We start from the raw sequence: 136,339 nt of genomic DNA, 5'->3' as shown, positions 1-136,339 counted from the left end.
GACCCCCCGGGCCACCTGCCGGCCCAGCACCCGCCCTCACGGCCTAATGCTGACTCCGTAAGGCAGGGTTTTATGCACAAACGCTAATGCGTCCTAAAGCTGATACCTCTGGGAAATTTCCTATCTCCTGAGACCGTGCAGTGGAATGCATCGCAGGTGAGCGCCAGGCACTTCTAGCCAGCGTGTGGCTTTACTCTGTCAGTGGTACAAGCTGCCCGGATTATCCAGCTAGACAGTTTTGGGAACAGTTGGCTGAATTATCTTGATGTTCTGTAGGCTGAACTTCTATCAATGAACACTTAAGGGACTTTCTCTTGATTGCCACGTTTTCACTTGCATCACCCTGATCTGGGTGATACTGCTTGCTTCAGAGGAGTACCTGTGTTTTTATGATTAAAGAACCAAACTCTGGGGAAGCCAGGTCTGTGTTGCTTTGAAGATCAGAAACATAGACATAGTGAGGAAATAACCTGCAAACCACTGGGGACGGTGAAGCTGCTACTGCTGAAGAGGGTTGTCTTGTTTTGCCAAAGTTGAAGTCTCTGCATCTTTACGCACTTACCCAGAGGTTCAGTGAGTTACCAGTATTTCACTCTGCCAGGGAAGGGCACGTAGATTGCAACGGCCGGATCTGCACCAGGAGGAGAGGTTAAGCTTGAGAAAAGAAGAGGGTATCTCTGCCATCAACCATCTCGATCACTCAGACAATGACAAAATAATGAAATCTGAGGTGCTGTAGTATTTAAATAAACATCTGAAGACACTACCAGAGATAGGTAAAAAAGTTACCCCAGTTTTGAACATTTTCCCTGCTCCAGCCATCATAATTTTCATTTTGGCCGAACTGAATCTGAGTCAGCTGATTTTCATCCAGGTGCTGACAGGCATTTTGATATCCTTGAGAAGACAGCAGCAGCATCCCTAACAAACGAGATATGCTGCGGCATCTTTAGCATATTATTGGCATTACAGCTCATCCCTTCACTAGCAAATTGTGCTGCATAGGCTTCATATGTGAGGATCCACCAAGGTCCAATAGCCATTACTGCCCTTTGGGATTTGGCGGACCAGAATCAGCTGGTTGTTGCACATACTCCAGCAAAATCCGATATATACACTCACAGCACCGCATATATATGTGCAGCAATGCATGACACTAGTTCTCAAAATAAGCACATGCAGCACATGCAGCACTGATGGACTTGCATAAATGCTTATACCCAAACACTCTCATAATCAAAAACATAACAAATACAAGTCAACAGTGCTGTAAAACATTAAATGAACCGCTCTCATGATCCTGGAATTACATGTCTAAGTGAAGATAACAGAAACAGGGACTTAGGGCTGGACGTTTGCATTCTCATTCACACCATTTACTAAACGTATGCCATATTAACCAGTTAAATTAACTGCAGAACATAGCGATGTAGTATAGATTATATATGCTAGGTATGTATATTTCTTTAGCATCCAGAGTATCAACCATTGTTCTAGCCCTAATCTTCAGTTTGCCTTAATTTTCTTACATAAAATCCTTTGATGCTGAAATGCCTCATACAAAAGCCGTTTGTCTTCTTTCTTTCAACACCGTTGTTTAAAAAATCAAATCATACAAACATGAAAAATGTTCTGCTGGATATGTTAGAATACTTTAGTAAACGGTGCAATCTAAAAAAATCAGATTTCATTTGTTTTGCTGATCTGTAAAAGATTTAAAAGAATAGCTATACTCTAAGAAAGTCAGCTCAGCAGTTTTAGAACTATACACATTTAATGATGTAGTTTCAGTGACTCACAGTGGGTTTTCATTCATTTTTCTACATATTTGTTGGGAACTATCAATTAGGAATATCCTAGAAGGCCAATCTTTTTCTCTGATAAAGCCTAAAACTCTGTAGCAGAGGTATAGTTCCCTCATGAAACTTGTCTATTTCACTCTACATAGACTCAGAACTGAAAATGAGAGGGTTGTTTCAGGACAGAAAAGATAAATTTCTGTTAGATCAAAGGCTCTCACGTGCTTTTAATGGAAATCACTTTTTCATAAGGTAATTACTTCTGGAGCCACATATCATTTCACTCCATAATCATTGCGATTTCTAGATGAGATAGCAGCATTTCTGTAGCAACTACAGCAGTTGTTTTCAATACACATTTGAAACAAGTCAGTGAATTTGAATTGTTACAAATCTTAATTTTCTTCCCTTGCATTTAAGGTGTGCCTGCATTGCAAGGGATTGATGTAAATAGATTGGTGGTTTTGCCCATCTGTACTGGTAATTCTTACTCGGAGTATGTAGGCTCTTCTCAGGTTCTGAGTATGTACCTGCCTTGGTTGTCATTCTCTTTATGTGGCCAGCCTGCCTTACCATTGCAGCAGTGCCTGTAAATTGCAGGGTTTGAATACTAGATTTGACTGCTCTTCCCCCAAATCTCAGATTCCTGCATCTTTGAATACCCTTGACAGCTTCCTTCTCTACTCCTAAACAGACTGATATATCTGGCATTTAACTCTCTGTTTTCCTTTTAGGTTGCTCCAGACTACTGGCACATTTCCTGCTCTCAGCTAACCCCTGCTCTGCCAGCGTGGGATGTTTTTCTAGCAGGTTGCTAACGTGCCAAGAACCATATGTATCTCTTTGTGAATATGTTATTTTCCAAATTTTACAGCTTCTGACCCAGAAACAGGAATATTCATCACTGCAGCATAATTTCAGACCTGCCAAGAATATATCAGTTTGTCATGTAGATGTGCTAAGGGAAGGGATTAAAGCAGAAGTACGGCAATTCCCCCTGCTCCCTGCACCAGCTACACAGAGAGCAATGAAGTACATCCTTGTGCTGGTAAGAGCAAATCTACTGATGCCCAGTTCATTTCTGCTGACCTCACGGAGTGGAGTGAAACATCTTGTTTCCACAATATCTAAGATTGCCAACCTCTGAATCTACAATGAACCTAGAGCAACTTGGCCAACAACTCACTCTGCCAGATCTCCTGAAAAATGTTCTTTGGTGCTCTCTGACTGTGAATCCAGAAGGAATCTGGAGCCTCAGGAAAGAGTTCTGCACACTGTGACTGTTGCAATTTTGAGGGACTTTTTAGTTCAAAGAAGGAGAGATCCTTAATTAAGAGTAACTTGGGCTTCCTTTGACATGACTAGGTACAGTTGAAGCAAGAAGCACCAAAGTAAGTTTACACCAGCAGCCAACACTTCATCACTGCCAGCCTTCCCTTCTTGGCATTAGATGTTTCCCATCTGAAGATAGCCACTGGTCAAAAAAACCCATGCAAACACAGAAGCAAAGGGTTTATATATTCCCTTATTGATTTTTAACTACACTTATTTCACCACAAACCTCTGAAGAGCCATGAAATTTCAAGGTGGGATTTTTTCTGATGTTTTACACATAAAGAACAGCTATGTTTGGGCTATGGCTTTTGCTGTCAGTATTGCCCCTTGACGAGATAGCTTTTGTCAATTTTTCTGTGGACGGTGGCTATATATTCATTCATAGGAGGTGGCAGGTGCTCTCTTGTGATCAATGTCCTGCTGAGTAAACATGTTTTTCACAGAGATAAACTACAGACTTCCTTAATGGGCAAATCCAGCTGTTCAGTTCTTGGCCTTTATCTCCTACAATCGTTTGGGAGAAGGAGTGTAGTCTTTTGCTATCAGCCGAGCAGCACTTTTTTCAGTTGCTTATAATTGTTCTGCAGATGATTCCATATTTGTAGAAGACACTGCCTGCAAATTTGTGATTCAGAAGAAATTGCTAATTACTGTTAAGGAAAGTTCCTACTGACCTGCCCCTGTAAGTGACTTTGTGATCCTGTTGTTGGTATCTGGCTGCCATCAGGCTCATTTTAAAAGTTTCTTTATCCACACTGGGAGAAGTCCTTTGCTTTTCTATGCAGATGTTCCAAATTTTTTGAATCCATGAAGACTGCTCAGCCTAAGAAAACCAAGATATTTTATATTACCTTGTTTTGCTGCGCTTCTGAATAGTTGTGTACAAAAATCAAGTAGAGAAAAAAAAAAAACCCCAAAAAAATCAATTGCACATTTTGTTCTTGTATTTTTAGTAGTTCAGCAATGTATTTGGATTGCTGTACATGAACTATAGAAGGAATGAAACAAATCAAAATTGATGGTATGGAATGAAACTTAAATCAAAATTGATGGTATAGTTGTCTGACATTAGATTGTAGTCTAGTCATAGAGATTTGAATAGAAATACTGCTTGTGTAGTCAAAGTTACTGAAATGCATAGCTGTTTTATATAGTAATATATTTTATATAGTAAAACACTTTCAAGGTAGTTGACTTCATTACCTGCATGGTTACCATAATTTAAAAGTGATCAGTATTTATACTGATGTTTGTTTGTTCTTACTATATATTGAGACTGAATCACTTACCTTTTACAGAATAAAAAAGATTTAAAGCAAAAAGAAAAGAGCGGTGTTTTTTAATTTCTCTTTTTAGGCCTTTTCTACAGAGATCTCCAAGTTAATTACAGCTGTTAATTTGAAGTAGACTGAGCTCTATTAAATGTCTCAGTATGTATTTTTCTTCAGAATTAAAAATGCCCTTGATTCAATTTAGCCTAACTCACTTTGGAAGTGAAATAGGCTATGTTAAATGAAGGTCACTTTAATTCTAACTGCAAGAGTTCGCACAAAGAGTTCACCAGGCTTTTGTACATACTCTGCACTCAGTAAATTAGGAATGATGAGGACCAGTAGTCATATATCTAAATCTAAGCTTCACTGTATTCTGCTCAAATGCATGTCCTGTAAATTGTGTCCCACTGTCACATGTCACTGTATTGGTAAAGAAGTCTAGCTAAAAAGGTTTTTAACGCATAATCAGCTCTTAAGCTGTAATATCTTTAGTAGTGGTATCTAAAAATAGAAAAAAACAGTTGAGATGTTTTTCCTGGTTTATTATTTGTATCTAGAAGCATATTTTTTAAACAGAAAAAAACCCCACTTTCCTAAACCTGGAATTTTACCCATTTATCTTTCTACAACCTGTTGATTTTCTCTTAGGGTTACAGCACAGGTCCTAGAAATACTGGGAGTTGTACACATATGACTAATTGAAGGTAATACATCCCATTTGCTCTCATGGTTATTATTTCTTCTACACACACCATCTTTTTCTGCAAGTGTCCTTTGTTCTTAAGAAAACAGTCGTCCAAAGCAGAGGTGCCAGCAACATGCAGTTTGTTCATGGTTCAGACCCCTGGCGCTTGCAGTCAAATTAATACAAGCTTTTGGTTAACGTTCGGCTTCTCCCATCTGCTTTATTTGTGTTGTTATTCTTTGGTTATGATTTCAAGCTCTGCATGCTTTTCTGCTTCTAATATCTTTGTCTTATGCTATTTTAAGCTCTTGGTTATATCTAAGGTGACAGAGCACTCTAGTCCAACACTTATTCAAGTTCTAGTTTCTTGGCAAAGTCTAAAGTGCCTCATCTGGAGCCTGCTTCTCCCAGGAGTCTATTTCTGTGTTATTTGCTCCACTTTCTGTTGAAAACCAGTGGCTTTTTAAAGTCAGAAGGTGGTGGGGTTTTTTAATCCATGAATCTTCATTAGATCTTGCCCTAAGGAAGGCTAATTCCATGCTTTATCATAACACCTGTAACAGATAAAATTGTCTCCCCAGTCTTATAAACTACAAAATATTTTTAAACCTTCAGGTTCAAAGCCTATAACTTTCATATGCTTCATTTTTATTTAGAATATATTACTACTCAATTTTCTGTAACAGCTTCATGAATACCCTCCTTCGCTTGGATTGCTGAAAACTGTTAAATACGCCAAATGCATCAGCACTTGCTATTTTCAGAAGGAAAACCTCCTTCTGGTTGACTTGCTTTTAAATAACACTTACTGCTTCCAGATGTACATTGAAGTGTTCTTGCCTTCTTTTCCAGTAGTTTCTGGTATTTCCAGAGTTTGAGCTTTTAAATGCTCCAGTTTGTTCTCAATGTCTTTCTTTGATTTCTATTTATTGCTAGTGCCATGAATGAGGAGTCGTCCAGGCTTAGAGGATTACAGTAGATGTTCTTTAATCCTGTGCATCTTCAGTGCCTTTTCTTCACACTTACAAGCCACAAAACTAAACCTCTTAAAGAACATTTAGACCGGTAACCTTTAATTAAGAGAAAGAATAAGCAAAAAAATGTTTAGTATCATATTCATAGGTGTGAATCTATCAAAAAAAAAAGTGTAAGAAACAAACACTAAAAGCCACTTTGCATCTGAATAAAATCAGCCAAGAAACCAACTTAGAAAGTTTATTTAATATTTACAGATCTATTTTTGGTTTGTGTTCGACCGACAAAGCTAGAAGGAGAAATATCTATGGTGCTAGCCAAGAAGAACATATTAATCCTCAGCAACACAAAGAAGTGGATATTTTAAGTGGTTGTAATGCAAATGTCAACATAAAAGCTTTTTTCTCTCAGCTCCAGAATCTGAGAAGCCTTTGGCAGAATGTGCTTTGATATTAGTAGTATTTGATATTGATGTTCTGTATATTTGATAGATGCATGACTGATCCACCAAGAGAGAGAAATTGAATGTTTTCAAGCATTTTGTTTTTAATCTCATGAAACAGAGAACCTTGACTTCTACTTGCGTTTAGTCCAAGCCAGATTTATTTTAAACTCAGATTCACATTTGAAATGTTGAGCTATTTTCTAATAATAGTTGAAATAAATATAGTGCTTCCAGTGAAACTTTATTTTTTTTTAATCCATATTAAAAGATGGCAACCATGTGAAATACATTTTTTTCACAGGAATGTGAAAGACAGGGCTTTTTAATTGGTATTAAGTATTACCATTTTAATCATCACAGTTATATGAAAGAACTTCATCCATTCCACTTTGTGCAAAGGGCAGGTCCATTCCCAAGTAATATATTAACCAATAAATGTCTACATATAAAAATTACCCTCAAGCATTTTTTGTTTCCAATGCTGTAATTTCTTTCAAATAATTTCTGGTAAAGACAATTAATCAGGATCTCTAACAGAGGATGTATAGAAGTCTGACCGTGTTAGGCATAATGCCTGCACTTACTTGTTATGCCCAAGTGCAACATTGTAACTCAGAGGTGATGGGGTTTTGTGTGTAGATCACTTGAAACAGCTGCTTTTTGTCCTTGATATCTTTTCTCAGAAATCTTCCCTTCTGTCTACTTCATTGATCACAATAAAAAAATCCTGTTATTTAACCATAATTTTCTTTTGTTCCACCTAGTTTTCTTTATAGTGCTACAATTAAAAAAATACATAGATTTCCATTCCTCTCCAAGTAATGTCATTTTCTGTACCCTGAAGACTTAATATGCCTCTGCTTTTTCCTGCTTTTCTATCCCTTTTGGCCTCCCTTCATTCCCTCTCCCACCCTGTTCTATTTACTTGGTCTTTCCCTTTGCTGTACTGCAAACATACTACCAGAATCGTTATTTTGTAAGCATTCACAAAGTTAAGGAAAGTCAGCAGCACACTTTGGTGGTGTTTAGCATCCCTTGCTTCATCCATATAATTGGGACATTAGATCTTAGCTTCGCTAATAGGGTTGAACATAAAGATTCAGGCATGCCTCAGTCAGCTGAGGCCCTACCTGGCTGTTACAGAAAAGACACACCACAGGTGAGATTTCTAGTGCCCTGAGCTCAGACGTGCAGGGGCTAAGGCCACACAAGCCACTGTTGAAGAGATTTTTTTTTTTTATGAAGTCTCGAATGAAATCTTGCTTTGTTCATACTTGAATAAAGTTCTGCCATCAGTGAGATCAGGATGTTACCTGCAACACTGGGACTAGGTTGGTTTTCTATTTTCACAGCTGTTACTTCTTACAAATCATCCTAAAGAAAATACTTTGCTTACATGCTCTTTTTCATTTCTGCTATAACATTCAATCACTTCATTGCAAAGAGAAGAGTATAATTAGCCATATCCATTCTCTCAAGCTTAGCATAGGATGGTAGACTGAATGAGCACAAAAGACATGTTAGAAATGGTTCTCCTGGTTAAATAATTTATTTCTGTAATTTTTTAGGAGCGATAAATGCAGGTTACATTGCTCTCCTACAGTTAAAAGCACTTTCCATACGGAGGGCAGGGGAGGGTATTTCCTTTCTACCCACTACCTGTTTGAAGGGGGAACTATATGGTCTTTATAATGATCCTTTAACATGGAAATATTATTAATACAGTCAATACCAATGTTTATCATTTATGCAATGCTTTTTCATTCGTAAGTCTCAGGGTGAGACAGCCAGATGAAGTCAGAGGCTTCTGAAAGGTTCTGTGGTGTTGGAGGGTGGCAGTCCCATAGCAGTTGGGATTTCAAGAGTGGAGAGAGGAGACAGGCCGGAGGAGGTTCAGGCAGAGCAGGAAACCCCTCGGGGAGGGTGGCTTCACCCTGCTGTGGGGAGGAGGGCATGGTAACTGGTGAAGGAATGAAATAGCGCAGGACAGAAGAGAAGAGGGTTTGAAAATTGGTAAAGGGAGGTAAACAAAGCCAGGAGAATTGGAGCACATACATGTGCAGAGAAAGGAAAATAGGTAAAATCATTATGGAAAAGAACAGGTAGAACTTTCCTCATTCAACAGGAAAATATGCAACGTGGTCTTTTAAGAAAGAAAATAGTAGGGGAAGTAACCTATTTCATTTGGAGAGAAAAACTGTTGCTTATGACTAGGAGAACCTGTGATTTTGTTACAATCTCGGCAACACACGCGTGGTCCAGGATCATCCCTGCCTGTGTGCCTGCTCCATGTGTGGAGCTCTCTGCTCCCTGATGGCTCTGAGTGGAATAATTTGAAGACTTCTGGTCTGGAGACAGTCTTTTCATATATGTTTGGACAGCTGCATCACAATGGGGGCCTAATGTTGAATGAGGTCTCTGTTTTCTGCCATAATTGAAATAATAAATCATAATCACTCAATAACATTGTCACTATCACTTCTTGGACATAAAAATCCCACGAGACCATAAGGAAATGCACATCATGTTAATATTGTCTATTGCAGTCACAGAAATTACAACCCATAGTCTGAACCAAATTAAAAAACCGTCATGTCAATGCAAAGGATAATTGTAGCAGTCTTTTGTTTCTTTGCTACAACAAGTAATTGTGAAGAATTGGAAGGACTCTTTTACCCCAGGCTGTGTGTTTCTCCATAGGCAGGGTGCTCTGCAAAGCTCCTTGCCTTTTTGTGATTCTGGAGACTACAGCACAGACAGGACAGGCGCCCTTAAATCTCTCTGGTTTATCCAGACCAACCTCTGTAAACATCAGTGGAACAACAACATGTGATCTTCAAAAAGCTGAGGAAAAACCAGGTCATTTTGGGATGGACAGATCCTGTGTACCCATACCTGTATGAGGAGGAATATGTTTTTGCAAAGACTTATTTTGCACATTTCTTCTTGCTGCCTCCTGACACACCGCATCCTTGTAATATAAATCTGAACTCTTAAAGATTCATTTAATTTGTGGAAGACCCTCACTGTTGTCCAGACACAGTAAGTACTTCCATTCAGTGCCTTCCTATGTCCTGTATTTCTTGCATGCGGAGCTGTCCTATCTAAGTAGATACTGATGCTGCGCTACTTAGTGTTGTATGGCACAAAATCAGATTTGGTAGGTTTTACTACCTGTTGCAAGAGAGACTGCTATAATTCTAGATTTAACTGTTCCCATAAATGCAAATGAATAGTCCTTGTCTCCATTACAATAACTTCCACTTTCTCTGCAGAAGTATCTTGCCACTTCTATCACTCATGTCCTCTGCTGTGACATCCCAGTTTGAGTGGGTGAAAAACCGTGTGTGCTGACTTCAGGCTGTCCTCCTTGCCAGGGTAACAGGCACTGCAAGAAACTCAACTGCACTGTAGAGGCACCTGAGCATCTGACACTATGTGTATGAGTAAGCAAGCCCCGACGGATCAGAATTCAGTACATGTAGTTAGATTTTTTTGCATTATACATCCTACTGCCTCTTGTAGTACTGGTATTAGGAAGATTTTTTCCTCATGTAATGAAATTTCTTTATCTTGCTGCCCTGGAGAAGTTAGTATTGATTCTAATATCATCTCACTATGTTGGTTTCTCTCAAACACCCATCTAGTAATGAGATGACTAGGGAAATATTTCATCCCTTCTTTACTGTACCACATGGTACAGATACATCTATGATGCCTTTGTAAAGAAGATTAAGTATTATTTCTCTTTTATAGTAATTATGTTGCAATACATCAAACGAACTGATAACTTCAGACTTATTTCAATGAACCCGTATGAAACAATTTTCAGTTACACCTGGTAAGGTGTGGATTAAACAGATACTGAGAACTTTCATACTGTGAAAGGACACATTAACTACATGAGAAACAGCGTAACTTTGGTGGGGAAGAAGTCTCCCTTGTTCCAACTTTCCTCAGAGGTTCCTGACCATAGTGCTTAAATAATGGTTTAATTCCTATGTCCAACGGCAAAGGAGGAGTGGCTCACATCCCTCTACGTGGGCCTGCAGGCTGGCAATAGCATAGGTAGCCTTTAGCAACACTGTATGATCCTACCCTTGTTTGTGAATATTTATGAGAACTGTTTTTATTTCCTGGATGACCACATTAACTTACTTGACCAGCAGATATAAATTTCCACTTTCCTTCAGCTTATGCCTCATTTGGTCTTACTGCCTCATACAGTGGAACTTTTCTATTTTTTTTTAAACTGGCTTGATGGCTGCTCAACCGAAAGAAACTCCTCTCCAAACTGCTGAAGTTCTGGGATGCCCTTTGTCTTAAATGGGGGCAGACAGCAGATGGGAACTCAAAGATATTATTTGAAAAAAGCCCTCCAAGCTTTGATTAATAAACAGATAAACTCTGAAATGATATTTTATGTAGTTAAAAATAGAAGTGCTCATATATAAAAGCTGTTCAAAACCAGGCCTGAACCAAAGGGGGCCCATTAAGCTTGAGAGTAATTGACTGTAGTCTACGGATACCCTTGGTGTTACGGTATCTGCTTACATCAGTACTGAATTTCATCCAGAGCATGTTTGGAGTGATGAGGACTATAAAAAGTTATTGTATATGAAATCTGCGTTATGTCAATATCATACTGCTACAGCTTGTAAATTCACATTGATCTGTATAATAAAAGATGTTTACAGGAGTAATGAATTCAATCAAGTACATGTTTACTGATATATAAAAAGAAATAGCAAACCATCTTGCCGGGCATTTGATTTCCAGGAGATAATCCCAGACACTACTCTGAAGATTAGAGAGATGGGAGATAAGAAGCTGTGACAGGCTGGCAGTATCTGCCTGAAACACCATCCCCTATTAGCAGGTGTTGGTGCTGCTGGGAAGCTGTTGCATGGATTTTGCTAATGGACTGAGCAGATGGCTTATAAAAGAAATGGGTGTTGCTTTTGGAAGCAAAAAAATATGTATGGGCTGAGAAGTCTTGTAGCAAGAATCCTGAGGGAATATGAAGTATAGGGAGGGAACTTGAGCTGAACTTTGTTCTTCATTGGTAATGTTTTCTAGTCAGATGCTTGGAAATGGGTGGGTTTTGACAGCACAAACTGTTTGGACATAATTTATGTTAAGTGGGAAAATGCACCTGTTCAGAAAAGCATAATTAACTACTTCGTAAACATATTCCAAGATGAATGTCTTGTAAACAGAACACACACTTGGAATAGCTAAGTTTCCTGTTATACAGCTACATGCTAGTTGAGTTCCAAAGCTTTTTGATTCTTCATGATTGTTACTTTCTGGTGTTTTGAAACACTGTCTTTTTGGCATTCACCAGCACGAATAGTTGCATGAAGATACAACCTGTTTCAACAGCAGAGGCAAAATGCAACTTCAAGTTTTCTGGACAATATCGGACTGTGCATCCTACTGCGGCTCTGTAAGCTGATGGCTCAGTGGACAGGAGAAATAGGTTTGCATTTCAAAGCCTTTTTTGTGGCTTTGTTCAAAGACTAATATTCTTGAGAAAATTTAATTATCCTTTTTGTAATTTGAAGAAATTATATTTACTGACTTTGAGATGGATTATACATATGCAGCATTACAGTGCTCATAATTATTCAGGGAGTATGTTACTAGTAACAGGAAAGGTGAAATAAGAACTGTGCTCAGATAAATAATCAACCTTTCTCTAAAAGATAGAATTGATATGATTTCCCCCATCATTTTTCTACTACAAAAATTTAAAGTCCTAAAGGTACACACAATCCCTGGGTGGAAAAACAAAAAAAAAAACCTAAGAAAAATCACAGAAACACGTGTTTTCTCAGAAATTACATTCTTCCTGATCTCTGGTTTTCTGTTGTGTCTATGTTTGTTTATTTGTGAAATTCATAAGATGATCTTCATGCCATAAAAGGTATTTTTATTGCTAGTTCTATTTACAGTAATTATCTAGGCACATCTGTTGTCTCAAATGCATCAATGTTCAATATTTAAACTAGCTCAATATTAAAAATAAAACTCTCTTTAATGCTCCTAATCAAGCATCTGTGTATTTAATACCCTGTTTTGGTTTCTCACTAAATTTTGTAAGCTCTAACATTTCAACATGGAGGTAAGGAGCACCATTTACTTCCAGTGATTCAGAATGTAGATCACATTTAAAAAAAGTAAATCTGATCTGGTTCTGGGAAACAATAACAAAAAGCACATTCTGGAAGAGATTAATGCCTCCTGCCTCCCAGGAATGGAAATGAGAAAAAGCATTTATGCTGTCGGCTCTGATCTTTGCTGGAAGGCTGTGTCATAGGTTGTGATTTCCCAGCTGAGACTGGCATCCGTTTGCAGCAGTCCTCCTCTGGAAAGAGGAAGCATCAGCTGCACCTGGAAGGGAGGCTGTTTGAAAAAGCCTCCAGGAGCAGAGCAGGGCACAGACATATTGCCAAGCTCCAGGTTTGCCTGCGGAGTATAAAGCGACAGCTGGGTACAACCTCTCATCATGAACTCTCATTTGTGATTTGCCATTCTTCCTGCTATATAACATCAGTTGCTCAGCAGAGATGTGCACCTCAGACTTTGGGGTGTGGAGAGCTGGTTTAGGGTATGGAATGCGGACATACATACAGCTGAAACAAAGCAGGCAGGATCCGCTGTAGGCCTGAAGCGAGCTTTGACCTGGAGATAACACGCAATGCATGTAAACCTTGCAAATGGTTTCATCTGCAGTCAGTGGCACCGTTCCAAATGACTAACGGAAAGAAAATCAAACCTTTCCTTATGAGCATCCTGTAACATAGCTTTCTCACAGCTGTGAGAAAAATAAAGAATGCTTACATGGGGATGGGGACAAGCTTAGATCCCATTGCCTCTGTTTTAGCATGGGATTTCTAGCATTAAAATGTAGATCTGTTCGTATAAACTTACCTACACAAACTGGCATGTAAAGTTCTATGAGATTACATGTTTGTGGGCAGAAATTATACCTCTGCTGCTTCTTTTGACAAGCCTAACAAAGGTTTGAGTGGTAAATAAATGATAATTTATGCATATCAGTGAAAACCACAATGTAAACTGTAATCATACCCAATGAAAAATACCATGCCTGTAAAAAAACCTTCAACTTTAAAACCTACAAATCCATACCATGCGTAAGAAAATTCTGATATCTCTTTCAGACTCCCTAAAGGATTTTTCACATGGTTTTCTGTCCTTAACAAATCATTCTAGTATTTGCAAGAAGCTCACAATCTGTTCCCATTAAAATACCAGCTTACCTTCCAAGACATTAAAAGTAGAAAAAACCCCATAATGCTAACCAAGCAGTTACATTTTCAACCAAATTACATCATTTAACATTGTCAACACAAGATTTAACATTTCTGATGCAGTTCTTTCTGACCAAGGAAAAGAAAACTTTAAACTAAGCCTACTGAATATATTTATTTCTAACCGCCTTAGAGAAGCAGTCATTGAAATTCTCACAGAGGGCCTATTCCAGCCAAGAGGTTGTGCAGAAAAGGTTAGACTGAAATCGGTTTTAAAGGTATGTAGTAGTGAGGAACGTGCAATGTAAGAATGTAATAGTACAATAAAGTTGATTAATTGATAAAACAGAAGAAACCCCAAGCATTAGCAACCACAGTAAGTCAATAAAAGATTACAGCTAGCTCCATGGCAAACATAAATCAGCCCAAATCCAACACTGTGATTTCCCTTGCTTGCAAATCTGCCTCCTGACCTTGATAAACAGAGGGTACCACATTACCTACTGAGATAACGGATTAAATTTCAATCGGGCTTTTATTTATTAAAAAAAAAACAACCACCATTTTTTTTAAAAAGAAAGTCTTTTATTCTTTTGATATTTTCTTTTAAATCTTTGACGTGTTTCTCCAATTTTTAAATCTTTATTACATTTATCTGATTAAGTCAAGCGCCTTGTGCTAGGGTGCAAAGCATCTCAGGGAAAGACCGAAACGGCTCTTTCAGAGCGGCGAACAGCAGGGAAAACACCGCCGTGAGGGCCGGGAAGGGGGAAAATGGTCTGAAAACGCGAATAAACCGCACGGGCCCAGGGGCTGCGGCGGGACCCGCCAGCGCCGCACTGTCCGCAAACCCCCGCCGGCGGCTCCGGCGGCCGCGCCCCCGCCGGGCCTCCCGCAACCCGCGGCCGCCCGCGCAGCCGGGGGGGTCCCCGCCGCCGCCGCCGCAGGCTCCGCGCACCTGGCGGCGACGCCCGGGCGGGGAGTGCCCGCCCCGCTCACGGCCGCCCTCCCGCCGCAGGGCTCCCGAGGCGCTTCCCCTCAGCCGGAGCCAGGCCCCGCCGTCCCCTGGCCCCGCGGCGGCCGGGCGGCGCGGGCTGTGCGGGGCCGAGGGGAGAAGGCGGCGGCCCCGGCCCTGAGGGGAGCGCGCCCCGCGCCGCCCGCCCGGGTGGGGGATGCGCCGCCCGCGCCGTTGCCAGGTCCTGCCGCTCGCGTCCTCGCGCAGGCAGACAGCGCGGGCCGCTCCCACCGCGAGCGGGGCGGGGGGAGACAGGCGGCTCGGGAGGGCTGGCCCCCGCCCCCGGTCAACCGGCCCCGCTCCGCGGACACCGCCCGCCTCCCCTCGGGCGCTCTCGTCGCACGTACCTGCGTGGGAGGGCCCAGCCGCCCCGCCCCGCCCGCCCGCCCGCCCGCCGGCGGTGCCCCCTCGCGGGGAATGGTATGTCCCAGCTCCCCGCCGTCGCCTCCCGCTCCTCCTCCCGCTAGTGCCCGGCTCGGATGCTGCCGCCCGGCAGAGCCCCGCCGCGCCGCCCGTGAGGCGCAGCACGCGCCGCCCGGCCTGGCCCCGCGGCACCTCCGCGCCGCCCGGGAGGACCGGAGCGCTCGAGGGCCTCCTGCCCCGACAGGTAACGGCCCGGGGGCGGCGGGCCCATCGCCCCCTCCCGCCCGCGCTTCGCCTTACCCGCGGCCCGCCGCCTCCCGCGCCCACGGGGGACAGGCTGCCGTCGGCTGGGAGCGCCGCCTCCGGGGAGCGCCGGCGGGGCCGCTGCCCGTCGTGATTCAGCACCGCCGCCCGCGAAGGAGTGCGGCGGGGAAGGGCAGCCCTGCACCAGGCCGGGGGCTGCGGGTGCCGGGCAGTGGGCAGGGGCGGGTTGGGCACCCGCGGGGGTGCGGGTCCCGCTCGGGCCGTGCTGGAGCGCGTTCTGCCGCCGGCCCGAGGCGATGCTCCGGGGGCGGGAGCGCAGGAGGGGCCGCCGGCCCCCGCCGCTTCTCGGGCGCGGGCTGCGGGAGGCGCTGCCCGCAGAATCGGGCCCGGCCCCGGGCGGCGGGGGCTGCGGCGGGGGCTGCGGCGCGGGTGCGGGCGGGACCGCGCGGGGATGGCGGCGGCGGGACCGCGCGGGGATGGCGGCAGCGGCCCCTCGGGCAGGGTCCTGAGGGCGGGGGCGGCCCCGCGCCTGTCGCGGTGCGGGGCGTGTGGAGCAGGAAGGCTGTTCAGGATTAAAGGTGTTAATTTTCTACACCCCCCACCACCCCCGCGTCCCCCCACCCCCCACCCCCAGCTCTGCATGCGAAGCCCATCATCCGTGCAGGTTGTACCTCGCGTACGGCCCGGTCTCTCCGGAGCCGGTTAGGGCTGAAATGGGATCGTCTGTCGGCAGTGGTACCCAGCGGAGGCTAAAATGTAGAACAAGTTAGATCTCTGGGGATGCGAGTCAAGTATTTTCCTGTGCTTTCTGCACTTAGTTGAAAGCCCGTAATCTCTGGGATCTTCTTGAATTTCTGCTATTGAAAACACATAATTGTAAGTGAAAGGGAAAAGCCAGGGATGCTGGAATTTGAACATACTGCTGAGCTCTGTGAAACTGATTTAAGGGCTTGATATTGATCGCCTTTGTACATTGCTTACGTATTTGCAGTTTGAGTACCAAAATTAGATTTTATTCCTTCTCAAAACCCAAAACCCCTAAACCAAACAAGCACACCCCCACACCCCACACCCTCCCCTCTGTTTCAGTATACTTTTCTGCCTAAATCCTTCATTAATTTTATGTACCAGGGTGTTAGTACCTGTCTTAATAATACCCAGAGAAATCCTGCTGGTTGCTTTCACAATTGAAGGACTAGAAGCACTTTTTTCTGTGGGAGTTGGTTGTCCCCCAAATTCTACAAAGTATCTCAAAATGTACAGTAATTTGGCATCAGTAGAAGCTTTTGTCCCTGTTTAAGTACTAGGATGTATTTTTTAATTGGAATAGGGTAGGTGTCAGTCCCACTTTGAAGAAAAAATGACAGAAGCAGTTGTTATGACAGGAGTTTTCCTATATGGTGAGTAAATATGACTGTAGTGACATATGGATGTATTATTTTGAAGCCAGATTCTCTGAAGACAAATGTAAAAATGTTTCAGAAAATTACATGAATTATTTCATCCAGAATGTGGCATTTCTTTTATAAGGAAAGAATGTGCTTTAACCTGTAGGTATCATAAGTATCGACAATATTGTGCAAGAAAGTCTAGAAAGATTGTTGTCAGGGTGTGGTATCTTTCTATATTTCTGATGGTTTGGATACATTCCACGTACTTCTAAAGGGATCTGCCCACCAGTTCGGGAGTGTTAGAAGAGGCCAGGAGACGAAGCCTGTCAGCAGTTACTCGGTAATTATTCCAGTAGTCTAGCAATCATTTTGGTAATCTGAGGCTCAGGTTTGCAATCAAATGAGGGTTTGTTCCCATGCCCTTCCAAAGCTGACAGTGTTAAATTGGCAGCATAGATTAAGCTGTGGACAAGTCTGAGGAACTGGGAGGCAAACTGGTCAACAAGCAGTTAGACATGAAACCATCTTGCATTCTTGTATATAGTCAGGATTTTTTCGAAGGTCTTTGTAATTCTGTATGTTGGTAATGAAAGCCATAGATATTTTTTTAAAGGTGAAATATGGCAGACTAATGTTGACTGCTGAATGTGCCTGCTCTGAATTGTCAGCATTAAGAAAGACTGAAATACAATTTCTTGATCTCCATTTGCGGATATTTATTACAAGTTTTAGAAACCTCTGTAGGAAACGTGTGGTAAATGAGTAATTTCTTGAACTTCCACATTTTCTAATGTTCTGACTTTTTTTTTTTCTTCTTTTTTTTTGCTCCCTATGTGTTAATGTTTTATTAAGGAGTATTTTTACATTTAATAGATACTTGCAGATGTATCATACAAATTGAGAATGCAGTATTAATTTAAGGATGGAAAAACTTAGAAAACCAAGAAAATTGGAATGAAAACATCTGAAATGGAAAAACTGATAACATTTCCCAAGCTACCTTCCATCTACTTTTATAAAGCTCCTGTCTTAACAAATGTGTATGCCAACATGTTGCAAGATGATTTTTTTATGTGTGTCACTAATGTTTTTTAGTTGTGTGCTATAATTTTATCAGTGTAAAGACTGCTTATTGAAACCAATGATGCTTATTTCTCATATATCTATAAGTTTCTTCAAACTTTTGGAAAATTTTGAGTTTTACTACTGCCTTGAAGTGTTGTGACTTTGGGGCCAATCCTAAATCATGAAGACACTGAATTGTATCTTTAGGCTTTGTATTGGTCTCTGAAGAAAAAGGTGAATGCATGTCAGTCTTTTACTTTTTTGATGAGGTATTTCCATTATCCAGAGTCGACCCAGTGACTCTGTAATGATCTGAGGGGGCAGGGAATAATTGTATTTTACTTAAAAGAGGGCTATAATTTATATGAAGATAACAGGAGTTCGTTTGTATGCGTTTGGAAAGATGCATACAAACTGTCAAGTTACAAAAATTCATTGCAGTTACCACAGCATACATATTGGAGGATACTAGCTGGATTTTGCTTTTCCCTGGTAAACTTTAGAATATTTAGCCTCAGATTCACTTTTATTTTCTACACACCTGGGAATTTAATTGGGGCCATTTGACTTCTTGTGGTAGGATTCAAATGGCCCTTATTAAGCATGTGGAAGCTCTTTAGAGCTCCATTAATGCTTACCTAAACCCCTGCCAGAATGGTACTTTGCAGCTACTCCTTTTGCAGACATTACGAGCTTCCTTCCAAGTTTACTGGAACCGATGAACCTTTTTAACATTAATATTTAAAATACTAATGTATTTTAAATTTAGAATGGAGTTCATTGATGTCTACTACACTGATGGGTAAAAGAATCATCTGTAATTGAGGATGGATACAGGAGAAAAAAAATGTTGTGACATACTGAATCAGTCAACCTTTAAATCTATTGGGTATTAGAGCAAATCTTCCAGTTTCACAGTAGCACCTCCCTTGGAGCCAGGAGCTCTTTCAGACCAGGAGGTTCCATAATGCCTTGATCTACAAGATACTCTTCTTCATGGTGGTGGATGAAGAAACCCACAGGTTCTGCAAGGGTTAGAGTCTTAGCTTTTTGCTTGTTCCCAATGTTCTTCCTTGCATTCTCTCTTAAATGTGCATACAGCTGTACAAACTAGTTTTAAAATACTACCACATTAATTTATACTCATTGGTTGACATTTTTGCTCTTGCCTTAATTTCCACATATCGGGAAACAAGCTCTAACGTAACAGACTATATTTTTGCTTTTGTGTTTTAAAGGACTAAATGAAGCGGGTGCAATCGTTCTTGCCCTCCATATCAGTTTTACTCACAATATAGGATCTGCAAAATGAAGAGCAACGTATGCATTTGTAACATTTCTTTTCCCAATGTTAAAAATATAAGTTTGAATAGTTTAAAATTTTTAAAATTCAGGCATTAATTTTAAAAATATCTTTGCTTCAAAGGCAATATTTAAGAATATAATTACATGTTTTTTGATGAGCATTCATTTCTGGGGACACAGAAACAGTACTGCCTTATGGAGAGCCCAAGTTAACAATAATGGAAGAATACAAAAAGATTCTGATTCTGATACATTCTGATTTAGGACTCACTTTTCACTTTCCTTTCTGTGGAGTGAGTGCCATGCCAATTCCCACTTATGCTTGTATTTGCTTTTGGAAGGGTTCCATATTGAAGTCTAATATGCACCACTGCTCAAATGCACCTTAGATGACTACATTACTGTTAATTGATAGAAAACCTGTCTGCCTAAAAGGATGGAAGTGCTTTACGCTGCAGTTCAGGAACCCCTTCTGGCCAGCAGTAGTAACAGTACTAACAGTCGCATAAGATGACAGATAAAATTAACTTTGTCATATATAATAAATGCTACAGAAAGAATTGAGTGGGGTGTGGGGTGTGGGCTTCAGTTAGACACAGTAATGTGTTGACAAGTTTATTTTCATCCTTGCTTAGTAGCAAAATGCTAAATATATTCTTCTTTGGTTACATTAAAGTATGTTTCCTTCCAACTTTGTCCTTGGGTTGACATGTGTTTGTTTTATTTTTAGCGTTTGAAAAGCAGCACAGTAATATCCCTATAGGGTGCAGTGGAAGCATTGGAGTATAGCATCAGAAAATGAAGTCAGATGCTTAATACTGAATTCATGTAGGTGAAGAAGCAAAGATCTAGATAGCACTAGATAGCATTTATGTTGGAAAAAAAAAAGTGGACTGACAGAGCAGAGGATTGTGAGATTTGATGGGAAAATTGCTCTTATTTGCTTGCTCAGAATGGAATTTTCTTGAAAAATACGGAATAGAACTATGCGATGGAAGCTTGCATTTTATTTGCATTTGTGGGTGGTTGTTGTGTATTTTGTGTCCACTGAACATGAAATTTCTGTGAATTTGTTGTATCATTTTGTTCTTCCAATCTTATCTTGGTGGTCTTGGGAATGGGAAAAATGTGGTAGAGGACTTTATATGAATTATTGATGGAAGAGATCTGAAAGATATGCAATTTATTCACCCAGGGAAAGAAACACTTTCTTTTATTACTTCTATTTTGTGTGGCTTTTTAGAGGGGTATAATATTAACCTAACTTTTTATTTTTATGTCATCCTGAAGTCTTTGAAAGACTAAATTACTAGTGAGCGTTAACAATTCGGCATTAAATTGAATAAAAGATTTTTTTGCTTAAAAGTGAACAAGAGTGATGTGAGAACATGGCTTTCGTACATTTTGTGCTGTTTTAACAATGGAAGCATTTGCTGAAAAGAATGTTTCTAAGGATGGTGAGGATATATTCAGTAAGAAAAATAAAGAGTTACTGCATGATGAGACAGGATTCAGTGCTGTTTCAGACTGTTGCAAGTCTTTAGTAGAGATGGGAATCCTGTAGGATATTGACCCAGAGCAGCATCCACAAGTGAAGAAATAGAAGAAAAGTGAACAATACAGAGTTAATTTGAAATTCTGGGCACCAGTTGAGAAATGATGTAGTTAATGACCCCAGGCAGTCACTTAAAAAAGCCTGCATATTACTTTCCTCTGTTGCCTCTAGGTACGAGAAAATATGAAAGGGCATTGTGGCCTTTCTGCCAAAAGCAACATTCAGGAATCCAAACACATATAGGAAGCAAGTCTTTGATATTTTCTGAGAAAATGTAATAAAATGTTATGAGAAATGAAAATAAAAAAGAAGATATTTTAATGAGTGGGTATTCAGGAATGTCTGATGCCGATAGTCAGCACTCCATTTAGTTTCATTGATAAAGAAGAAATACCTCTCAGTCAGTCATGGGACATGCATGCATGTTCCAGCTGTTTGAGGATGGTAGATTAATGGTCCAGTTGAGGCTGTCTCTGCAACAAATGGATGTAAGAAAATTGGAACCAAGACAGTATGAGGAGCTTGTGGGGAAATTGTGGGAAGAGATGTCAGGAGAGATGTCCTGATTCCACTCCCAGTTCTGTGCTTTCACAGGACATTGTGTCTCAGTTGGTTGCACTGAGTTTCTTCCTACAATTTCCCACTTTTTCAAAGTCCTTGAATTCACCTCTTCTTTGATTTTGGAAGATGTACCTTTCTAATCACGGCCCAAGTAGAGGCCTTAATCCTTGATGGGTTGCATTTTTTTGTTTGTTTGGTCATTTTTTGTTTGTCTTAAGTAGAGTGAAATTTTCATGCTGAACAACTTGGATGGGATTTGTCTCACTAAGTTTATATATCTACAATCCAGATACCTGTAGCAGCTGCTCACACTATTTGTAGGCTGTCTGTGAAGGCAGCCCAAGGAAACCAGCTCAAAATCTACATTGTAGGGCTCTACATTTATACAGATGAATCCACTGTTTTGTCTTTATATTTGAGGAACAAATGTGCTTGCTATGTCATCTTTGGGATTTCATTGCAGTGTTTTTCCCTGCTGATTTGTGTGAAAGGGGGAACCATACTTCTTATGAACTGGGAAAAATGGCAACAAACTGTTGCAGAGCTATTGAATTTTCAGGGCCTTATTTCATTGTACTTATGGTGCAAATATGCACGGTTTTTTTTATTTTCTATTTCACTTGAATGAGCAAACAAGGGAGACATTCTCTGTAGTTCAGAGAGAACATCGACTCTTACAATTTGTAGACTAAAGGGGGAAGAAGTAAGAGGAAATGTCTTTTATATGTATTGTAGCCTTTGCATGTTCGGCTCCCACCTTCATTCTACCTGTATATGTTCCTGAAGGATGGCACCACAGCTCATAGGAACTAAAAACACTTTATGTGACTATACCAGTCACGCTAGAATCTGGCTGTCTGCAATACCTTTGTCTTTGTAGGGCAGGTGTGACAGTAGTGGTGCAGCTGGTCTTGCCTGGCACATGCAATAGGCCTGACTGCTGTATAACTGACACAAGACAATGGAGTGTGGTTGATTTCTCCAGAGTTTTCTTCAGTTTTGTTTTGGTTTGTTTGTTTGTTTTTCCCCTGTGAGGAAAAATAATCCATTTGAACAAAAGAATATTTGAAACCTTTTATTGTCAGGTGGCCTCTGTGGTCCACAGTCCACCCTTATTAAAAGGTACTGAGCTGTCAGATCAGACCAATCTTTTCTTAATGAAAAAGAAAAATAATATGACAAAGATCTTGTGAAATGATGTCAGAAAACAATTTCTCATTGATATAAATTGACATTGTAAAACAAAAGAACCAAATTTAAGAAATGAGAATGGTTTCATAATGCTACAGAAAGAGTTATCCCAGGAAAAGAAGTAATATTTCTCTTTCCATCCCTTCACTTAAGATTTCATTTGGTTTAAAAATTGCTCTGTCAGTCCTGGCCTCACTGAAACCAAATAGGTTTGATTTCGAAACCCAAATCTCATTGGTCCAAGGCTGGAAGAGAATCATAACCATTTTTCATACAGTAAATTATGAACTATTCGTCTTCTTTAGCTTAACTTCTCTGCTACTATTTTATGTTATTCTGGTCCTGACCTCTTACTTCTACATTTAGAGAAATCATTGTTCTGGGTACAGTACCTCATGTCTCTGGTATAATTCCTTCCTAGTCACTGAGTCATTTTCTGTTTTTAGATTTGACTCTTCTTTAGCTTATTGTTATGACTAAATCCTACTGACTTTCTTCCCACGGTTCTTGTCACACTCTAAGTAAAGTGGGAAATAATGCATTCTTTTCTTATAATGTGTCTTGCCTTTCTCTTTTCACTTAAAACACAGGGAGAAGGTACCTAGAAAGGGTTAAGAAAGATCTAAAAAGGGCTGGGGATAGGCTAAATGAGAAGGAGCTGCTGCTGCAGCATGTATGTCCCTGGTATACCAACACTGCCTGAAACTGTATCAGCTGTCAATTATTGAAAGAAAAATCTGTTTCCAGGGGGCTGACTCTTCAGATAGTTTCAGCAATGCAACACTAGCGGTAAGTGATATCATTTTGCTACTTGTACTGCAGAATTATTTTAAATCTGTTTCCATATCAGTGGGAGGTCCTGGTACGGCCGTTTATTCTGCAGTATGTAATCTTGTCAGTTAATTTCATGATCAATAACAATTTTGCACTCTTATCAGTAATTTGTATGCAGAATAACTGGTTATATCTTCCTGCCATATGCTGCTGCTAAGGTGGTTTTTTTTGGGCTGTGTTCTGCTCCCCCTACCCTCACCTTGCTCTGTATTGCAGCCTAGGTTAATTGAAATACATTGCCTTTAGTTTGAATGCTTATGCATTTTGTCCATAGCATGTATTTTGGAATGAGTCCTTTTTCCAGGATTCTTGGTCCTTTTCTCCATTTTTTTGCTCTTTCTCATCCATCCTTGAGCTCGCACTTTGTTGTTCCTTACAATAGATAACTAGATTCAGGAGCATTTTTTGAATACAGTAATTCTTGACCCATAGCTAGACAAAATATGCTTCTGGAGAAGAGCATGAAGCTTTTCCTGTGGCGATGTATCTATATATCAGCTGCACAATATTCCCTATTTCTGAACCTGTGAATCCTACAAGAGCTATGAAATATGAAGCGCTGTTTCTGGACGGCCAAGCAGTTCTGAAAGTGATCATTGAAGCTTGTAATCTTTGTCAAGAAAGGGAGAAATTCAGAGGCAACTCAGTTATTTTTAGTTGTAATCTACTGTGATGAAGGTTTGATTTAAATGGACTGTAGTTGGGACCTGGATGATACATGGGTTAGTCTTGTTACCAAATGAGTTTGTGTCTTAATTATATGCCTGAATGGTGCTACTGGCAGGGCTGTTCTGGAACTGAAACATTGTGATACAAGGTCCACAAAAGTCAATAGAAATGTCTATATTTACTGCACTGGGCTACACAGAAGGTCCTGTTACAGAGGGCTTGATCTCATTTATGGTACAGACTTGAGAAAAATTTTGTACTTTGTGTACATTTCTTCTGAATGATGCAACTAGGAAATTTCCTGGAGAGAATCTCTTTCTTTGAGCCATCAAAGCAGCATAGAAAGTTGGGAAGAAGTTTCATATTTGTGTAATAATGTGCAGAGTCCTGGATCAATAACTAACTATGAATCCCAGTTTTTTCTCCATTTCTTTCTGTTTGGATTATTAATGGTCTTCTCCTTCATTCTCATCCGTACTAACATTTCGCGTTAAACATTTACTGAAAGAGTTGTTCTTCTGGTTAATAGGTATGTTGTAACTTTTCCATACCTTTTGTATTTATAAATGCTATTGGCTTGGCTTGGTGCATGTCTTTTTTCTATATCTGTGGTTATCAGGTAAATATGATACTCCCTGGCTACAAAAAATTCTTCTATAATATGAAGGGTGTGATGTGTCTGAGAGAGTCAGAAGCACAAAACAATGAACATTGTAATTTTCAGCCTAAGATAATATGATTATTAAAAGAAAGAGCATAGAGATCAGTTTTCAGTCCTGTTTTATTTTGGGTGGTGGTGGTGTGTATTGCTATTATATATAAGAAATAAATGTAGTTTTTTCTTTTGAATATTTGAAAACCTGTTAACTTTGCAGCCAGCATGTATTTGACTGTATAAGTTTATGCTTTTCTGCTTCATTAAGAATGCACCTTTAAAAAAATAGGAGATTAAGGCAAGGAAAAGTCAAATCAAGCCCTACTAAATGAATTGAATATTCTACTGCTCTAGCCTCTGGCTGAGGACTTTTTATTTAGTACATTTCTCAATCACAGCTCTTAATCAACACACAATGACTTTGTGTTTTTTGTTTGTTTGATTGGTTGGTTTTTTTTTCCCTTGGTTTTTAAAAACACACACTCCAGAGCCAATTGCTTTGAAGTGTTGCTTTTTGGGAGTTGACCAAGATGGATGAGGACAGGACTAAATGTGATATTGTTCCAAACTTGGAACTATGCTGCTGCTGTGATTAAAGTCATGAAGGCGAATACGCGTGCTTAGGGCAGTTATCACCTCAGATTTTGGAGTTATTTTCAACTACGTTAAAAGCTGAGATGCTATTGTCAGTATGGTCTCTGTAGCTCAGAGACAATGTATGATTACTCAATAAATAAACCGTTCAATACTACAGGGTTGCATCATTAATGCTGTACTTGTTCAGAAGGTACATTCTGATCCTATGAGTTCAAGCATATCCTGGAAAATTACTTTCTGGTAGGCTATTCTCATGCTTTCTTCTTTTAAGCACGAATTAAAGCTAGTGTATATGAAGTCTGATGCACTTTATTTTTCCTTCTTAGTTTTGGTATTCAAAGAATTCATTTTAGGGTCAATATTTCAAGCATGTTATTTTTCTAGGCTTTCTGACTACATTCTGTATTTCTTTACAGGTGAGCAGCATATACGCAAAATATTCCTGTAGTAGGATAGTGGAATCTCATTTCATTACTGATGAGGATAATGGCTCTATTTAGATCCCCTACAATAATAGATAAAAATAGCGTGACACAGAGGGTTTGGAGCCAATTGAGCTTTTTAAAGGAATATTTATAAATTGGGTCAGTTTCAGCTGGAGAAGCCTGGACTCACATCCTTTTGAAACTGTTGATTTTCTTCTGTTTTCCTTTGCAAAAATATTTTCAAATAAGTGGTACCCCATTGAGCCCCAAGTACTAAGCTGTGGGGAGGAAAGCATATTTTTGCTGATGTGTTTTGTAGCTGCTGGAGTTTCTGGCTGGTTTTATCAGCTGTTTGTAAAGTATTACTAGCACTGAGTGTTGGTTGCAGTAGTCTTAGTGATACTGTAGGCCAGCTATGAATATTTCTGATGTCATTTATTCTTTACCGAGAAGTATATGGCATAGTCATTATAATATTAGATATTAAATTTGATATTAAAATATTAGATAGAGGTCTACCAACCTTCATACAAGCCCACAAGTATTCCCAGTGGGAGCTGAGCAAATCGATCTATAGTTGGAAGTGTCAGCATAATACGAAAAACAATTCAGTGATCATGGAAGAGCACCTTTCTTGGACTTTCACAGTCAAGCAGACTTTGAGTAGATGTTTCTTGTGAGTGCACTTGGTAGCTTATTCAAGGCCTGATTTTTATTTGAAGTGTGCACATCAGGTGCTGAAACTGCAGGCTAACGACTGCCTGTTTATATTTCAGGCTGCTGTGGGCGTGTTGCTAAACTAGAAAACATTGTTATATGGCCACACTTGAATTAGGATGATGTAATCCTCAATTGGCGTCATCGTCAGCCATATGTGATGACTGCGGCCTGTGTCTAGAGATGCTGAAATAGATCTATGAATTGTAGGCCTGTAAAATATGAGATGAAGTGGGGCAGAATTCATGTGGGGCTAAGGGGGGTGGCTCTTGCAATACACAGAGGTATGTAGAAATTATTTTAATCATGTTTGTGTTCTTGTAACCCTGAACTTGAGGCTGTTTTCATGCCAAGCCAATGCCACCAACTTGAAGCAAGGGAGGGAGTATTTGATGTGTGAGGGGGAACCTTTTAAAGATATTCCTTTTGCATGGTTTTGCTTTTCTTCCTCAAGATCTTTAGTAAATCTCCCCTCAAGGGCTAATTATAATACAATGAATCATTGCAGATATTTCAGCTTCATTAAAGGATTAGTGCTTTTTCTGTTATACTAAGACAACTATGATGATACATGTGAAATATTAGATTGTCCTATCTTGTAGATATCTAAGATCTGTAGTTTTCACTAGAGAAGTAAATCTTTTGAGGAGTGAATGACAGAGAAAGAAAGGCATGGTTTAATTCCTGCAGCGATTAGTGTGTGGTGTACACAGTTTAAAACACCCTTTGATACGTGTTGGTGGATGTTGACATGCTGTAATGAAGAGCATGGATGGTGCACTGCGGAGTCAAAAGCAGAACAGAGATGTTCCCATAGGTGATACAACTCAATTCCTCTCCTAACTCTCTCATTTACCTTTTCCCCTACCAAACCCACACTCTTAATGTCACACTTAAGTGTTGCTGTTACATTTAATCATTATTGCGCATTATTATCTCTGTTTCTTTCATTAGCAGCCATGGCTGTCTCACCCCAAAGAGCACTGGCCCTTTGTGTGCGGCAGTCTGGCAGTCAGCATGGCTTCCTGCAGTTATGGTCCCCAACACAAATCAAACAATTGTCCTTCAGCTGTTTGTTTTGAAGGAATGATTCATTTGAGGTGACAGGGGTCCAGCCCTCCTATGGGTGGTAGGTATCATGCTGCTCAGCTGTTTCTTGCAGAGCTGATGTAGCCAATGCACTCTAATGTAGTGTATGTTTCTAGGCTGCTAATGCCTAGATGACTCCAACGCTATTTTAAATGAAGGTGGAATGATTGTTGGGGTTGCTGAGGTGGGTACTTAAAATAAATAGAGATGCATGTCCATTCAGCAGTGTTCAGTGGAACTTCCTGTGATCAGAGGCTAGGAATACTTTCTGTTCTGGAGTTGGTGAAATGCTGTCCTGCTGACAGATTTATGGTGTTATCAACACTTACTGAAGTGCTGAACAGTAGTATGAAACCTATGCATTGTCTGGGCTTTTTGCTGGCAGAGAGTAAAACATAAAAGCTGGTATTTTTTTTAGCAGCAAATGCCGCAGATATATATTTCTGAAATAAAGATTCTACTGTATAAAATCTTGGTAACACTTTGGGTTGTTTGGGCTATTTTGTCAATATTTTCCTTGCCATTGTGAATGCCAAATGATGTTTATTAAATTTACTTGCATTTCATTTATGAATTATTGATTTGTAAGTCATACAAGTTCTTTTCACTTACCTTTTCAATTAATGTATTTCCTATGTTTTACTGAACAAGAAAAAGGTTCAAGCGTTGTCCTTTTTATTGGAGCCTTCTAATTCTGTCTTGCTTTCTTTCACGGCCCTCTTTCAAGATTCAGAATATAACTATGAAACTTTATAGTACTCAATTTGCTAACAGTCTGAAATATGTTATCGCATTAGAAAGGGCTTTCGAAGGGTGAGAATGAGCTGACAGTCACATTGTCTGCTGTGCTATGAAAGACACTTTGGAGGTCATTTTTTAAAGAGAAAATTGATCTTCAGCTTTGAAAGCTTTGACATTGATTTAAATTCGGCCAAGGATTTGAAGTTTCCCTTTGGAAAATGGATGAACACAAAAAGAAGCAATATTGCTTCAAGACAACACTGAAAAGAAAAAAATTGCTTCTGTGCCTAATTCTGATCTCTGTATATTGTGAATAAGAAATTATTAATTCCTGTGGAACTCTTGTCTTGTGACACTTCCACCATCTTAACAGCTTCTAATACCTTTTCTATTTTATGAACTGGGGATGTATACTTACCATTTCATAGACCTTTTGTGATAATAAACGATGAAAAAACTCAACCCAAAGCTGTAAAGTGTAAATTCGGGAAAAACCAAAAGAAAATCTCCTACAAACTGAGACTGCAAAGCTCCTGAGGCTCTGTGCCGACATGGGTGGCTGAGCTGCAGAGCTGGCACTGAAGGATCTGTTTTCTGACCAGACTCCAACAATTCAAGATAACACAACTTTTACGCACTCCAGCAAAAGATACAGGTTCACAACTGTGATGCAGACTCTATTTCGCATTGTGTTTTGAAGTTGTCCTGGAAGGGTCAGGATGGTTTATGCTTTCAGTATTACTAAGTAGACGCTGTAAAATTGTGTTTATTATATATAAGCGGCATTGCAGAAGCTTAAGACTGATTGGGGTCTCGAATGGGAAAGGGCAGCTGTAAGGTTAAACTCACACTAAAGTGACTGTAACTTACCGATGCAGAGGAAGAGTGCTGTTACCGTAGCTTGGTTTGGTTGTTTTGGTAGTTTGTTGGTTCGGAGAAATTTTAGAAGTTTTGGAAATGCTGGCCATTTAGATTATCTACTTCAGAGAACTGTTTTGCAGAACTGCATGATTCAAAAAGTTTTAAGTTGTGTAAATCATGCTGTTTGTATTCTTGTGTAGCTTGTTGCTATCCATTTGGGAAATCAAGCACCTGAGAACTCTCAACATTCATTCTGCCTGAAAGAACTGCTGAATAGACATCTCCTCTCGTTTGGTCGTGAAAGTGAAGGGTGTTGAAATTGATAGATTTCATTTGACTTCAGAATATTTTGAACGAAGCCCTAATGTGTATGCATCTTTAAGCCAGCTGACAGCCTTTTGAAAACAAGCTTATCACTTTGACACATTGAGCCTCAAAATGAGGATTACTTTTTGCATTTAGAATTTCTCTGTGAGAGTAAAGACTTAAAAACACCAAATTGTTCTTTTAGCATGATACAGTAAAACTGCTCAGCTACGCTTGCTTGTAGCAGGAACACTTCAACATACATTTTGTGAAGATGCATATTACAAAAATTATGAAAGGATACGGGGCTTTTAGTTTTACAGTTTAATTACTGCAACTTGTTATTACCTTGCTATTTGAGGGTGGTACTGAAAAAGGCATTTTTCTCTATTATAATTTCTGTGAATGTCTTAAACTCATTTTGAATCTGCATTTTATAACTTAATTCCAGATCAGCAGTAGATTATAATTCTGTATTAACTGTAATAAAGAGCAGACTCCCCACTATAGTGCATCCAGACTTTCATGCTCAAGATGTAAGGAAGGAAAAAAAGTATTTTAAAGATTAGATTGACAGAACCAGAACTCAGATGTTTGCTAGGCCAATGCTTTGAAGGCTATTTTAACTTCTTTTTCATGTTTCTGTGAAATTTTTGTAATCTTAATTTTCCAGCTAATTGGGGAGTGAGGATTGCAGTGCTGTGGTGTTGTCCTTCCCTCCCTATGGTCATCTGCCAAGTTCTGTAACTGTATCTTCAGGGTGTCTCCGTTTCAGAGTGAAAGCTCCTTATGTCAGGAGCTTTGTGGATTTCTTCCCAGCTACTGTGCGTTTCCAGATCATTTTGACAGCACTAAGTAAATTGCACTAATGGGGTCAGAGGAAAGCAGTTTTCTAGTTTTGAAATCTATTTTAAAATATTCTACTGTTGGTGATTACTTACCTATACACAAAGAATGCAGGAAAGTAGAATAAACCTGACACATTTGTTTTTGTAGCATTTCACCTAGGTTAATAAGAAGATGCTTAAGAAATGTTATTTGTCTTTGAGAGGTCTTGCATGTGCCATGGCTTCAGATCTGCAGTCATGTTTTCAGTTCACGTGTGTAAATTTAAGTGCATGCATAGCCCTTGGAGCTTTTCAAACTGGTCACCAGTAGTGTCACAATAGCTAGAAGGAAGGAAGAGGTTCACATTAAAAACAGTACATGGGTGATAAAGTATTGTCTCTGCTTTGGAACGTGGAGTATTTTGATAGTAGATGATTCTACCATTCTTAATGCTTAAATCTATTAGATGAAATCTATTTTAAATGTGCATATGCAACCTAGTCTCTTTTTGTTAGGGTACTGGTACTTGACTTGAGAATCTAGTTGCATGACTTGATTTTAAGTTTGAATTTGACTCCCCCTTCTCTATTTTGATCTGATTAATTCAACCTTTTTCTGGGATGCTTACTCTGGGGGAAAAAAAAAAAAAGATTCTGATGGCAATTCCTTTTCAGAGGTTAAAAATAACCTTTTCAGCTCCACGCTGCACCAGGATGTAAAGTGAAGCATCATGAAAGGCAGAGGTCACTTGTGAGCAGTATAGAGCAAAAAACTTAGGAAATGAGAATAATTTGTTCAAAAATATTTCTCTATAATCTAGGCCAGAAGAATATTTTTCAGGCAATAAACAAACTTCTTATGATACACTTGATTTGTGAAAAAAAAAAAAAAAAAAAATGCTCTTAATGTTTTATTTTCCACAACATATTATAACTTTTTATCAAGGAAACATGGATCATTTTGTTAACTATGAAACCACTTCTTCCCACTTTCCCCTGCTCTTCACGCAGACACCCTTGTACCTTTTCCAGACTGTTCCCTTAGATGGACTCAAGCATCTGCTTTGGCCCTGACTGTGTGTAAGACTTCACTCTCCAGCAAAAGTACTCTACCTCTGCTGTCCCTGGAGGAAAAAAGCTCCTTCCCTCTCTTCCCCCCTTTATTTTTTTCTTTTGTCTCTTTCTAGGACAGGATTGTGTGCAGTGTGTCTCTATGGCTGGCTTTCTCACACCTTTGCCAGGCAACAGTAAAGAAAACATCTAATCTATTCCCCCACTTAGAACAATTTTATTCAAAGTGCTTGTTTGTATAAGAATGTGCAAACCTGATGAAGATGCATTTATTTCCTCTTCACAATTCTTTCTCCATTTATAGGTTAGCCACTTTTGTTCAGCCACCCTTGAATCAGTGTGGGTGAGCAACAAACTTCGCCAATTTGTGTGTATTATGATTTCAGGAGAGAAATGATATATACAGCAGGAACTGAGATCCTTTTCTGTCTGAGTGTGAAATCAGCGATTCCTGCTAGCTGACTTGCTAAGGTTAAGCAAGCTCCATCAGTCCCAGTTTGGAAATAGAATACTTTCTTCCATGTTATTAAAAGCAATCTCATAGAAACAGGTTTTTAAGGTGGGTTACTAGAGAGATACCCTCTACATTGTTGTAGCCGAATGCAGGTTATAGGTTAGGTAATGCTTATTTTATAAGTAAAAACTTGTCACAGTTATAAGAACTGACTTGGAATTTGATGTAATTGTAATCCAGCAATGCTGCTGCCATTACTCTCGCATGATCCGCTGGGTCCTGCAATCCGCTTTGCCCTGTAACTGGCAATTCTGTCGTGGCAGCAGAGGCTGTCCATGCAGCGGTCTGCGCTGCGAGTCTGTTCCTTTCAGCGTGCCTGAGACAACTGTGCTCTGGCCTGCACGTAGGGCTGGACAATAATAACAAATCAAGAGATGTGAGCTAGGAAAAGGTGCCTGGGGAGGACCTGGGTCAGAGAATGAAGTAACTCTGGGTGACTTCTGTGTAGAAGTCAAAAAGAGGAAAGATGTGTGTGTGAGCTCATGGCTGCCACTGCATTGCAGCATTGCAGCTCAGTGCTCTGTCAGCGTGCGCCCCTCTCCTTCCAGCTCCCTCCCCTCAGCAACAGCCCTTCATTGATTGCTCTCAGAGGTGTAGTTCTGTCTCTTCCAAGTGACCCATTCCCCCAGTTAGAGAACTGCTTATCTAAAGTGTAGTCTGAGGGACGGCTGCAGTTTACTTGGGAGGACTGCAGCTTCGTCAGTAGCCTGGTCTTAGATTTTCTTGCTGCAGAATTGGAACTTCTCATGGTACTGCACGAGGGATCTACAAAGCACGGAGGTCTAAGCAGGAGCAAGTCCACTGCTCCCATGGCTTAGCTTGCAATGCACAGCTAGTGCTCTGGGTAACGTATTCCCCCAGATGAGGTGCTGTACCTCTCATCTGTCGCTTGTGGGGCACGGTAGGGAGGAAAGCTGAGACTGTCCGATTTCATTGGACCTGTATTTGTTCTTTGCAAAGGAGGTGGTTCCAGTAGGAACAAAGGAAAGGACTAAACCTTATGCAAAATATTTTGGAAATCTACTAATTTAGAACTGCTGGTGTTTTGGTATTCAGTTAAGTTATTGTTTGGAGATGGGTGACTTGAGAGAAGTGAAGCAATGATAAAACAATTTTGAATTATAATATACAAGCCTAAGGCCGAATACAGTTGAATTTATTGGTATAAGACAGTGCTTCTGAAAAGTCAAAATCCCAGAGTAAGTTTGACTACAGAATACAGTAATGATCCCTTTTGTCTTTGAAGAATTTAGTTTAAATCAGGATTTGACAAATAGAATACATTTGCCTTTGTTACAAGATTTGGCATCGAGGAGTGCATGCTTCAGCTGTGATGATAAAAATTATTTCATTCGTAATCTTCTGAAGAGTTACTTCAGTGATCAATTTGCAGAGGTTTTTGTGAGGGTCCAATTACTTAATTTTCCATGTGGCCAAACTACTAATTGCCCATAGAATATCTTAAAGGTGACCATACATCTACCATCAACTCATGTATGTGTGTTAAAAAATTGGTTCAAAGTCATGGACCTTGACTGTTGGTGCTTTCTATTTAAACCCTAAAGAGTGTTCTTCTCGGAGTAGAACGGTTTCTATATGAAGAAAACCAGCAACTCAACAGTGCGGCGAGGTTTGGAGCTTTATGGTCCACCTTCAGAATACAGTGTGTTATAGTAACTTTGGGCAGATATTCTTCTGTGATTATAAGCTGAATGCAAGCTCTATGAGCTGCTTGGGTTTTATTACCGTACCATAGCTTCTAAATCATGCTGCATTAGGAAGGGCTGGCGTTTCTCACAGGGAAAATCTTAGTGGTCTTGACATTCTTCCAACTTTGTTAAAAGATTTTAGCCAGTACAGGGAAGGAAGAACTGCTAGGCATTGGTGTATGTGCATAGAAGTCCTTAATTGGCTAACAGATGCACTTCAGTATTATTCCCAGGAACTAAACACGTCTTGTACTCTGATGGTATTCTTAGCTTGAGAAGAGTATATAACATGCAATATTCAGTGAACCATTGTGCCCAACACTGCTCTTCCTTCACAGCGGTTTTAAGGAGGATGAATGCTTTGCTTTCCCATCTCTGTGTCTAATTTGAGTAGGACAGCAGGCAGGAGGACTTTCAAGACACCTTCTCAGATAACGTCATCCAAAACATTAAAACTTCGAAATGACCTGCCAGTTTTAGTTCAGTTTGGAGGGATTTTCTTAGCGAGTTCTGGTTCAGCAAAGTATATTGCAGGTAGGTATAGCTGGATGCTACTGCTGTGCTGGGGAACCTTGTATCTGTGTATAAACTGTCTCCTCTTCTTACTTTCTGGATAAATACGTAGGGTCGTGTTTTAGCGTTAATTTGTGGCACCCCACTAAATCAATATGAAGGATATTTGGCTGTCTTATTAGAAAGCAGAGTTTGTCCCCTAGTAGATTGGTGACAGTCATAAAAGAACCATAAACTGTTCTTTTTATCCTTTTGTATTAATGGACTGTTAAGGGTAAATTTCTGTCTTGAAAGGAAATAAAATATTGCAGGCCAAGGTATCTGCTTTTCTATTTTCTTACCAAGAGGGTGGCTTGTCCAGAATTTAATTGTGTATCTCTCTCTCTCTCTCTCTGACATGTGTGTACACACATGCATGCAAATAAAAAATGAGGATCTATAAGTAATATTTTGGTAATTTTGCTAATGCACATCCTGTCCAATCTTATGACCAAATATGTTTCACATCATAAGCCATGGCTGAATTTGACTTTACTGTAATTTTCTGCTATTTATAGCTTTACATAAAGCTATTTATCGTGAGTTTTGCAATCACAAGTGGCAATATAAACTAAAATAAAGCTAGAGTAAGAAACTTTAGCCAAACATATGATTGCAGAAAAGAAATAAAAGCATTTAAAAATCAGTAACTTACATTGTATATGTTTTGAAAACTCGTAGATTTGTTTGAGACAGCCTGCCAAAGACAGCATTTGTTTCATTTTAAAAACTGACAATTTATATACTTGCCAGCCCAAAGTGTCTTTGAAACTACGCCCGTTGTGTCATGAAGTGGTCATGAACTCACAGCCAGGTGTTACCAGGTATTATTGGACAATTGCTTAAAAAAATGTTGAAAAATAAGAGGTAGAAAATTATTAAGGTGATTTGAGTTACTTCCCATTTGGTACCTGAAAACACATAATACAGTGTGTCTGATTTAAAATTTTTAATTAAAATACGGTTTAAATTTACTAAAAATTCAGTGAGTTTTGTGGAGATAAGTGTGCAGTATTGATTGAGTTGTATTACCTATTTTCATGCCCCAAATCTCCCATACACATGTGAAACTAAGATAATGAGGTAATATACTGTCATTTTGAAAATTAATACTGCAAAATTGTTTTTCCCAGAAACAAAACAATTCGATTGTAGTGAACAAAGTTTTGTATTTAAAATAACTTGATCAGTCCTTTAAAATAAGCATTACTTTTGACTTGTTATTAAAAGCATTTCCATATTTAGTTTTCTGCTGTTTATATTTTTTCAGGATTTCTCTATAATATAATAATATAGTCTCTCTTATCTGTTTACACAGATATCTGTTCATTCTAGAACTAATATTTGCTGCAACCAGAGACTGAAATGGTATGACTGGAGCTTTAAATAACTTGGCTTTGACAACTCCATTATTTTCTGAGAACTTGGAACGAAATTTGGGCTCTGCTTCTGCACTATCCTAGGTTATAATGCCATCCTTGCCTAATGAGGGAGGTATGCTAATCCTGGATTTTTAATATAACCTATTAATTATTCTGTATGCTTGTACCTCTAAGTTGCGATGAAGTAATGTTTGTATTTGTAGTTCATTTGTATATTTTATTTGAGATGTAAAGGTGTTGATAGTTAAAACATTATTTTTCAAAGATAACCATGGAACTGCTCCTCTGACTTTAAGTTCGGAACTACCCTACCAAAGCACAATTAAAAGAAAAGTCAGAAAGAAGAAGAATGGAGTCATCACTGCAAATGTCGCTGGCACAAAATATGAAATTGGTAGGAAGCTACATATTTTATTTTCATCCTAATAGCCATTGACATGAGTGAGTTATTAACTAGTGGGGAGAATTAATGGGCTTTGCATCAAGCTGACAGTGAGACATTTCCAAAAGATTTTCTTTTGTAAGAAACCTTTATTCTTTTTTTGCAACATTGAGTTTTAACACTGTCTATCTATTAGTCCCCATTTGTTACTCAGGGAAGGGCCTTGAAATGCAAAAACTAAAGTAATCAAGAAGGCTGTGGAAAAGCCCTCTAATTATGAATTACATATGTGTTTGAAATTTTACTTAAAGCCTTGAAAGGTGAACAGTGTAAATGTAATGTTAAATTATTATACAGGGATTTCTCAATAAAATCTAGTAATGTTTTGTATTTTGATGCTTGGCACTACTTAAGAAAAACCTTTTCTCCTAGAACCTGAGTTATGCCTGGCACAGCATCAATCTTTTTATATATATATATAAATAATGTATGCATTTGCTTTTGTAACTACTGTACCTTGACTAAGGAAGCATTCTCATCCCCTGTCTGGTGACACAACAGTCATCGCTGTTTTAAAATTAACGTGTGTGATAGCCAAGATTAAGTCTAAAAGCTGTGCAAGTGCACTTTTACTGGATGGTTGTGGAATGCCCTGAAACTCTTTACAGTTCCCGTCAGTGGTTGTGCTCCAATTCCAGCCTCAGCACAGCTGAGTTATCGCTGTAATGTAATGACAGATTTGCAGTAGACTGATGGAAATATTGCAAGATAAGTATATAGCTTGCATGCTAACATTGTTCTCAGATGAAGGGTTGAATATTGGAAGTCTTTAAAATCTTAATTGATTTTTTTTTAAATTTTGAAAATTAATCTATTCTAGAGTTTTAAAGTATTTCCTAAGTATGTGATTTCTCTGTAGTACGAGTAGTCATACGAGAAATGGGATTTGTGAAAACACGTGATGAAGATGAAACAGCTAATCTTATATGGAGTGATTCTGCTGTGCAACAAGAAAAGATTGCTGAACTTCGGAACTATCAGGTAGGGTCGTGGTTAGGATTTCTGGTATATTTCAGTAGGCTTCTTCACTATGAAATATTCAGTAATATATCACTTCTGGCCGTTACATTTGTATGGAGAGGAAACAAAACACTACCAACCAGATTGCAATAAGGCTATACCACTACATATTATAAAATCCTATTCTCTTTTCTGGAGTTATTTGTTCATACCAGTTAGAATCTGGTGTTTAAATATTTGGGGCTGATCTTTCATGCTTTTGCTTGCCAGTTGGGTGTTGTGCATGATCAGAGTTTGAAAGAAGATGCAAAACATCATTTGTAAGTTGCTCATAAGCTTTTAAGCAGTAAGTTAACACACAGACCTCTCTCCACAGTTTCTGTGAATAAATCCTTTTTTCACCATTACTTTGTGACAGCATTGTTTGTTTCTAGGTAGTCTTGTGAATAAGAGTATGATAGTCTCATTTTATGTCTGAAATCAAATCAATGAGCCCTCATGTTTTGGAGGAGAATACAATTTACAGCATCTTTAGTTTTGCTAAGAATACACAGTGTAATTTAAGGTATTATCTTAAATAATTTATTTGTAACACTGATGTTTGCCTGAGCATGCCATTGGACATTTTAAATGATTGTATAAGGTGTGCCACGAAAACTAAAAAGTATCATCTAGCTTTCTTTTTTTTTTTCTCCTTAGAGAATCAACCATTTTCCAGGAATGGGAGAGATTTGCAGAAAGGATTTTCTGGCGAGAAACATGACTAAGTATATCTTTCTTTTAATATTAGGATGTTTTGCTGCCATAGTATTTAATGTGTTACAATACTAAATTATTGCTTCTAACGTTTGTTTATTTTTGCTAAGAGGCTATGAAAGTACCAAGAATAATTTCCAAGATTCCTTAAGAACTTAAGCTTTGGTCATGGATCTGTAGTATCTGAATGGGCTACTGTATCTCTCCAGTTCACTTCAGTGGAAAATGATATGGCTTCAGTTTTCTGTCTTCATGTTGCAGAATGTAGGAGAACCTTAAATTTATAATTGTATAATACACTTAATACATAATACACCCAGGCATATATCCTGTAGTGGTAGAACAGAAAAAATAACTGGTATGTGGATGGATATTATTTCTTTAAAATAACTAATGACTGTGGTTTTGTGTATATCAAATTTTAAAAATGTGAAGCATTTTACTGTTTATATAAGAAAGAAGTCAGAGAGGCTCATTTGTGTAGTTCTAAATTCTCCTTGCTCTGATACAGTAACTGGGTTCTGCAGAATTATCCTAGCTGAGAATCTGTGAATAAGACCTGTAAGAAAACAGTGCTAACTAGTGATTCACCAGCCTGGTAATAACTAAATGTTTAGGGATAAATGTGTGTGAGTATTTTGATTCTTCTAATCTAAATTAAAGAGCAGTTATTAATAGAGTTAATCTTTTGGACCTCAACGTCACCTACGCTGCATTTCCTGTTACCAGAACAGAATTTGGTTTTGTAAATTAATGTAATTAATGTGAGCTCCCCTCTCTCTCTTACTCTATTGACTTTTCTGTTTCATAACTACAACACGTAGCATGTAGAATGTATGCAACTATTATGATGCAAATATTATGTGCATTGCTATGGTGTCTGTGTCCTACATGTAGGCCAGAACTCCCTTGTGTCAATACATGCTACACAAGCACTTTTCACTGCCCCTTCCAGACTTACACTCTAAGTACAAACATAGAGGTAGTGCATGGAGGCAAACAGCTATTTGGAGAGCTCTTGGAAACAGTGGAACAACATTAGTTGGTTGGTAGGCAGTGGTATCCCTGTATTCTGTATTATAAAAAAACTGTGCAAAACAGACAAAAGACTTGTTATTATGCACACATTGTTATCAAATACAGTCTGATTATACCTCTCTCAACCGACTGAATTCTGAGTTGGAAACAGTTTAAAGGTACTTGGTGTGGAAATTGTACATATTATAGATAAGATGGGAATAATTTCTCTGACATGGTCACTCTGAGTCAAACATATCTATGTTGTGACTTCAGTTAATATCACTAGATATATCAGGGTTTTAATCAGTCTTTTTCACAGTACTAGCCTCACAATTCATTACTTGGTATTCATATTTTATAAAAATCAAAATGAAATGCCTTGAGACTGTTTGTGAAATAGACATATGTATGTGAAATCAAGTCAGTTGGGATATGTAGTTTGGCAGGCTTTTCTCTGTGGAGTGGAGGATTTTGTCCTGTACAGCTGCTGCTCTGTCTTAAAATTTATTTGAACAGGATTGTGCAGAAACACTAATTCTGTTTTCTTGATTTTCTGCTGCACGCAATCTTTTCTATTCCTGCTACTGACTCATACAGAATAGCTGTGGGTTTTGTACTGTCGAGAGTTCATGAAACAACTGCTGAGAATAGGTGGAGAGTAGACTCTTCTTTTTCTTCTGCATCTACCTTTGTTGTTACACTGTTCTCACCCTTCCGTTTCATGCAAGCTGTTGGGAATGGATCAAAAGAACAAATATACTGGATTCTGAGAGGCAAATGCTATTCAGGAGGAATTGCACTTCAGGAATTCTTCTTACAGCCAATATCCAGGCACTCCAGATCACAAGTTTTTGTATGCAAAGGGTGGAAGGGAGTGGTGTAATACGTAGCAGGTCAGATATGAAAGAAGGCAACTCAGGACAGAAAGTATGGGGACACAGAGTAGTGGGACAGATTGAAGCAGGAATGTAATTGAGAACAAAAGTAGGAGCAAGCATAATTTTCAAGGGGAATAATCAGAACACAGAAAAGAAAAAAAAATAGAAGTGCCATTGTAGGGCCATCCAGATATTAATTTCTGTAAATGGTCTCTTAGATGAGGTCTCCTCATGTGAAGGATAAATGTGGTTACAGAATGAATATGGTAAGTGGGGGAGGAGGTGTACAGGATGAATGGGAACAGACCTATGTATGAGATGGCCTTTTTTGCAGCGCCTTTGTTGTTTATGTTTAAAAGGTTTGTGAACTGATCATGGGCCAGGAATAGTTCTCATCTCTACCTATCCACTAACTTTCATACTTGAAAAGTCAGAGGATCATGAAATCTGGGCAGTGGAACCTGTGTTATTAGACTGACAAGTCATGTCTTTAGTAACCTATGTTTTGTTCAGCACCTTTGATTCTTTTGCACAGAAAGTGCTCTGAGAAACAAGAACACAGTCTGATAACATCCATGAACTAAAATAGCCCTCAGAAGAACAATAATTTGCTGTTTAAATCTCAGACCTCCTGATAAGGACTGCAAAGGCTAAAGGATAGAGCAGCACAGTGAAGAAGTGGTTACCCACAGTAGTGGATAGCAGATGTGCTGGAAAATAGGGCTATTGTAATGGAATAGGTCTTGATTCTGCAAGCTACTTGATGATGTTTCTAAGCCATTTCTGAACAGGGCCAAGCAGGGAAAGAACAGAGCTGAATTCTTTTGTCAAAAGTTTTAGTGAGCACCAGAACTTGTAAACAACGGTTAAGTGTTCTGCTTCATATTATTGTTTGTAGTCTACTCAGTTATGTATAGGATAGAAAAAGGCATATAGAACTAATGTACTTGCAGTCACAAAATAATATATCTAGAATACCATGAAGCTATATTCACTGTCTAGGGAGTATATGTACTGAAACCTGTAGGTTAGTTAAATGGAAGTCTTTATCTTCAGGATGGATACGGTAAGTAATTTCGAGAGGGATAGAAACTAACACAGAAATTGCATTTTGCCTAAAAGTAGAATAATTTCTGCCTAGATAAGCTATTCACTTAGCAAGGTAATAACATTTGTAAATATATAGTAGATGGAGAGCAGTTATGCATGAGTCATAAATTATACCTATTTAAGTTTTTTAAAACTTTTTCTGAATATTTGGTGGCTTTCATGAAATGAGATTGGTAAATGTAACAGTTACAATGAAGCCGTAGAAACACTGAACCTCATGCAGTACTTCAAGACTACTGTAGCTATTGTGGTTTCTACAGAGTGTTTGTTGGGTAGCTGGCTAAACAATTTGGTGACAGTCTATCTATTATACCAGTAGGGCTTGGCTAGAGTCCTAGCCTTACAGATGTAGTTGGCAGCTCTGTTTTTTTCCCTTATTCCTTGAGTCACTTGAAGAAAGTGTCTTATGCTGCATCGGGAGTATTATGTAGGCTTGTAGTAGAAATTAAAAATTGAAATGCTATTGTAAGTCTCTTTTACATTTATGTTACCCTGATGCTGTTAGTTTTCATTACAAAAGGAAAAGTAGGCCTACATCTGTAACTAATTAAAAAGTATTAAAATCCATCATAGTGTCACTTTTAAAAAAAATTAAAGCTGGGGAACTTCTTATGTCAGTTAATTTCTTTTTAAACACCCAATCACTTTCTGTTGGTCTGTGGATATTTGTATTTTAGATCTGTTCCACCCTATGTCACAGAGTAGTTTTGAGTTACCCAAACTAATTTCATATGAGGTTATGTATGAAGTTTCAGGTACTCAGAATACCTGAAACAAGCTAGCTGCACCAGTATTTAACTCAGCAAAGACCACATTTATTCTGCTGGGAACTATGGTATACCAGTCTGCATAGAACCACCAAGTCCACATTGCTCCTGTAACTTGGCTGTTAACCAGTATTAAAGCTACTTTGCTTAAAGCTAATCCACATGTATGTAGCCCATACTGCCAGTCTGGTGGGGGTATATGCTTCCTGTCTGCCAGATACACAGCTTCGAGTGATGGAAACTTCTACAAACTGAATTCTTCACCATTTTCCCTCTTCTATTTGACTTTTCTATACAGAAAACAGCTCTAAAGTGAGATATGCTCACTACCTCTTGTGCCACAGCTGTTAAAGCATGGAGATTGGAACCTTGCTCCATCTTTTAACCAAAGTCAGTTTCAGAGATTGTTCCCTGTGGTGTCTTAACAGTTTTTTGTTTTCGTTCTTCTGTTTGCTCCTCCCCCAGCCTTGCTTTGCATTTCTTTGCTTTCTTTTGATTAAATAAGGTGTTCAGGGAATGTTATTAACAATATGCTGGTACCAAACACAAATCCAAGCTTGTGTGTTTTACCCTATATTGGAGGTGCATGAGCAGTTGCTTGGTCTGTATCAAAGTGTATTTACCACAATTCCTTTAGATCCTTTTAAAATTCCTTCTAAAGACTAGAAAGAAACAAAGAGCTCCTCCTAAGTTGCTTCCATTTTAATTTTAAATTCAGTCCTTGTTACTAATGCTTTTTTGAGCCACGAAGAAACTCCAGATGTCCCAGGTTCTCTTTTTTTTTTTTTTTTTTTTTTTGTGTGTGTGTTGATCCTCATACATCCCCAAACACAGAGCAATATGAAAATTAAAATACTTGCCAAATATCCCCACCTCTCCCAAGGGGAACAGGAGGAAAAATAAAAGAAAAAAAAAAAAAAAAAGAGAGGAACCCTGGAGTCTGTTAGGTAGGGACAGATCTATAATCACATGATCTATTTTACGTTTAATATTTCTAAGAATAGGAATAGCATTAAATCATCTAAGCAACTGAACAAAAAATCTTACCAGGATTGAGGTGGATGCCAGTAACATAATAAGCAGATATGGCATGATAATAAGCAAAAATGCACAAGATGGTCTGCTTTTGTTTTTCTTAAAGTATGCATATGAATATGTTATAGAGCTCTAACTATTAAACAACTGCAAAAGTTTGTTTTCATGTTATAGCATTTTACTAAAAAAGTTTTGTTGTCAAGTTTTATTGTAAGTGCTTTTTAATCCTGAGGATTGAAACATCAAAGTAGTTAAAATATTTTAACGCACACTTTTTTGCAGAATGATCAAGAGTCAGCCTCAGGAGTATAGTTTTATTCCTCGAACATGGATCTTCCCTGCAGAATACACACAGTTTCAGAACTATGTAAAAGAACTGAAGAAGAAGCGTAGACAGAAAACTTTCATAGTCAAACCAGCTAATGGTGCGATGGGACATGGGTAAGTTGTGTGTTAACTTCAGTCATCTTACCCATTCAAGGTTAAATCCAGTGCTATTTACAACACTAACAGAAGCTGTGTATTAGTAAAAAAATTGTATTTCAAAATGTATGATGTGTGAAAGTTCATGTACTGGACAAAGGCTTAACAAGCAGAAACAGCTAAAATACAAAGCTAAATCAAAGTGGTATTTTAATGTTGTTCTGAATGTGGCATAACTAGTAAATGCATTTTCTGATGAAGCTCAAATAATTCTTAAGATCACAGTTATTTTTATTGTGAATTTATCTGTTGTGCTTAGATGTAGGGGGTGAGATTGTATTGGGCATAAATGGCAGGGTTTTTGTGGCTGGGGGCTGCAGGGGTGTCACGTGTAGGAGCATGTCAGGAACTTCCACAGCTCTGAGACCAGCCTAACCACCCCATTGTGTGCAAAAACTGCAGCTAGTCGGAGAAGCACATATTTAAGAGCAGCAGCCATGAGGTGTAGGAGAAACAGGAGATGCTGTTGGGGGATGTGGCTGGAGGTGCACTCTTGGGAGAGGTGACACCTATGCTGGAGGAGGGACATTCCTGAAGAGACCGTGACCTGCAGTTGGGTCAAAACAGTTTTGCCTGTGACAGGGCTGCACAGTCAAAAACATTGAGATAAATATTGCAATTTCATTCATAACTCTGTTCTTGGTTTTAGATATTTCAATTTTAGCTTTTATTGCTTTTAATATCAGTTTGGATTATACAGTATAGTAAGGCTCTTAGTTATTGAAAATATTTCAGAATCAGTGTAAAAGTAAAGCCTCCAGACTTTTCCATTTCCTTATTTTTCAGTCCTCTTGATAAAAGGCAAAGATAAGCTGAAGTGAAAGGCAGCAGCGTAATTCAGAGAAATGTCTAGAAAATACTTAAATCTATTAGGAATATTCAGTACCAGAACACTGAAATATATCATAAATAATAGAGGGTAAGATTAAGGCAAGAAAGCTATGGGAATTCCGGGTTAATAATTATACACGGAAAAATATTAGCTATTACAGTTTTTTAAAAGTCTATGTCGTTAGGGACTGCCAGTTTGTAGTCCATATATAAACCATTTATCATTCTGATGTGGAAAAAGTGGAATACAGAAATACGGAGACACCCTTAGTCATACTGCTCAGTGTCCTGCTTTGCCAGCATCGTTACTAAGTCAGGTTAGCACTGAAAGTTTTCTGCAACCTGTATCTCGGGCAGAAGTTGTGACAAAGACTGGAAGCCTATTTTTAGAGCTGCAGGGGGAATAATCACAGAAGCTGGAGACTGGTCATTCTGTCAAACAATTTCTAAGTGTAGAGGGAACCCATTATTACAAATTGTTGAATCAAAGGAAGCAGAAAGTTATTTTGAAATGGGTCATTGCCTTTTTTTGATCCAGTGAAGCACCATAAAGGACAGGAAAAAAAAAGTGTAAGTGAATGGAACTTTTTCTCTACCCTATGAATTAGACATGTAAGTCTCTTTCACCAGGTAGACCTTAGCCTGACTACCTGGCTGGGTGACCATGAAAATCTATTTCAAAGACTAATGTCAGAGTTCCATGTTTTTAAAATAACTTTTGTTTTTACCAGGATCTCTTTAATAAGAAATGGAGAAAAGTTACAAGCTCAGGATCATTTGATTGTTCAGGAATATCTTGACAAACCCTTTCTTATGGAAGGCTACAAGTTTGATTTACGTGTGTATATTCTTGTAACCTCCTGTGATCCTTTAAAAGTATTTTTATATCATGATGGACTGGTGAGAATGGGCACGGAAAAGTATTATCCCCCCAGTGACTCAAATTTGGTAAGTTGGAGTTCATTCCAATTTGTTGCTTATGCATGTAGACTTTTACCTGTGTAGTGTTTGGAGCAGGTAAAATAAGTTGTGTCATGAGGTTTAATTTGGAATTCATCTGGCTGAACTTTTGCATTGTCATTGAAGAGAAAAAATTTACATGAACGGTATTTAACTCATGCTTTTCTATCAGAATCACAAGTATAGCCATATTTTTGCTTATGTATAGAAATTTTATGTGACTGTGCATGTATGTATGCTAGAGTTTAAATATTTCTTAAAAGAAAGCAGATGATGTCAATTATTGACATTCAACCCAGAAAAAATGAAGTAAATTAATTTCCAAAACAGTTCGATTGCTTTTATATTTATCTGGGACTGAGTTTGGGGTGGGAGTGAGGATCAGGTTTGTCTCCTGCTAGATTATTGTTTGACATCTCTGAAGTTTAGAGCTTCTGCTGAGGACCCAGCAGTGTTTCAGCCATTGTGTGGGGAGCCTATGCAGAAAAGAGAGAAACGGCAACACAAAAAGCCAGTGCATGAGAGTGGCCCCTGCAATCCCTGAGCGTGAGGGAACCTGCTGCTGGGACTGTTTGTCAGTGACCGCTTCAGCAGGGAGAGGTGTGTGTACTTGACAACTTTAGGATAATACAGCAGGGCTGCCTGTAAACTTGCAGAGAACCAAGAGATGGTAAGAGACATGCTAAAGTTTTTGGACACTTTAATCCTCCTGTTCACTCTATGGCATCTTCCCTTGTTGAGATGTGTTACGCCTCTCTTCTGGCACAGACCAAAATGTGGATGTCTGTTAGGGAAGAAGTAGATCTGAAGCATTGGGAGGCGTCAGTAGATCTGAGTTTCTTATACCTCATTCTATGCTCTGTAGATACAGTATCATTTCTTTTCTATACCATATATGTTTAGAGCTGCTTCAGTGTACTTATGCAATACACAACACATGGAGGGGCTTTTTCCCTACTTGCCAATTAATATTGTGACTGTCTTTTAGCACACCTTCAAAGAATAGAGATATAATTTGGAGCCTAGTATAAATGGTATATCTGGAAGTGTTCCAAATTGGAATAGTTTGCTTTTAATGTTTTTTTTATTGTTATTAATCTCAGCATTAGCAGCACTCAAATATGCCTTGAGTGGATAAATACAACAGGCAGTTGTTTCTGTGTTCTCATAACCGTTCATCTTATAGTTTGTCTATTGTATGAAATAACCTGGCTTATCACTGATGGCATTGGGGTTTTTTTGGATGACATTGTTCCACAGTGACATTGTTCCAGATAACTTCAGACTAAAGATTAGTTCAGATGTTTATTAAAACACTTTCATGTCTTTGTAGTGTGAAAAATCATTGTTTTTTTCTGAAATAATTTGGATTTCATGGAAAGATGACAGTTACAATGACTCAAAAACCATAGGTGTGGTGATAGGCATGATTCTCAAAGCAGTAATTGGAAGCCATGGGAGAAATTAATTACTTGTAGTGCTAATACAATGTAGTGTTAATTAGCCTGCAATTAAATTGATTTGTTTTGTTAATTTCATTAAGGTTTTTTTTAAACATAAGTAAATGCAGTGAGATAAATGACAGAGGAAAGCTCGTGTTATCTGTTGGCTAGCTGATCGAAAAGGAGCTGGAACAGAAAGTTTATGGTCAGCTTAGAATATCAACTAAACTCAATAAGGTATAAACATGACAGAGAACTGTCACAGTGATAAGGACACTCATCATGGTGTAGTGCAAGTGGAAAGCTGAATTAGTATGTGTACTGGGAGACAATGTAAATATATAAATAATGATTTATAATTTGGCCTTGGAAAGGCAATTGTTTTGTTTTTTTTAATGCAACTGGTATCACGAATCTATTGCTGGTGACATTTTGCTCCATAAAGGAACTATAGCACTCACTCATTTATGTAATCTCTATCTTGAAATTTACCTCCCTCTGATGTATGGCTACCAGACAGTCAAAATGAGCAATTTTGGCAGGTATCAACATGGCAGATGAGTTTATATGTAAAAGATAAAGTACTGCTATCAGGAGAACATTTCTCATAAATAAACTACAGTGAAAGCTGAAATGTGGGATTTTCTGTGAAACAGATGCTGGAGTGTTAGCATGTTTAAAGTTGCACTTCCAAATACCATCTTTATTGTTCGTTTTTTATATGAAATTGAATATAATCGTTCTGTAAGTTATGATAATTCCTCTTCACTTCTTTAGGTAGTTTATGTACAGACCTGTAAAAATGGCAGCTGTATTATATTGCCTAACCAGATGTTGAGGGGTAGATTAGTTGACTACAACTGGTTTAAATACGAGTGCGGGTTTTATTATAAGAAGTCTAGAACGTTCAGTAGGTGAAATCTCCAAGAATCAGACCCACTAAATCTGCACATAGTGTATTTGCAAATACAAACTGTTTGACTACATCATTATTGATTTAATGTATTTTTTTCTTTTATTTATTTTGAATTGACCATTCTAGAGCTGTATTTAAGGTGTTTTAATGTCTTTTTTCCCTTTTTTAGAGTCAATTGTATATGCATCTGACTAACTACTCTGTCAATAAACATAATGAACACTTTGAACGGGATGAAACAGAAGACAAAGGAAGCAAACGCTCCATAAAATGGTTTACTGAGTTTCTAGAAACAAATAATCTTGATGTCTCCAAATTCTGGAGTGATATTTCAGTAAGATAAAGCTAATACACTTTTCTTTATTTTGTGTATTCTTAGAAAATTAATTGCTTCTTCCACCCACTTTACTGGAATCCAGAATGATTTTTGAAACTTTACTAATCCAAATTCTCAGCAGTGCATGCCACAAAGGACATACTATAAATGATTATATTTTTTAAAAGACTAAATTCAGACTGATTATAAATGTAATGTTAAACTTTTTCTGAAGGACAAAAGCCCTTTCAAACAGTTATTCACATAAGTAATACGATAGAAAGGAACCAACCCATTTAAATTCTTGGAGGCTTTTTTAGAGTATAAAGTGAATTTTATGTGTGAATATTGACAAAATTGTAGTCAGCGTTGCATATGTCTGTAGACTGGACCCTGTGCCATTGAAGTCAGTGGTTATGTTACGGGTGTCCTTAGTTGAGGAATAGACCTAAGATTGTTAGAACTTAGGCACCATCTGTGCGTATGATCCTGAGAATATTTATCGAAAATTATATTGCAAAATGAAATTTGTGAAGAATGGCTATACTATACTTTATTCCCAATATGTCTTTAGTATTTAAATTAGTACATATCTAAGAGTACGTGTGCTATGGAAAGTATAACAATATACTCTAGAGCTATATAAAAAAATATATCCGTTACTCCATAGGAATAGTTTATCTATTATAGACCATTTATTTGGTAATTCTTTTTTTTAGTAGATACTTTAATGAATTTTAAAAAACTGAAGTGTGAAACACATTAGTTCAATATATACTGGTGTCTTCTCTCCTGATGAATTTTTCTGAAAAAAATCCCTACAGGAGTTAGTAGTGAAGACTCTCATAGTTGCAGAGCCACATGTTCTTCATGCTTATCGCATGTGCAGGCCAGGGCAAGCACCAGGAAGTGACAGTGTCTGCTTTGAAGTCCTGGGATTTGATATTCTGCTGGACAGAAAACTAAAACCATGGCTCCTAGAGGTAAACCTCTTTAAACAAATGTAAAGTAAATTTTTGAGAGTAAAGTTAACTAAGCCCCAGTTGAATCCATATCTAAGTAAGAAAACTCCAAAGAAAATCTGTGTGTTGCAGGAGGTACTGTTGAAGAGTACATAGATGGTGCTTTTTTTGCAGCATCCATGTGGAAACACTGCCTTGCAGTGATTTTTGGAGATTCAGGTAAAGGTAATTGTTTTTCTGGAGGAATGTTGCATTTCAGAGGTTTTTGAAAGTTCTAATGAGAAACTTGATGTTGATCTGGGTGTTATTTTAGCTGAAGGGTCTTATTAATAGCAATTGCATGCTACATAGATTTCCTTCATAAGTATGGCTCTGTAATATGGCTCTGGCAACTTTTGTGAATATATGATTTTTATTTTTTTTTTGGGGGGGTGGGGTGGGTGGGGATTCATTTCATCCTGTGTTCTTTTCTTCTCCCATGGCTTTTAAAAGAACACACATAAACAGAGGAAACTAATTCAGTATACATGAAATGTTGTCAAAGAATTGGCATGAATGGACTGGAAGAAACATTTCTCCTCTGATATATTAGTGGTACAGTTAAGGATAAGTGGTGTTTGCACACATTTTCAACCAGGAATGTTTGAGGTTTGTCTATTGTGTCTCTTTAATTACACTACTAATAACATATAGATGAAGTTCTTGCCTTTTTTCAGATTGTCTTATGTCACTGTGTTAAATGATGGGGAGGAAAAAAGCAAAATGTATTAAAAATCTGTCTATTGACAGTAAATCATGAATATGATTTGCCTACTGATGAGCAAAATGTACACAATTTACTGAATTATAGCTTTCTTCTCAGGCCATTAATACTGTCAACAGGTGTTTTGTTGTGCTTGTTTCTCTCAGCAGTTCAGTATAATTTTATTTAGAAAAATAAAATTCCTTCACTGTTGCCCTGCAGACAGACATATTTGGTGGCTTTGATGTGGTAGCCAAAAGCAGCACATGACATGAACTTTGTCTGTACTACACTGACATCTTCTGTTCTTGTTGTGCAAAGCCCACTGTCCATTTGATTTAGCTTTACGCTTCCAGATTATCATCTATCTATAGGTCGCCTGTAGCTTGCATATAAGTGTCTGTATTTGTTCAAGTACAGACTGAAGTTGGTCTGTGTATGCATTTCGTCCAGCTTTATAGCATATGGTGACAGACCTCTTCTAGGAGAGATGGTGAGTCAACCTGCGTAGTGAATCTGTTCAGGATACCCCTCTATCTCCTTTACATGCAATATGGAGATTTTAGGAGAGCTGATTCACCATTTGTGATAATGGGTCTCAGAGGAGAATCATACTATCCCAGACTCCTTGTTTATGATGGAGGGATCTCATAAAGTATTAAGTGCTCTGGTATTTTGCGTTGCTAGAGAATACTTCAGGATTTAGAATTGCATACCTGGTTATTATTTTTTTAAATACAGAATTCCAGTTATTTCCTTTTCTGCTTTTGGTGATACAGGTATCCTTCAACTTATTTTGCCAGACATTGAACTAAACTTAACAGAAAGTTCAAACTTTGAAACTTAATAATTCAGTTCTTATACTGATCCACTGACTTTTACTGTGCTTGTTCGTGTATTTTGCAGCACTCCCAAAAACAAACACACAGTATGTACACTATATATGTGTAGTAAAGATCAAATATGCGGTGTGTATATATATATACAGTACACATACTCTGTGTGTGTATGTATGTATATTTATATATAATTATTTATCCCCCCCCCAAAAAAAAAAAAGCCCAAACCAACAAAACAACCGTTCTGGCTCCTTCCCCAGCTTTCTACTCTTTTATCTTTCCACCATTTCCATCTTGCCAAAACCCCCTTAGGGGAGTGAATCATTCTTTTTAACAGTGGTAACAAGAACTAATCACAAAGCCCCAAATGTTCCCAGTGTTACAGGAAAATTGCCAAAACAGGATTAGGATGGTAAATCTAGTCTCATGTTTCCATCCTCATGTAGATTTTCTGTTATAAAGATAGGTTAATAAACTATTATAAGCAATAAATTGTGCTACATTATAATGACTCTGCTTTCCTAAGACGACTTCTGTTTATATTGCCTTCATGCTATGTAGCTCTCCTGCTCCTTGATGGTACTGAACTTCCGGAACCTTCTATCGAAATGAGGGCTGTGGGAAATGCATGATTGCCATCTTGTGGCACCAAATGTTTCTGGCAACCATCTGTGCAGTCCCAGCAGCCTCCATCCTTTCTGAGTAGCAACAACTACCTAGATCTCCTGTCAGTTCCCAGAAAATCTAGGTTTACGCCTTTTGACCAAATTTTCCAAACTATGTTATTTTATGTAAGTGAGAGAATCATACACTTGAAGTTCTTGGATGGACTCCAGCCTTGTTCAGCCTTATTATATCCAGTTGGGATCACAAGTTGTGATTGTTGGAGAAGGTCACATTTTAATAATTGCCTCAAGTGCAGGGTACCCAACTCCCCTTGTGATTTATGTGGGTGAGAGAAACTCACCTTATATACAGATCACAAATTTATTATTTAGTGTAACTGAACTAGCAAAATCTAGTCAAATCAATCTATTATCAGTCCAGATAAGATGACTTTGGACATCTTAGGCCAAAGTATCCAGTTTCTAATTTCTGTTAATAAAATAGTTCAATTTTATTTTTACATACACAAGCTTTCTGGTATTTACTCCTTTCTCTTGTGTTACACTTACTTGTGCCCCTGGGGATCCAAACAAGGAGCAGGAGAGCTCTACTTCTCAAAAAAACCCTGGGTAGCTTATAACAAGTAGCTGATAGCAAGTTGTCAGAGTCTTGTGTTCTTCACCAGGAAGAACACGCTGTTGATGGTGAAGGTTTCTCCCTATTTGCTCTTAGCTTCACTTAGGGTTATTTTTATTCATTTGCTGCCACTCTCCAGTGGCTTACTGGCTGTTCATTTGCTGGCCAGCAACTTTGCATTGTCTCCAAGTTTTACCATGGTTTGTTTTACATTCCCCGTATTCTGCTCTGTGTTCTCTTTGTTATCCCCAGACCCAGTGTTATCTAGTTAACAAGGCTGCATTCCTGTGGTGAACGCTACCTGGCCACTGTGATTGTTGTACATCTCAGAGTCTCTGGACTTTCAAAGCCTTTGCTATCATCGTTTGCTTGTACTTTTGAGGTCCCTCATACAATCCCGTTTTTTGTCAACAATCTTAAAGATGTGCCTTCCTGATAAAAATACTAACATTGTATTAACACAATCTAGTCATGTGTATGTCCCGGTTCTCGGGTCATTGAATCCAAATAATTGTGTCCCGGCTGGCAGATGCACGTACAATGCTTTGTACAGTTATTGTGAATACCTATTGTGACAGTATCACTGATTAGTCATCAACCGTATGTCTTGTCTGGAAGCAAGGCATAGCCACATGAAAAATAAGGGATAATACTTTTTTTAAAGGGGTATTTGAAAGGAGAAGCAATTTTCTTAACATTATGTTTTTGCCCAAGACTTCTCAATATTTTTAGCCATGAAATTCTGACAAAAGAAGACACTTTGTTCTATTCAGTATTTAGCTCCTTACATAAGTAAAATTACATGCCAATATCAAGCAGCTGAATATTTAGGGTAATTGTATTTGCATTTCTTCTACTACGAAGACTAGAGCTATGTGAAAACACATTTCAAGTGTATGTCATTGTATTTTGGTGGCACTTGAATTGTTCCTGTGATACCATTTTTCATAAAGCTGCTGCATAAATGTAATCTTTTCTGTTTGAGATGAAGTTCTGCATCTCAATCAGCAATGTGGCTTGTGGAAAATGACCAACCTTCAGCAAAATAAACCAGATTCAGTCACACCTTGTCTCTCTCAAAGTGTGGAGCATGAGTCAACGTGCACTTACAGTGTTGTTAACTAACTGGACCTGCAGGTTGGTGGCAATGATCTGTTTGGCACCTGTGAGGCCACATCTGGAATATTCTGTCCAGTTTTATGCCCCAGAGTAAGGGAGACACATTGACAACCTGGAATGATTTTAGCAGAAAGGTGCTAAGGTACTTAGAGGGCTGGAGGACATGCTGTATGAGGAGGAGCTGGGGGAACTCATTTTACTTCACCTGGAAAGGGAGGGCTTTGTGGGAAATCACCAGCTGCATGAAATTTAACAAGAGCAAGTGCTGGATTTTTCACCTGGCATGTGGTAATCCTGGTTATACATACAAATGGAGGGATGAAGAGGCTGGGGAGTAGCCCCGTGGAAAGAGATGTGGGGATTTGGGTTGATGAATATCAGCCAGCAGCGTGCCCTGGCACCAAAAAGGGCCAGCCGTGTCTTGGGGTGCATCAAGCACAGCATAGATGGCTGGGTGAGGGAGGTGGTTGTGGCACTCTACGCTGCACTGGTGCGGCCCCGCCTCGAGTGCTGTGTGCATTTTGGGCACCTCAGTATCAGGACCTCAGACTATTAGAGTGTGTCCAGAGGAGAGTGACCAAGATGGTGAAAGGCCTCGAGGGCAAGACTCATGAGGAGTGCCTGTGGCCACTTGGCTTGTTCAGGCTGGAGAAGAGAAGGCTGGGGGGTGACCTCATCACAGTCTACAGCTTCCTCAAGGGGGGCAGTGGAGGGGAAAGAGCTGATCTCCTCTCTCTGGTGACCAGCGATAGGACACAAGGAAATGGAACGAGGCTGTGTCAGGGGAGGTTCAGATTAGACATCAGGAAAAGATTCTTCACAGGGGGGGTCGTCGGTCAGTGGAATAGGCTTCCCAGGGAAGTGGTCATGGCACCAAGCCTGTCAAGAGTTTGAGGACCATCTGGATGACACTGTTAGTCACATGGTTTAGTTTTAGGTGGTCTGTGAGGAGCAAGGAGTTGGACTTGACGATATTCTATGATCTAACTGCAGACCTGAAGTGGGCTTTGAGAGAAGGCAGGTGCTCCTCAGAGATGCACAATGAAATGGCTGGGAAAATTCAGGAATAATGCTGACATCAGGGACATGATGTGGGAAAGTTGTTTGAATGAAGAAAAAGAGAATAAGAGAAAAAAAACACCTGGGAAAACTTTCTTCATGATCTTTTGGGATTTCTGTTACTATTTTGAAATAGATAAAGATGTCCTTTGCTGATGCCTTGATAAATGCATAGATGACTACGCAAAGCAATTATGCTGCAAGTTACTTGTTAAGGGGAAAAAACTTAAACTTTTCTTCATACAGAGAACTTAAAGTGAGATTCTTATCTGAAAAGTAACTGAACTGGCTTTGTGAGCACCCTAATTTATTATGCCTCGGTGGTTCCCACACAGGTATAAGCCCATTTAGGTTTTACTGTGAGGCTGGCTATTGTTCCTTTGTAATTTAGAACCATTAAAACCAAAAAATTCTGCCAGCTGCCTATTGTGTCAGCTTTCCACAGAGCACATGAATTATATTCACAGTTGATGGGGAGCATCTTAAGTTATTCTGTAAGGTACAGACATCCTCTGCGATATTCATATTGCTCTTAACAGTCACAAATGTTAAGAGGATTTAAAAGCATTCTGTTTGAAGGAAGTGTTCACCACCTAACATGATCAAACAACAGCTCCTGGACTGCTATTTCAAGAATATGTGTATTTATTATATAAATATCTACTGAGCAGACCACGATGTTTTCTCTGCTCTGAAGAGAACAGAACCTCAAACTATTCCATTTTCTGGCATGTTTCAAAATACATAAAAATGTTGTAAATCAAATTTCAGCTTTTTAGAAATAGAGAACCTGAGTATTCATGTTGTTTCTTACTGCAACAGCAATCTCTGGTGTCAGGGTGAGCAGCCTGCACTGTTATTCTATTGCAAAGTGCTCAATTCACACTTCGTTCTCTCCCTTTAAGTTATATGAATCTAAATAAGAATAGTACGAAAAGTATAATAGTTACATTATTGTGTAAAGCAGAATTGTTAACTACCCATTTCTGGGTGTAATGTTAATAACTTTAACAAAGGAATTTGAGCTTTGAAAATATAAATTTTAAGCATGGGAAGTTTACTTTCTTGTACTTCCAAGAGTTAGTAAAAACATAATGAAACCTGAAAATGCATCTCTATAAAAGCACTGGATTTTTCAAATATACATTGATTTAACTAACATTTCATTAAGACCTCTTTTGCAGCTTGTTGTAAGTTTGAAAAGGAAAAGCTTATTTTCTCTGTAGGTTTGCAACAGCGAGCACCTGTTTTACTTTTATTCTTCGGTAAAAAACTGTCTGTTTCACATAGAACTTCTACAACAGTCAATGAGGAAGCGTTAGCAAAGGAGCAGTGCACAGCAGGCAGTAATGATCAGTTAGGTGAGCACAAAGCACCATTAATACTGCCCTCCCATGGTCTCCAGCAAGGTCAGCATTTCAGTTATGTGGTGAGTTTATATATATGTATATATGTTTAAAAGAAAAAGCTGTAAAAGCTCAGTTGCCCCTTGACCCAAGAGATTAGCAATGTTTAGAATCTTTCCGGTTACCATTGGGAAGAGCAGCTGATGAGACTCTTTCATTCAATCCTTTCCTTCTTTTTAATTCTATTTGTTTATAACAAAGACGACTCAGTTTCAGTGATTCTTGTGCCCAGGTGGCCTCTCCCTCTGTTGCCTTGGAGAGCCATTTTTGGGGTTCTTTCTCCTGCTGTCTGCTGGCTTTTTCTTCGCTCTGACACTTGTCCATGGGTTCTCTTGCTCTCAAACAGTAGCAGTGAATCCACTAAGCACACAGGGCTTTAACTGACTCAGTATTTGCCTTCAGTGTAACTCCTACTCTTCACACTTTTCAAGTGAATGAAGAGCTAAAGAGTGCAGTTTGATTTAACATATGATACGGCGTTACTGTGAGCAGTGTCCCAAAGAGCTGGTCTAGCACCTTGCATCTATCTGGTGGTCACGTTTCTGGTTGCTGTTTGGATGAACATGTAATTTATCATTCCAAGCAAACTATACTTTTACAGTCAGTCAGCCTGCAGAGCTTCCTCACGCAGGGACTGCACACCTCTTGGTCTGGTGTGGGGAAGGGAGAAGTGACGTGAAGGCAGCACTAAGAAGGGGACAGCACCAGACCTTTGTGGCAGCCTGCAGTTGCACCGGACTAGGTAAAATGTGAAACTGCACCTGTACGAGGCAGTTCTGTGGTGCTTAAACTGATCAATGTACCTACTGGAAGATCTCTGCCCTCCTCCTTTGTTGAAGGTGTGCTCCCTGCCCTCTTCCCTGCGATGGCACTGGTACTTGTAGGATTCCTTCCTGAGATGATCAAGGACCAAGGAAAAGTAACTTTTGGTGAGGTTAATCTTTGTGTGGATCATTGGGATCAGCTTCCTTGTTCTCTGTGAATGCCAGTGCCAAGACAATGAAGCAGGCAGAGTATGACAGCTTGGATTTGTATTAGTTTAAGCTGCCATGGAAAACCAACCTTCTGCTTAAGCTGAGAAAAAGGCGGTTAGCACTCTCACAATTGTGAATTTTAGAAATGAGTGATTAGAATGAACTTCATGATTGTCTCTAATCAAAGATCTGCTCAATGATAGCCACTAACAGCATTCTGTGTAATAGGATTTTTTATGGCTTGTAAATTTCTTTTGCTTTTTGTATTCTATTGCTAGCAATCTCAATTACTTTAATAAAGAATGAGATCATTTCCAAAATATTCATGCTGTCGTACAGATTGAACATGTATTAAATCCCTGTTATTGAAAGGAGATAACATTTTATTCCATTGATTTTTGGTTTATAAAATCATTCATATAATCTCTCTTTATATTTGAAAGGGTTTTTTAATAGGTATGTGTGACAGTGGAAAATTTCTTTTCCTACTCCATGCTAATAGGCTGCAGCAGTGGGAGGTGAGAATATGCTCTTTGACTGTTTTGGTGAAATGCGAGGCTGAAATTTATCCTATGTCTTGGTGAAGAAGAAAATGGTGTATGTTACACATTTACAGATTTTAATTTTTGTAGAATCAGAATCCTTTGCAAGTGTAACTGGATAGGAGCCTTCACAGGAGGTACCTCAACTTATGCTTCTGAATTTAAGCATTAGAGATATGAGGTCCTCTACTGGCAAGTATGTAACTATGAAATACACTGGGCTACACAACTGCTGTGCTTACAAGAAGTTTGATTAATTGTATGTGCTCTATTCAGTGAAATTTTAATTATGAAACCAAAATTGAAGATTTCAGTTGGAGGAATTAAAAATTTATGTGGACAAGTTGAGTTCTATACCTATTGCAAAGTTGTAGAAAGTAAAGTATCATCACCCCTAAAGCAGGTATTTGGGAGATAAAACTGTGCTATTGTAAAAATAATAGATGTGGGAAGCATTATGTCCAGGAATCTATATAGAGGAATAATGTATTTGTTTATCAAGCAGGTTTTCTTTTCTGTGCATTGTTGTATGCAACAGATTGGATAAACTGTCTTCAAAACTTCAAACTTCCTAAAGAAACCTAAGGCATGACACTGCCATAACTCCAAAATTAGCGTTATAAAATCTGTCATGAGTAGATTCAACCGCTTAGCTGCTAGTTTAAGAGTAGTGCTGATCGTGGAAGATATTCAGCTAGATCAAGCATGTAATTATTTTATTCTTTTGAGTGAGGCCCCAGGTAGTCTATAGCATGAAGACACTGTTAAGGAAAAAGGCATTAGTAACCTTTGAGAACAACTGAGTGGAGCATTGAAAAGGTATTGTGTGGTGAGACTGTAAAATGTTGTGGTCTGCAGTTATTTCTGCTCTTTGCAGGGAGCACATTGTCTGTATGCTCTAGAGATTAGATTATCTGCTGCATCTTTTTTTTTTTTTTTTCCTGGCATTGAAGAGGGTTTTTCTCTTCTAAAAATGTTATTTGTGGATTAAACCCTTTGTTTTTTGTCTTAATTATGATTTCTTGCAGATTTACCCCAAGGGTATGAGTCATTTTGCACATCAGAAACTTAGGCAGTTGGTTCAGGTTATGAAGTTTTGGGTAGCAATGCTGGATGAAGATATTCCGCATTTTTATACCTTCCATAACTCCATCTACACTTAGTGGCAAGTAAACTTTTGGCTGGTCAAAAATAAAAGGTCAGCTGTCAAGACTGCCTCTTGAAGTTTCTGTAGTGAGAAGGGAGATGCATGGAACAGATGAAGAAGGTTAAAGAGAAAAGTTTGTTAGTGAAGCATCCTTGCACATAGTCATACTAAATCAAGAGACAGTTCAAGTATACACATAGAAAGTTAATGTGGAGTATCTAATGAACTTTAAATTCACACCTGCTTTCTATGTATTAACTTTCTGTTTGCACGGATTTTGTTTGTACTGGACCTGCATCTACTGCTATGTGAAAGATATTCCACCAAGCCAAGTTTGCGGTAGCTATCCAGAACTGGATCACTGTTTTTACTGCCCCTCTGGTTACTCTTCAGGTTTGAAGTCACAGTAGGATTGGGGTTTCAAACAGTCAGGAATGGTGTGTCAAAAAATGGAGGATGCGGGTGATACAGTAGTGCTCCAGTTTCAACTATGCATGCCATAGCTTTTCAGCCTCTTAAATGGCCGCGTTAATTTAACGCAGAGTGGTTGTCTAATGTCTCATAATAGCATTTTGCTATTTTGCTTCATAATAGCATTTCAAATTCCTTCTTATATCTTTTTTAACTTTAATTTTCTGCTTAATAAACACAGTCAGTATGGTTTTGTTTGTTCAGAAGTGCCAGATGTAGATTTTTGGCAAAATTCACCCAGAGGAAAGAAACTGTTATTTAAACTGTTGTACACTTTTCATGGTGTTAATTCTCGCTGGTGCTCATATAATTAACACATATTTATAAAATTTTTATTAATGCAGAATATATGCCCAACAATATACTTCAAATTGTTGTAAATCTAGGAAGTACCTAAGCCAAACATAAATACAACAGTGTATACTTTGTATGCTCTCAAGCTGGATGCTTCAGTGCTGTGTGAGCATGTGTGTGCATCTCTAGGAATTCAGTATTGGGCCAACACAACATTTCACACGTTCCAAATAAGTCCCTGTATTTAACTGCAGTCTCACTGGATTTAAGGATTCAGTGTACATAAAAAATTTGAAATTAATCTGTTGAAGGTTTTAATAAATGTATTTCTGTCTGTTCATTTGTAATGCATGCAAAAACTTTATTTTGAAGTAGAATATTGTTAGTTGCTACATGTTTGTATGGAGTAAGAAAAAAAGTCAATACATGGTACAGATATAATTTTGTTCAATACCTAACATTTCTCCTGAATAAGGAGTTGAGGCTTGCTTTTATGTCTCTGTTTTCAGTCCAGTGAGCTTTTTGCATACTTAGGTATTTGCTGGACTGAAGCAAAAGGCTCTATATTGGATCTTCATGCATATCTTTTTAAACATACATAAATTCTTCCAGGATTAGACAATATAGACAAGATCATAATTATTTTCAACTTTTTTTTTCAGTTATCAACTGCATTTAATCAATGCAGCTCTAGTGAAAGTGTTTTGTTTAAACTTCACATTGAAAATAAGATGCATTGTGTCTGTGGTCTCATCAACTGCCAGTATTCTCCAATAAAATGTTGGAGAACTGGGTTTTAATCCTTGTGTTTGTTTCTCTAAATGTCTACATGTTTGCTTAGCTGAAAGTGGAATGTTCGCATTTATAAAAAAACGGATGTCAATAAATGTTTGTACTATCACAGTACGGAAGAAAAAAGATTGAGCCCTTGGGATGTGATAGGAGATGAACACATCAGTCTAGGGAGATTGGTCAATTAAATACTTGGATGACAGTCTTCCAGAAAAGAATATGTATATACCTTTTCACCATTTCTGCCGAATTTTCATGAATTGTCTTTCAACATCAGATCTCATTTTGCACTTGCCAACCTGTCAGCAAAACCAGCGAACAAGCTGATTCTTAAAACCAAGAGGTACCCTTTGGCTAAAAGCATAAGTGATGGGGCATCTGGGGCTCAGCAACAGGGCAGTTGGTGGCTCACCCCAGCCAGAATAGTTTTGTCCCACAACGGCAGAGGCTCTAAGATGCTCTTATGTATCTGAAGTGTTAAACCAGAATTTTAATGACCTGGTTTTGCTCTCTGCTTTGAGCATACTAACTGTATTGCACTTTTTACTTGTGTGGGGCACAAGGTGTTCGTTTTCATTTCTGAAGCTCTGTCCCTTCTGTAACCAGCACTGCCCATTCACTATCAAGGTGAGATTCCTGCCTCTCAGTAGCACCCATTGCTCATGCATACATTTTTATACCAGCCTGGAAGGTGTTGCTAGAAATGCTGATGCAGCTACTTCATTATCCCTGCTCAAAGCTTTCTGAAAACTGCAGTTCTTCTGCAGGGCCTCCAAAGCGTGGCAGTGGTTATGTGGCGGTTGGTTGAGACTCCTGGCTGTTAAGCATGTGATTGACTCTTACTTGTTCCCAGTTGCATTTCCCTTGTTCCTCTATACTTACGGTAACATTTTTAATCTCTTATTTTGTACATAGTTTATAAGCTTTTTGTTACTGAGACTATTAATTATTTTATGTTTTCACAGTATTTACTGATTTAATAACTTACATCTCTAGGTGTTGCTGTAAAGTGTATCTGAATAGTTATTTAAATACACTTGAGAAGACCTTGAATTAGAGCCTTTTTCTGTCCTTATATAGTTGTTACTGTTTAGAGAATTGTTCAAAGTTGCTTTCAGACTGGGAACTAGGAAAGAATTTAACTCTTCTTGTGCTGGACTACCATAGCATGGCACATGGTCTGTTACAATGTGTTTAACAACACTTTGCATGGTAAATTTTCTGGTTGCAGTAAGCAAGAATAAATCAGACTGGATTCACAGTGCCAGTACTTGATGGTGTTCATTTTAAGTGTCTGGATAACTTGGTGGCTGAAAGGTACATCTCTTGGCTCCCGATATCTGTGATACTCAATACTCTTTCTGTTATTTTTTTTTTTTTTTTAATACAAATGGAAATGAGCTTCTCAACATTTATTCTCTTAATCTCTGCTATATTTGAAAGAATGGTTTCTCCAAAGCCTGTTAAAATATATACATGTGTAGGTATTTATAGACAATATATACATGTACATCTTGTAGTAAAGTATTTTTTTCAGATAGTTTTTTTTTTTTATTCCAAATTGGTTTGGTTTTGTTTTTTTTTTTTTTCAAAAAATACAAATGGAAATGAGCTTCTCAACATTTATTCTCTTAATCTCTGCTATGTTTGAAAGAATGGTTTCTCCAAAGCCTGTTAAAATAGATGTGTTCCTAGTGAACCTGAACGTTCCTGAGTCTTCTGTATCTCGTTTTTTCAGATTAATCGTGCCCCAAGCTTTGGAACTGATCAAAAAATAGACTATGATGTAAAAAAAGGCGTTCTGCTAAATGCATTAAAGCTTCTCAACATACGGTAAACTTGTCCTCCTTTCTACAATCTGGCTGTCTTTCTGTTGCTTTGATTTATTTATTTATTTTTTAAAGTTTGAACTGGACTAGAAAATGAAAACCTTTTTTTTCATTTTCATATTTTCAAAACTTAAATGTTTCCCTTGCTGTCAGTTTTGCTATTGAAATTAACCCAAAAATATTTTTTCTTGTTGCTCATGTGCTTGCAAAAAATGGGAGTTTTTTATTTTTATTTATTTATTTTTATTTAATAGTAATTTTCGTACATATATTTTAAATGACTTTTCAAACAGGTCACAAAGTGGGAATATGAGTGCAGTCTTGGGCATGTGGCCACACAGGAAATTTGCTTTAGTTTGCTTTAGTTTGACATAAGGTCAGAAGCTATACCCCTCTGCAAGAAAACTTTGTCATTGGGATATGTTGGAAAAAATCTACATTTCAGGCAAATAGATATAGCCAAAATGATACATTAAATTACAGTACAGAGTCATTAAAGTACATCTTAAAGTGTGAAAATATTGTAGCCATAGAAGTTGATATTTTAAAAAAATTCCTAATGAATGTTTCAGTCCTGAATTTATATCATAACCTGCACATGACTGACTGGAAAATACAAATAATATACTTGAGATGAAAGTGCATCTCATCTCAGCTACATTGGATTGACATATTTTAATATCATCTGTGTTTCAGGACAAGTGATAAAAGGAGAAATTTAGCTCAACAGAAGGCTGAGGCTCAAAAAAGACTGTATGGTCAAGGTTCAATGAAAAAACTGTTGCCAGGTTCCTCAGACTGGGAGAAGCAGCGCCATACACTGGAAAGGAGAAAAGAAGAACTGGTAGGAAGGAAGAAAATGTGCTGTTTCTTGCCCATGGCTTGTGCTCTTGGTTTTAATTGTCTTGTTTTCTTGATTTGTAGAAGGAAAGACTTGCACAAGTACGTAAACAGATTTCCAAAGAGGAGCATGAAAATAGACACATGGGGAACTACAGGTAACTATTTTTGACTGTATTAGTAGGAAGTATTCAGAGCATTCTTTGGGAATAATGGAAACAAGTGTTTGTGGTAGATGATAGTTTTCTGCCAAAATTGTGTAGGTATTTATAGACAATATATACATGTACATCATGTAGTAAAGTATTTTTTTCAGATAGTTCTTTTTTTGATTCCAAATTGGTTTGTTTTTTTTTTTTTTTTCTCCAAAAATACAAATGGAAATGAGCTTCTCAACATTTATTCTCTTAATCTCTGGTATATTTGAAAGAATGGTTTCTCCAAAGCCTGTTAAAATAGATGTGTTCCCAGTGAACCTGAGCATTCCTTGTGTAGGTATTTATAGACAATATATACATATACATCATGTAGTAAAGTATTTTTTTCAGATAGTTCTTTTTTTGATTCCAAATTGGGGTTTTTTGGTTGTTTTTTTTTTTTTTTTAATACAAATGGAAATGAGCTTCTCAACATTTATTCTCTTAATCTCTGGTATATTTGAAAGAATGGTTTCTCCAAAGCCTGTTAAAATATATACATGTGTCGGTATTTATAGACAATATATACATGTACATCATGTAGTAAAGTATTTTTTTCAGATAGTTCTTTTTTTGATTCCAAATTGTTGCACGTATTTAGGAATTTATATGACATCAGTCACTCTAGTGTTTGTGCAAGATATTTGCTTGAAAGACTTGATTGTTCATATTCAGCGTATCAGGAACCATGCTGTCATTGTGAATCTGTTCTATAATCACATATGATGATTCTTATCTTTAGGGTGGGGGCAATATAGGGATGTGAGTATTCCCCTATTTAAAAAAAAAAATAATCTCAATGTTATTTATGAGGCTTGCTAAAAGTTTTGAAACATTATTAATGCTTCCATAATTTTTGATAGGATGGCATTTGAAATACTATATTCATATTTCTGCACTTTGATTTTGGATCTTAGTAGGCTTACACTTAAGTGTCTTCAGATTCCTTGGAAATATATGTTCAAAAGGAAGCTTTAACTTGTTGGTTATAATAGAAATTGGCCAGAAAACAAGATTTTTTGTGTGTGATGTTTTTGTCATAATTATTATTTCTTGATATTTGCTTCAATGAGAAGTGAAAGCAAGCCTATGACTATTTGGCAAAAGGGAACAGAGTACAGCTAGGAAGAGATTTACCCACTCTTTATAACATTCGTCCAGGACGTGGGAGGTCTGAGTTCACATCTTTTATTCTGAATTAGTCAGAATGCCTTTACTGCTGTTCTTCATCTCTGCTTTTTTGAGCAGATGTTCTGTAATTCCCAGTAAAGTTCTCATTTAAATAGGTAGATGTTTCTGTGAAATTTTCATTTTTGATGAATTAACATTTTGCTTACAAAAAGTCTTTCTTTGTAACATTCCATTTTAATTACATCCTTTCCTGACATATGTGGAGCTGAATGAGTGCATCAAAAAAACCCCACACTGAAGCAGTTATTTTCAAGCTGCTTAAACTATAAGAACGAGAATCATCATGATGCTTTAATACACTTTGGTTTTTTGACAACTTTAAAGTCTAACTTTTTAACTGATCACATTTTAGGTTGCTTATTCAGTTCTTGACTGAAAATGAGCCAAATGTTCTCTTTATTTAGCTTTTTGGTTAATGTAAATCAATACATATACACACGCTTTTTTTTTTTTTTTTTCTTCCTCCGGAAAAAGTGTCATTTCATGAGGAATGTGCATGTAAAAGGGCAAAACAACTTTGTGTTTTCTTATTACCACGTGTTTGCAAAAAGGCTGAAGAATCAGCAGAGCCTCAGAAGTAAAGGAATCTTGGCTAGAGATGCAGAGGAATTTTATTTGAGCTTTATGCAGTATTTTCTGCTTGTGATGTTTTCATGCAAAGCAGGACTAGCTTCTGCCATGCATTGCCATAGAATCATGGAAATTTTGAGTGCTAGTATTGCTGCATTGATTATTATTGTTTTCTGAATAAAAATCCAGAGAAATCTCAGTCGACCTCAGCAGGCTTTGGTTGAATCTATGGATGCCAGTTCAGCAGTTGGCTTAGTCTCCCGTCTGTCTGCAAGCACAATCAGCCCACTGATTCCAGTAGGAGTCCTGGGCAGTCAAAGTAGGGGCCATGCTTTCAAGCTTTTGTGAATTTATGAGGAACTGAAAAGGATGTGTATGACTTTGAAATGGCCTTTAGATGCAGTGTATTTCTACATATATTAAAATGAGTATCCTTTCTTTAAAGTATTGTTCTGTGGCACTTTTCAGCAGTAGAATCAACACCATTAAGAAGTGTTGACTGCAACTAGATTAGATCTCCTACAGGTGTTTTATGCAAACTAGAACCATCTTCATTTTGCCCTGGAATGGCCCCGAGTCTAATGGGTTCACAACCATCCTTTTTATATTGCAACAAAATAATCAAGGACGATACATTTTCAAGGAGGAAAAGACTGAAAAGGAAGAAGGAGAAAGAACCTTGTATAAAGTTCAGGAAAGATCCACAAAAACATAGAAGTCACATAGTGCCAGTCAATATATGAATGGTACCTAAGCTTTGCACAGTGCAGGCAGAATGAACTTACGGGTTTCTCCTTACAATACGCTAGAAATTAGTCTTCCATCTTTATAATTTCTGGCTGTTTTTCAGGCATTCATGACAAATGGATTGAAGTGGTTTTCTTCAAAGCCCGTTGTGATGATCATGAACAAATCATCAAGTCCTGCTTCTCTTATTGTCATAATCTCGTTAGCTGTGATTTTAGAGATTAATGGCATAGCTGCTCTAATGGAAAATAAGAGTAACCCTGTACATCTGTGTACCAGAAAACCTTTTTTTTTCCTTATAGTATCTGTTTCTTCCCGTTCATTATTTTGGTGGATTTAGTATTCAAGTGCAGTACATATTCATCTTTAAGTTACCTCATGCCCATTAACTCCAAGCAATTGCTCAGATTTTCACTGTTTTGTGTCCTTTTATTGCTAATACAGGTTACTTTGTGGCTCTGCATTTTACATGCAATGTTTTGTTAAGAGAATCGTTCACACCTGCATGCATCATTCACACCCACTGAAATTTCAGAGTACTGCAAAACTGAGTTTTGGTATATCTCTGGAATGACCTGCATAATATTTCTTTTGACTAGCTAACTGCTGGTTTAAACAGGAATGTGTTCACTGGGTTAAAATTAGAGCAATGTCCAGAGTATATGTTTTATGATATGATATTATAAAATTATTATAGGTGGGATGTGCATGTATTATAGAAGAGACTGTGAATTAGCTGCATTGCTTTTGTTCCTAGTGTGATAAATAGCTCAGTTTCTATATTAAACTCAGGTTTTTTTTCCCCACTTTTAGGCGAATTTACCCTCCTGATGATAAGACATTACTTGAAAAGTATGAGAGTTTGTTAGCTACTGCTTTCCAGACGTTTCTTGCTGGGAGAGCAGCTTCACTTCAGCGGGAAATGAATAACCCTTTAAAAAGAATGAAGGTACTGAAGCACAAGATGTATTGGCTTTAGGACTTATTTATCTTTGAATTCATGACCTCGTGGATTAGTTTCATGATAATCATGTGTGATGGCTAAAAAATAGCATTTGATAATGTTTCCATCATTTTATTATTATTCTTTGTGCAGCTTGTGGGCCAGATCCTTGAATCTGGATGAACTGCAGTGGACCCAGGGTGGAGACAGGCTAGATGGCTTTAAGCTACTTTACCATTTCCCTGATCCTCAGCCTTACCCCTGGCCAAACCAGAGGTTGGCAGAAACTGCTTTTGAGCTGGTAATTGCCTCCTTCTTCCTCCAGTAATGTCCCCAGCCTATTCATCCACTTGTATGGACTAGAACAAGAGATGTCATAAAACCAGCTCCAGTAGTTTAAGGCATTCAAAAACTCTGCCTCATTGCCTACTTGTGTAGTCAGAGACAGTAGGACAGTGGCTATATTTACAATAACCAACTAACATGGTTTAATTTGAAATCTGAGAAATAATTTCCCATGTTTGTAGTTGGCATAATCCAGCAGTTGTACAGGAATCTTTGCTCAACTCTTTCGTCAAACTTTTGTCTTTAATAAATGTCAATAATTGATCTTAACTTTCAATTTCATGTTGGTTGCAAGCAGAGATGCATGCATCTGAAGAAATACTTTTATATCTTCCTGCGTAGGGATTCATAGTCTTATTTCAGGAATTAGTAACCAAAGTAATTTCAAATTCCTACCACTTGGTGCTTGAATTTTGGAAGGATGGCATATGTCCTACTTTGAATTAATTGCAGTGGAATTCCCATTTCTAGGAGGAGGACATTTTGGACCTTCTGGAGCAGTGTGAAATAGATGATGAAAAACTAATGGGAAAATGCACCAGGCAGCGAGGACCTAAGGTATTTGACTTTTAGATACCAATTTTTTATTTGGCTCTCTAGGGAGGTAGCTTGAGGATTTTAAGTGGGGAATTAGTTAGCTGATCCTTGTGGAAGTTTTATTCCTCAGCCTGCCATTAGCCTTTTTTTTCTTTCTTTTTTTTTAAATATGAAAAGAAGCATAACTACCATTTGTCCAACTAAATCCCATTAAAATTTTAATGGGATACGAGATCCTTCTTTTGCTTTTTAAGCTACTTTGAGGAATTGATGAGCATGGCAACAACTGTTGTACAAGAGATTGCTTGATTTCAGTGTATGAAATGATTTTTATATCCATAGTCTATCTCAAAAGAATGCTTTCATCTTTAATCGATTAGTTCCACTAAGGAATTTTGAGATCATGGGATAAAAGGCAGCGTGGAAGTCAAAGGATTAACTATGATTATGATGTATCTGTAGCTTGCTGACTTGCTAAAATGGTTGTACAGTATATCTTGGAGCCTGTTTCATATCCAAAGTCTGCTTTTAAAGTGAATGTATATTATTTTTAGCCTAATGCTTTCTGGTTATGTGCATAGTTCATGCAAGTCTTTGCCTTAAATACACTGCATATCTTCTTTAAGCCAATAAAGATAAATAGTTTGGGCTTGACTAAAATAAGTATGTTTCTTATATCCTGCAAACACTTTAGGTCAGGTCTGTTTAGAAGAGCCTACGTTTATGTGTGATGGATTTATTTATGGATGAATGTGAATTTTTTTTATAGCATTTTATGTTTCTGATTACATGGTGTACAAATCTGGGAATTCCTATACAAAATGAATGCTGACAATTGTCCTGAGCTTGCAGGCGTACTTCAGATATGTGCAAGAATTCGAAGAGGTACATCTTGTTACAGGCGTGCATACTGGAAAGAGGATCTGCATACCCAGTCTGGTATTAAGACAGATTTGCAGGAACCTCATTACAAAGATGGGGATTTTGTGAGCTCGTGCTTTAACATTGGTGGATTCATTTTAAAGAGGAGAAAAAAAAAAAATATCCAGTCCACCCTAGCAACGCACTCAATCCACATTCTTCAGGCATTCTTTTCCTTGAGATTTTATTTTAAATTCTTTAATATAGGGTCACTTAATTCGAGTTTAACATCTCAGTCATTTTTTTTTCCTTTTTCCAGAAGCCTTGTCTTTTCCCAGCAGCCCTCAAAGAGCATCTGTCTGGTTGACTGTACGCACACAGAGTTGATATGTACTATCTCTACACTGGGTGCACACAAGCCATTCCCAGGCTGGAGGCTATAAGGATTTCATAGGGTACCAAGGCCAAATTAAGAAACCTCTCCTAATTAGTTTTAAGGTGAAGTTTGATCAATTTATGAGTGAGACTATATGACATGGTGTTCTTTTATAGCAGGCAAATGGATTTTGTGGCTTACAGGCTGCTCTACCAGTACAATATCATTTGCCCTTATAAAAGAAAGAAAAAATTGCTTATGACCAAAGTTCTGATGTTTTTTTTTTTTGCCATAACATTGATCAAATTAAAAGGGAAGGCAATGAAATAGCTTATCCAAGGAGACTGTTTCTTTTCCTTGCAGTGTGCACAGGATCTGTATTCTTGCATTTTTTTTAGGGTCCCGGTATACTTCTCAAACATTTAAACCATTGCCTACAGTGAAGCCATGGGACTGGAGATTCCCCCGCTTGCATAATATCCTGGGCACTTCCTTTGAAATGCAGATGCTCATTGCAGGTGGTCCTTGCATTTTGTACCAAAAGAGCATCACCTCTTTCCTGTAAGGGTTAAGGTGCATATGACTAATAATATACATTTGATTGGCCACCTTTTTGTAAAGGGTCTCCTGTGAGATATGTAGTGTCTAAACATCTATCTGTATAGAAATCTGGTGAGTGAGGTAGGCAGTAGAACTTACTGTTGCCTGTCAGCCTGTCAGGTAAGAGAACAATCCAGCTGTAAAACTCATCTTCTTGTGATCGTAAATTCCTACAAATAAAAATGCATTAGCACATCAAAAAAGTAACATATGCAGGATCTAATTGACAAAACGAACTTGGGGGAACAGTACTTTTCATGTCATGTTACCCAACGTGAAGGGTTCTTTCAGAAATTTGTGATGTCCTGTCCTCCCCTAAAAGTCAGTGGCTGGCCTGCTGACAGAAGTTGCTGTTAGGAGGTAAGTGCTCTGCCTTGGGCACACTGTTTTGCTTGGAAAATGGAACAGTTGGGACTCAGAAAACTTGCAACTGGAATAGAAGAGAGGTCTTTTCCTCCTCATCCTCCTCCATAACTAAAGACATATATACATGTAACTTATACATACAAATATATATATATTTATATGAGGGGTAGAGGGGGATGTGTGTGTGTGTATAAATTAGCTTTGCTTATTCCAAATTTACTAGGAATATCAGCCTTATTATTATTTGAACATGATCAGGAACTCACAGTAAAAAACAGGTCAAGAACTTCCCAGAAGGAAGGCATTTTTGCCTGCAATTACTATATGACTGGATTCTACTTTGGGAAATACAATCCGGAAACATCTGGTTCATTTGTAGCCTCCAGAGGGCACCTTGTACTCACACACTGCAAGGTTTCCTCATGTTCATGACATTGCACTGCGCAGGAAAAAGAACTAAGGAAATAATATAACAGCCGTTTTAGAGACAATAAGCAATTACTTTTATTTTTCATCTTCTGATATAAAATCAGATTAATGAAAGAAAATTCAGGTTAGCATAAGGGGGAAATCAAGGCGATTAGAATTGCTAAAAGCAGTCAAATATCTATTTTAAGAGGTCAATTTAAACCCAGATCTAGCTGTTATTTGTCATTATTGCTTTTTGTAATTCCTTTGACCTTTATATTTAATTCTTCTTTGTTAAATGGTGTGAAGTCTTGGTCAGGATGTTCTTACTGTTTAGTGTAGAATGTGTGAGGAACATGCATATCATAAGTGGGAATGAGATCTGCCTCAAAGCCCCTGTGAGTTTTGATTGAAAATTTTTGTTTTACCTTGCATAACTCATCAGGAATGTCTGATCAGTATATCTCTGACACGTGTAATTTCATGAGTAGGACAGCTATTCTTGAGAAAGCAGTTAAGTGTTGAGGCACCTTAATTTGTCCTTTTGGCAGGTAGATAGATATCAAAATATTCTTTGTGTAATTGAACAGTTGCCAGGGCTGTCTCTTTTCAATGGAATAGTTGTCTTCAACTCTTCCTTATCTGGTCTAACAGCTTGGGCTTGCATAAACATACTGGTGCTTTTAAGTCAGTGGCAGAAGTCTCTTTCCTTTCTTGACTGGAATGGAATTTTAGGTAGCATATGTTCAGTTATGAAGTGTATCTTGCAGGAGAAGTATCTTTGGGGCTTTTTTCTATTGCCCTTCACAATAAATCTTGGTGCATTACATTATGCTAAGATAACAGGGCAATTAAAATTCATCTTGAGACTTCCTCAGTTTTACTCTGACCCCAAATATGTTCAGAAATTATTATATTAATGTTTTTAAATCAGAGTTTTAATTGCAGTCCATTCAATAACCAGGCAGATGAGGCCATCACCATAGCTTCTTATAGCTGAGCATTACTGGAAAGAAAATGCATAGCGAAGAAAAGTGACCGCATGAGCCGCCTTAGGAGAATAGATATAATGGAGGATATTGCATTTTTCTTGTCTGCCTTGATGGTAGATGGAAGAATAATAATTTTCATTTGTAGCTTCTGTTCTTGCATCAGTTTCTCGGTCTCCTACTTCTTGATTTTGGTCTTGCAGTATCCTTGGTAATAGCACAAGTTTAAATACCTGATGACACTGAATCCCATGTGCACATGGGACATGAAATACACCTAGCATAACTTGCTATATTCTTCCAGTTCTTGCTTTCTGCAGGATGTAGATTAATCACTTTCACTTTCTGAAGTCTATCAGCCAAAGTTCCCTGGTGTATTTCTTTGCTTGATGTTGATTGTTGTTGAAGTATAGCTTCAGTTATTGCAAATATCAGTGAGGGATTGAAACTGATTGTAAATGGTGTTCTGATTCACTTGATTTATGATTTCAAACCATAATTCAGTATGTCTGGTAGTGTAAGTCATACTTGAAATAAAATATTTTTTTTCCTCTTACTATATTGTGCTGCTCTTCATGTGAAAAAGATTAGGACTACCATGTACTGAATTTAATGAAATATTTAAGCATTTATTCTAAAATTAAGGACAAACTTCCAATCTAGTTTGGGAAGGTTTAAATATGTACAAATGAACCTGCCTGAATCAGGGACCTAATGTGATAGTAATGTGTTCTTCTGGGATTATGAATGAATTCAGTAACTTGAGCGGCTGTTGCTTTTTTGCCCCCTCCTCCCCCCCCCCTTTTTTTTTTTGCTTTAGCCTTTGTGTTCGATGCCAGAAAGTGCACAGCCTTTAAGAAGACTGAAGAACTGCAACAGTGATAGTAGTTGTGATAGCAGTAGCAGTATGTCAGAATCAGGAGAAGAAAATGAAAAAGAAGATCACAATGAAAAAAAAGAGAAAAAAGTTTCATATGATCTTGAAGAAAATAAATACAAGTCTTTGGAACGATCAGGTAAGTTAAATGATCGCTTTTCCAAGTAAGCCTGGCATTCACAATGAATTATATAAAATGCTTCAATATTTTAGAATGCATCAACATTTGTAACTCAGGGTTAAACACTGGTTTGCTTGTTCTGTCTTCTTTAAAATCTTTCCTAAATTAATGAAAGTGGCTTTTTAAAAAAAGAAAAAAAATTAATATTCTTTTGCCAAGAAAGCTAAAGAGAAAAATACACCTGGGCTACACTTGGAAATAGTGTGAATGTTCCTCTTTGCTCTAAGATTTTTTTTTAGTAGATTGTTATTTTTTTTCCCTGTGAAAGATAGTCTTATTAAGCTTGCATTTGCTGGAATATAGAAAGGATAAATAAATGTATTTGGAGACGTATAGAAGGTAATGTACTCTACATGAGATCCCTGCACAGATTTTTTTGATGATTGTTTTCTTGTGTGCTGCAGAGCATTAGTGTGAGCATGTTCTGTTGAACATGGTATATATAGCATGTTATTTTTTGTTTTAGCAGTGTGTTTATGAATTTCATCACGTAATTGCACGCAGGTAATGCTGCTTCTAAAATTTTATTTTTCATAGCAGCATCCTTTATTTACCAGAAGACTGAATTAAAAAACTGTACAGCCATGCAGGAGCTGATGAGGGAGACCAGATCTGCAAATATGGGCTCTATCAACCAAATTTCCGCTACTCTTTCCATATTCTTACAGTCCGGAAGCCACACACAGTAGCCACATACTTTTTGGACCTGTAAGGCATATGCACTCTGTCATAAATCTGATGCATGTTACAGAGGACTGGAGTCTACTTGATTAAATCTGACTATGAGGAAGAAATAAATGGTCTTATAAAGTATGTAAAGTATGTATTATTAGGGGATCTGACTGCTACATATATAGTTGTTAGTCAACATGTAGTGCTACCTATGTGCAAGCATGTTGTTCATTTATGTTATTAGTTGGAAAGACTGAAAAATGGGTGTTAAGAGAATAATAAGTAATTACATCATTTAATTTGTCTGCAGGCAGAATGAACTTGAAACCTTCAATTAAAAATATAAAATCTCCATCATATTCATCCTCCGCATCATCCACGGGTCCAATAAGGCGTTCTGTAAGCTGCCCTCGTTCAATATCAATATTGACTATGCAGTCACAGGCAGCAGAGACACGTCCCTTTTCAGCAAAAGCATCTCTGCAAATCCAGCGTGCATCCTCAGTGAATAGGTCTCATTCTTTAAATCGTAGCCCATCTTCAGCCAGAGTCTCTCAGACACCCAGTTTGGGAACTATGAACTCTTCAGGGGTGAGTCAACACAGCAGTTGCTTTTAAAATGTGTTTGTTTCCTCTAAAACTCAATAAATATATGACTGATTTTTACAGTGTCAGAAAACCTGAAGTACTGTAGTCAATGCTATGGCAGAAACTCGGGAATAAAATCTGTAGACCTGCATATGACTTATAGTGAGTGCTAGCTGGGATGTTTCAGTGTTTCTGGTGCAGCAATACAGCTGTCACATTTTGTGAGAATGGAAATGTTTTAAAGAGTTTTTGTGACTGGGAAACCTTCTCTCCTAGATAGTTTATTGAAGATTGGAAGAGTTTTTCTCTCTCTCAAAAAGTTTCTGTGATTTGTTTGGGGACTTCGGGGTTCTGAAATAAGGGTGTACTTGCCTTTGAAATCTTTACAGCAACAAAAATACATCAGTATTTCAAAACCAGCATATACTCCAAAGGTAACTACCTTGTACCAGAATAAAACTGTAGTTAGACTTTGTATGTGTGTCCATTGTAGAGGAAGGTGTAATTAATTTTCAACCTACTCTACCTATTTTGCATAGGCTATACTACTGCAGTAGTGCTCTACTTCCAATGTGAGCAATTTGAAATTTTTAGGTAGTTCTTGTTGTCTTTAGGATTTGCCACTGCAATAACTGTGTCAGAAGCCATCTTTCTTTTTTAAAGTGAAGATAAAACTTGTTCTTTTTGAAGCCTGTCCCTGAGACAGACAAGCATTTAGACTCAGATAGTCTAACTAAACAATTAATAGAATAAATAGATGAGATTAAACACTTTTACCTGTTTAGAATTTGTGTGGTTGGTTGTAGTTTCACAGTATATTTCTGAACGATACATTTTTTCCCATTTGTGACCAGACTGACATTCTCTTTGGTATCTCCTTCACAGCCCAGGCATTTCTTTTGTGTTTGCACGATGGACCACACACCTACCTACCCCTAGGCAGCGTTTGCTGGGATCAGCCCCCAACCTCATTCAGTGTTGTATTGTGTGCTGGTGCCAGTGCATTTCCATTCATGCTTTGGTGCCTGACCTATATATTTCCTCACCTAAATAATTTATCAGAGATGGGACAAAACAAAGTGGCACTTTTAACCCATATTTGCAGCCTTTCTCTATTGTGGTGAGCTTTGATTGTGAGAAATCCTTTTGCAATGCTAATTAACTTGCTTCATAGTGTTTACTATCTCTAATCATCATTTTTAGCAGGTAGAATTCTCATTGTCTGTTTTGCCCATGAGGCTTTGTTTAAATGACGAAAAAGGATCCTTTTAAAAGTGTGTGTGACATCTTGTGAAATATTCCTTAACATGGTTTTCCATCTTTAAAGTCAGCTAATAGAATTGGAAAGACATTGTGTCTTCACCACAACGTGTTAAAGGTATTTTTTATCACATTAGCTATCTCAAGTTTAAAAAGTACCCTTTTATCATCAAGATGTACTCTGAGAGCTTAATGAGACAGGGCTAATATAGATCTTTCTATTCACATTAACTTTATATCAAATACAAATTACTGAAAGATTAAAAACAGTCTCTTACCATCTGACGTTAAAAATGGGCTATTCACTTAAATTAACGTTAGCAAGACACCATACTCTCTTTTTCATTGAGAAAGCTCCACCACAGAAATGATCTTGATATGCAGAACAATTATGTTGGGTGATAGAGCTTAGGTCATGCTTCTTAAAATAATGTGAATAAAATTACTTACAGAATGGATAAGAACTAGTCATAATTTAGCACTGTATTGTGAATGGAACTCTGTTCATAATAATTTTTGCAACTAAGAATAATATGCTATATATTACTGCTAGAATAAATTTAAAATTGATAAACTGTAACTTACTAAGAAGAAATCATTTGTGTGTGATAAAGTATCAGTTTATCTATCCTTTGGGCAAGAAAAGAGCAGTGGGCTGCCATTTTTAGAGGCTGCTGAGATCCAAATGTTCTAAAGGTATGGAAACTAAATTTAGAGTAAGCCATTTACAGTTGAGAACTGCAGACACATTATCATAGCAGTAATTGAAAAAAAAAAAAAAAAGTGGATTTGGAAATATTTGCTATCATATTATTTCAGTTATGTATCATATAGCAAAATATTTTGTTATGCATGCAAATATTTATCAGTTACTTAAGCAAAAATATCCATAAGTAAGTATTGTAGTTCTTACAAAATACAAAGAATTAAAATGCCTAAACATTTTTAATTTTACTTTTGAAAAAACATACAATTATGCTCACTTATTCTTCCAAATAGAAAAGTATGCAAAAGTAAAGAAAAAGGATCAGAAATACTTACAACTAGTGTCTAAAATCTAAAGAAAACCCCAAAACCCTCCAGGGATGGTCTTATGCAGACACTGTAGGGGCTCAAGTTGGTGTTGGTGTAAGAAGCACTGATACTTTAAACAAAATCCTGGACAGCTGAAGACGCTGTCAGAATCCCCACTGACCAGAGTAGAAGCAAAGCGTCCTTACTTTTTAATGCTTTCAGAAATCTTAGCACAGTGACATATAATTGGCAGTTTCTGTTAAATTGGTGCAGTGAAGTACTGAAAGGAAGTTTTTAATGATTAATATTTTTTTTTTCATTATGTTGAATTTAATCTCAAAGTCTGTTATCTGAATTTCAAATTTATATTTTAAATGGTGGGGACCAGAAATATCAAATATATATTTGTTTATCCTGTTTCAAGCAAACTTACATTTGAACTGTTTTTCTTTATTTCTTGACAACTATGAGTAATGATGATGCATTAGTGTATGAGGTATATGTGTGTATATTAGTCATGTATTAGATGATATATCTATATACTTTACTAATATATTTTATGTCACCCTATTTAGAATTTATTTTTGTCAAGGAACCGTCTTTGTAATGTGATCTAATGACACACCTGAAATTTTTCCTCCACTTCATATTGGTTTTTAGAGTGAGTCGTTGCTGCAACAGAAAACAAAAGAGCAAGAAGTTGCTTTGATAAAAGAGACTCTTCTCATTATCAATGACATGAGAATGAAGTTCCCAGGAAAAACAGATGAAGAATCAGAATTAATTATAGAAGATGTAAGTATCTATATAAATAAGAAAGAAGAACTGTTTAGGCCACTAACACGAAGGCAAGTAGAAAGCTCAATTTATGATTCATGAGCTCCTGTGGCCTTAAAACTTCCAAAACTCAGGATAATTCAAAAGATTTCAAAAGCTTGGAGCCTTGCATACTTTCTGACCTTGAAAGAGCAGCACTGAAAACATTCCTATGTCTTTATAAAATACATGAGAAACAATCAGGAAGGTTAGGAAAATACAATTTTTCATTGTGGAGAAAGTTCAAACTTTTAAGTAAGCTAAGAAGAATGTTACAACTCATATTTCATCTGGTGTTGTTAGTACAGAGCCTGACATGTTTAACTTGCTCTAGAATAGGCATACTAGAGAACTCAGAACGGTATGCTGCAAGGCAAACTGGAAGTTTGCTAGTCATAAAGAAAACCAGTCATATGTTTTGAATATTCTAGTCTGCCAGCTTACTCTTTCTTACATCCAACATTATCCTGACCCTCATAGTTTGGTATCAAAGACAGGCGAAAATGCCCAATCTAAAAGGCAATTAAAAAGCAGCACCTAATATTAAGATACTAAGCAGAAAATACATGCTGTCTAAATACCTTTTAAATATCTACTGCAAAGAAACTAACATCAGCTTGGAAAAGAAAAAAAGATCATTCTTTTCTCAGCCTAGTAGAAATATGGAGGGATCTAGTTCTTTAAATTAACACCTGTATTCTGATGTAGTAAGCACAGTCCACTGTGTGTTAGAACTCATCTAATTCAATATCTGACTTGAAATGTCCTTTGCCCTGTGAGCTTTCAAAATGTTGATTATGTCTCTAGCAATCTGTGCAACTATATCACAGTGGAAAGGAATTCTCCTGTAATGATGGTTGTTTTGGGTGATTCTGGAAGACAGCATTCATAACTAGCATATTGAGTCTCTTAGCATAGAAACAGAAATAAAATGCTTCGTTAAATTTTTTCTTTCAGACACGTGGGAGCGTGTGTATTTATGTAGGTCTGGGAGTGTGTGTGCGTGCACACATGCCCGTGTATGCGCTCCATCTAGTGGTACTGGCTCATACAACGCTTGCGTGGTTATAAATGCACTTATGGCAGAACTCTTTTATGAATTCATCTGGCCTTAGCTAGTTTCTGATGGGAAATAATACTTCATCATGGAAGGAAACAAGTAATGGTATATTAGTTGTCAGTGAGGCAGAACTTGTCGTAGGTCTGCAATAGAACAAAAAGGTAAAATAACAAAATGAAAATAAAAATGTATGTTCACAGCTCAAGCTATTTTGGTAGCACTTAGACATCATAAAAGAAGAGTATTGCAGTTCATATATGACCATTTATAGTAAGGATATTTTCAAGGTATTCCTGATGTCCTTTATGCAGCAAAACCCCTCACTATTTAAATAGGTTAACAGTTATGCATTATTGAACTTATTGCTGTGTTCAAGGAATCTGAGCTGAGTCTGTCAAAACAAGTTTCTACCTGCTTTGTGGTGTACGACTGTCAGAATCAGGTGGAAAAGAGGGTAGGATTAAACTGAAAGATTGCACATATCTTTGCAAATGTTCCCCCCCATAAATTTGCAAATGTTTTCCATTTCTTTTAGAGAAAATATCTTTTCACAGAGGTCTTATAGATGCTCAGACTTTTTAGCATTAGGAATGCTCATGAATGAAATGTCAGATTTCAGTTGGTTTATGTGTATTTCTTTCATCTTGTGTTTTGCAATGACTACAGATTATGGATAATTGGAAGTATCATAAAACAAAAGTGGCATCCTATTGGTTGGTAAAACTGGATTCTGTAAAGCAACGAAAAGTAAGTAACGTATTTCATTTTTGGCAGATTGTCTGAAGTAGACACATAGCAGTGTTTCTGCTGGTGTTCAGCAGTACCTGGGACTGACTTGAGATACTAAAATACTGGCTGTTAATATTAACCTATATATGAATTAATTAAGTTGCAGAAAATTATGTTGCTCTATATTTAGACAAGCATAATTATCCTGGAATATAATTTCAAAAACAAGTTCTTAAGAAAATAGTTTGCTGAAAGAAAAGTAAACAAATAAATGATTAATTCTGCTTATGTACTTAATTTTTAGCAAACATTCTTAGAAGTGTATTGATTCAGCAGATTTGATTGATAAGAGACAAACCAGTCAGCAGTTCCAGACCAGACGTATTAAAACTCCATTAGTCTTTGTGATATTGCACTTGGTTATTTGAGTCTTTGACCCACAGTATTACAACAGATGATGCTGAATAAAAACCAGACATGCCAACCAATGATTATTGATATTGTTAAAATGCTCAACTAACTGGTTTCATCTTGCAAAGGACTAAGTATATTTGTTTATCCTTCTGTCTTCACTAATCCTCTATCTAGGAGGTATTGTAGTACATAACATCTAAAGAGTTTTAGTCTGTTTACAACCTGACACACAGTAGTGTCAGTCATACCTGTATGTCATATGTCAGTCAAAATTATCTTCCCTGTGTAATATTTATTTTCCTTAATGTAGCAGAAATTGTATCTATTATTAACACTTTGGTGCCCCTAAAATGGTATTTTGGGTCTTCCTTTCTGCTTTGGTCACTGACCAAATTACATGGTAGCATATCAGGTCCAGGCATTTAATCGCTGTGTGTCTCAGTTTTGCAATCTATTTTTATAGACCATAAAAGAAAATAACTTAATCAAAATGCTGCATATGTGATAAATATTATCATTGGAAAATGTTGGGAGGTTGTTAAAGGAGAATGGAAGAATCATTTCAGATCCTCATCTCAAATTACTTTTAAGAAAATCAGCAGTATGATCCTCAGTCTTTCAAATTGTATTTTATTGAATGTTGCATTGGCTGCTTGTATTTTCATACTGGACAGAAAAACATGTCCATTTGATGTGACGTCACATATATTTGACTATTGAAGTTCAGACATTAAATGGAGTATGTGTCCACACAGCTTTCTAAAACTAAATTAGACATGACAAACTAAAAAAGAATTTAGAAGTATAGGAGGCTATAATTTAATTAGAATTCTTCTCAAACCATGTCAAGGGGCAGCACATATCTATGATTTAGCAGAATTATTTCTTCTGCCATTGACAGGAATCAGTAGAGCAATCAATTTCGTTGGCTGAAATCGTAATTTTTTGTTTGATGTCTACAGCCATTCTGCTGAATAGTCCTTCGCTTAAAATGATCTCGTATTTCTTTTTAATTACAGGAAAGAATGCAGTAATCCCAGTGTACATGCACATAGGTCATTTATATTGTGTGCATATGGCAGCTGTAGCCTTTTGCCCAAAACCAGGGAGTGTCTTGGTGGGGACTTGTAGAAAATGGTGATATGCAGGAAGAGCTGCTGGGAGGGAGAGAGGGAGGGGTAGATACTTACATAGATAACAGGGCCCAAAATTCATACTGCTGCTGCAATGGAGATCTCATTTTCTCAGCAGGAATCCTTGGGACAGTTGGGACTGGTGAGGGACATGTTGCTAGAATTGCTTTCTTTGATCTATGATGCCACAAATGTGGAAAGGAGTCATCAAACTGGGCCCATCATTGCAGCTGAAATACAGGGCTTTCACATGAGGCTGGTTAAGGTGTCTTTTTTTATCCCTTCCCTATAGCTCATTCCCCAAAACTATGGGAAGGAATCACCACAGGGAGTGATAAACCTGCTCTTTGAGGGACTGAGACTGTTTACTATACATTCTTCAATTGCCCTTCCTAAGTTCCTTTTGGCCATCTGGCTTAATTTACCTCTGTCTGTCTGGTTTTTTGTGTGGTTTGGGTTTTTTTCTTTTCTTTCTTTTCAGTGTAGTCAGATTTTTCTCCTTTAAGCATTATTTCAGAAAGCCAACAATAAAGGGTGGTCCTGTCCTTTGTTTGACTGACAATCGTGTAAAGCCAAGGGCATGTACCCAGTCAGCATGATACCAATTGATACGCTAGGTCGTTATTAGCAAAAACTGTACAATCAGAAATGTGCATTTTTTTGCTCTTCTTGTGAGGACATCTTTTACAACTTAGGAGACTTAGAATTCCTGAAGCACTAGTGGGCCCTTCATCTTTGCTTGCACTGGAAATGATTTGCCTTTTTTTTTTAAAAAAAACCCTGCTTTTAACCTCAATCCCTTCAAGCAATCAGATAGTTATTCTTAGAAGGGTAGTTTATAAAAATGGATTAACTTTGACAATGACATTGCAGCTGAGGACTGCCAAATGTGTAAGCTTTTGTTGATCTGAAAGAAGTATGTTTTATATTCCAATGAGGTGGGTAAAGGAGAAGCAAGCTCAAGGTGGAGAATATTTATGCAAGTAAGGAATCTGTCTCAAAGGTACTTTCTACAACTTTGTGGAATACAAAACAGAACTCAGACCCCTTCACTATACTTACTGGGAAATTCTAACACACAAGAGGAAAATACCTGGGCAATGTACTAGATTTCACAACGTTCATCCCTGACAGCCATATTTGCTTAACAATTACTCAACACGAGGTAGAAAAATTAAACTTCGGCTCTTCTTAGTGTGTAATATTCTGGCATTACAGCAAAGATACAGGAGGCATTTAGAAGCAAGTTCAGAGTAAACCAATGAAATCAATACGTGCTAAAATGACATTTAGTCTCCCAAGACTTTTAGGAAAAAGAGACTTTTGTATGGGAGGAGTTGTGACTGCTTCATGTTACATCACTTTATATAATTTCTTTAAAAGTGTTTTGATGGTTACCAGAGGCTTTGGAATATGCTCTTTCATAGCATCTTGTTCTGTTGCATCTAGATAATTTGTTATGTTAAAGTAAATGATGTAAATTAAAGTAAACAGAAAGATGAAGGCAAACCAGGGAAATTAACTTAGTAAAAGGAGGATGTAGGTTTCCTGAAGTTTCGGCTCTTACGCAGTGCCTTGTCTCTTTTCTTAAACGGGTGATTGAGGCCAGTTTGCAAATTAAGAACAATTAACTGGGACATTTTCCCCTCTGGCATATTGGCAATATCAACACAGTAAAAACAGCAAGAAGTTTTTTTTTTCATAGAATACCTGACAGACTGCAGCTTGCTTTAGGATGCAAGGGTCAGTCCTTAGTTTTCTTCAGCTCTAGGTGCTAAAGTAAAACAAAAAGCTCTATGTTGGCATCATAGTTCTTTGTTCATGTCTTTTGGACTATTGAGAGAATCTGTAAGGAGTGGAATTATTCTGTTTTACACAGGAAGATAAATTACTGTTAGTCAGTGTAACATTGCAAAGAAATACATGGTTGATCCTTTATGGGACTTGGTTGGTTCAAATGGGTGCACACCATCACAGCCACTAGCCGTTGTGTGGGAAAGCCTTAGTCAGGCGGGACGCAAGGGAAAGGCTGCTTGAGAAGCATTAAGACAGTAGGCTAACACTGCTAAGAGATTGTCTGAAAATCTAGGCCCATTCCACAAGTGTGGGGCAGTCAAAAACCTGGGTTTAGCTCCTGTAGTGACTAAACAAGATCACCATTCTTAGATTATGATTTACTGCTCTTTCTATCTCACTTTTTGGGAGGAAGAGACCACAGGTGTGGTTTTAGTGTGTTAGACACCTGCATTCATAAAAATTCCCAAAAGAGAGGACAGCATCATATTTGCATAGGATAATAACGTGCATGGAATTAGTGTGAGTTCTATGCATGCAAACTAATCCTGGGTCTTCAAAAAACAGTTTAACTAACATGTAAATGACATATTTCATAGAGATTGTCATTATTAGATATCTATAGATTTTTCTGCCCATTAAGCATTATTCTTTGCTATGCAGCTTCATTGTGCTATTGCAAGCATTTTTTTTATTTATGCTTTGTTTCCTTCATCATGTCTGATCAGACTATTTATGAACAATGGTTTGTTATGCTGGACCACAAAACTGCAATTCCGCATCATGCTTCCATACTTTACTGTTCCCCTAAACCTCCACCTTTTTGAGAGTCAGATGTTTCACCATCTGAATCAGTTGGTCATACATATCTGAAAGGTTCCTATGAAAGCATTGTACCTTCTAATTTGCAGCATCATATACCAAATAAATGAGTACTCCATCAGTGTACCACCCACTTGAGTCTGACTGGTTTTCTGGAAGATGCTGTTGAGAGAGAGTCAGTAAGGGCATCTCCTTTACAGGAAATTATGTTGATTTCACTGACTTTTTTGTTAATAGGTTACATGCACCATAGGTGGGGGTTTTTTTGGTTTTTTTTTTGTTTTTTTTGACAGATTTTACACTGTTCAGAGTGCTGGTGTGGGGCCTAAACACTACTTTGGTCACAAAACTATTCCCAGTCTTACTGACAGTATCTAAACAGGCAGAAGCCAAGACACCCTGGAGCCTGTTGCTCTCCAGTGACTGTGGAGGGAGCCTAGAGGCCTGACTTAAGAGAACATACAGATGCTTAAAAGCAGACAAGATGAATCCCACCTTCCATGTACCAGTTCAGTGGGCTGTGTAAAGGTGTATCCAAGAGGACTCTGATGTGTTGGATGCACAACTGCGTATAAATCTGTGTGTGTGCACCGAGTAGCTAAGGCTTACTGGGTAAAACTCTCAGTGCTATACTGAATGCAGCTTAGCATTTTCTTCATCCACATCTTTACACATTTGCATTTAAATGTAGTCCATATATAATAAATCCATTGCATTCTACAAACATTGCTATTTTAAAAATCTTGCCAATTATTATCTTACTGATTTCACTATACTGTTTCCTGCATGAAAGGTTAACTAAATGGTCTGATCTAGGCTAACACTGAGCTTAAACAGACAAACCAAAAGCAGTTTGTAGCTTTTTAGGACATTTTAGTTCTTTCTAAAATAGATGGTATTTCACAAGGGAGTGGGAAAAGAAGAAGATATAATCTTCAAATATGTAATATTTGGGTTGTTAATTATGTTGCCTTTAGTCTGTAAATCTGTCCATTTTGTTTCTTTTTAAACTCTTTTTGTCATTTAAACAAGCTAGTATTGAACAGACTGAAGAAATAGAAATGAACTTCTTTGTAATAAAAATGAAATATTTTGATTTGGCTTTGCAAAATGTTATTGACAGGAAAAGCATATCATAAAAGTTTGCTGATGAATGCACAGAAATGAAACATAGACAGCTGTGGGAATTTATAGCTATGCAGTCATCTGTGTGTGTGTGTGTGTTTGTGTGTGTATGTGTGCAGTGAATCAGTGAACAGTTGGGTTTAGGTTCTGCAATATGCCTTTGCTTTGATTTGCTTGGAATATTCTTTCCTAGGTTTTGGATATAGTCAAGACAAGTGTTCGTGCAGTACTACAGCGTGTCTGGAAGGCTCCTGATATTGAAAATTTACATCTATACCGTCTTTTTAACCGTGTATTTAATCGCCTACTTTGGAGCCATGGTCAAGGTCTATGGAACTGTTTCTGTAATTCAGGGTAAGCCTTTTCTTACCTTAGTCTTCTTCATAACTTCACTATTACAATCTCTGCTGAGATACTTTGCTCATTTTAATTCAAAAGGATGTTGTAATATGTTGATCTTGTATTAAAACCATCTAAAGATACAGAATAATTAGAAATCTAAGAATCTAGGCCAACCATTTCAGTAATGGAATTAGACATTTAGTAATGTATTTACAAATATAAATCTGAGGAAAAAAAAAATCTAATTTCCAAAATATCTGAGCTTTAGGTCAACTCTTCTGTTGGATGGTGCACAATTTTGAGGCCAGACCACTGGAAGTGTCAAATGTGGACTTACCATCAACAGAAATCATTGCCATATCTATTTGAGCTCAAGACTTACAAGGGAAGAATTGAGTCACAAGTGCATCTCATACCAAATGCAATGTCAGTTCTGTGATTTACAAATAATGAGTTGGAATTTCTGTGCTTGATTACATTCACTGTTTCCCACACTGGTGGGAATGTAAGTACATGCAGAATAGGAAATGTCAACACTGAGGTGAGCAGATGCTTCTGGTTTGGGTAGTAAATACAAGTTTTCTATGGGGAAACAAAGATCAGGCCACATATTAACAGTTCAGTATCCTACACTTCAAAACTACATTCCTGAAATCGAAGGCATTCATGTAAGAATAGGTTTGGAGGATCAGATCATACCCCTCTCCACCCACCAAACTTATTCATAAAATAAGAATACAAATGTTTAAATACGAAAAATATTGCATACAAAAAGACATTTTCTCTGTAAGTATATACAATGTATAAAGAATGGGAGGGGGGTTTGATTAGCTTGTGTAAGGTGTTCTAAAAGGTCTATTGAAAATGAACTACAGCAAACACAATAGTGTGCTGATAGATCTTGTACGTACAAAGAAATCCGTTCAATATGTTCTTCACATGTAGTCATTTGTCATATGTAGAGAATGCATGTAATGCACTTGTTAATTGCTTCCCAACAAAATGGATAACAAGAAGAGGAGGGAGGGATCTGAGAGTATCCAGGCGGCCATCGGTTTTCTGGGCTTCTTTACCACTGTCTTATCATTGCTGAAGGCTTGTTGTTGTTGAGCAAGCTGTTAGGAGTCCACATTTTGTTCACTGAGATGGGCTGTGGGAACCCGCAGATAATGTCAGCCTTAAAATTTGCTAAATGTATGTATTGGGAATGCAGCACACTCCAAATGTTTAAGTAAGGTGAGAAAAGATTTCCGTTTCCAATCTGAAACCTCTTCTTTTTTTTTTTTTTTTTTTTGAAATAATCCTCAGCTCCTGCAGGGTCCCCTCTTTATGCCAGTGGAGGTCCTGAATCCAAGCTCAATTGTTGTTATCATAAAATATTATCATTACTTTCCATTTTAATAATGCTGTTATTATTTTGAATGTTACTTCTAGTGTGCAAATCTTCTAATATGCATGAAAATTTTAATTTTAGATATTTTTTTCTCTACAAAGAATGGATTTTGTTTAAAATCCTCGAACAACTCTGATGCTCACTTGGCTCGGGAGAAGAGTCTTTGAGCCAGCAGAAGAGTTCAATCAATAATAGGATTTCTCATCTAGCAATAATTTCATTCATGCAGAACAAGACTCAGCTGACTCCAAAGTGGAGCTAAATTCTTTGACAAAGATCCAATTCCTTGTAAGAGAGTTACTATGTAAAAGATTCTAAAAATACTGCAAAAGTAATATACAAATATCCAGTATGCGCAGAGATCACTCTCCATGTAATATACTTAATACAGAATTCACAGAAGAAAACAGAAGGCTGTTAGTACCTTCCCAGTATGCTGTTTATTCAGTTACAAGCATCCTGGCTGTGTAATCCGCAGCTGAGAACTCATGAGAGCACCTCTGTAGCAGAGAGGCCATCCTCTCATCACTCCCCCTAGAGTTCGTTGTGCCATTTTAAAGAACAGATTGGAATTAACATAGGGCATGTGTAGAATTTGGGGAAATGTGTCAGGGAGGGGTATTAATGTGCTAATTCAGAAACAACATGAGTATATGAAAATATATTAAGGAGTGCACGGTACTTTGACTATTCGTAAGATAGATGTCTTAGGAGAATAGCGTAGCTAATAGCTGTAAGGTTTTCTCTTTCTGGTTAGGTCTCTGCTAGGCATATGCTATTTTAGCAGAAAGAATGAACAAAGAAACAAGGAAAACCTCAGTCAAACAACTATGATACAGATGGTTTCATAAAGTTACATTTGTTTTACTGTGTAATAAACAATTAAAATTAATAAGAGAAAACTGGTAGAAACAGTTGACTTCAGATGGTTATAGAAAGAATAACATGTAATTGACAATATTGCACAATCAAGCAATATTTTGATTTTCTGGATCTGATGAGGACTCCATGATTTCTTACTAATGTATGGAAACTGAAGTTAAGACGTAATAAATTAAATTTCCTTAGGCAGCAGTTCTCTGATGCCTGTTGGCTGCAGTATAATGGAGTATGAACTGAATCTGCGTAGCACATGGAGTAGGTTGCATAGATACATTTATATGTAAGCTCATTAAAATTCACATATATATTTCTAAATCTCAATCTTTGTTATTAAGGTAACTGTATACTGCTATGTTCATAATCAGCCATAGTTAGAGCAGGCCACATATTCTTCACTGATAAATCTCTCATAACTGTAGGAAAGTGATCACAGACCTCGAAGCCCAGAACTTAAGGAATTTATCAGGAGAGTTTCTTCCACAGGATTATTGAGGTTTATGGATTTAATTAGAATATAATTAAATGTAGCATTGTGAATCTGTTGAATGAATGTAATACTTAGAACTTCATCTTGCTGCTTTCTACCAACCATCACATGATTTAATGAGGAAAGAATGAAGACAATAGATTAATTTCCATGTAAAAATACATGTGGAATATTCCCAGATGGGAAACAATATTGAGAAAAATATATTAAAGAAAATAGTAGCTCTTCAAGTAGTAGGATCATTCTGTTTATGAAATGAAACAGTTATGGTGCCTTATAAACAATATTTCTTAAATAATTTGTTATATGGCTAATAATTAAGGGGAAATGCTTGCATCACTTGAAAATTATGTGTGCGATGGAAATTATGTAGGACTGAGCAGTGTCAGCTGGAATATATCATCTAGACTGAGGATCCAGGATGAAAAATCAGATAGCTATACATACAGCTTATCTTTTAGTCATTAATGTTCCTAATTCCATCCTAATACAGTATACTTTTAAAAATATCACTAGGCAGAAGTAAGCGTGCTGGTTCTTTAACGTTGTTTTAAGGACAAACTTCTTGCATCAATGTTACGAAATCTACTGCTGATCTCAGTGAACAAGGCTAAATCATCCTGGATGCTATGCTGAAGCCAGATGCAGCAAATTTTCCTCCTTCTATAAAGTGCTTCTTTCATGAACAAATAAACCTCAGTCTTACAAACTGTCTGTGCTACTTGATTATGAAAAGTCTTCACAGGGATCATGTTGCCTTTACAACAGACTTAATGATCTGTAATCTAGTCAGAGTTTTGCACAAACGGGAGCATTGAGGTGTCTGCAGAGAACTATTGTATTCTGTGGTACTGGTCTATACTGGTATGTTAGGGTTTGAGGCTTTTTTGGGCTGAGAAATGGCTTTTTAAGAAAAAAAGCATGATAGTCTGCATTTCAAAATGGAATGCTTCTATAGATACACTTTGTGTTGCACTTAATTGTGGAAGACCAACTCCACATAACCAGGTGGAACAATAACTAGTTTCTGAGTGACTAAACTGAGAAACTGTCCTCATATGTTTAGTTGGATAATGAAGAGGAGCGCATACTAATCTCCTGTAAATTAGTTTTGTATTTATTTCTTAGTATCATGTACTTAAATTAGAACAGTATTATTATGCTGTGTAGACATTTAGAAATAATTTATTGGGTTTTTTTAATTCCTTTAATATCACATCACATTTGCCTTCAGGTGGTAACCTGTTAAAAATAGTAAGTGTTTTTTGTTATTCCTGCTGGAAGACATGCACAATTATGTGACAGTAAATCTTTATGTGCTAAACCAAAGTAATGGCCTTATAAATGCTTTAGGGAGCAAACCAAGTGAAAAATGGCTGTGGACATCTCACATATGAAGATTAATTTAATTTGTGTTTTGAACTCTGCATCTGCCAGCATTGTGTTGTATAGACCTTTCCCGTAAATGGGCAAGGGCATGCTTTTTCTTTTGTTCCTCTATTGTTAAATCTGATATAAAGCAGTAAAGCTCTCAGATTGCAATTTGTGACAGAAAACATAAAGTTGTGTCTTTTTCCGTAACAGGAGCTCTTGGGAAACCATATTCAGTAAAAGCACAGAGGTGGTGACTCCTGAGCAACTCCAGTGTTGCCAACGAATAGTACAGCTTTGTAAACACTGCCTGCTGGTGGTTTATAAATATTCATCAGATTCAAGAGGCTCACCAACTGGGATTAGCCCCCACTGGGATGATACAAGGTATAAATTTCAATATTATTTTCCTAAATTATAAGTATAAAAGATAATATAGGAACAGGTTTCAGTCTATTTTGCTACCACTACACTTCTCTTTAATCCTAGTTCACTATGTATTTAGGAAAAAAAAAAAGACAAATCATCCACCATTTCCCATGATCTGAATTTCCGTCATCCTGATCTTTCTAGCCCACTCATGAAGTGCTACTAAAAGAAGACCTGATATACACATTTTGTGTGAAACTGCACTTATTAAAGTCTTGATGGCCTACTGCCTAAGTAGCTGCAGCAAAGGCTTTCCATAAATTGAACTGAAAATTTCCTTTCTTCCCCTTCTCAGATCCCTCAAAGTCACTGATTCCAGATTTGCATTCCTAGAGGTATCCTAACATGTGTGATACTTCTGGCTTCACATTCGCAGTGGGATGCTATAGGGGCACAGCTCCAGCCAATGGTCAGGTAAGTGCCATCTGATTTGCTGTATTGCACAGTTTTGCAAAGTTGATTTCCAAAACCTACAGATTGAAAGTTTTATTAATTCATTTTACAGAGCATAAATATATTTTCAAACCTTGCAAAACAGCATCATATAGTAAAAAAATTATTTGGCACTTACCCGATTCTCCATTGGCTGACCTAGTTCTCCAACTGGTTACAATAGAGATTATAATATTGTACAGGGATATAATATAGTATAGGGATCACTGAAAATACTCCAACTATAGGAGTCAATAATCTGCAATTCAGCAGTTGTAGGTGGAGAATTAAACCTAAGTTTCAAGTTAGTTAGGTTCCAAATTCTATTAATAATGGCAATTTGTACATAAACTGACAAATGCTTTGTTTACATAAAAAAAATCTTACAGACATTATTTCGTAGAAGGGCTTTATGAGTTAAATATTACGTGAAAAGCAAACCTTTGATATATTATCTGTTAAACTACTTTTATGACAATTGCTTACTTGCTGGATCTCAGACTAGTTATTTGATACACTGAACCCATTAGTTATTATCATATGGATCTTAAGGAACTCAACATAATTTAAAACCAACCAGAAACTGAATTTGTTTGGTTGCAGCAAAAGTAGAAGTATGTTAGCCACAAAAAAAATCATATTCAATATTAACATCTACTGAGCTATAGCAGGGGTATGGTAAAGTCATTTGGATTAGCTAATCCTAGAAAATCTTCAACCTTGAAGTTTTTATTGCTTTTGCTGTTAATACTGCAGAAAATTTTTCATCATGACCAACCACAAACTATTCAAACTGATCAGATTACTCTAACATACTGCAGCTAACAGGCTTACATTTGGAAAGCAGTGAAAGGGATGGTCCAAAAGAACTTTCTTGTCTCCAGTTTCTGTGTTTCTTTGGATATTGAATGGAAGTTTATTCATAAATTTTACAAGCTAGAGGAATCTAAGCCTTCTACATCCTAAATATCAGTATGTCTTCAGCAATGGAGTGCCATAACAATTCTGATTTATTAAAGTTACAGTTTTTATATTAATCTCCACAAATGTTACAACTATACCGTGGATATAGTGGTTTGATAGTTAACCATAGCATTCTGAATTCATGAAATGAAAAATATGTGTGGAAATAAATGCTCTTGCCTGTTATGCCCCACAATTGTAAGGTAATGAACTATTTTTCTAGAAATGGGAGAACCACAATAGTATTTCACATTTCATCTTTCTGTTTTTAAATGATATAAGAATCTGTACTACTACTAATAGTTTTCTTGACTTTAAAACTGTGAAGTGCAAGAAAGGATAGAGAATATAATTTTATAAATGTACAAAAAGTCCATTTTTTCAAGACTATAAAAGCTAATGTGAAGAGCTTTGCTTTTTCTGAGCACAAACCAATGGTTGGTTTTGTTTGTGTTTATGAAACTAAAGCTTTCAAAGATTACAAATATACCTCTTTAGCTGGGAAATTTTTTTGTACAGGGAGAGACAAAAAGATAATGAAAACTGCCACAGAGTTCTTTTTACACTTTTCAAATTTGTTCTCCATCCCATCTCCTAGCTGTAAATCCACTATATGTCATGAAGAGAATGAATAGGATTATTAATGCAAATATGTATTAATGTCATTTTTCCTCACAAAATTGAAAGTGTAAAGAAAACAATAGGAGAGCTCAAAAACTATACCAAAATCTCTTCGAAAGAATAGCTAAAATCAAACTGTAAAAAGTCAGACTTTTCATATTTTGATAAATTCATCTGTGTTACAGATTTTTTTAAAAAACCCATCTAGTGCTAGGTCCTTACAGCTTGCTAAATAATCTTATGTATTACATGGCATATTCTGTAGGAAACATTAGAATTTTTTACTTTATCATCAAGCAAGTGTAGATCTCAGTCTGGTGATGTAGAGAGCTGTCAAGCTCACCAGCAACCCATTCCAAATCAGCCTTTATTTTTTTGTAAATTTTTTAAAAAACGCATTGGTGATCATAGTTTTATAACAGCTTTTCTCAAAGCTTAAAGAAACCACACGTGTACACTTCCTTATACAGATTGTCTCCCATTGACAGTATGATGCTATGTCTATCCATGTGATTAGTAGGATCAGTCTTTTAACTTATTAATACGATTCACTAGAACGATGCAACTATTTTTAAGTAATAATTTATACAGTGTGTTCTGTTAATCCATCCTAGCACTGACATAATTAGTTCTGAAATTCTGATTTAGTGTGGATGTTATTTTTGCACACTTACTGTGCTCATCTAGTGACATACGATTAACTATTATGAAATGATAACATGGAAAGATTTAAGAATGAATATTAGGCATATGATAAATTATTGTTTGGAGTAGTACATAAAATTCAGGCTATATAGTTGCCTGAATTTAAAGGGTAAATAGTCACTGATTTAACTTACTAGGTTGTAGCATCATTGTTTCTTTCTTTAGTAGAGTAGTGATGATAGCATGTCTATTTTTTGAGAAGTTGGAAACCAAAGATGGAAATCTCTGTTTTTTCCTTTTTTTACAACTTGACATTTTACAAGCTGATTAACATCAATTACAGTTTTTATCTAGTTTAATTTAAATAAATACTACTATAACAGTGGGTAAAGTATTAAGTTTTGGTAGTAGTGTTACACAGGACGCCATTTTTTATTTATCTGCTTGCTTTAAACTAAAGGACTGGAAAGATGTTTGATCCTCAGACATCTTGAAATTTTGGTAAGAGTTTCTCTGAGTTTAGATCTGTTTCCTAAGTTAGCTAGTGCCTAATGCCCTGTATGTTTTGTAAATAGTATTTATTTGACATAATTTCTTGCATACAACAATTATAAAAGCCATGGTGCACAAACAACTAATTCTTTTGCTCTTGAGTGTCACTTTGCCTGTAAACTCTGCTGTATTTTTCATATCCTTTCTAGGTATTTATTGCCAGGACCTTCACTGTTCATCATGAAATCATCCTCGTCAAATCTTAGCTGCAGTTCATCTGGAATGCCTCGCCCTAACATTGTGTTCACACAGAGATACAGTCACTTATGAAGCGAAAGGGAAGTTGGCGTTCTTTGTAAATAATGACACTCCATTTTTTTTTCAAATTAAAATTTGTGATGGAGCTACATATAAGCACTGTTATATATTTACTACCATATTATAATAACATTTAGCTGAAAACCTACTGTAAAAGCATAGTTTTTTCTGGAAACATAATAAACCTTGTTAAGTTGTTTACACACACATGTGGATGTGTAGATCTTGCTAGGTTTATAAGTAATTCCTTCCTACTAGAAATGTTATTTTTGCTGCAGAATATATAAAATGGAATCGATCTTGAAGATCCTATTACAGTGTTACATTATTTTATAAGTACAATACTTTGACTTGAATAGTATGTATTGTAAAGTATACTATTTATTGTCTGAAATGTAACTGATCCTTTACCAAGGCAGATGATTTAAAAACTATAGTAGAACAGTAAAACTGTAAGAGTAATCAAAAATAGTCTGGTCATTTCTTGAACATTTAAAATAATTCCCAAAACTCTGTAAGCCAAACCTAAAGCACACATCTTTTTATTTCTCCTCTGAAATTACAAGATCTATTTAATGCTGCTAATTTTCTTAAAGGACATGGTATAGTATCTTTTAGCCGAAGTGAAGGCATCTAGTGTACAAACAGTAAAAATATCAGTTTAGGCATTCAGTTTCTAATTGGATTCTTGTAATAAAATGGAAGCCAATGTTTGTTACTAGATTTCCATTCATATTACCTATGTCCTGTGCCTTTAGGTTTCCTTTGGGAGCAAGCAGTCATCTGTAACTCGCACAAGCATGCATAGTGCATAGTTTTTCTGTTTTACTGCACGAGTGGTAAATCAGACATTTTTTGGAAATACTGCAGCTATAAAGTATTATTTCAACCTAAACTAATTTGTTTGTTGTAGTTTTTATCATACGGTCCAGTACCTACCGTCTATGGCAAGGATACATTCCACAGTATTTTCTAGATTGCTGATACCTTTAAATGTTGAAATCTAATTCATTAGAAAGCTCTTGTTCAGATTCAGCTTCCTGGGCCTGGCTGAAGGGCAAAAAAAAAGAAAATGAGCCAAAGCAGGAGCCTCGTATTAACGGGATCCGTAACCTGAAAACATCACTTAGTTTTGTTACATACAGCCATTTATCCCACTCAGCATTGTGCTATATGAGCCTTATTCATTATAAAAATAATTATTTTTAAAAAGCAGCTATCTAGATTTAAAAATGAATTAAGTTTTTTTTTTTTGTTTTTTGGTGTTTTTTTTTTTTTAACTAAGTAAAGAACAGAGTAGTTATTATTTACCAAAGACTTGTTTACTTACCAATCATGTAACCCAGAAACATGTTTGTAAATTTCTGGTATATTTCAGGTATATTTCAAAAAATAATTTGGGGGCTGATTAGCCTCAGGAGCAAGTATGTTAGAGGTTTTTGATATCCAGAGGTTTAAGACAAATTTAAGAGACTTAAGAGATTTGAGACTGAAGTCTGGAAATGACTGGTTTTGAATTTTAGTCATAGCGTATGTAAAACTAGGAATTTGGGTGAGATTTTTGATGCCTGTGCTGTAGTGCCTCAGCTCTAAAACTGCAGGATACATGATAATGAGACTGTGTAAACAATTAAAACCCTCTTAAGATTAGCCAGATATAAGCAGTCTTCTGGTCTGGGAAAGTAATTTTCATTTTTGTGGTAGTACTAGTTTAGTAATATAGGATGTTCACGGTAGTTGTATGTCTCTCTTGGTCCACGCAGTGGCTACTGATAAAGTATACTATGGTTATCTGTAAAAGACTTAATAAAAGCTTTAAATTCCTGTCTTCTTGGGGGAGGCTTCCAATGCATTCAGCTTTTGGCCATGAGGATAAAACCAGCTTCCAGCTTGGCTTGCCAGACTCCAACAGCGCCTTCTGATAGCAGGTTCACATGTCTTCCCCCGCCCCCCCCACCCCCCTTTTTTTTTTTTTCTTTTAGACTCCGTTATGATCGCTATTTTTGGAAACCAGTGCTGGGACGGGTCGATCTGTACAGAATGCTCTGCCAGCAGAAAGAGGGCTACAAACCGCACCTGCGTGGTACGGGCAGGTCCAGAAAAAGCACCGCGCTCGGCGTGTGCGAGAGCGGGCCCGCGGGGCGGTTTGCACCTGGCGGTACCGGCTGTATTCATGGTTCCCGTAACCTTCCTGAAGCGCTGCTGCCTTTCACAGCGTGGGAACCGGTGCTGTCAACACGGCGCAGCGCTTCCCTGCCCGCTGCGCGGGGTGCGCGTGCGTCCCGGCCCCGGGCGGTGCCGCCGGTGCCCCCCGCGCAGCGCAGCAGCGCTTCCCCCGCCCGCAGGTGCGCGCCTTGCGGACGCGCCTGTAGGTGGGTAATTAGCGCTGGCGCCGGGCTCTGCAAGCGGGGCGTCCCTCCCGGCGGCCCCGCCGTCGAGCCTCTGCTCGCGAAGCAGCAAACGAGTCGCACACGCGGGTGGGACCGGCCTCCCGCGCGCCTGTCGCGGTGCAGCGGGGGCGCTTCCGCCTGCGCGAGGGTTGCGGTTGGAAGGAGAGCGGGAGGGAACTGCCTCGCTGCGGTCGGTCGTTACCCGTTTCAGACGCTAACAAACCCGGGTGATGCCGTTTGTAACGCTGCGCGGTTAGCTTCGCAACCGGGCGGAATCCCGCTGGCGCCGGGCTGAGACGCTCCGTAGCTCTCACGTGGGAGCCGCGCGCGTCGGGGCGGGAGGGCGGCGGGAGCACGCGGGGGTCCGGGGCAGCGCGAGCCCCCAAGGGCGGGACCCCGCGCTCGCGCAGGGGCGAGGCGCGGCGCGGGAAGGCGGGCGGTGCTGAGCTTCCCTCGTTAAGCGTTACGGGTGACTGAGCCTCCAGAGGGCCGCCGGCGTTTAGCCAAAGTTGTTGCCCTTTACTGGAGAGTTTGATTTTCCGTTACGTCATCGTTATAATTTTATTAATTGTATTTTTTTTTAATTTTATTTTTCTCCGAGCGGGCTGGCAGCGCAGGTAGCAGGGTGCCCCCGGCCCTCCTGCCGCCCGGTGTCGGAGCGGGGCCGGACGCGCCGTGAGCCCCGTGCCGGGCTGGGCGCTGCCCTGCGCCCCCCGGGCGGCCGTGGCTGCGGGGAGGCGCCCGCGGAGGGGCCGGCTGGGAGGCAGCGGCAGGTAAGGGGCAGCCGAGGGGGGCGGCCGGGCTCCGGGGAGCTTCGGTCACCGGCTTCGCTGGCCTGGTGGCGGCTCCTTACCGCAGCTCCTTGCACAGCGTGAAGACGCCAGGCGCGGGGCTGTGGGTGACCGTAGTCACCACAGAAGATGCCCGTCCCCCGTGCCTGCTGTCTTCAGGTAAACTCGCGTTGGGAACGGGGCGGTTGTGGGGAGCTCGCGTGTCGAGGAGGTGTTAAAGGAGGAGCTGCTCGCGTGTCCAGGAGGTGTTTAGGAGGAGCCTGCTCTGGCACAACTGTTGCGACGTGACTGGATGGATGCTGGCTCACTGCCCTGTGCCCTGGTTCTCCTATGGTGCTGATGCAAGGGCAGGATGAACAGCTATGGGGATAGGCTCAGAAATGCCGATTATGTAACCTTACAAAGACTTCATGCTTTATTTGTGGTCTAAAGAACAAGAAAAATATATTTTCAAAAGCATTGCTTTGCTGAAATAACGTTAAGGGAAATGTTGCTTAAAATACCTCATAAGGATACTATTTGGTAGACCTTGGCCATGGGTTAATGTCCTGTCTAGAAAGGAAAGTCTTGTCCTTGTTATGGGAATATCATCTCTAATTGTTGATTGTCTGTGCAGGAAAGTAGACAAGTTCTTCAAGTCAAAATTATATCTGAATGGTTCCTTAGCTGGGCTGAGTTCTAGAACATATTCACTTTTAAATATAAAACCATAACTTACAGTTGTTGACTTCCCTGTATACTCAAATGGAAAGACTGAATTGTATTGACAGTTATAATGTCTAATTTAGGTGCTAGTAAATGTGAATATTTGCAGGTTAGCTTTGCATGCAGTGTTAAAACAGTTAACTTGAAGCTGTTGCATTTATTCCTGTTTTCAGGAGAAAATAACTTGCTGTTAAATGGCATACTTACTGGAAAATCTTTCACTCCAACATTTGGTGAAAACATTTGTAACTTTTCCTGTGTGTGATAAAATGCCCGTGCATTAGTTGTTGTTCTGCATCTGTGTTCTTTGTTCTCTGCCAGCCACCTCTGTGCAATTCCCTACGTTGTTGAAATGGCTTATTAACATAGAGGAGTCTTTGTTGGTGTGTAAATAGCTGTAGCAATTTAGGACTCGGGTAAATCAGGGGTAATTTTACCATTTACGTATATGGAACACGGGAGAAGACTGCTTGTGGGAAAACAAGACAGTTATGTTCTTGGTGTGTTTTTAATATGTCCTCATTCCTTCTTCTAAAACAAAAGTATTTGCTTAGTAACGAGATCTCTTAATGCTGCCCTCCTTTCACCACAGGTGTTACTACTCATACTATTAAATGATACAGTTAAAACTGCTTTTTATGGCCCCTAAAAGTGCCCTCTGAATGGGTCTGCATGCTCTTAGTGCCGTAGAGCCAAGTGGAGCCAGTACCTGGCTGAAATGGTGGCTGCCACAGGTGCCCAGAATCGACTCCGTATGCTATGCTGGCTCAGGTGGCTGCACAGTGGTAGTCACCCTCTGCACCTGCCTGTGTCAGGAGTTACTGGCAGCATTGCAAAGGGTAGAAGAGTGTAGGGAAGTGGCATGTACCTGCCTTTCCTGCTGTGCCCTCACCAAACCACTGCTCCTGGCTACTGTCACGTGGTTTTGCTGAGCATCATCACGCAGCGTGCTGCTGCAGTGAGGACTGGCAGTGCAAGCAGTTCACTTGCTGCAAAGCACTGGCTTTCAAGGCTGAGGGTGGCAGTCATGAAGTAGAGTGGAGCCCAAAATGGGTATAAGTCAAGACACCCGGTGCGAAAGGGCATTATCCTGGAGTAAGTTTCACACTAAAGGTTTTTGTTGTGTCCATCTTTGTCGAATGCTCTGTTGCAGCAGAACAAAAGACAGTTTCATTTAATGCCATGTATGATTTTTAACTGAGTGGTATAGTGTCATCTGACCATCTGTAGCATTATACCCACTCAGTTGTTCCTGTCATAATTCCCCATAATCCACTGTTTTATAAGCTTCTCAGAGGGACATAGAGGACCTTATTTTCTAAATAGAATCTTTTCATTTCAAGATAAAAAAATGTCATGCAGTACCTGTGTTGCAAACTTCTATGTAGCGCACAGATTTCTTCATCTGACTCGGGTATTCAAAGCACTTTTGTTGTCATTGCACGTTAAATTACTTTGCAAAGAGAAATACAGCTCCGAGTGACACACAGATGGACTGGGCAATACTCATCAATGGTGGATCTGGCACAAGAATAGATGGAGATGGGAATTCAGTGTGTCTTTCCAGGAGTGTGCACCTGTGCCCCAAGCAGCCCTTGGGTGTAGATACCTCTCTGATGAGCGTCAAGTGGTCTCAGCTCTTACTGGAGTTGCTTCCTTGCAGCTCTGACATTGCTTGCTCTGCCAGAGACTTGTGGGCCACACAAACTGCAGGTTTCACTAGCACAAGTGTTTGGTGAGTTAACCGATAGGCAATATTCCTTACAAGGGCAGTAAATGAGTTAAAAATTGTTAATGAGAAGCAGGGTTAAACTGTCCTGTGCAGAGATCTGTACTTTCTCTGGTACCTAATGAATTAGGGGGTACTGTGCATCGTATACATATTTTTAGTAACTATGTTGGTAAATAGCAACAACCTCAGAGATAGATATGCGATGCTGAGCAGAGTTGGGCTTTCTTCCAGCCCAGCAACCCTTTCCCATTCAGCCCTCCTGTTAGGTGATTGCAGGTGTTTGCTGATAAGGTCATCGGGCATACAGCCTGCTCCCTCCCTGTGCAGGGTTTGTGCTGGTCACGGGAGTGAGCTCTTTTCACGATTCTGTGGGATTCAAGCCATCTGATTTCTTTTATTCTGATTTGGAGAATGAATGAAGTAGCTGCATCAAAATGACACAGTACTAGAGAAATATGCTATAGGGTGGTTTAAATTTAGTGACGTTGTTGGTAGCTTTGGTGTTTAATATATTATGTAACCAGAAGCAGTTGAGAAAGCTTACTGGCATGCTGAAAAATAATTTCCTCTGGCACTTAAAATAATATCTACCAGAACGGGTAAGCTGGACCTGACAATATTTTTCCAATCTTTAGTTTACTTAATTTGTGGAATGATTTGCCAGATTAATGAGCATGATTGCCTACAGATGTGTGGTTGGGTTATACTCAGGGTGCACTAAACTTCACTATGTCGCACACCAAGCATAGAGTTTGTGCATACCTTTATTTTTGTCTGCAGTGGTTTCAGAGCGTGTGTTCCTCTCCTGTCACCACATCCTTTGGTTTTATTTTGAAATGTGAACCCGAGATGGCTCCCTAACTTTCTTCAGCCGTGAAATGCCTTTTGACATACTGAGAAGCTAAATGCTTTGCTCCACAGGTTTGCCACTGAGTATGACAGTACTGGTCAAAACTGGTGAATAACAGGAACATAGGTAGCAAGAGAATTTTTTTGAAAAACAGTGTACAGTGCAGTAGTTTTGTACTTGCCAGCTTACAAGCTGTTGGTACCTTCCTTGCATGCATCGTTACCGCTGTCAGAGTAGCATGGCTGTTTGCTGTGGTAGAGGAAGGCACCGCTAATGCAGACCATTCTTCCTGAACTGTGAAAGTTTGCAATTTTTCTTCCCCTCCTTTCACCCACCCCCAGCCTGCTCAGGTGGCGGAAACGGTAAGCTTTGTCAGTCTTACAGCTTCCAAATGTTGGCAAATCTAGACTTGAGGAAAAAGCTTTAATAGCAACATGAGTTATCATCTAATGTGAATCAGTGTTCAAACTATCCCAGTATACGTTCTTATCTGTATTTGAATACAACTTTTTCATAGAAAACATGTTTGAATTGCCCAAGCACTATCCATTCAATATATTTATAACCTCTCTGCCTGTTATAGATCTTCTTTCAAGCACGCACATACATGTACTATCAGTGATAATAGAAAACCTACTTAGGATTAGAAAGCTGAAGTAATTGGATGGCTACACTTAACGTCAGAAACACCCATCTTGGGAAGAAGCTTGGCTCTCAGTCGAGCTTTTGGAATGATGGGATCTGCTTCAGAGTAATTTTTTTCTCCTGCACAGGCTGCAACAGCTCAGTGAGGATAGCTTTACTGACTATTACAGTCAAGTCAGGTAAATAAAATTGGTATACAGTTTTGATTTAGTTGGCTGCTGTATAACCTGTTCTACAGTTCTAGGACAATTGTATATCTGCTTTTGTATCAACAATGATAACAATATCCAGTAACACTAATATGCATACTGTCATGTCAGCTTTTTTGTTATTTAGGAATTTCTCACCTGAGTTGCGGTTTAGCTTGCAGAGCCTCAACAGGAAGTATAACACTGTACTGTAATTATTTAATCAACAATAAATTGTACTTTCCTGTGTTGTGCTATTGTGGTTTATTCTTTCCAAAGAAAATAACCATATCTTTCAGAAGCAACTTTGCTTTCATTGCACATCTGCTGGTGAGCCATCACTCTTCAATATGCTCTAGTAACTGGAGTCTAGCAATGTTTCTTTTCTTGTGTCCATACCCCTATAAAATCTAATACCAAGTTTTGCTGTTCTATGAGGAGAAATGGTTCCACAGGTTGACTGTGTTGGTCTTAAGACTATGAAGTGTTGAGATTGTTTCTAGTTCTGGGAACTGTATGTGGAAATCTGAAAGCAACTCAGCCATAAGACAGAACCAATGTACTGCAGATTGCAGGCTGTCATACTGCCTATGCAGTGTTCTGTCTCACCTCTGGTCGTTAGTAGGTGACAGCAATGTCACCAGTTACACGTAACCAGCATTTCCAATAGCAAAGGTGCTGACACCAGGGCCTGTCAGGCAGAGTTTTGTCATCTGCAGGAATTCCCCTTCCTCCCATCTCTCTAATGCTGGGTTTCACTTGTATTTTGGTTCTGTAAGTCTGCATAGACAAGCTTATAAAGAATAATTCTCCTTTCAGAGAAGGGAGGGCTGCCTCAGTCTGCAGGATGTGCTTGTTCAAAACGCTGGTGAAATAATCCATTTCCAACCCCAAGCCCTTCAACACAAAGGGCTAAGGTTTTGTGGTGCCATGGCAATAAAGGAACTACTTAAGCATTACTGATGATTTTTCTTAACTATTGTTACTGTTTTCTGCAAAATTGCTGGGGAAGAGAGGGAGATTTTTCCCAACTTAACTTTTTCTTGTTGCCAGGGTCAAGTGAAAGAGCAGTCTAGCAATAATTACCCTAGCCTTTTTGCACTGGTGGTTATTGGTTACTGGGAGAGATTTCTTCTGGAAGCTTAAATTCCTGTGGACCCTCTTTTTACGTCAAATGATGGAAACGACCCTACCTCTACTTTACTGTTTTCTTAAGAATTGCTCCTCAGCTGTTTTCTGCAAATTAGTATCAAGTAAGTATATTTTTTTAAAAAGAAAATCTTGTGCTATTTTAGCAGGCAGAATATAAGGGCCAGCAGCATTTCTGCAAACAGATATTGTCAGCCAGTAGTTTGAGAAGCATTTATCTACAGGAACTACAAGACAACCAGGCATGCACCAAACCCTTCAGGGCTGGTGGTCCCAGCCCTCACAGATAACAGAAGGCAACCACAGCCGCTCTGCAGCTGCCCTGCTGTCCCTTCCTGGGAGCTCTGGGAGGCCGTGAGAGCTGTGGGCAGTCAAGCTGCTGAGGAGGTGGGCTTGGGCAGCAGGAGTGAATGGGTTTAAGCTATCAGTATTAGGCTGGCAGGTTGCAAGGAAAACTGTCATGATGGTTTCTGGAAAACCGTATGCTTTGAATTGAGTTCAGTCAGGCTCCACTGGGTTGTAATATTTCTCAGGCTGTGTAGTTGCTAATATCAGGGCTTCTTTTTGAAGCATGGTGAGTGGCACTTAGTAAAAAAAAGATTTTGGGATCAAGCCTATAATTGTCGCATACAAAAATACAAATCAAAGATGGCATCATTAAATTTACTAGTTTTTAAAAGCAATTTGCTTTTCCTGCATATTTCAAGTTGTTCTGGCATCACATGAAAATTACACCTTTAGTATCTTTTCGTAATGCAACAAAATATTAGTGTTCCTCAAGAGTCTGAAATGTCACTAACCTGTAACTTATATGAACTAAGTGTGTCACAGATAGTTTCGGGGTTAACTTGCAAACCTAATTTGTATAATCTTAGCAATATGGGAAAACTGCAGTTTGGAAGATTAAAACACAGATTATCAGAGGTGTAGAAAGGCCAAGTATTTTCTAATTACTGCTCCAGTTAAGGAAGAAAAACCCAAAATCTTCTCAAGCTCCCCCCAAAGGAGATCTCTAGTTTAAACAAGAAATTGTAATTAAGAACATCAAGTAAAAGAATTACATAATGCTGCTCCATTTTGCTATTAAAAGCTTAAACTTTTTCTCCATTAAAATTGAAAGAGGAAAAAAAAATCCAAAAAGGATTTAATTAACTAGTAAACATCAGTGTTTATAAACTGGGAAAGTGATTTGATTTCTGTAGCAATAGGATAGAAGTCAACTTGCAGATTTTAAAGATCAAAGTTAAAATAATTGCAAAACCCGTGATTGGATATTTATTTATTTATTTATTTTAATTGAACTTTTAAAGTCGGTATTTTGGGATGTTTTTTTCCCCACTTACTATGGGTTATTGGGATTTGGTATTTAACCTTGCATTTATTCTGTAAGCTGTAAGTTAAAAGGCTAAATTATCTGGGTGACCTTTAATAAAAACCTCAGTGGTAGAAAGTTGCTCTCAGATACATCAGCTGTGTCGAGGGACTGTAACCCGCAAATTTCTGCCTTCTGTTTGTGTTTGGGCTAGACTGTAACTGAAATTGTTTCAGTTAGGTGTAGTTCAGATCAGCAACAGTGTATTAACTGGTCTGAACTATGAAGGGTCATGGATGTAAAGGCTGTATCCTGCCAGCTGCTGAGAGCTCCAGCCTGAAAGAGTGAGCAGAGCCTTAGTTTTCCCTTTCCCTTGGTCTCGAGGCTGTGGCAGCTTCTCTCCTGCTCTCCAGAGCCTGCTTCCAGGGTGGCAGAAATGGAAGAGGGGCAAGATGCTGAGCTGTACAGGGTGGTCCTTCCAGGGGATCAAGAGACAGTAGTGTTGAGTAGAAAACAGCCTTGCAGTTTGTCAGGGCTGGTTTCCCGAGGGCTGCGGCAATGGGTGGTATTCGGTGGAACCCGATATTTTAGAAACTTAGGGCGGGATGCACGGACGTTACTGCGACTCTTCTTGTGTTAGCAAGCATTAGATCTAAACTTCTGTCAAGTGTTTGAATGAGTGAGCTCTTGCACATTGCAGCACAGTTTTACAACGTGCTTGCTTGTGTTGTAGTCTCTCGGTAGTGAAAAGTCTCTTACCTGAGGGTAGCACAAAGCTAAAAATGTTTTTTCTGCCATTATTTCATGGAAATTCATGAATTGTTCCTTTAGAGCAGCACCGCCTGACTCAAGGTGATTGCACAATACCCATTGAGGTGCTGGCAGGCAGTATTCAAGAGAATAACCAAAGAATTATGGCTGTATGGCAAACTGCAAGAATACCTAGTGAAAGCATAGGAGCAGTGAGTGCAGATACCAAATACTTCAGCTGTGACCCATGAGGTCCGTCCTGGTGATGAGCCCAGGTATCTCCTTAGTTTGTGCCCTGAGGTACTCTGAAGTAGTAGCAGTCTGATACTAGAGTTGAGTAGAATGTTTCCTGTGTACATTTTGCTATCCAAGATGTGGCCCTGGAGCTGCATCCTCATGGGTGGATTGATGCCCCGGGACAGAGTTCTGAAACCACATGCAGGAGGAGGGGCCGACAAGATCTGCAGCAGACTGTTTCTCGGGGTCCTCCCATAACTCTTCACATCTATTGATCTAGGGCAGTTAGAAGTTTCACGTTAGATGTACTTGTTTGATATCTTGATTCAACCTTGAGTTATCAGTAATTGATTTTATTATTTTTCTTTAATGCAGATAATGCTTTAAATAAGCAATAGTTAGGTTTCATTCTAAAACTGTGTTTCTGCACTGTAGTAATTTCTCTGTGTTACCAGTGATCATCTTTTGTTTCAATAACATTATAACCTCAACTTTTCATATAATCAGATTTTCATTCTGGTGCTCTTGATACCAGTTTCCATTATTACAGCTCATCTGATATCCTTTTCCCTGAAATATGCTATTGTTTTGATTTTGTTGTATGTTGCAAAGATACACATTGGGGCAGTTAATTAAAACAGATGATTTTCTGCTCCTGAGGTGTGGTGCTGTTTATGAATTATACAGTTTATGTTCTTACCATTCATGACTGGCAGAACTGTTTGACTGTGTTATGGCTCCATTAATCTCTCTCTTAACTATTTATAGGTAATAATTGGTTTAAAATTTCATTTATCAAGCTAGCTACATAAAGTGTAACTTCTAGTTACTCCTGGGGCAGCAGCTGTAGTGGGAATACTAATCAAATGGCATGGTCACAACAAGTCTGCTATTAATCTGGTCTGTGTATGGATGCAGCAATTTAGCTACACACGTTCCCTCACAGATTTTTAAGGAAGTTTTAAAGGTGTTCAGAAACTCTCATCTGATTTAACTCTTTTGCTTCCTGGTGTGATTTCCTTTAATTTACAGATCAGATGGGTACCTCTGGATCATGCAGGATAAACAGCTTTTTGAAAAATGATAAAATATGAGATTTTTCTGAATATCAGCAAGTTCTTTAGTAGCTACTTTTTTTTATGCTTATGCAAAAACTGTGTGTTCCTTTTTATGATGTTCACAGAAAAGGGAGGACAAAGCTTTCAAACTGTGCTGGCTAAAATCGTATGGCAAAAACATATTAATATATCTCAGTAAAAGAGAAAGGATTTAAAGGTGCTGAGCATTCGATTTTGTGCCACTGAAATCCACGAGCACCGTTAAGTGTTTGGAGAAATGTATTTTTCCTCCTTTAGTACCTGTAAGCCCATGTGTACCCTAAGGATTAATCTCTTTAATTTAGATTATTTGCCCCGAATGAGAAACAGCCTGAAGGTTACTTGGCCCTGTATAACTACCACATGGAACTGGTTGTAAACATTATTACTGCAGTTCTGTTGCAGCCCAGGTGGAAAGGACAAGGATTATTATTAAACAATTTTATAGCACAACAGATGCACATGCAAACAGTCTTAACGCAGAGGAGACAAAATAGGACAACAGCTCAGGGAGAAAAGGATATAGGGATATCACTGGTGAGAAGGCATCAGGTAAGGAAGACTCTAAACCAGGTGGTTTGTGAGGGTAGGGAGGTCCGCTGAGGACCACATGCAGGAGAGTACGCAAAGTGGGAAGGGCTGTGTTAGGATGCCCCACACTAGGTTTCTTCTGTATGAACAGTGATGGGGTTCTCCCAGTAAGCTACAGCATGAAGTGAATGGATCAGTTTAATTGTCAGATCCTGGTTATTCTGCCACTGTGCACAAATAAATGTATTTACACTGAAATTTTCAGTGAATGCTTTACTGTTTGTTGGTCTTTGCTTTTCCTGCCTTAACCTCAAGCATAGTAAAGTACGGCTGCCATTGCCATATGAAAGAACCAAAACAACTTATAATCTTTTTTCCCCAAAGCTGTTCTTTCAACATACATATTTTTGATTAATATTTTTGTGCATGTAGGTATCATATTGATTGCTTTGGTAAGGTAGCCTGTTGTATATAAGACCTAAGCCTGATGAAGGAGCTAGGACCAAACCAGCTAACTTTTTGCACCATTAGCCATTTATTTGCTGAAATAATGGTGAAAAAATAATCAGCTTTTCAAAAGTACATAAAATTGGAATATATGTGTTATTTGTAAGATCAGCTTTGGAATTAGAGTTGAATAATTTTTTTTTTAAAGGGCTGGAATTGTTGCACAGATAAATTTGTGTCAGTACTGCACATTCACCAAAAGAGAGCAACAGAGGCACACTGTACATCCTTAAGGCAAGTGGCCATTTTACACTGTAAGCAGGAACATATTGTCCTCTGTTTTAGGGTCTATATTTTACCTGCCTCTGAATGTGTTAAAGTGGTGCAATTATTAGTTAGGTTTATGGCTATTGATGATGTATGTTTTATGGATCGTATTTTTTCTCTCAGATGTTTATGTACATGTTTCCTCACTCATTATGATTGCATTTAGGATACATATTTATACATTTGCTGAAACATTGCTGCCTTTTCTTCTGTTAGAAACTTTTTTCAACAACAGACTTTGCCTTCATGAATTTTCTTTGGCTAAGATTAAAATGTACTTAACATTTTTAGTTTCCTTAAATGCTTTGGCATGATATCAGCTATATTGAAAAAAATCTTGTGGACTTAGAAATGTGAATTTTTTAGTAGTAAAGATTTTTACCGTCCTGTGTAGAGACTCTTTTATTTTACATTGTTTCATTCTGCTCAATAATCCTTTTAGCCCCAAAACTAATAAATGTACTCAGATTGTCAAAATACTTATTTAGGTAAGCATGTGGAAGTACCTTGAAATCTCTTTTCTAAAATATTGTGTCCATCTTAAGTTAGTAACTGTGAATTCTTTAAAATAAAAACTTGAGATAGTGATCCTCAAAATAAAATAACAAGGGATTGTAGTACATAAGGTTGTTTTCAGACAAGTACTTATCTGCAGCATCCCAAACCTACTTGTCTCATTTCTTGTAACTTGGATTTGGGATTGGTTATTAGTAACTTGTTTTTTTATATTGTCTATATATTACTATGTCTTGTGGTCCTTAGCTGGCATAAAGGTGTTGGGAGCATGGTCTTGTGACCTGATTTAGAGCAGCACTAGATCCTAGGATCTATGTAGGCTGAAATGAGAGTAACTCTTACTGCAGCAGGCAAGGGAAAGGGGGAGATGGCAGTTTTTTTCCTCCCTCTTGTATGCAGGGGAGAATGAATGGTTTGACTCCTTTCTCCTTGTTTTATTTCCTGTGTAGCCCAGAGGTTGAAATAAAACAGATCCAAGTTTGTTACAGCTATATTTCTGCTAAACCAGTAGAAACTGAATGTAAAGTTTCCAGTCAATTCCAATGTCCTAATAATAGACACTTTTTCAGTACAGTAACATGGACTGCACACAGTAGGCTTGTGTTTGAGAGGACATACTGTGAACTGGGGCCCTTGGGTGGTGACAGTGCCGGAGGTCCAATGTGCAGCTTGTGCCAGTTGCTGCCCTGCTCAACAGCACGGATGCCCTCAGGCGAGTCCCGAACTCTGCAAAGCCGCTTGAAAAGATCCTGTAGTCCAAATGGCTTTACTAGGATTCGCTTAAGGGGGTCCAACAAAATGCCATCTGAATGACATCTTCAGGCCTGTGGAAGGATGGAGGGGGTCAGAAAACATGAAAAATGGAGCTGCTGAAGAACTGCTGTAGCAAAAGCAGCATCCTATTGCATTTATTAGAATGTGGATGATGCATAGTAACAGAAATGAAATAAGAGATGTATGTAAAATAGGAGTGAGTTTGAATCTAAATGTGGCCACAGGCGATGCAAATGATAGTATGCTTTTAATAGAAACCTCACATGAAAGGCTTGCTGGAGCCTGGAAGTGCTAGGTGTGTGGGTCACTGGAAGGAAAATTACGTTCTTCTGTAGCCTGGATTTTTGAATGTATGTGCCCCTATTTACTTCTATTTAAAATAAAAAATAATTAATTTCAGAGTTCAGTATTCTGTGAAAGTTCCCTGTGAAGAACAAAAGGGTAGTTTTGATAGATGCTTGGTGTGGGAGTGAAAGTATGTTGGGCTCTGGAGAGCTAAGCAAAGATACAGCAAGATTTGGCTGTGCCGGAGGCTTTGAGCCCGCTTTTGTTTGTTGTGGTGTGTCTGTTGGAATAAGCCGCTCTTCATCTGAGACCTCTGCGCACAGAGAGTGACCCTGTGTGTGCCAGGCAGACTCTGCCCCTGAAGAGCCACTCTCACATCTCTTTGCCAGCTGCGCATAAGCATTGGATTGAACCTGGTTTTCACTCCCATTAGAAGAGATGTCTGCATAAGCTGCCCAAAGCCTAAATGTAGGGACTGCGTGTAAATAAAACAAAATATGTGTGTATTTACAGATCTATGTGCACGTACAGACAAAGTTCAAAAGTATTGTTCAAAGTATTTAAATCCAGAATTCTAGAATAATAGACTGTTCAATAAAAATGTTTTTCTGACTGTTAGCCAAGACATTGTCCTTTTCCCAAATATTTTCAGACTAAATAAGCATTTGAAAGAAGTATAGAGTAATAATTCTGAGGCTGCCAAAGCATTTAAGGCTTAGGATTCTGGATGCTTCACATCTGAGATTGAAATAGAGCATTTCTGAAACTCCTGTTTCAGAAGTATGGGCTTTTGTAAAATAATCCGGGCTAGTTTTATGCAGAGTGGGGGTATACTGGCTCTGTCCAAACGAGAGGTTTGTGGCATAGTTTAAAAAGCTGAATTCAGAAAGGCAGTTGTAGGACCTTGTGGATCACTCTGTTTTATAGACTGAACTTGCTTTCCTAATGCTGACTCCCAATATGTGACAAGGCTATTCCCTCTTTCTGAGTTAATGAAGTTCATCGTAGGTTATACAGCCAGGCTAGAACCCTGGCTGGTTCCCCTCAGCATAAGAGGCATCTAAATGAAAGACCCTCATGGATTTCTGAATCTATGTTTCTGTACATAGTTCTAGAACAAAAAAAAGGATATTTCCTAGAAATTATTTTTTTGTGAAATATTATTGAACCGACTGTTCTTTTGACTTGCTATATTAATTGTCTGTGTACACAATCAATTAGGAATGGTATTTTAACTATTGTGTAAACTTATCAATGTGGATTAAAATTACTTCAGTATGAATGCCAGTGGTACACAGAGAGAAAAAATATGACTCAAAGTTTCCAGACAAAGTTTGTACAATTGCTGTGAACAAAAGGTGCTTATCCTTTACTAACAAGTTATATAATGGTCAATATAATCTGCAGTGTCGTTATTGAACCATTCTTATTTAGAGCAAGGTGTGTAATATTCATGACTGTCACTGTTCTGTTCTTTTGTCGGTGGAAAGCTTCTGCTCATGATGGTCTGGTTTGCAGGAATGCAAACAGTGAAACCACCAGTCCTAGACCAAAAAGTCTGGGAAGTTTTGCTAAATGAGTTTGTGTAGCTGAGAACATGCTTCCTTTAGGTTCCCACTCACTGAAAGTATGCAAAACTAAAAAATGAGGGCCACTGTGTAGGTGGGATGATGTTTCTGTAGTAGTAAGCAAATGAGTGTGGCTATGCTGAGAACTTTGTGTGCACAGGGAGCGCCCTCATATACACAGGAGCTGCTCAGAAGTTCCTTGCTTTAGCCTGCACCTGTTGAGAGTAATGGGCTAGTGCTTCAGACCTGAGCCCTGTTGCTCAAAATTGTGATGATTTCAGCATAAAAAAACAGTTAAGTATGATCCTTGGAATACTCTTCATGGTCATACTGTGCTTCTGTGAAGGTCAGATTTGGAAGGAACTTTACGCATACGCATGCATGCGCACACACGGATGCGCACACACACACACTCACTAAAAAACAACAACAACAAAACTGTCATCTGTTTCCCCCATGTTTTGGCCATATTTATTAGTGATCCAAATCTATAGTGGTATTCCAAATCTTTGCTGATTTTTAGTCTACCTCTTTCTAGTTTCCCTCTATTGACAACTATTTTCTGCTCATCTGTCTATGCAAAGCAAAGCCTAAAACTATTTCTGCAGTTGGTAATGGAATTTCTGGCAAAGGTAGATTTCAGCTGCTAAGAGAGAGAAATTATTGGAAGGGGAGAAACTTCCAATTCAACTCTTGCTGTGTTTGCTTCTATGATTTGTTTGTGTAACACAGTACTGTAGCTCTTGCCACCTAAACAACCCTGCATCATCTGGTCCCCTGCTGTAAGGGTGAGATGTCTGAAAGAGCACAGCAGGGGTATGAGAGCTGCAGAACTTGAAGATCAGAATTGACCAATACAGAACTCACAATAATTGTTTAAATCTGTAGTATCCAACTGGTGGTGGATGATGGCTTCAGACTTCTGCTTCTCATAATAGTTTTAATGAAGCTGCGGCTTTCCAGCCATGTATGATGTGCATTTGGAGATTGGTTGTTGCTCTGCAGTGCCCTCAGCAGCAGGATGTAGACAATGCCGCCACACCACTGAAAAGATATAACTGTGTTACTGAAACAAAGCATGTGAGCAGTAGGATGATGTTAGGTATTTTTCATGAAATCATTTTGGCTTTTGTTTTATACAGGAAAGCTTCCTAAGACCAGCAGTGATTTAAAATGCTTTTAAGCATATGACTGAAATGTAATGTGAATTATCATTTCATATTTCATTGCTATTCTTCGTGTGCCGTCAGTGATTCCTGGCTCTGTAATTTGTAGCTAAGTTAGGCCAACCTACAAATCCTGATATTTTTGCATAATCTCTGTTGTGAACAGTAAAAGCATGTGTATTCCACTAATCCATATTCAGATACAAGCTTGCAGTCAGAGCACTAAATATAGCTTGTTTTTAGGCCAGGAAAAATAAGTTATCATTCTTTTCCCATGAAAACACACTTTGAAGCAACTGAAATATTGCCTATTTCGTGTGGTTTTGTTTTTAAAACTATTTTTAAATATTCCACCACAGAGATTCTGCCCACAGAAAACAGCAGGAGAGTTTTCTTACATAATAACCTGACAGATGTGTCATGGTATCTAATCCCTTAAACCTCCAAAGCCCTCTGATAGTGGATGTTTTAAAAGGCCAGATTGAAAAGCATGCTGCTCTTTTATTGAGCCTTTGCCTTCAGTGCCCATTCCACACTCAATCGCTTTATTTCGCTAAAGCAGAGTATGTGATAATTTAAAGTCAAGAGAAAAAAAAATATATCTTAGAAAACAGAATTAAAAATACTATTAAAATAATTAATGCTTAGTGAAAACACAGTTTAAAATCTGCATTTACATCTGGATCTTCTAATTCAAGTCTTTTTTCCATGCTTTCTCTGAGGTTCTATCAAGAAGTAAATCAATAATAATTACACACACAAAATGACCAGCAGACTTGCAACTGAACCATCAAGATTTTCACATTCCTTAACTATGCAACCGTGTAATCATATTACTGTAACTCTTGTACTCTTTAGTCTCAGGCCTTTTTGTGCCTTCGAGCATCCTGGCTGAGTACACCGTGGGCCATTCAAAGTTGGAGACTCCATCTTCTGCTTGCCTGGGGAGGCACCTGGCATTCTTTTTAAAATAACGAAGTCATTAGAATGGTTTTTGCCTCTTAGCTCATTTTAGCCTTTTCTTTTACAGAGCAGTTATAGCTTTAACAATACAAATGTCAGAGGGAACATGAATTCAGAGGAGCAGGGTTTCAGTTAATCACATTAAGTAAGTTCCCCTGATAGTTAGATCCAGCAGCATACAACCATATTTCAGCTAGCGGGAACTTTGGATAACTGAGGTTTGGGTAATCAGCATTGCAATACATGTGACTACTGCGTTTGCCATAATTTTGTGTTCTACATAATTTAAAAAATCATATCATATAATGTTATGTGCGAGCTGCATCTGAACTTGTATCTAAGCTTAAAGGAAGCAAAGGTTTAGAAAGAAAAGCTGATTTATTTGAGATTTTTGACACTTTCAAAAGTGCAATGTAGTGTTAAATGTTTAGATGAAAAATGGTGTTTTAAAATACATAAGTATACCTAGAATTTCTCTCAAAAATATTGTTAATGGTTTTTTTTGATAAAATCATAGCTTTCTAGTTTGTATAATAATCCTTGCTACTTTTCATAAGGCAATTATTTAGGGCTTTTTCTTTGAAATGTGAACTGACTTGAGATATCTCACCTAACGAGCTTATCAAAGATTTGTGAAATGACACTCTGGGACTGAGAAACTAATCATCTCTTTGATGACACAAACCGGTCTGTCTTTTTCATGAATGCAGCGGCTAACCTTGGCTTTACACATGGTCAGTTTCTACATATTTTTTTTCAGCTTTAAAAAAACCCAACCATTTCTCAACAGACTAATCCTGTAATTCAGTGATTTCTTTTTCAGTGAGGATTTCTCGGTGATTTTTAGTTCAGTTCAGACTAAGGTTCTTTATATACCAGCTGTATACACATAAAATGTAAGATAAAAACAAAAGAGGACAGACAAGAAATGAAGATTATACACAAAGACTTCTAGGTTAAAGTGGTTCTGCCAGTCTAGCAAATGTGAAATACAAGGTTAAAAAAAGGTCTTTGTTACTCAAGTGGCACATGTTGTATTACAGACAAGAGCTTTTCTTTGTGTAGATTACAGTGCTGTCTAAGGATGGCCTCCATTCACTGTACAGCTCTCCTTACGGGGTCAGGCTTCCTCTGTATTTCCACTGCTTTTCTTGTGGAGAGCTGATGATTTCAAATTATCGCCTCTCTTTTTAAAAATTATTATTATTATTAATTTTATTGCTGTGAATAACTTAAAAAAATCTATTGCTGTGAGGGCAGCTTGATGCTTGATGCCTCAAATTATGATTTTAACAATTGGGCTTAATATTACTGTATCCTATAGCATGTGCGTTCCTCCTACACTGATGAGATTGGATAGTGGGTTTCAGACCTTTGTCCCAACATTCACACATGTTGTTTGGGAATGGGAATCAGTGATAAAGTGTAAATGCTGCAGTCCAGGCAAATATGGCAGCCCCTTGCTTGATGTGACTGTTAGGCCTATAAAAGAAAGGAGAATGTAGAAGAAGGAGAAGTTGTTCTCTTCATTTCAGGCTGGCTGAAGCAAAGGAAACCTCTGTTGGTTGGTTTGATGTTAATTTTACTGGCTGTTGAATAATAAGGGTTTTCAGAAGCAAGGGTTTATCTTTTCATGGAACCACTTCATTCCAGAATTGGTGCTTTATTCCGTACACATGTCCCTTTGGTACTGTTCTAATCCCTCTGTAACAAAACAGCTGTTACTGGGGAGTGCCTGCATGGAAAACTGTTACAAAAACCTCTGTTGTACAGTCTTTGGCTGCTATTTTGGTCACTTTACCTTAGCTGATGTGTCCTCAAGCCTGATTTCCCATTGCTGGAAACACTCTACCATTTAAGTTCCTCAGTTAAGGGAGCACTAGATTTCAGCCCTGCAGTACCATAAGGAGTTGAGGGCGCTGCTCAATTCTGCTGCCTCTCTAAAATCGCAGATACACCTGCTCATGTATACAATATGCTAGAGGAAAAGAAGAGGCTGTGATAAAGGTGCTTTGGTTTTTGGAGGCTCCGACTTTCTTTGTGAGTTTTGAATGATAACTTGGTTCAGATTCTCAAATGTACTTGAAAGCCATGTAAGCCCTTAGGCATTTGATTTGTCTTTTAAGTGGCAATGACTTTTTTGAAATCATCCATCCCTTGCTGCCTCCACCAGTTATGAATACCTCGTAGCCAACCATTTATTTGAAGCAGAGGTGCTTTCTAAGCTGACAGCAGCTGAATACTGCTCATGTGCAGAGCAGCTGAAACCAAGAGCAGAGAAGCTACGGTGTGCTGAGATGTTCTGAGCAGAAAGCTTACCCAGAGTGAGAAAAATTCTGGTGTTGTTTTTTCACAATAATAACCTAGATACTGAGCTATAGATAAAGTGTCCGTTCTCATTATGAATATTACTTGTATCAAGCAGAGGAGTTTCAGTGGGAAAGAAAGCTCGTATCAATATTTTGGTAGAGTGGGTTTTGGTTCATGCCTTCACCTTGATGGGTTGAATGCTCATTCAAAGTTCTGAGGTACTTAGTTTTTTTAAATTATTTTTTTAGGAGTTTGTTGTGCTTTTTTTATTATTTAAATATAAAGCAGTGATGGGCTTTTGGTTGTGGAGGAATGGTACTTAGTTCTGTATTTTTAGCAGGTGGTTAACAGGTAACTGTCTGTGAACTGGATCAGGCACCTGGGCTTGGCCTCTTTCACCTGTGTCACATCTAGCTGCTGGAAGCTTCCCACTAGTGCTGGCCCAGTGCCCAGTGGGTGGGCATTGCACAGCCCAGCATTAGCTTTGCAGGCTGCTCTTGTAGATCAAGCTCTTAATTTCTTTGCACCTTTCCTCTCCACTTGTAAAACACAGCATATCACCAGCCTTTGTCACGTCAGTGTTATACGGTGAAGATTAGAGGGTGTTCAGATACTGCATTGTGCTGGTAGGGGCTATACAGGCGTTTCAGCCAACTGTGAAATGGCTTTGCTAAGCCAGCTGTAGAGGTGCACTAAACTGGCAAATTACCACACAACTTAGTTTTGGTTTAAATCTACTGTTTCTGCCTGGATCTTTATTCAAAACCAGCTGGTTTTGCTTGATGAATGCCCAACTTGCACAACTGACCTGCATTTTATGAAACGTGACTGTGAAAGACCTTCACTGCTCAACATCTACTGTCCGGTTGTTCCTGTCTAAAACCATAGTTGCTTGGGAAATATATTATTAAATGAATAATTGCATTTTTACCTGTGTAATTATCATGAAAGTTTCTTATGTTCCTCTCTTAATTTTGATGTACATCTTGACGTAGTTTATGTAACAGAAGACCTTACTTCTGTGATTGAGTTTCAATTGTGAAAAAATCAAGACATGATTTTTTGGTTTTGTTTTTTTTTGAGGTCCTGGGTCCTGATTTTTTCACTCTGCTAGTGATACTTACATCAAATGTAGTCAGCTTGCAAATAGGAAAAGAGACCTTAAAAGTACTGTTTATATTTCTGTGAACCTTTTGCTACATTGTTGATGCTCTACATTTAAAAAACCCCAAACAACAAACCAGTTCCCTGATTCTAGAATCCTGTTACAGCACTTCCAGATGTTACCATGTGCAATATTTTACAGCAAAGCTAAGCCTTGTGTTTCATTGCTTTGTATACTGAAGGGGCCTTCAAGAAGGAAACACAAACCAGATTTCTAGAATAGATAAAAGCTGAAGGACAAGAGGATGTGCAGGCAGTGCCTTCAGATAATGTGTCATCCTATTCCCCTGAAAATGGGGCAAGAAACACACTGTTCCTACCCGAACATTCAGGGAAATTACAGGCAAGAGGTGCATAAGGTGCTCCTCTGCCTTAAGTCTGTATTCCACTAGATATATAACCACTTTTATTTAAAAGAACCTTCACAGGTTTACTGCATGTATTTGTTAGCAGAAAGGTTACAATCACTGAGAAACTGTTGAAATGTGCCATGGCCCATCTGTCCCCAATTAGATTCACTGTTATCTTTCTACATCCAAAATTTAGATGCCCGGAAATCATGCAGTCAGCTGGCTGGCTATAAAATGTTGTGTGAGAGCATACGTAGAATTTCTTATGTTGATTTTTTGTTTTTTTTTATTTTTATTTTTTTTTTTTTTTTACAAATGAACTACTTGTTCCTATGGCCAAAAAGGGACACCTGAGATCAGACATTGGAGCAGCTATCTAGAAGAGGAAGAGGTATGGTCCTGCTTCAATAAATAGTTATTTAAAAGAGATACTTTAAGTTGATTTTAAAAAATAATGTTCCTAATATAGAGTTGCGGATTCCTCCAGGTACCTATGGTTAGGTGGCCTGTTGGTAGGAAGGGTATGCAGCAGGAAGAGCCTGGCTCAAGGGGAAAGGAGGTGAAACAGCCAGGCATACCCTTCTGAACTGGCAATTCTGCACAATTTCTGTGGGATGTTTTTTGTGTGCCATCGCCAGCAGAAAGATTCATCAGGCCAAATTGCTTGCAACTATGAAGAGCCCATGGGCTTGCACAGGTGTAATGGGTTGGAAATTAGTGAAATTAGTCAATAATTCTGCTGGCAATTCAGAAAGAGGAGCAGAATTCACAATCCTGTGCAGTTGAGTTGGTTGGGGTGATTACCTGCACAGGGCTAGCAGGAGTAAGTGTAGGAAAAATATTTGTCAGAATAGACATTTTTTAAATGAAGCTAATGGTTAAAACCAGTATTATCTCAAGACCACTTTTAGTGAACTATTAATCAGGAAAACTAGAGATACTAGGTTTAGTTTTGCTATGTGACTCTTCTTTGTTACCTAATTGTCATGTAATTAGCCTGCTGTTCACTGGGAAGGCACACAGTGTGACAGCTGTCAGTGGTATCTACTTCTGTTTTAAAAAAAATAATTAAAAAACCCTATCACATCTTGTGTTTAATGTGGAACTTCCATTATGATACTTTGTGGGGGGCTGTTTGAAGATGTGTTGCAGCTTGAAATCAGAAGTATCAGAAGCTGGGTAGCATGGAAACTTCCATACCGCAGATGAGTTGCAGAGGTTTCTGGCTTTGTGGCAGAGAGGGTTTTCTATTACTGTTGTCCTGCTTGGTGACTGAGGCACATTCACAACGACCAGAAGCAGGGGGTGCCACTATTTCAACCCTTGGTGCAGAATCACAGAGAAATTGGGGTAGACGGGGACCTCTGGAGAGCACCTAGTGCAACCCTCCTGCTCAGAGCAGGTTCAGCTAGAGCAGGTTGTTCGAGGCTGTGTCCAGCTGAGTTTTGAACATCTCCAAAATGGAGACACTGCCGTCTTTCTGGGCAATGTTTTCCAGTGTTCAGTTCTGCTTACAGGAAAAAAAAAGGTTGTTCTTATGCTTAAATGAAATTTCTTGTATTTGTTATGGCCAAATCCTTTACAGTCTGGGTAAATAAACCCCATGGTTACAACACTGACAGTCTTTAATAACTTTTCTTCCTTTCCCCATTTTCCCAGCACTCATCCATAGCAATGACTGCAAGTAGTACAGCGCAGGAAGATTTAAAGATAGTATTCAGTTGTGGAAAAGGCCTCACTAAGAAGAGCTAGACTTCATTTTAATACTGAAAACTGATATTGACAGGCGTGTACTATTTAGTCATGAATGCTGCAGCTCTTTGCTGGCATCATCCCCTGCAGTGAAGGTTGGAAAGAACATGGGTTCCTAACCAGGCAGACCTGAAGCTCGAGACTGGCAGTAGTCTCGTATGTAAGAAGAAAACGGTTGTAGTCCCCATTTTGGGATGTTTAATGTCAAAGATGTAAATTGCTTCTGCACAGTAACTGTTGAAATGAACGGATCAGCCATAGCTTGTAACACTGGATGGTTTGCTGTCCTATCATTAGCAGAGTTGTTTTCATATTTCAGATTACAGTAAAGTTGCTTCCAGTGTTTGAATGTTTCTGAAGGTGGCTGTGGATGTCTTCCACCGTGGTTCAGCTGGCAAGCTATTGCAGCTTGCTGCTTTACAGTTCATTCAATGAGTTGTCATTTCTTTCCTTCTGAAGCTCTGTTCTGACAGTGCTGCCTCTCTCACCGTTCACATGGAGAAAACTTGTTGCGGGATCAGGATCTGAATTGGGACCAGTGGTCTGTGCTTATTAACAAAAATGCTTAGGGAGTGCAGATAGGTTAATTGAAGTTAGTTGTGTGTGACCAGGTTGGTTTGTCTTTAATCTCTTATGTTTAAATTTTATATGCATGAAGACAATTAATCCTCTTAACTGCTGTAGACTTTGAATGCTTAGTAAATAAGTGGCCTCTTTAATTGATGCTATGGTGTTTGCCTGTTTAAGCCAAAATAAAAGTAAAGAGCTGCACTGGGCCTTGAGGGAATCTTCCTTGGTGCAGTGAGAGGTTCTATTATGTAAAAGGCTTAAGAGTCTTCCCAGCTCATTATTTTTATAGTACTATCCGCTTTGCTCTTTTAAGACAATGCTCTTTTTTTTTAGCATCACCAATTTTGAGATCAGAGAGCACTTCCTGAGTCAAGGCAAATTGAGCAAGATATTTCAGCACCTGACAATCAAAGATTGCACTTCTCGTGCATGCAGGTTAACACTGCTTTTTGCTTGCTTTTTTTCCACTGAAACCCAAAAAGGTATTCCTCTCAAGTGAAAGGCTTGTTATCTTTGCAGTGTATGCGGTAAAATAATGCTTCAGAGCTTATTTCGTCACAGCGAATCACAAAGTGCTTTACAGTGTATATTTAGGGATTACTCACTGGCCAACCAACCAAAATACTGATATTCTGACCAATAAATCTGTGTAACAGTTTTAATGAGATGTGAAGAATATCTTCACTTTTAATTGCATCTTGATTTTTGTTCAGGTAGTGTGTTAACAGTTATTCCACTGAATGCCACGTTGGTGACAGTTAGCAAACATATCCCTGTTCATACCTGTGTTTCTTAAATCACTGTTCAAGTGCTGTTTTACTCTGGCCTGTGTGGTGAATAAATTAGAAGTAATAAGGTGGAGGGGAAGAATCCAACAGTTAGAGATACTTCTTCATACATGAGGTATGGTGGAGAAAGGGGTTGTTGTCTCATTTATGAAATCTAAATTCAGATGAGTTTTGCAATAAACATTTTGCCAGGCTGCAAATGTCCTCGATATTATGCCAGACAGCAGCTGAGCACAGATGAGAGCTGTTAGTGCCTCGACTAGGCTTTTTCTGTAGGTGTCACACTCACTCCCTGCCTCAGCCTGATGCTGCATGGCTGTGCTGTGAAGTTCTCAGATCTGATCACGTTTACTTATACATGTAATTGTGTTCATAAGTAACTTGTTATTAAATTCAGCCATATTGAATAATTTTGCGGAACTAATAATGTATTTTAAGTACAGTCTGTATTTTTGAATAACTTTTCTTTGAGGTTCTTAATTTTTTAACACAACTTTTAAGGTCAGTGGTCCGACTGCGTAAATTATTAAATACTTCTGAATTTTTTATAACTTTCCCCAGCAATGCAGACTGGATTTTCCCTTCACAGTTCTTGGGTATGCAGTATGGAGGGTAATGTTGTACATACTTCGTTTTTTGTTTCAGATCATAATTGTTAATGTGAAATCCAAACTTTCATTTTACTAATTGCATAAGTAACACAGAGAATATTTTTCTCCCTCCCAAGAGAATTGACCTGCTGCTTTAATCTAGGTGAGATTGAACAGCAAGTATCATATTCATGCCTTGGTTTGGGCTTCCCCTGCAGCAGAGATGAAGTACAGCTGTGGATCAGTTCTCAAGGCAAGGGCCAGCACTACACCAGAACAGCACTACTACAGCAGTATTTGGCGGTCTGCATTTTTGCCGACTCTGAACTTGAAGATCCTGTCCTAGGACAGACTTTGCTTTGAAATTGTGGAGCAACATGATAGTACTTGTTTTAGCGAGGTAACAGTACAGGAAAAAAAAAAATTGCAAGGCAGGAAGAAGTCAAGGTGAGATCCGTTTGAACCAATTGGTGAATTAATTCAAAGAAAGAAGCAGCCATATGGAGATTTTGCTAGACGCTTGTAGGGTACCTCTCGGATCGTTTTAGATTTCTGTAGTGATCACATATTGGGTTTTCTCTGTTGGAGATCCATATGCACATGATCCTGACTCTCTTACTTCAGCATCTAATTGACTGAATCCATGGCCATGGCAAACCTGTGGAATGGGTGCCTTCTCTATACTCTTGCACTCTAAGCAAGGATCAACCTTTAGCAAACACTTGGCAACCCCTGAGAAAAAGCCTTATGATTTCGTAGGCATGTTTATAAAGTATCTCTGTAATATGGGGAAAGAGAAGCTTCCAGATGCCTTTGGGCTGTAAATTGCCTGAAGTTTTACCCCTCATCCTGACCCTCCTCCCCAAGAGTCCCATAAAGGCTGCTAACAAGTCACACCACAGCCACATGAGTGACGTGGAATGCGACTGAACGGAGCTTCTTGGGCTGTCTGCACAATCTATGTTATTTTGCTCTTCCTAATTCTTGAGTGGAAGAGATTAACAACTGCGGGTTGTAAATTTTATTTATTTATTTATTGGAAAGTGCAGTGCTTATCCTTCTTTTACCACTTCCATGAAGAGTAAATGGGTTTACCTGGTAACAGCATATTGTGATGGGCACACAGGATATTGATTATTTGTGAAGGATATAAACACACTGACAGTCACTTGCTGTAGCGATGAAACTCGTAAGTCACGATGAGCTAAAATTTTCCCTGTGTAAGATTTTCAGCTGGACTAGTTTATGCTCATGGGAATTGAGAACTATGCCTTCTGGTATTTTAGTGTCCGTTTCCTTGCACGGACTGGAAATGTTTGTCTTTAAAGCAGTAACTCTGCTAGATAAACTATAGCTTTAGTTACAGTTGTCTAAATTCAGAGGCTTGTTTCACTTTCCCATGAGCACATGTCTGGAACAGTTCAAATAGTTCTCAGCTGGAGACCACCTTTGGAGGGTTTGGTGTCTGCCTTCCCCCTCAGTGGGTCTATTTTAACATTGTGCCTACATTGCCCTGTAGTCAAAAAGTTAAAATGCAGCTGAGTAATTGCAGGCATTTAAATTCAAGTGTGAATTCAAATCTTTGCAACCATGCTATCATTTTTGCTTGGGTCAGCCCTTGGATGCTTTCTGCCCTTATTAATAAAAATCGGTGCAGTGTCCTCCTATCAGTAACAGCCGTGTCAGCTGCATAACCAGCATCTATATAAAGCAAAAATACCATTCACTAGATTTTCAAAAAACAAAAATTACACACTCACTAGGAAAAGTTGCCACACTAGCTAGACCAAACGCTTGCTTCTCTGGCTTGTCTAAATGTAGAAATTTTGGTGATACAAGTATTCTATCTATCCTGTGGTACTCTGAGTAAAGGAAATGTGACCATTTTTGTTCTGTGATCAATTTTAGCTGTCTTAACACCTTGTTTGCTCTTTTCCTGACCAAGAAAAGCAAAGAAAGAATATCTGTTTCTTTTACTTCAAAGTGCTGGGGGCATAAGAGGTTCTTTTCCCATATTCTTTTAATTCTAGTTTTAACGAAGCATTTTGTAAACTTATCTAAATTTCTTTAGTTTCATCCTTGCTGTAAGGAATGTTTTCAAGTAGTGCCTGGATGTACCTCATGATTGCAAAATCACAGTTCTGTGTGTAAGGAATCTTAGGGTACGAAGTAGAAACTAGGAACAACTTAAAATGTAGAGAATATGCACCAAGATAAATGAGTCTGTGCATGGGATGCTGCTCATGCTTAACTCTACAACAGGTACATACCAACAGATGCCACAGTCTTCAAAAGAGCAATTAAAATACAAAACAGGAATTTCCTTTTCATTTTGCTTGTCAGTTAATAAGAGGCTTGATTTTATGCTGACGGAACTGGGCAACATGTAACATTTTCTGATGCTGCTGCGTGTGCATGCAGACTGCAGTGACCACCCGTTACGTGTCTTGTAATGCCTAGTCTTCTGAAGCATCCCTGCCTTTTCAGGCTGAACTGCCTTGTGCTGTTGCTGATCCAAAGCGGGCTATGAATGTTCAGCATTTCGGGAAATCAGACGCAGCTTGTCTCAAGTTGGGTGCCCCAAATCTTCAGAAAAGGCTGCTAATTAGGTATTTTGCTGGAGGGCGCTCTCTGAACCACCATGAGATAGGGTTACTATGATTGAAGTCCCTTCTACTTTGGCATCTAATTTCAAAATGAGTGACAATAAACACGGTGCCTGATCAAAAGACATGCAAAGCATGGGGTCCCCTCCTGCTGCATATTTATATGTTGCAATGTGTTATAAATACATTTAACTCAGTAGAAACCATTGTAGTTTATATAAATCAGCTGTTATTGAAGAGCTAGCCAGTTCATTAGTGTGTGTGCTTCTGCATATGTGCTGGGCTGCTGGAGACAGAATTTCTGTAGTGTCAGACCTGTGATGGTCCTTTTGCATCCTTTTCCATTCAAAGATATCAGCAGTTAATTACCAAAAGCTATGCAGTAGGTTTTGCAAACAAAATACCCAAATCTTTGTCTTTTAAAGATACCTTTAAATCAGTTACAATACAAGCAGAGAAATAGATATGAAATGTAGGTGACCTGGGGAAAATATCTCTACCTTTCAGAAATAGGTGTTCCTTCCTTTTAATGTCTTTTTGGAACATTTTATGTCAGTGTTTAAGAAGGAAGCTTTGTCTCTCTGGTTTTATCTAAATCAACATGCCTATATTAGGAGAAAACGGGACCCAGTGATTTGTATGTGGTTTTACCTCATAGATGAACTTTATTACATTGTGAGAGGAGAACCATGAGGCTTTATTTGCCCTCCTTGGCATTAGGACCACTGCCATGATGCATGGCTGGGAAAGTATCCATGGATGGAGTAAAATATTTGTGTATCTCACAGTTTTATTTGACCTATGTAAGAGATAGAATTGTACTGTTCGAACTAGCTGTGCATTTTAATTCTCTTGCATTGTTGTATGTCTCTGAGAACAAAATTAGGGAAGTCTAGAACATATATAAGCTAACATATATATATATAAAAAAATAATTTTATCTGTCAGCTACTGTATAATAATGTGTTATAGTCCAGTGGAAACACTTGTTTCTAACATTAGCAGGCTTCCTCGAAAGGAGGAAAAGAAAAAAGTAGGAATACATATGATACAGATGTAATTTTCCAAATACAGAAATAGCTCTTTTCTTTTAAATGTGTTAGTTCCTCCTGTGTGTATCTGTGTATTTTCCCAAGACACACCAGTACTTTTTTGTGAAGTTAAATGTTAATGGTGGGAAAATACCTGTCAAAATGGGGATGTTACTTCTTTGGGGGGGATGGTGGTAAGGGGAAGGAATGCTCTTTCTCACTATCTGTTTTCCGTAGCAGGTGGTATATGTAGAAAATTGCACGTTTAATTGTAAAATCAATTGCTAATGAGCTACTGGGGGCTGTCTTGGAGTAGAAATATTAAGTTTTATCAGTCTCCTGCTCATTGTGCTTTATGAACATTAATGTTTGCAATATTCCATGAGTTAGTGAAATGTTGTTATGCAAATATTAGTCCCTTTTCTATACTGGTAACAGAGCCTAGAAACAAAAAGCCTTCTCACAGTCATAGGGAAAATCACTGCTGGAACGTGGTGTAACTCTTAGGGAAACATCTTTGCCTGCCCTGTACTCACAGATGCATCAAGATGATCCTTTTGAGTGTTTTCTCAGCGTTTCTGTGTAGTGTGACACCAGCTTACTGCATGTGCAATGTACTGCACCTCTGCAATAAGCTGCTCTGGCAACCATCTGGAGAACTACAAAAAGAAGCAACCACTGAGCAAGTCTCTCAAGCACATATTTAACTTCAAGGCCATTGGACCTGTGTTTTCGGTGGGACTGTTGTCCTATTTAAAATAGCTTACAGAGCTAAACAGCATGTTGAAACAAAGTATAGTTGTAGGCAAGATACTCTAAAAATCCAGCTTTAACAAAGCTGCCATAGAGGTTTGCACCTCTGCAGAAGTACAGAGCCAGAGGGCAGCTGCTACCTCTGTGCCTCATTATCAAGAGTTGTGTGTTGGCTCGGGAGGTAGCGTGGATCCGCTAAACCAGGGAATCTGTAGACATACATAATTATCAGCTTCCACTGAGCCCTGATTTAGACACCTGGTTCCCTTTCTAGCTGGAGAACTAGCATGTCAATAATAGCTGCTCAATTTACAGAAGACAAGTGAAGCCTGGAGGAGAAAAAATAGTTCCTAATGGTACCATTTGTAAAAGTCTGGTGGAATGTGGCTGAGGGTTGTCGCAGTCACAGAGGTGGGATATTATTTGTGGGAAAACATTAGCAGCTCACATTTTTTTTTGTTGTTTACTGACTCGGATAAATTAGATTAGTCTTATGGAATAGATACATTAGTGCAGCTCAAAGTATTTAAGTTTATGAAAGTGTTTACTCCCTGCTCATTTTGTTTAGTTACACTTGCTAGAAGATAGCCAGATTGACCTGAACTGCATATATCCAGTAATTTTCAATTGGTTTCATCTGTGGGCCTTGTTTATTTAATGTCCCTACTGCACTGTTTTTAATAATTTTATGTGTGCCATGATCTCAAAAAAAATTAGTGGACTTTTTGTAGGGTATGATAAAGAGAATATTTTAGTTCAGAAGTGTGTGATGAGACACATTGTGTAGAGAATATTTTTCTCACATTAGGCAGCTGCTTAGTAGATTAGATTCTGTTGCAGAGCCTTGACCAGATGTTTTCAGTGTCAAGCTGTGGCATCACTGCTCACCAAAGTGAATCCTAAAGTGTTTAATTCAATCCTGAAATAACAGTTTGGGACAGTGATAGTTTAAATGTAGGTAGGATGGGGAAAAGGACCCTGAGCAGGAAGAATTTTTGACAGCAAAGACTGTGCCAAGGAGCAGTGTGCTTTGTTTATGTATCCCCTTTTTGTTATTCTCAGCAGATGAAAGGAGGTTGTGTTTTCTCTGTTTTAAACATAGTGATACTACATGAAGAACTTCTTACCCACAGACTGATTTAAAGCATCTGTAATTTTAGGCTTGTCTATTTGGAGAGAAGGTATTTTCCAATGTTTCCTGAGGAGACTTTCTGAAAAGCAATAACTATAATATTAAAAACCTCTAAGTCACCTTTTTCTCCTCACAGGAAATAACAGAGCTTTCCTTGCATTTCTAGCAGTATTTAATTATACCCAAATTCTTACAGAATGACAAATGGCAGGTTGTCTCAGTGGTAGAAGATTTGAATTTTTAGATGCGAAGTGCAGATTGTATGGGTCCTGGATTATCTGGGCTTTGCCTGTGCTTTGGAGACCTGACAGATTTTTCCATTCTCCTTTGTGCTGTAGAAGACACTAAATGAAATGCTGCGGAGAGATGTGAAGTTAGCAGTGTGTCTATAATGTTTGTTATGAGCTCCTGACCATGACACCTCGGTCCAATTTGTTGTCTGACACTGGACAACTCCATGCCCCACACAGGGAGTGTGCTGGGTGGAAAGCCGTGGTATATGCAGATTTACTTACAGAAAGCCTCCTTGTTCTGTCTGTTCTTTTTCCTGCCTTGGTGACTGCATGCAGAACCTTCTTTCTGATGGAAAGGAAACCATCTCGGTCTGGGTTTCCTTTTGGGCATCTCACAGTCATTTTGCAAATAGCTGCCAAAGAAAGGAGGATTTGCTGACCAGAGCGTTCTTTGGCAGCAGGGTCAGAGGCAGGTTAATGCCACAATAGAAACTTGTTTGCAACGTGGGTCCCCAGTGTTTTGCACGTATTCCTAGCGTGGCACTGAAAAAAATTTCAAGGCATCACCTTTTCGGAGATTTAACGGTTTGGATATGACAATATTTTATCCCCCACAGCAAGCCCTCGAGAGCAGTGCTGGAGCTCGAGCTCATGGTTTCTGTGCAGCAAGCCCCATGTGGCTCAGAAGAGCTGTACCTGAGCTGGCTGTGCCATGGGGGACATCTCACACGAGTGACCTGTCCCACGTAGCAAGGGAGAATAAAATGGGGCCATTCTGCAGCAGAGGATGCCACTTGCGCTGGCTCCCCGTTTGGCTGTGTGTGCTGAGGGTCTGCATGTCTCGGGTGAAGTCTGGGCACGCAGCAGGGTCTCGGCGTGCTTTTGGCTTCTGCCCCTCGGTTTCAGCTGAGGAGGGGAGTGGGGACGGGCAGCGCAGGGCGGATCTGCGGGTCCCGCTGGTTTGTTGCACCCCGCAGTGCTGCTGCCAGCAAGTGCCCCGCTCCCCAGATGCGACTTTTGCTTGAGAAGCAATTTTGGATGGAAGTGCCGGGTGTTTTCCTCTGGAATCCAGTGACCCGCGGCGGGAGGGCGGGCTGCGGCGACAGGTGGCGCTACGGAACCGCGCAAATCCGTCCCGGTTTGCGTTTCGCCTTTTTTCCCTGTTTATCAGTTTCACTTCGCGAATTCAACCACCCTGTTCTGAGATAGAAAGACCGTTTAACCTCCCCTCAGCTGAAACTGGCGGTGCCTCACTGCTTGGCAGACTGCAGGACCAGCTCTGTGGGTGCTCTTTATACTCATCATTTGAGGGGAAAAAAAAAAGTAATAATAATAATCACCACCCCATTAAAACACTTCTTTTTATTGTAACTGCTGGTAGATGTGAATGCCTGCACAGACTGGGTCTGACCAAAACTAATCGTTATACCGCAAGAATATTTTTGATGGATTTTCAGCTGCTCCAATGTTCCTGTCAGCATCACTGTGTGGCTTTTTAAAGTTCTTTCCTGTAATGGGTCCCAGGACCTGTGAAAACATTCAGGTCAGTTTAGTACCTGAGTCTTCCCAAGTAATTAGCAGGTAGAATTACCTGGTAGCAGTCAGTGTTTTCTGCTGTAATCCATCCACAGAAGCTGCAGCAGAGTAATTGCTGTCTCTGGTGGGCCCTGCAAACATGTCTAATTTAATGTGTGAATAGGGATTTTTCTCTGTTTTTTCATTCCCAGTGCCAGGCTGTGACTTTTTCTTTCAGAAGACCAGACTCAAAGTGAGATGGATATATTGAACATGTGGATTTCAAGGAAATGCTTTTCCTGGCAACTGTAAATGTGTAAAAGCATTCAGAGCTCCTTCTCCTCTCCACATGACTTTTCAACAGGTTAAATAAATGTATGTAGCAGAGATTCTCAACTACATGATCCACAGTTACTGGAGCAGATAAATGCTAAGCTGGCTGTGGTGTCTTCTCACCAGCAGTACAGCATTTCAGTCGTCCTGGCTTCTTTGGGGATGTTCTGGTTTTCTCTGATGCTGACTTGATGATATCAACTACTGGTAAGACACATGTAACTTTTTAGTCTCTCCTTGGTAAACATTTGCCAGTAGTGAAGGAGCAGATGGGGTTGGATCTGCTCTGAGATCCAATGTGGAGTGAGGGTATTTACAGGGTACTCCACAGGTGGGTTTTCTACCAGCAGGTTCTCTGTCGTGGCTGCCTCCCTGGGTACTTCCACAGCTGTGTTCAGTAGTGGTGGGTCAGAGGGCTGCAATTTTCTTGACTGCTTCATTTGTCTAAATACCACTTTCTTACATGTTATATTGATATGACTGTGAGTTCTGTATTGAAAAAAGACAAGGTCCTATTCTGCATGAGGGAAAGCATATATTCTAATGATAAAAGGGGTCATTCCCAAAAGGCAGATAGAGAGATATACCCATTATATATTCTCTGCAGATCTATAAACAGTCCTTTGAGTCTATTCACATCATGCTGTGAGTCACTGATGTTTCCTGTTTAGTTTTCAGTGAAGACCCCAGCATCTTGGCTGTAAAGGAAAAAAAAAAATAAAATAAACTCATCGTGAACAAACCCATTGGGCATGTTTCTGAACAGTCCTGGATACACAACACACTGTATTCTTAGCTATTGAAGGAGAGGATCCCTGAGAATCAGCTGCATTGTCTCAGGGATTATAAGCATACAGAATAAAACTATCCTTCTTGAGAGCATGAGCAAGACCTGATCCTTGGGTGACCTAATTGGCATTGCTAAGCTGGAGGCAGCAGACCCATAATACACTAGCCACTTGATAGTAGGGTCTTCTCTTCCTTTAAGTTTAAAAAAATCCCCTTTTGAAAGAGTAACTAGTGTAGATTTGAAACACATGAGGACTGTGGTGCGCTACTCAAGGTCTTGTTGTTTCCCTTTTCTTAATTTGAATTTCCCAGCTTTAAAATGAAACCTTTGAAATTTAAAATACTAATTCCACTCATATATGTAAAAACTGCAATTATGTTGTAAATGGATATCAAGATTAAATAACTGTGGCAGACTCTATAGTGATCGTGAGCAAGCAGCACAATATTATTAATAAATTAAGACTATAGTTTCATACAAAACACTAGATTTTGTGTGAATTAAAAGATTACTGCTTAAATAAAGACAAAATTGCTTGTCATCAATAGTTACATTTTTAATATAAAAATTATTTGTATTTTGAAGCCTTAAATCTATGCAATATAGTAATGTGGGCCTTTTCAGACAGAAGACCCAGAAGTTTTATAGAGAACTCACTCCAAACTGCCTTTCTATTCAGCAGAATAAAAATTGAGGTCCTTATGCGGTTTAAATGGCAGTCAGAAAATCCACAGGTAATCCCTGTAACTTTTCATATAAATTTGATAACAAAAGAAAGTGTGCTACCAGTATCTCTGTAACATAACTAAGCTTCATTGCATAACTCAAACCATGATGGAGATTTTGACATGCTCAGTGGCAACCTGACAGATGTGTCATAGCGTCTAATCCCCAAAAGCCCCAAAGCTCTTTGAAAATGGGTGTTTCTGAAAGATGGGATTGGGAAACATGCTGCTTTTTTTTTAAGCTTTTTCTCTCAGTGCCTGTATTACTTCCAGCATCATCTTGTTGCCAGGCTGACTACAGATGTGCACTAACTGGGCTGGCAACTCTGTTTTGTTAGCAAAGAGTTAGAATATATATAATTATGTATATTTAAACTACATATTTTATATAAATCATGTAAAAATGTAATTTGTTTTCAGTTTGTAAAGGTTGAAGTTGGGAATTTATGGCGACTTTATCCCACATTTTCCTTTCCTGTACAGATGTACCTTTGGTGTGACCCAGCCTCAATATTTCTGGCATTAAAAAAAAAAGTTAACATTTCTGATAAGTTCAGAAAGTATTCTGGAGCAATATTTGAAATGCCAGTTGTAGGGAGGAAAATAAACTATGTGCTTGAAAGTAAATTTGACAAAATGACCCCCAAATTTAAGCGCAGACAGCGTCTCTAGTCCTGGGATTTGCTAGCATATCTCTAGGCCAGACTCGTGGGAGACTGGAAGGAGGTTTCATTACAACATCACCATGTCCTATAGATTGTGCTCACTGGCGTCTCCGTTATTTGGATGACATCCACAGTTGGTAAAAAGAGAAAATTGGGCCAGTTTACATTCTGTTACAGAGCAGCTTCCTGGATGACAGAATAATTTCCAATCAAAGTGCCCTGAATTACTCCCTGCTGTGAGCTAATAGGGTGCTAATTAGCATATTTCTTTTATTTACTTAACTGGGATAAAAACAATTGGGCACAGGTCCCATTTACAATGGTTTCCTGGGGAAGCTGCAAACTGCTGTATGTGTAACCGTGCTGCATTAAAAAGATATAAGCTCACATAAACATAACATGCAGATTGAACACAAACTGGCATGGCTGTCCAATCACCTCATACACAGAGCGGTTTAGAACATTAAATAAAGCTGTATTTCTGCTTCCTTCAAGTCTTTAAGTGGGCTAAATGAAATTAGAGCAGCATTTTTCAAATCTTTGCAGGTCCACTGCTGACAGTACTGAACAAGTGCTGCACTATGGACAGCATCATGCTTTGCCTTGTGCTCTCTCGTGCTCACTATTGCCTTAATATCTCATGACTATAAAGAGTACTGAAGGCTTTTGCAACTACTGGATTACCCATGAAATATGAGTTAGGAATTGTTGTCCTGTAACTTTTTTCCAGCTTTCTCCTGTGCATTCCAAGGGTGGGGCATGCTTGTCCAGCACTTTTTGCCATTGTTCAAGATCTTTCTAGTTGCAGAAATGTTGGAAGTGCCCATTTATTTATTCCTCACCCCCCAGCCTCCCCTTGCTCCCAGTTTTCTGCATGTTGTAAAACATCAAATTTCAAGCACCCAATAGTAGCTCATCTAGGGAAATTTTTCATGTATATTCTATGAGCTTGTAGAGGGTGAGGCAGGAAGGAAAACTCTTCTCCTGCTTTGTTGAACAAAGGTCTCTTTCCAAACTGTTTGACATTTTAAAACACATCTTTGCATTTTTATATCTTAAGAAAGAGTTTTACTTAGGATGAAATTCCTTATCCATTTTGATTCACATTGTGCTTAGTTATGAAAATCTGGATTTGCCCTAAGGCACTATAATATCTCTCTGCATCTGGGAGGCAAGTTCATTAAATGAAATGGAGAGATTTTACGATCAAGAGACCTGGGGTCTGTTTCTGCCCTTTTTACATCTTACTGTGTGACATTGAGTAATCTGCCCTTCCATTCTTCAGTTTCCTTATCCTTAAACTGGAGAGAACACTTTATCCTGCCCTTCTTAAAATGCTTTAATATTCTCAATTGGAAGATGCTTTTTGGCAAAGATGCATTAACCCCTTTCCCACTCCCCCCCATCCCAACCCTAGCTCACCATTTCAGTACACAATAAATAACCTCCTACCTGAGTATTTGTGTCATGATCTACTTTTTATTGTTTGTCTTGTTTCCGGATTCAACTGGTACTAGGGTTATCAGTCTTGTTACAGTCATTGTTCTGGTCTGAATGACCTGCTTCCTCCTCTCCAGGTAGCCTGGGAGGCCCCTCTTGTTCTTTTCTGTGGGAGAATTTTCCTCTTATTTTTCTGTGACTCAGAAAGCCCCTGAGCTGGAAAAGAGCCATTCTAGGGCATACGTTTCCTGCACTGTATTAAATGAAATGCCACTGTGGAAGAATATTGCCCTTCTGCATTTTCTGTGCTTGTAAAACAGACTTAGAACATCCAAGCATAACAATTTATAAACAAATTGGAATAGAGGTCTGAGCATTTGAGGAGACAGCACCTTATTTCAGCCTAGTAAGGCCTCTTCCACAGGAGATGTGTTTTCTGTGGTTCTTAAAGTTATCATATATTCCATAAAAGCATCCTCTCCACTGTTCAGTACCTGCCCTCTCCTTGGGGATCACAATACTATTCTCTTCTGCAGTGATACATCTTGCAGAAATAAATATTATTCCATTTTGGTGTTCTACGAGTAGACCTAATTGTTATAAGTTAGACAACAAAGGGAATTTCAAAATTAAATGAAACATTCTTTGTTTTGTTTCCTCTAGACCTGCCTGAACATTGTGAAAAAGCCAATGGAGGCACCCACTGAGAACTAGCCCCAGAATTTAAGCATGTTCACTAGTCAGTTTTGTTGCTACGGTATACTAGTACAAATTCAGGAAAAAGTAAAACTAAAAAAAAATTCCCCAAGGTTTATGAATTTATGACCACAGGCCCAGAAATGCAACTGTTGATCTGTGTGCAGAAGAAACTACTGGTCATGTTTCCAGGGCCATTTGAATTCCATCAGGGGCCAAAAATCTGGATGATAGTTCTGTATAATTTTAGTGTGTACCATGTTGGAGAGCTCATCATTGGTCAGTGAACCAATTTTTCAGTAATCTTTGTCACAGCAGGCAAGATAGAAATTGGTCTGTAATTTGTAATCATTACTACTTTGCTTGAGATTAATCCTGGATCACCCACAGTGAAAAAAGATGCCTCCTAACCTCAGGAAGGACCTTTCTCCATGCAGAAGGCCACTGAGGCTTGCTGTTCACAAAAGACACTTTGTCTTGACCATCTTCTTTTTTTATGTCAGATGAACTTTTATCTATGTTCTGCTTTTCTCTACAAGACTGAATACTCTAGACTTTTTACATAAAGCAATTTTCTCAATTCTTATTTCAACGAAAGAGATTGGAGGGTTTGAGGGAGAGCTTTGGAGTTTTCCTACTGATACATTTTTCAGAACGGACAAAAAAAGTGCTGTAATGCACACAAGTAGATGTGTGAAGTGAGTAGAAATAATCTTTATTAACATAGAAGGGCTCTACTTACTAACAGGTAGTTAATATGAGGAATTTGGGCTAAAGGGTACTGTGACTAAAGATCTGAATTGTCTTCTGAAAGCCAAGCATTGACAAAGCAACTGAGCTAGTCTGGCACTGCACTATATATAGTGAAACCTGTGCTTTGGAAAGCCTTTGATATTCAAAATTATTTTTTAACTGACCTCTTTAAGGCAGTACCAAGGTTCTTTATACAATGTTGTTCTTTTTTCGTGCAGTTAAAAGCTACCTTAATTTGGTAATGGATTCCCCTCCTTCCCCCTCCGCTCCTGGCTTTCCTTAGACGGACTAAAGGAAGCCCTAGCTTAGAGTTTGGTGTTCTGACATAAAATGTTCCTCAGTTGAAATTAGATTGTTTTCTTCAGTATTGAAGGGCTTCAAAGTAAGACATAACAGAAAAAAGAGGGAAACCCCCACTCCGACAGATATGTGAATTGGTTGCAGGGGTGGCAGTGGGATACCGACATTGAAAATGAATGTGGTCATAGTACTCACCAGGTGTTGTATTTCCAGTAAGGACAGGTAAGTATTAAAACCATTGTACATTCTTGATCAGCCCTATTCAAGAATGATGAATTCAATGTAGGATGGGTGAGAGAAGTCTTCCAGAGTTCTTAGGGCAGTGGAGAGCCTATTTTCTGACAAACAACACAAAGGAAAAAGTTGTGGAAGCTGAAGGGTAATGTTAAGTACCAACAAATAGATATGAATGGCCTGCAATTAAACTGGAAATGAAAGATTTCTTAGCATCACGTACCATCATTGGATTATGCACATATCTATATGGCAATATAAAACACATGGTGGTATAACCATCACTGAATAATCTAGGACGTCCTTTCCAGTATGTTTCCTATACTGATGTGTTCCTAAATAGCTATGTTCATGTAATTTTCTTGGATTGGGATAAAATGTCAGAATAATGTTTTGAGATCTCAGTTTTCAAAGAGTCAATATGTGAATTGAAATACATACATAACTTAAAACAAGCATTAGGATTAAGAATCTTTGAATAGCTTGTTTTGGTTAAGTTTTCTCTTGATCTGTAAACACCGGAGTTACTGAGCCTACTATAAAGAGAGCAGCATGAAATACTGGAAAAAGAAAAAAAAAAAAAAAAGTCTTATGTAAATTACTGGTCACATCTTACTGACTACTTGTTTTATTTAATTGAGAAGTTAGAAGCCTCTGTCTTGTACTTCAGATTTAAGGTAATTCCAAGAAGGGGCACTGGCAAATTTTGATTTTTCTAACGTATCTATTGAACCTGTTGATTTGAAATGAATTGTTATAGTGTCACTGGAGGGCTGTAGCTTGATTTTAATTTTCATTGGTGTTTGTCTTTGATGTGGGATGTATATACTTAACAGAAACGAGATTCATTCAGAAGCTGGGGGAAACTGGCAACTTTTTAATGTGTGTTAGAGACAGTCTTTGTCTAACTGGGATGTCTCTGGTTTGGAGACTTTCCAAGATAACCTTCATTGATCAATTGTGCCATGGTGTTTTATTATGGTTTTCTTACAGTCCTTCCTGATAGATCTGTTCTGTTTGATTATTCACCAAGACAAGAGAGAGGCAAAAGGTTTGGAATACTTAGGAAGAGGGTTTGTAGCTCTGACAAGTGCCAAACATTTGCCTTCTCTGTGCCCTGTTCCTGGGTTTGAATGAAGGGGTGCCCCTCGTGAGAGGAAAGGTAGTAGCGTGCTGAGTGAGCTAATGCTGGCAGGTTCTTGGAACATGGACTGAATGTGTGAGTACCCTCTGTCTCTGCTTCTTGTCTCTTTATGGTCCAGGAACACAACAGGGATCCAGCAAAAATGAAAGAAAATTGAGCAAAGAGTGTCTGTTTCTGTCCCATTTCTCAAAATATTTCTGAAGTGCAATGGATTTGCACACCAGTCCTTGCTGCCCGCTATGTCTGCATGTCCTGACTCAGGGATATGTAGTTGAGAGAAACTGAAAGCTCCTCCTGGCTCTAGATGATTTATAATGTGAATATATAAAAAAATTGGGGAGGGCGGGACATTGTGTCAACAGGATGACTGCTCAGAGGAGACAAGTGGGCATTTATGAACTAATGAAGTTTGTCTGTTTCTGCTTCCGTGCACACAAGAGATGTACTTAAGTACATTTACTTAATTAATTTTTGCTATTGTCTCATTTTCTGTGTTGCTTTGTTGCCTGATCAATCTTCTTGTTATTTGAGCTTGCTTGTTTTCTTCTGCAGAAACTGATAAAACTGATATGTGCATAAGCTGTAGCAAAGAGAGCTGAATATTGGAGATTTTGCATCTGTGACTCATTCTACTGTGAACTGAATATATTATTTTCTTAGCCTCTTTACCCTTTAGAAAAGCGTTGAGTTATATATATATATTTATTCCCCACCCCCAAATGAATAAACCCCACCTCTGGTTAAAGAATGATGATGAAGAAGAAAAAAATCCTGTGGCTTTTATTTTTATATTTCTAAATTTAGTAATTTCAGTGAATTAGTGATAGTTTTCTGCATACATCCTACTAAAAATCAAATTCAGAACCCCACTTGATCTATCCCATAACAGCTGAATTCCTTTGAATTTGAAGTTTGTATAGGTTTGTATTTTGCATTGCTTGCAGGACTATATTTCTTTTTTTCCATCAAATAAATCCTGTTACCTTCTGTGGACTCAGGAAGAGGCTGCGTGACCTACTGGGGAGTCAGGAACCCCCTTCCCTGTCACTGAGCTTGGCCAAATCCATGTTGCTCTGCTTGCCATTCCTTGCTTTTTCCTGCTAATTCCACATTGAGGTGTTCAAAACAGGGATTCTGCCTTACACTTGTTCTGGAGTGGACATCTCCCAGTGCAGTCCTGTTCTCTATCAATACTCCAGGTTGCTGAATAAACTGTAACTTTTTTGTTTGCTTGTGAATATTATTAACTAAGAATGCTTCAGGAATAAAACGTAACGTCAGTATTGACAGCATGTGAATTGTGTAGTAGGTGCTACTTGTAAGCAGTTCAGCCAGAGACTCATTCAGCTTTGTGGATACCAGCTTTTACTTTCACATTGTTAACTGGAGAGCTAAATGCTTGCTTTCTTAAAGCAAAATGAGGTTCATGTTTTTCTTTAGTGCAGTAAATGACCATGACTTAGAAAGTGCTGGCAGCTGACATTGTCATGACTTTGATATGCAGAAGGAGTTTTATAACTCGTATTTTCTATTAATACTGTTTTTCTCATAAGGTGATGATTCTTAGTTGTGTACAAGGATGTATAGTAATGGCTGTTTTTTTGGTACTTTATCAGAAGTCTTCACGCATCTATCCTTCTGTAAATATATGAAGCTGTAGAGAGAAAAGCAAAGTCACAAAGAGAATTGTTAAATCAGACTTGATGTGCTTTGCCAAATGAAGGAAAATTTCAAACTGCATTGTAGATACAGTGCAAATGAATTTCTTTGCAGCCATAGACACTCATCCATGATCTAATAAAGACCATTCTAATTCTGTCCTTTCTTAAAGACTTTACTGTCTGTCTGGGAATCCTTATCAGAACCACAGCAGATGGGGCAAGAACCTGGATCGCCCTGGGAAGTCGGTCAAGATCTGAACAGGGCCCAAAACCAGTGCTAATCACAGGCCATTTCAAATAGCCTACCATAAAAATCTGCTGGATTAAAGAATAATGTTTTGAATAAGAACACAAATGTTCCTCTTTGTGAAGTCTTGACATTCATAAAAAAATTAAGACAGTTACAATATGCTTGAAAGTGCTGGGGGAGGAAGAAAAAAGAGTGTTCACAAAGACTAATTGAAGCATAGAGATAAATATCTTTTTGTATGTTCCATTTATTATTTTCTGCACTTGCTTTATTAACATGCATCTTGAGTTACATGTTGCTTTAATTTCCTTGATTAAGACTTGCTGAAAGGTTCTGTCATTATTTATTGTCCGAGTGCCTCAGGTCACACTTTTAGTTTTACATTAGCTGTGCCAACTACATCTGACTTGAAAAGGAAATACTAGTTTTAGTAAAGTTTAGTAGTACTGAGTGCCTTTTTAATTATTTTTTTTTTTTTAAACACAACAAAAACCAAAATCAGTTGCACAAGTAAATATTCTCTTAATGCAGAAGACACCACTTTCCTGCAACTGATATACAGGAAATATTTTTTTGAACAGCCTTTCAGAGCTGTTTTCCATGTTCTTACCATAGGTTTGTTACACGTATTGTTTTGCTAATGAAATGCCTGTTTTGCTCTTCTCTAGTAAATACATGTCTTCAAAGCTGAGATATGTTGTCCTTTCAGCCAGAAAGAGTTAACTCAGCTTGCCAGTGCTTTGCTGCTGAGCCACATTTTAGTAGTTCATTGGGGCATTGTGACTGTAAATGAGATAGAGCATCCTGACAACTGTTCATGATTTTTTTTCATAAATAAACTGCATCAAAAGATGTTCTGCTTCTAAGGAATAGATGGTTAAAGATAGTGCTCCCCCCATCCCTAGAAACAAATTCACAAGAGTTCGCTATGGTTTCAGTCTAAGAGGGGAAAATATGATTTTAATGTAGGATTTTTTTTCCCTGTCAGTGAGTTCAGGAAGATACTTAACGGAAGAATGAAATAAAGGTCCATTGTAAAGGTGGCTAACATCATTACCACATGCATGCTGTACATTTCTGCTGTACTGTTGTATTTGATATTACAGACTTGATTTTTATTTTTTTTTTTTCTCTAAATTGGCTTATATATTCAGGAGTATACCTGGAATGATATAATTTAAAGTGTATTTCTAATATATGGTAAAAGTATTTGTATACATAAAAATACCACCCTGGATCCCCAAACTAGCCATTAGATATCATATTTTGTTTTTTCTTTATATGTGTGCATGTATTGGAGAGAGAGGTTCTGGTTATGAAAGACTCCAGTTATAATACCTTTGTGTTATAGAACATGAGATCTGCTTGGAGAATTGATAGCTGAAAATACCATTTAAATATTCTGCTCTGTTAATGCTTCAGGTTAATAAAAACTGCTGTAAGAAAATATTTTAGGATATAGATATTTAGAGCAGTTGGATTACTTTTGACAACAGTGCAAGGAATCCATTCAAAGCTGATTTCCCCCTTTTGTTCACTGAGGACCTGCAGAATCTAAGATAAAAATGGCAGTTGTCCTCAGGGCACCCTGAGGCATGTCATTAAAATTGGAATTTGATCCTCTTTTCATGGTTACTTGGGACAATCAACCACAGCAAACCTGAAAACTCATCAGTTTTCAAAAATATGACATGCCCTTGACTTTGTCAGTTTGGGTTCAGTGTGCAAGATTTGAGTATTTCAAAATCCCTTTAGATGTCACTCTGTCTTCAAGAATACAAACATTGTGCCGTGTACTATATAAAAGATACAGTACTTCTAAACGTTTCTGAGTGCTTACCCTATTTATTACAAAGGACAAACTAAATTATAGTCAGCACAGTAAAATGCTTTATTAATTGAGAATTTTGAACACTGCTAATTGTAATAAATAGAAATATATGGAGTCTAGTTCTTTTTAACTATTAAAACAATTTTGAAAATTAGGTTTTCTGAAGTAATCTGGAGCTTTCTAAAGCTGGTTGAAACTCTCCATTCTACCTGGCTGTGTATTTCTATTTGATAACTGCATTTTTTAAAAATATCTGGCAAATGGATGCAGCACAACATTTTCCTGTTTATTCTTCTGTACCTGGCCTCTTACTGCTTTGAAGCACCCTGCCTTCCACCATTCCAGGATTCCAGGTTTGAAGAATTTACACACGTATTCATATGGTTGTGGTGTTTTTTTGTTGTTGGGTTTTTTTTGTTATTTTTTTGGTGTGGGTTGGTTTTTTTTTTTCAATACCAGAATAATTGCTTTTCTGTTCTTTGCAACCGGGCTGCCAGAAAATTGCGTTTTGTCTCCATGGCAGAGAAACCATGAGCTGGCCATTTTGCCATCATGCAGCTTGCCATCGGGAGCCCACTGATGCTTGATGTGCTGGAAGCCATATGGCCTCCTCTCTCTGCTCTTCCTCTTGCTGCTCCCCTGAAAGTTGCGAGTGGAGGAGGACCAGCTGCTGAAACCAAGGACAAACAGGGACTTTATTCAAGAGAGGAACAATGATGGCAAGAGACCCTTGGCTGTACCTCAGCTTCCCCAAGACATTTTCCTTCTAGCTACCTGCTGTCCTTAGACTTTCTGTAATATGCGTATGTTCCTTCTTTCTGTTTTTGGGGTTTTTTTTGTTTTTTTTTTCTTTTTTTTTTGTATGTCTCTTTTTACTTAGTCTGTAAACTAAAGTTCCTAGTTAATATGCAGATTATTTGTAACTGCAAATCAGTTCATTTAATAATTGGCATAAAAGTGTTACACATGGAGCAGCACAAAACTTGGCAGCACTAGGCAGGGGGAGGTTTTGGTGCCTAATCCCCACCAGGCACATGGGTTAAAGTGTTTACTTACGCCATTTGTGTGGGAAGGAGAAACCTTGCCTATTCATGTGGAAACTCCTAATTGCTTTCTTCATTTTGACAGATTTATGGGTTACAGCAAAACATAATTGCAAGTAACATAACAAAGTAACACTCTCATGAGCACCTGTAGTGTTGCTATTTATAATAGGACTACCAATGTACAGTGTTGATTATTGTAAGAGTGCATTCATCTGAAGTACTTGATTTCTCTTGCTGTGTGGGTTACTCTCTTGGTCTTCTGCTTCAGTTTGCAAGAGAATTCTTTTGGTCTTCAGCCCAGACAGGCAACATCTGTTGCCTCACTTTTCTTATCTGTTCAACACTGAAATGGTTAGTAGGATGTGCTAGAAGTGAGTACCTGGTAACCTGTTACTTGTCCTGAATTTCCACTGTTACTTAAATTAATCCTCTTTTTTTTTTTTTTTTTTGAGAATGCTCTGCTTTGTAAAGTTGTCCTTTGCAGGAAGGTGTTGGACTTGAAGACAGAATAGAATAGAATTGTGCCTCTGGCAGCTGAGGAAGCTACACATTTATATACACACTGGGGAAAAAAAACCCAAAGAGATCCTCTGATCTGCTGTGATGTCCACTTTTCTGGTGTGAATGTTGAGGGACTTCAG

General features: G+C 38.4%; 1 protein-coding gene across 7 annotated transcripts; it reads left to right on the top strand.

Moving 5' to 3' along the window:
- The first annotated feature begins 15,277 nt into the window (after positions 1 to 15,277).
- TTLL7 (tubulin tyrosine ligase like 7) lies at positions 15,278 to 91,549 on the top strand. 7 transcript variants are annotated; one of them, XR_008824703.1, is made up of 23 exons: positions 15,278 to 15,412; positions 35,386 to 35,561; positions 35,715 to 35,843; positions 36,751 to 36,872; positions 37,551 to 37,618; positions 42,700 to 42,858; positions 44,463 to 44,679; positions 47,219 to 47,383; positions 48,190 to 48,348; positions 60,693 to 60,787; positions 61,480 to 61,627; positions 61,708 to 61,781; positions 65,142 to 65,277; positions 66,088 to 66,174; positions 70,574 to 70,769; positions 71,794 to 72,074; positions 73,399 to 73,449; positions 75,006 to 75,140; positions 76,888 to 76,968; positions 82,432 to 82,592; positions 86,927 to 87,100; positions 87,438 to 87,556; positions 90,505 to 90,642. XR_008824703.1 is itself a non-coding variant. In XM_056356310.1 (23 exons), the coding sequence occupies exons 3-23, from the start codon at positions 35,537 to 35,539 to the stop codon at positions 90,623 to 90,625; spliced, it is 2,784 nt and encodes a 927-aa protein (XP_056212285.1). In that variant the 5' UTR covers positions 15,291 to 15,412; positions 23,091 to 23,289; positions 35,386 to 35,536; the 3' UTR covers positions 90,626 to 91,549. The 7 variants fall into 7 exon arrangements, 6 of the variants coding, with proteins under 6 accessions (XP_056212290.1, XP_056212284.1, XP_056212288.1 ...); XM_056356310.1 differs by lacking the exon at positions 87,438 to 87,556 and adding an exon at positions 23,091 to 23,289 and having other exon boundaries at positions 15,291 to 15,412; positions 90,505 to 91,549; XM_056356309.1 differs by lacking the exon at positions 87,438 to 87,556 and having other exon boundaries at positions 15,279 to 15,412; positions 90,505 to 91,549.
- The last annotated feature ends 44,790 nt before the right edge of the window (positions 91,550 to 136,339 follow it).

This window comes from Falco biarmicus, chromosome 11 (assembly GCF_023638135.1).
Source record: "Falco biarmicus isolate bFalBia1 chromosome 11, bFalBia1.pri, whole genome shotgun sequence".
In the NCBI taxonomy this organism is placed as follows: domain Eukaryota; kingdom Metazoa; phylum Chordata; class Aves; order Falconiformes; family Falconidae; genus Falco; species Falco biarmicus.
Note: the sequence above shows the minus strand (reverse complement) of the source record. Positions and strands in the feature narration are given on the sequence as shown.

Coding starts and splice junctions, on each gene's coding strand:
- TTLL7 (XM_056356309.1), top strand. CDS start 35,537: ATGCCATCCTTGCCTAATGAGGGAG. Junction 44,680..47,218: donor CCCCCAGTGACTCAAATTTG/GTAAGTTGGAGT, acceptor TCCCTTTTTTAG/AGTCAATTGTATATGCATCT. Junction 65,278..66,087: donor ACCCTTTAAAAAGAATGAAG/GTACTGAAGCAC, acceptor TCCCATTTCTAG/GAGGAGGACATTTTGGACCT.